The sequence below is a fragment of the Haliaeetus leucocephalus genome, unplaced genomic scaffold, assembly GCF_000737465.1.
Source record: "Haliaeetus leucocephalus isolate CR32 unplaced genomic scaffold, Haliaeetus_leucocephalus-4.0 Scaffold506, whole genome shotgun sequence".
Taxonomy (NCBI): domain Eukaryota; kingdom Metazoa; phylum Chordata; class Aves; order Accipitriformes; family Accipitridae; genus Haliaeetus; species Haliaeetus leucocephalus.
In genome coordinates, this window is record NW_010972942.1 from 5,045,883 (window position 1) to 5,170,774 (window position 124,892).

The following is a 124,892-nucleotide window of genomic DNA, read 5'->3' on the forward strand; positions in this document are numbered from 1 at the left end:
CCGCTCCGTGAGGAGCCGCCCGGCCCCGGCCGAGCGGGAGCGGCCGCGCCGGGACGCGGGCTGTGCTGCCGGGCTGGTCGCTTTCTCCCGGCCGGCTGGTAGAAATCCGCATTACGACTGCCTGCAGACAGCTTTCCTTCTTTTCTGCCGAGGCGGCTGCCGGGCTCCCCGCCCGCGATAACGGTAGCCGGGGCCGGCAGCGCCTGTCTCGGAGAGAGAGCAGGCAGGCGAGCCCACCGCCTCGCTCCATTTGCGCAGTTTTCCTGGAGAAACCGCAAGAACTTAGTAAGGGAGCCCTTGTGCCGTGTTGCTTTGCTAGCAGGGATAGCTTTATACGCTCAGTGCGTTCAGCTTGTAAACAGGACGCTGAAGGTATTGAAGTAGGTGCGCAACTTGCATAAAATCAATGAAGCTTGGGTCCACTCTCGTGTCATATTTTATTAAAATATGGTGTAGTTTTAAACACACTGCTCCTAAGCACAGGCTGTGTTCTGAAATTACACGGGCCTGCCTCTCGCACCCTTCACCGCAAAAAAAGCAAATGTTTCTAGGGGCGAGCTCCCGGTAAGTGTGCGGAGAGGATTGGGCACTCTGCCCTCCTGTTATGGTTAGGAGCGGTCAAGAAGTCAAGGTTCAGTCAGGTCACTTGGGACTGGAGCTGATTTGAACGGTCAGGCACAGTTATTGTACCTTTGTCATTTCGTGCTCTGCACAACAAATAAGACTGATATTTCTTTAATTCATCCTTGGCTGCTGTAGTGTCATTGGCATTAGTTGAAGTGCCACCTGCAACTTCTGCAAAGTTGCTTTTCAGCTTGGTTTGTTCCATTGTAACGGGGAAAACCGGTCTCCGTTTTGGGATTAGAGAGTTCTTGGGGTATTTTTGCAGAAATACTGCTCGCTTCAGCTTTGAGCAACATACTTGGGTAACATGCAAGAAATAGAATGTACCAAAATCAGAGGTAATGATCACTTGATGCGACTAAAGGACTAACCCATGCATCAGATCTCTTGATTGATGCTGTTGCTGGTTTCTTCAAGGAATTGATAAGAGATTTGTGGTCAAACTTTAAGAATAATGTCAGAGAATAGGTATTTTTGTATTAAGGAGAAGAAGAGACCTTCACAGTTGGGGTCCTTTTTTTTTCCTTTCTGAAATACAAAACATAATGAGTTGGGTAAGATTCATTTCCTTCAGAAAATGAAATGTACTGCGGTTTTGGTACCTTGAACTCTTTTAATCCCCTTGTTTATACATATTTGTAGCTGTCTGAAAATTGTTTCCTGGTGTGGAAAGTTCTGATGCCCAAAGTCAGCCGAAATAGGTTTTTGAGGATTTAAGGAACAAAAAAACAAAACATGAAAGAGATCAGAATTTTAGTTTCACTTTCACCACGCAATTATATTTGTTTTGGCTAGTAAATCAGAAGCTGAAGAATAGCTGAATTTGCAGTGGCCATCTTCTCCCCCCCACCACCCCCCAAAGTAAATTGCCATTCCAGTAAATTTTCTAGGGGTGATTTTTCTCAAACTAAAGTTCCTTTTATCTTTTTCTTTAGACTTCTTGTGGAATCTTTAAAATCTCAATATAGATAATTGGAGGTAAATTCTCTAAATTTTTAGAATTAGACCCCCCTGGAAATCCTTTGTCCAAAACAGCATATGAAGTGTGCAGTTTACACTGTGAGATTTTTAGTCCTATAAACTGAAATCTGTTACCATGGCTCCAGTCTTTTACATGTGGCAGTTCATATGAACAGAGGGTGTGAAGTCCCATTGATTTTAACGAAAGTACTCATGAATGAAGCAAAGCAGTACGTCATAGACGTTTGGAGATGTGTTTTTGTTTTCATGCTCTGGGAACAATAGCCATATTTGTACACCAGGTCTGATGTTTTTACAAGGAAACCAGATTTGCATATCTGTCTTTAACATAATGTGAAATATTTGCAGGGAAGCTCTTCATTTATTATGACCTGAGAATACCAGCATAGGGAAATAACTGTTTAGACTAAGCCAGTTGCTAATTTGTTTTCAAACTCACTAAAATCCAGGCCTCTCTGCTGCTATATTTTTTTTTCTTCTTCTTTCCCCAATATGGTGTTTTAAAATGCATTGGTGGTATTAGGAGATGTAGTTGAGGGAGGGAAAAGGAACATAAGCATTGACAGTGTTTCTGCACACGACACTTTGCACGACATAAGTAATATATGTCATGCGGTATTTAAATGCTTAAAATTGTCGCTCAGTCTAATCTCTGAGGAAAACACTGTGATTTATAAACGATGATCCCCCATTCTTTGCATGTGCTTATGCTGGGCCTTCAAGTGGCCCGTTGGGTTGTTTCCTACAATGATCTGGACTTCTGTACCTCCTTTAAATTCCCTAGATTTTATTGAATCTGTGCGAATCTGCAAGCCTACCAGAGCATTTTTTTATGGAGGGGCCAAGGCCTAATTTGAAACTTCAGTATGTGTAAATTAGTTAGCAGTTTATGGTCCTGCGAACAATAGCAATAACAGGCATCTTGCTGTAAGGTTGTGCATTGTTGTTCCACAGAGGTCAGTGGCAAATGCATCCTAAGCAAAGGTCATCGCTAGTACATGTGTTTGTTGATTTCTAAGTAGTCTTCTTTCTAGATGTATGCTTATCTAACATTTGAGTCTGAAAAGCATGCAAAGATCTTGATGTAACAATTAATTTGTTAAACCACAGAAGAGGTAAGTAAAGGATAGGAGCAAGTGGAGTGGTTAAACAGGTCCTTGGCCTCTCAGTTTTTTCACACAGCATAGTTTCAAATTTTAGCTGCAAGCAGGCAATGACATTTACAGCTGTAAGATATACTAAGGTTTTTTTGGGAGGGATGGCACAATGTAACTCTAAGGAGACAGGTTACGAAATTATACCTTATCACAACATGCCAACAAAAACAAAAGGAAAAAATACACTTTCTAATAGTTCTCAGCTCAAAATATGAAGACCTTTTCAAGGGAACCAATTAAACACCAGATGGATGGTCAGTAGAAGTCATGGCTGAATGTTTCTTTAGTTACAAAGGATACCAAGCCTAGCTTTTGGAAAGTCAATGCTGAACAATGTTACTGTTTTATGGTCAAATACAGTTTTAAATTAGCTTGATAATTACAGTGTTAATTAAAATATTAACAGTTGTCCCCTACAAGAACTTCTTTGAACAGTCAACTGTAGTATAAGGTGAAGCAGGATAAGGTGTGCTTGTTGATAGATCATTCATATTTATATCTATATGTAGAGATAGGTAAAAACTGCATTCGTTTGTATCTTCATATATGGGAAACGCTTTTTTATCCTGTCTTATGTCATATGCTGTAGTATTTAATTATATTGCAATATTAACATACCTTATGTTGCTCATTTAAAGTTTTCTAAAATTTCTTTTGTTGAAGAAGATACAGTTAGAGTCTGATATTGTCAGTCAAATTACAAGTCTCTTGTATCTGCATTCTGGACACTGCCCTCCATATGCTGTTAAAATATTTTTCCTTTAAAATGAAAGTTGAAAAATCAAGGAAAATGAGTCAGCTTTCTATCATTAGTATCAGAAGCCTTTCCCTTAATGGATTTGTAATGATAGAAGAGATAGTTGTTACCTGCAAGACTGCACAAAATTCCAACTAAGTATCTTTGTTACTTTCTAAGGACCAATTCAGTATGAATCTTCCATTTCCTCATTGACTATATTCTCTTTAGAAGAAGCTGGAATTGATTTTCCTTCCCCAGTAGAAAGAAAAATCGGACAAGTAAATAGCAGCACATTAATTGTCCTTGTTTTAAAGTCCATATGGGCAACAGTGACTACTTCCATTTCTTTCTACAGAGTACTGAAAAATACAAGTCCAAAATATTTTTGAGCTTTCCATGTTTATTAATTAAAACAAAATATTAGTAAGAAAAAAAGCTGACCTTTTGTACTTTTATAAAATTCCATCCTGAAATAAGTTGATTCTGCTTCAAGTCTGACACTCAAATAGCAACATGGAAAGCCATAATTATGAGTTGCTGCTCTAATGTAATATTGTGGTATAATCAAAATTAGAATTAGATTTATTATTTTTAAATGAATTTAACTGATGCAGAATGTTAGACAGATTGTTCTATGTAGCAGTAAGTATACATAGCCAGATTCTTAGCTCCAGCATATCATTACAATACTAGGGGGATCCCAGATATAATTATGGACAAAATGTAGTCATTTATGCTCATAAAATATTAATATATTTCTGGGAAATATCTGTTTAATAAAGAAAAAAACTTACAATGTGGCTGTATTTGTGGCAGTATTTACAGAATACGTCATGCCAGTGCTTTGTGCTCCGTTTCTATTTGTTCTTCTCCATATGCTGAGTTTTTTAAAATAATCATGTTTCTAGATTCAGCACCCTTACAACAAGTGCAGCAGTAGGTATCCAGGATACAGAGAATGAGAAAGAAAATAAGAAAGTTGTTTGTTTGTGTCAGCAGCCATCTGTTAAAACAAAAACCTTCCACTTGGTAGAATTTTCTACCAACACAAAATAGTTATGCTGTGGAACCTATCTAGTATTATATAATAAAGAAAGCAGACTTGGCAAATTTAATTGCATATTAACATTGAAATATTACTTAGCAGAAAAGGTAATACACTAAAGCAGTAATTGATAGATAATTGACATGTACACGACCAAAATAGTATGCTTATACAAAGGAGATTGAATCTCAAAGCAAATGAAACTTTGAGATTCCATCTGAAACTACAGGTATTTCACAAGTATTTTCACAAAAAAATTAGTCAATCAGTGAATTTGACATTTGATACTTAGTTCTCTGAAGAATAGTTTTTGATAGGTGCTTTAATTGAAGCAGATCAAAATCAAAGAAAGATATTTTAAAGATTGCTTATTCATCCCTCTGTAAGAATATTCAGACTCAAAATAGCTTTTTTTTTTAAAAAAAACTAGCACTAGGTGGGTGAGAGACTTCATTTTGAGGAGCTTAAAGCAGTTTAATGAGAATTAGAGTGAAATAATCTTAGAAAGCAAATTATCTTGTATATGCCAGTTGTGGGGTTCCTGGCACCTTCCTTTGGAAAATTGGGTACAAATGGCTGTCAGAGACCAGACACTGGAGTATGTATCTTGTCAAAATGAAAATGCCTTTCAAGAATACAAGAAAAAAAATTGTCTGCAGCAGTAATCTGATAATGCTGATTTTTGGCTCAGATGCAGCTTTGCATGGATATCCATGACTTCTCATATCAAATACCGTGTTGCTTTTCCTTATATTGCTGTTTAAAAAAAATGACAAAAATAGTTATGATTGCAACAACGAAACGTGTTTATGATAGAATGGTGTGCAATATTCTGTTTATTACTGCCTTGTCTTTCTTACGTACTGCAGAACAAATGAAAGGCAAAAAAAGTGCTAAAGGAGTCATGTTTCTGAACTTTTTGTCACAACATAATGCAGAATGCAGTGCCATGTTTACGATACTGGGGATACCAAAAAGTGTTGATATCAAGAGTTCATAAAGAGTAAGATATACTGAGGTTTTTGTTCTTCCATTCAAGTATGTGCAAAAACTTTAAAATATTTAATTTTACAATAGAGGTTTATAATAGTGGATCCAAAGGCCCATCTGAAGACAAGACAATTCAGTGGATTGTCACATACGTCCTGAGAAGGAGAGGTCTGTAGTCACCTTAAACCCAAGATGACAGGACATTTACTACTCCTGCTTGCTCTTTCTGTGAGCAGGTGGAGGCAAGGGCCATGAGTGTCCTGTTCCCTCCCTTCCCTCCATCCCTGTCTCCCTCCCCAGCTGACCGCATATAATGTGGCTCTGCTTCTGGTGACCACGTCCCCATCTGACCACCTTAAAAAAATCTTGAGGGAGTCCTGCTTTAGAAATTGTCTTGAAATTTTTTCCTTGGACAGATCCATTCAAAAAATACTTATGATTATAGCTACTGTGTCTTAGTTGCCAGAATATATTACTTCAGCTGCAAAAGTGAAGGATTTGTTAAGCGGAAGAATTATTTATAAGAAAAACAAGTAACAAAAGTAGTTTATCTTCCGTGTCATGTGCTGTGATTTTTCTGCATTTCTTCTTAACAAAAACAGAGCTGACAACATAGTATCGCCAGTAGCATACTGGATGTAGAGTGCTAAGTCTTCTACAGCTTCCTAAATTTAATTTCTCCTATTACTTTAAAAGGTACATACCAGGGGCAATGGACAGGAGGGATGCGACATGGATATGGTGTACGTCAGAGTGTACCCTATGGCATGGCAACTGTGATCCGTTCACCCCTCCGAACGTCTCTAGCTTCACTTCGAAGTGAGCAGAGCAATGGCACTGTTCTGCATGACGTCACTTCAGACAGTCCGGCTGGAACAAGAGGAGGTTTTGTGCTCAATTTTCACAGTGATCCAGAAGCCGTGGGCATTAAGAAAAAAGGAGGCTTATTCAGAAGAGGATCCCTTCTTGGTAGTATAAAACTTAGAAAATCTGAATCTAGGTCATCGATATCTAGCAAACGGAGCTCTGTCAGGAGTGATGCTGCAATGAGCAGAATTAGTTCTAGCGATGCCAACTCTACAATTAGTTTTGGAGACGGTGACTGTGATTATTGCCCTATGGAAGACCATGTTGATGCCACCACCACAGAAACCTACATGGGTGAATGGAAGAATGACAAGCGCAGTGGTTTTGGTATTAGTGAGCGTTCAAACGGTATGAAATATGAAGGAGAATGGCTAAATAACAGGAGGCATGGATATGGATGTACCATGTTTCCAGATGGCACCAAAGAAGAGGGAAAATATAAAAATAACGTTTTGATCCGTGGAATAAGAAAGCAACTTATACCAATACGAAACACAAAAACTAGAGAAAAGGTGGATAGAGCAATAGAGGGTGCACAGCGAGCAGCTGCCATGGCAAGAACCAAAGTGGAAATTGCAACTTCAAGGTAAGTTATTGCAAAATATATTTGTTCATCACTGAATTTTCAGAAACAAAAATCTGTTGCAATATGTGAGCTCTTATTCTTGACAAAAGACTTAAAAGTGTAAGGGTGTAAACGTCTTTAGTGAGTACTTGCTTACCTTTCAGTTTCATATGTGTAACTCCATTGACTTAGTGGGATTACATATATGAAACTTAGAACTTCAACTCATTTGAGTAAAGATGTTCGTATATGTTCCATAATACACTCTTAAAGTAAATTCCATTCTCATACAATTCTGCATTCACTCAAGAACTGCTGCATTATGCCTTTAAACCTGTATGGAAAATAAAGCTAGTGAGGAAATGTAGAGAATGATTTGGGGAATGTGAGGTGAAGATTGAATATCTTCCCATAAGCATGCTCCAGTTAAGCTTATTGTGTTGATTTTTTGAGTAGCATTGGAGACTCACTGAAGTTGCCCATTTGCCATTGAGCATCTTAAGATGCACCTGTTTATCTGAGAGACTGTGGTATGAACAGTGTAAGAATAATGGTCAAGGCTCTTGTGCTTAGAGACTGTTGATTCAGTTGCCAGGACAGTATCTGCCAAAAGAGTTCTGTATGAGGACTCTTTCGTTTTGGAGCATGCTTCTCCTGCAGTATGAATTCGTCTGTATCTTATGACCACCACTTCAAATACTGGTGGTCGTCTTCTCCCCATCCCCCTGCCAAGTGTTTGAGACGGGAGAAGTGTACGGGTATTATTCGTGGGGAAAAAACCCACCATTTTCACTTTGAACTCCAGACAACTTTGCTTGGTTGTTGGTTAGAAGTGGAATTGTTACAAATTAAATCAGTATAGACAATGTTAATAGGTTTTACTATTAAGTCTGAGAGCTCTTTACAAAGCTATTTAATTTTTAATGTCTTCCAATACGTTTCTGTGGCAGTTTCTCTGTTGTTGGTTTTAGTTTGTTTCCTCAAGCAGGTTTTTCTTGAAATATGCTGTGGACCAAAAAAAGAGCCTAGAAGTGTGCATGAAAGAAAATATTCATGCTGTTTTAGAAAGAGGATGTCACATTACACTTAGAGCTGAACAATTGATTCCTGATTTAGTGTGGTCACTAGTGTGTGCTCAGTGGCTATCGTTTTTCTGACAGTCAAATAATACAGAAGAGGCCAAAAACTGTGTAAGTGGGAAAGCTTGAATACATGGATGGCTCATAGCAAAAGGTAGTTGTGACACAAACACGAAGAATTTAGCATACTGTTAAAGAACCTTTCTGAGCATTGGTCACCTAAGTAACTAGAGGGTAGCATATACTCAATTACTTCTATAAATATATGTAAGGCATTATATGACAGCATACCATATTAGCGAAGCAGATCAGTAATGGCTAACTTTTAAGAAATTACTGGATCCCATTCATGTTCTGTCAGTACATAATAAGCCCTAGTTCTGAAAAAGTTGAGGTGATGGAATGTGTGGATAGGGGGAGTCACCGCTTTGAGTACCTGTAAAGCTATTAAAAAGCTGTAGTCTGAGACCATTAGGTTACAAGCCACAGTGTATGCACTTCCTCTTCAAGAAGGGACATGTCTCTGAAGTGTTTTGTTTGCTGTTCCTTCCCTTCAATTTTAGGTGAAGGTCAGAGTTCAAATTGCTTCTTTTGGAACAGTCCATGAAAACAATGTTTATTTCTTGAAAAGATGTTTTTGAAAGTGCAACAAGAGAAGGCATCAGTTGTAGGGCAGCTGTGACCAGGGGCTATTCCTTTGGTTTTTCAGCTGAGAATCTCTCCAAAACAGTCCCATGACTACCAGTATGGATAGCAAGATTTCAGATTCAGGTTTCCTCTCTTTTAGTAGCCTTTGCACTAACTGTACTGGCACTGAGTCAAAGGCAAAGAGACCTGACACCTAGTCAGGCAACAGCGGGCATAAAGATTACATTAACTTCACTTTTGAGTGTGTGTTGGACTTGCCTGGTAAGGACGACACGACCCTTCCCATCTCTCAAGTTTTCAGAATTGCCTTTAGCATCAGCCAGTGGGAGCCAGGCCATGGCATTATGTGAAAAAACGGACTGTCATATTGGCAGAGTCAGTAGCGCTGATTGTCTAAGAGCCAGATCATCTGGAAGAGATTCTAGAAGAGCTTTGAGGAGGAAACTTCCGCTTTGAACAGTGGCTTAATTCTAGGCTGACCGGATTGGTATGGTTTCAGGATGAAAGAACTTGCTTCTGTCCCCCTGAAACTTGAGGACCAGTATTGGTTTGTGACTGCCTTTTTACCAAACTGATATATTAATAATATATTAATCCTTCAGACAGTAGCATACCTGCATTGTCTTAGATGAATGTGAGGGTGGTGGTCTTATCAGTTTCTTAACAACCACTACTATGCAAAAAAGTCTAGGAGGAGTGCCTTTTTTCATTTCTCTGATGTGTAAAGGTAGTTCTACCCATGTGGCATAACCTCACCACACACTGGCCTGTAAAACCTTCTGTGTTTCAGACCTGGCAGATGTCATCAGCAATGAGTGATTATTGTAAATTTCCATTCCATTAGTAGAACTCTCTAGACAGACCTTTTCTCAGCTCCCAAACCATCAAATATCCAGGTGTCCATTCCGAAGAGCTAGAAACCCTGACTCTCAGCCAGATACCTTCCTTTTCAACACAGCTTTGAGTTGTATGCTGTTCTTCCTGTGTTGTTTATTCCCAAAATGTTTGCTCAGCCAAATGAAACCAGACCGTGCTCCTCTTCACAGCTCCCTGCTGGTCATGACAGGTTTGGCTGGTAGTTTGACCTGTGACAGATGTCCACGCAGTCATCAACAAGACCAACCACTGTTTAGCTTTATATTCCTGATGTCTTTTTATGTCTAAAAGTCCTCCTTAATAATCTGTGTCATCTTCTTTTATCTAAAATGGCAGTTTGGTGTACAAAGAAAAATCTAAAAGTTGGGGTAAATAGTGCTTCTCTGAACCTGAATTTACATTGGCTCTCCTGACTTAGCCTTTGGGTTTTTGAGGGATTTGTACTGAGGTGTTCTAGATATAATAGCAGCATTTCTCGGAAGATATCAGATCACAAAATCATGTGATGTATAGGAAGCTGCTCTATTAGGGAAGTAGTAACCAGCCTCTGCTACGCAGATCTGTATCCAAAACAGATAATAAATTAGCAATGAATACAAATGCTTTTAAAATGATAGTACAGCTTAATGGTCTTGATTGTGTATTATAGTTTTACTAGCTATATTTAAGACAAAGTATTAAGTCTTAAATGTAAAAATCCCAGAATTTGAGGAATTTCAGAAGTATGTTCGATATTTTTCCCTTTTAAAATACTAAAAGGCTTTTTAAAAATAATTATTATAGGCAGTAATTAGTTCAAATTAATCTTTAGTCCATTTGTGCTAAAAGTAGACAGGTTTACTCTATATGCCTTTTTTGGGGTCTTGGTGTCTAAAAGGAAAAGCTGCCTTCCAGAAATTTTTAATATATTGTGCTTGAAATAACATAGAAAACATGTGAAATGCTTCAAGTGCTGGAAGATGTACATTTGGAAGAGCCCTTTGGAAGATGTTAAAAAGCCCCAAATGTCCACTCAACCAAGAGTCAAACAGAAACTTGTTTTGAGGATATCGAATAATTCTCACCATAGGGATTTTGAACTTCCTTTTCATTGCTGTCATGTGCCTTATTCAAAGGAGATACCCCTTTGCAGTGCAGTATGAACTGGAGTTATATTAGAGCACTTCTTTCCTAGTATGAAAATCACTTAAGCTCTCATTAGAGGAGCTATTTAGTGTATTATATTAACTTTGCTTTCATCAATACTTATGATGGTATAAACTGTAACATTTTCAGAATTAATTTTCAGAGTTTGAACATAAACTTGCCTTCTAATACTCAGTATCACTGGGTGGTTTTAAATGTATCAGTCCAGCAAGTAAACATGTAGCAGAAAGAATGATGTTTGTTTACATAAAATGCTTCATGTATCAGATTCTTTCTAGAAAAGTCATATTATGGGTTCAGAACTGAGCTCTCAGAGCCAGGCCTTTTTTTTTCCTCTCCCTTCAGATTTTTTCTAGCTAATGCTCAACTAGAAATTCTCCTTTAAGTGTTGACTCCCTGAGGAAAAAAACTTTGCAGGGACACAGAGGGACAAGATAAAAGTAAAGTAAGAGTAAGAAATATGAATCAGAAGATAGTGTGTGGAGGAAAAGGGAGAAAGAAATCAAAAGAAAAAATGTTTCCTTGTTGATAATCTTCCTTGTACTCCATTGATCTTTCAGGTCATAAAACAGGCAGGTTTAAGAATTGTAGCTTCTTTTTTATTCTCTTTTCCACAGAAGCTAAATACTTTTAATTACTCTAAAGTTGTCAGCGAGTTTTAAGTAAGGTGTACTGTCATAATAAGCTGTGAGAACTTTTGACCACCTTAAAAACAACATTGTAATGGTTTTCATTACATGAGCATCTGAGGTTTGGTGAAGGATAATGGTGCCTTTGTGTTAGGCACTGCACAAACAAATTACCCTGTCTAGAAACCTTGCAGTCTGGGAAAATGGCAGTGCCCAACAAACGGAAAGAAACTGGCAAAAGACTGTGAAAGGACCTGAGATCAAGGTAACAGTAAAATTAATATCTTGCAACTAATAACATAGAGCAGTTCCTCCTTGTTAATTAGCTGTCTGTGCTCAGATAGCAGTGACCAGCAGCAAGCCTCTAGTCAGGAAGACCTTTTAAGGGGAGAGCTGTATGGGGATTAACTGGTGTCTTTTCTGCAGCAATTGCCTTTTCAGAGTAGCTCTTTTAGACAGCTTAATTTTATTTTTAACACATTTGTGTCCAAGTCCACAGATGCAATGGCTTAGTTTCAGCCTTTATTTTTGTGAGAGAAACTCCCGAAACTCTGGTTGCGATCCTGTGTCGTGAGCAGCCTGCTTCGTTCTGCGCAGCTGCGAAGGAGCCTCCAGCTGGTGGAGGGGCCCCAGGAGGAAGGTGCAGGAGGATTGACTTGGTAGCGGAGACCCAGTGTAACAGTTTGTATTTTGTTTGGGAGTAAGCCCGCTGCCACAGCCTGGACTTTCTTGGGTCCCTGCTCTCCCTCGATGTCATAGTGGCCTCTTGGAGCCAGTAGCTGGCTTGTGTAATGTTTGACGCTGAGGTTGATTTAGAGAGCTCCGATTTACCCTGAGGCCTGGCCTGGCGCTGCCCCGGCCTGGGCCTGGGCCTGGGCCTGGGCGCTTAGCACTGGCTTCAAGTCACTGGGCCACACCTGCTTCTGAACAGCTCAGCTCAGTTTTCCGCCCCAGAGCACTAGTGTTCACAGTACAGCGGTTATAGAACAAACCAGTGCTTATATTTTTTGAAACCTTAATTCAGAGTAAGTTTTGGTATACTGTGCTGCATGTGGTGGGTTTATGTGAATCACGTGGAACTGTCAGGAAGGAGTACTGAATGGTTTAGCAGCCAGTTCCTTCGTTGCATTCATTGCCTTGTGTGACCAGCGCTCTCAGCTTGACCTGAGCAAACTGTGATTACTAGGGAGAGCTGGAATTATATGCATGTGGTAGTATAGTTTGTGTCCACACTAGATGGCAGCTGCCAATCATTCCAAATGGCACTGAATTATGTGCACCACACACAGCTTTCCACAGTGGATTTAGCTGACTCTACCAATCTCACTTTACTCAACAAACTAAACTGGACACTTGCAAGACTAGTGCCTCACATGTCTTTGAGATGCTTTACTTATTATAGCTGAAATATGAATATTGTGTTTAGGAATAGGATCCAACAAATACCAAAGGTATTTATATAAGACTGCTTGCTCTAGTACAAAGAACTGCCTTAGGTTCAAAACAAAATCAGTTTTAATCATTTTACTACATAGTCTATTTGAAGATAAAAAATAAAATGCTGTGGTAAAACTTAAAAATAAGTCTTGAGCTACTATGGATAGTAATTTTAATGTTAATTCTGCATTCTTTAGAGGAAACCATATGTTCCTTGAATCCTGTGGGAGTTATAGCACTAACTTCAGTGGGGCACATTTTCAGACAGATTTCGCAAACAACTCATTGGTAGAAGAATATAGTCTTGGACTGTTCCTCTGTTATTTGCTGGGGAATTAATAATACATCTGTTTGAAATATACAAATTGTATAAACATTGCTACACAGATTTGATTTCTTTTCTTAGTATTTAATGCAGTAAGATTACATGGCTGAAAATACGCAAAATTACTCCTGTACTGTCCGTCAGCCGGAAATTTAAGAAAGCCTCAACTATTTAACTTTTTGATCAAATTACCTATATCCAAATACACCTACCTACAGCCATAAGTGTGAACAGGGGTTTTTTTGTTTTGTTTTGTTTTTTCTTTAAAAAAAGGCAGTTCTGGAGTACAGCCAATCTTACTTTGTATTAGACATTAGAATTGTTACCCCAGAGTTGCTTTTCTAACTTGTTTAAAATCAGGAGATTGCTAATATAAGATTGAAAATGTTCTCTGCTTTCAAAACGTAAATGAACCAACACTGCATCACTGCTTTTAAAATAACCACCTAAGAAAGCTTTTTTTAACACACAAACCTTTTTGAAATGTTTCTTTGTTCAGGTGGGTAAGGATTTTTTGCCCAGTTTCCAGAATACTTAATTTAGGAGCTGAAAGAATCTTTACAGTGGCAGCCCAGCAGATATATGTGAAAACACTCATACTTTTTTTTTTGATGATACTGAGATGCACTAGCAAAAGACATGTTGGTTTTTTGTGGTTTTTTTTAGCCAAAGATGATGAGCTGTTATGCAGATTCTTGCCTTAGTTTTTACTCACCATCTCTGTTTTGATCAGTATTACAACAATTGTTCAAAAGCTAAGCTGCAAACAGCATCTGTCTCTACTGACTTCAAGGAGAGCTTCTGTAATGGAAATAAATCTCCATTTAAAAAACAAAATCTGGATAATTTGCACTGGTTAATCACATATGAACCGTGGTGTAAAGCCATTAGACCTACGTTATTGATTGCTATAAAAATATTGTCAAAACCAAAAAGATATTTTATATTTCAACTGTATTTAGTACAACTACATATATATGGCTAGTAGTACTAGTCAGAGCTTGAGTAAATTACTTGATGTTCTGCTCAAGTTAGTACAGAACCGTCCCAGCTTCTTTCTTCAAAGAAATAAGAAAATGTGCTGTCATCTATCTGGAACATTGCTGATCAGTATTCTACAGAGTAGGATGTTTATCAGTGAATAACTACAGCAGAAAAGTAGTAATTTAAATGATTTAGTTAACGCCTCCTACGTTGATCTAATTGTGTATTTACCAAATAACAATTGATTAATTTTCTGAAGACTGGTGTAGTTCAATGAGTAATGCTGTTTGTTTGAATACTAATTGATCAGTGATACATATTATGACTTCTGTTAATTTTTCTGGCAATTAATACATTTTTCTATTTTATACATCTAATAGACATTGGTACGTATTTTCATACACTGACTTGCTTTCTTTTGCCTACCTTACTATGGTTTTCCTCATTTATTACTACTGTATTTTGTACTTCGTTATGTTTTATGCTTCTTCGCTCTTCTACAGTTCTCTGCTGTCACTGTCTGGGGAGGCAGAGGCACAGTGCCTTTACCGCTAATGTCCAGGAGTAAATTTCTCCTTACGAGCTTGTCTCCCCTCAAGCCCATGTAAATATTTAACATCTGAAACATCCTATTGATTATTCTTGTTGTCCTCTTTAGAAGTTTTCCCAGTTTTGCTATAGTAGTCTCCCAAGAGCTCATTCCTGAGGTCACCTCAAAGCCACTTACTTTATTTATGAAGTTAGGGTTTTTCTGCTTTGCACATCACTTTTACACTTAAATGGAAATTCATTTGCCTTTTAGGAGTGATCAGTGAGTTTTGTGCAGCCTTTCTTTGCAGTTGTCCCTCACACTTCTCTAACACTGACATTCAGAAGTTCTGCCACTTAGCTGTTCACACCTTTTCCCCAACATTTATAAACATCATAAACATCAGCCCTGAGCCCTGTGGAAGAACCTTCTCAGTTGGGAAAAACAATCATTTAATCTATCCCATTATATTCTGTTTCTGAACTAATTTTTTATTCACTCAAGCATTTCTTCTCTATTTTTTTAATCCTAATTTCCTCCACTTAGTTTCCCAAGAGTTTCTGGTTAGGAGTGTTACACTTTGGTCCTACTACATTAAAACCAGGGATTGATGGGTAAAGATGGTATTCCGGTTTTGTACTTCAAAGCCAAGAATTTCCTTATTAGCATCTGGCTAATATGAAATCAGTTAAATGCAAATTCTCAGCTCTTCTGTTTTAGGAGTTTAAGAAGAAAGAGGATATATTTCTCTTTTCTCTTACCACTCTGAATCTGGTAGGCTACTGTTAGGGCTTGTTTAGTTACCTTACTTGTTACAATGCAGCACCTCCACTTTGTTCTTGCCTCAGTTTACTGGCATGTATAAGATGAGGGAGAGGTCGTTTTGCTACTGCTTTTACTTTGCTTTCTGGTTTGGGGGTGAATAATTTCAAAGATTTTTCTTTCTCTGAATTTTTAGACCACTTCATAAATAAATGTGTTGGAGTATGCTAGTCTTGCAGCTACGCAAAAGGACTTAAAATCCAACCATGGAAACAAGAAAGATTTTTACTGTTGAGGTGGTCTTTTGTCAGATGCAGACATGCATCATAAGCCTGATTTGCTCTTATTTGGAGCTAAGGTTTCATACCTGTTTGTGGTTAGAAACTTGACTTCCACAGGAAAAAGAAATAACACCAGGAAATCTTAGTTATGACTAAGCTGAAGTAACTTCATAGGAGGTGGCGCAGCCCAAGTTCACTTTTTAAGCTCTGTCACTTGCAGGAATTTATGTTGTCAATTGTTTAAGCATCTTAGGAATATCTTGAAGATAAAGAACATATTGCCAAGCAGTAAGATATAAAATGTATTTCAGAAATAATAAGGGAACCAAAAGTTAATGTGAGTCAACAGATGCCAGTTATCAGAATGCTTTCTGCAGATGCAGTGGTGAACCACCTTAAGCATTTAGGCATCTTTTTCTTACGTCTGCTGTCAGGAATCCTGCTTTTACCTTAACATATCTTGACCCCGGGCTTAATTTCAGTTTTACTAAAAATCCAGTAATTATGCGCATTCTGGAATGTTCGTAGATGCATTTCCATTCATAGCATTGTTTTGTGCTTGAGGGAACAGTATGTGTCTGGAAATTACAGATTAGCAACAAAGGTGGGAGTGGTATTTATCAACTCTATAAATATCAACAGAACAGATAAGCTGGTGACCTTTTCTGATATTCAGCAATGTTTGATTTGTACAGATCTGTTGAAGTAATAGTTCCTGGTGAAGAAGCTTTCCCTTTCTTCTCATGGTGGCTAGATTCCTTGTGCAAAACTAATTCATGTTGGGACGTCTAATGTTGCCAGGCATTCAGAGTTTCTTAATGGTGCAATATACAAGAAAGGAATATTGATTGGTTTATATTCTCAGTTGATAATGAATTATGAGGAAAAAAATCACACTGGATGTTTTACAGTCCCAAGCAATGTTTTTTAGAGTATGCCATATCAGTGAAGAGTCTGTTTTTTTTCTAATGCAGAGTTTATACCTGTTTCAGAAATACGTTTTGTTTAAAGACTGAAATGGGACAAATAAAAAACAGTGTATATTTTGTATGCTCAAAATTTAGATCACCTGCAAAAAATCTAGTCATATTACTTGTTCATAATTGAACTTTATAAAAATTATAATTTGCTATGCTACTACTTGTTACAAAGAAAAGACACTGAGTATTTTCATGTCAGAGTCTCTATCTGTGATATGCACAGATGTGATGCATTTCTGATGGAAAAACTGCTTAGTGGACCTCCTGGGAGGAACCTTTGTTATCAGAAGGATTAGAAAAGTGGATAGCATTTAGCTTTTAGCTTTGTTGGGTCTGTGGACAATGAATGGAGACCACAATTAGTCAAAATTATGGTTCTGAGTAAGTTACCAAGAAGTTTGTGTTAAATTTGATTTGAAGTTTTCTTCAAAATTTAATTTATCAGAATATGCTCTAAATGGCTTTTAGCAGTTCACTTGTAAGTTCCGACTTTGAGGTGTAATGGGTATTTGATTTGAATTCATCTGCTCCTTGCACTTATGATGATTAAAAAGCTATAAAAGTGGTCTTGAGGTCTGTATAAGTTAAGTTGTGAGTTAACTGCTGACAGATATAGTCCCTGCATAACATGATGAACTTTGCTGTTGGACCTTAGTGGTGAGTGGACAATATGGAAGAGCTGATGTCTCTTTCAAGAAGGTCGGAATACAGTACAAATAGGTAAGAAAAAAATCAGAAAATCTATCAGAAATCTCAGACACTTTGTTGTACACCTGGATTTTTGCTGTTTCCAGCAAGGATAAAGCCAGACTGGAATCCTTTCGATATAGGACACTTAAATTTTGGACCAGTTTTAAAAAATGTCCTCAGAAATATTGAATTGTACCCCTGGTATTTGAGTAGGGGTTGTACAAGCACTGGTCTGGTGAAACTTGAGAGTTGGCTTCCTCACAGCAAAAGTTCTTCCATTTATTTGCTATTTCACAACATATTTAATCAGCTGCTTATAATAATGCAGGCATTTTTGGTTGACGTTTCCAAGAACATTCTGACTGAGTCTTCGTAGGCCTGTCTGAGAAAAGTCAGCTTAAACTATCTTCAGAAACGTTGCTTGCGTGTTCAGAGTCCCCGACAATTTAACGAATTCTGTTCTGCTTTCAGTGTATCTAATCTGATACTTAAAAAGATACTTTTCTCTGAAAAAGAGAATGAATTTTCCTTGAATTTGCCAGTACGTGAAAATGCATATTTGAGTGGATGTATAACCTAGCACTGCTTAATCCATTCAAGAAAATAGTTCTGATTTTGCATAGAAATTCACTTTGCAGAATTATGGTGACAGTTTCCTCTTGGATTATCTGTTTTATATACTTACTGTTAAACTTAAAACCATCTTATATCATCTGTCTGACTCTGAAACTGTTTATTGTCTTCTCCTTAGTAAAACTAACTTGCATCTTCAAGATGTTCTGAGCTTTTCCTCTGTTCTTTGACACTGAATTGTCTCGTTTTGCAAGTAAAAGTTTCAAGGGAAACAGAAATGGAACTTGCTTAGGTGCAAGCCAGCTGAGGGAACAAGCATTTTGTATGCAACTTTGACATTTCTATCTATTAATAAATGAAACTTTAAAGTAGATTAAATAAGGCCTTTTAACAGTTAAATCCACTGTAGTTTGTTTCAGATTACAGTAAGGAGTGTTTTAACTCAAAGTATTTTTTCCAAGAATATTTACTGTTTAGAAAAATATTTTTGGTATGCTTTGCCCCTCCTATTCCCATGCTTTCAGTTCAAATATGTTTTGTTCCTTCCAAGATGGATATGAAGTAGAATATAAGGGAAAATGAATAGGAAGATTCTGTTAATTTCCCCAATAGTAAGCATTGTAAACCCACGTTTTCTTGGTTTTCATAGTCATATTTTTCTGTGAAAGATTTTAAATATGGTATCAAGAATGTATTACTTAATATAATAAGCATTTAACATTAATGCAGCAACAGTGTAGTAAAAAGCAGCTGAGAGAAAAAATGGAAATCTTGAATTTTAGAGCTATTATAAAATCATATTAGTATCTCTTTATGGTTGCTTTACTGTTCGTTCTCCAAAAAGTACTGGGTTTTGTTTCAGAAAAAGTAGGTTGCTTCAGGATTCCGATGTAGCATAAACTTCATATGCCACTCAGAAATTGCCTACAGACTTAATTTTGTATTTGCTTGATTGTCTTGAGGTGTCATCAGCTTGTTTTGCATTATGAGATTTCTGTTTGAAGCATTTTTTTTAAAAGTTTTCCTCCTTTGTTTTAGCTTTTCTGGTCAATCATTTATGTGTCATCCATTCCCAACCACTGATAAGCCTTGCTTCAGAATGGATACCGTTAAGAATAATTTCAGATACTTTTTTATTTTCTAGAAAATGTAAATTCCTTGTCAATATGCCCATGTTTTGACCCTGTTACTGCTATCAGCATAATGCATTTTCTTCTCTTGGAAAGAAATGCATTAGATGGATTAGCAAAGCACTAAAAATATCTTTGCTTAACCACCAAATTATATAACCATCCGATTTCTGTTGGCTGCTGATCTCACTCATGCTGTGGTGCATTTTAGAAATCTGTGTTTTACAGCACATCAAGTGAAAAAAGTTTTTTGTTTACATCAGATCTTCTTTCAGAGTTTCAAATGTTTGGGGGTTTTTTAATATCATTTTTCATTCTAGAGGTTAAAAGTAGGATTTACTGAAAGCTTCTGATAACTTGTCACTGCAAAATTTGAAAATGCTGCTGCTTTTTTATACAGTATAGTCTTTCTTTTTTTTGGTCACTCTGGGGCGGTATGTCTGATGTTTTCTTTGGGTTTGTTGTTTGTTTTGGCAGGGGGGTGTTTTTTAATGAATGGTAATTTCAATCAGATCCACTGCTGAGGGCCATGGTACTCTGAAATAAGATGAGTCATTTTTCTAGAAAGCTCTTTGCATATGCAAGAGAAGATTTGGTCACAATGACCAGCTGTGGAGTTAAGTGTCGTCTTTTTTTCTGTACTTTCTTTATCATTTGTAATAAAGGATTTTCTAGAGTTAATCTATTCCAGAGACCTCTGTAAGGAGAGAACAAGAGGAAAATTGTTACTCTTTACTTAGATTAATTAAATCTTTGTCAATTCAAGATTTTTCTTTAAATTTATCTTGAAGATCTAAAGAGATTTATCTCTCAGTATGCTGTTCCAGTACTTGACTGTATAAATAGGACTAGTAGTAATTGATGCTGTAACTCAAATTCTCTTTGCATTGGTGAAGGAAGAAAAAAGAGGCTCAATTTAAACATGTAGATAATTTACTGAAATGCTCATCAAAAATGTTTGTGGTGAGGTAACTTTGTAGACTGCTGACTTTTTTTTATTTCTTTATGGCAAAAAGCTCATGTATTGCAGTGGAACTCTTGCCTGTGGTTGGGTTGCCTGTGATAGGGCTTCAAGATTTTGTTCTTTGTGAATGTGACAAGACAAGTCTGCTTGTATCCTAAGGTCAACTAAGTGTCACCTTAGTCTGCAGTTACATCCTTTCCTGCTGTTTGTTTTTCTATTGTGTGGCTGTAATGAAAAAGAAAAAACTGAACGTATGGAAAAAAGGAAATGATGCCATCAGAGCAATCCCTTTGCATGTAAGGGAAAAGAATCTACATATAATCAGCTGGCTAAAGGGCATGAGAACATCCTGAAAGGTAATTGGGCACCTTTTGTTGAAATACTTTGATATATCCCATTAGGCATGTTTCTGAGCAACACTGAACAAGTTATAGACAGAGGCACAATACCAGGCCTTTTTCCCTTTATTCAGTGACAAAAAATGTGGTTATCATAGCATACAGCATCATCTTAAAGCTAGTATTGTTTATGTACTGCTTCTGGAGGAGTACTGCTTCTGCAGTTTGTACACAACGGGTTCAAACTTTCCTTGGCAAGCTTTTTTTGTGCTTTCACCCATGATCTTTACAAGTGAGCAGGAGAAGCCAATGCCTTTTTCAGACCCTTTTCAGAGTTCATCTCTGCAGTCATATGTCAGGTAGAATATGAATAGAGAGCTGAAGCTGCTACTATTTGTTTCTGATTGAACAACTTATTATTGCTCTTCTATTTGCTCTCACTCCATTCTGTCTGGAATATTTCTCTCCACATGCTCCATCTCTTTTTTTAAGTTGTACGGACTCTGAGGCCTGTTTGCTATATATGTTTTAAGTGACTGAAAAGGTAGAACCTAGTCTACTTGTCATCATGCGAGTATTAGCAAAATATATGCACTAATAATAACAGGAGCAATGAGAAGATGATTTCCTGTGGGGGTTTTTTAGAACTCTGTTGTTTTGTTTAGATCCAAGAATATAATCTTCAAAAGCACTGTGCTGGTAAGAATAAACAAGGGTTTTCTCTTTCTCTCTTCCCTGTGACTTATCAGGAAAGCAATCACAGACTTCTAGCCTTCAAGTCTCTAGTTTCTTCTCAAAAGAAAATAACTGGTCTCTGCCCATGGATGTTGGGGTATATGCAATTGCAGCTAGCCACTAGAGAGAATGGTATCAAGGCATTATGTCTGTCTCTTCTGCCTTTCTACTGCTGAAATGTGGCTTGATATTTATGCCAAAGAAAATAGTCACAGATTTTTATAATTAAAAAAAACCCAAACCGTTATCTAAGAGCATTATGTTAACCTAATGAATAAAGCAGTGAGTTCAAGCACGAGCATTTTTAGGTGGAAGATGCACGTTCTTCAATAGCAAGAACAAGGAAAGACTGGCATGATTCAGATTATGGTATTTCTAGGTGAAAGCAGGAGAGTTTCAACAGGGGGGATCCTTGTCATGCATAGGCGTGTATTAATAGTATTAATATGAGAAAATTCTTTTCTTTATTAAATTGATCCAAAAATTACAATCAGAATGGAGAGAATTTTGTGGAATTTTAATATGAAAAGACTCAAATGCTTCCATATTATAATTTGAAATAACTTGCCCTTTCATGACCCTGAAGGACACCTTAAAGTGTGCTTTATTAATCCTAGAGGTCAATTATGAAAAAAAATTATAATGAGACTATAGTAGTAATGTAAGGTATTTGTTCTGCTGCTTTTTGTTGTACCTTTCAGTCTGAAGGAATGAGCTGACTTTACATGCTCTGATCAGCAACTCATCATTGCTGTTACTCAGCTAATTCTAAGGTGAAGAGAAGCTGGAAAGGAGCGTACAGCTTGCTGCTTAGCAGATGAAGGGGAAAAAAATTGGTCAAGAGTTTTTAAAAAAATCATCTTACCATTAAAATACTTCCTGTGATGTTAGTCTCTTTAGGAGCAGACAAAACATGACTTTCTAAAGTTTTAATCAAAGAACAGATAAATGGCTTATAGTCCATTTACCCTGTAGCTTTGGAGGATAAAAGTGTGAGCTGAACCTGGCAGGTTTTTAATTTATTCTTCACATAATGCATTGGTGAAATATTAAATGTTGGCCATGCTGACATCAACAGCAAAACTCCCACTGCTACCAGTGATAGCAGGATACCACTGATGGAACAGTGTTCTTTGTGAGTTGCATGTTTTGTGGGAATCACAGGCAGTTAAAAGGCCAAAGCCAAGATACTGGAAGCTCCCAGCTGGACCATAAGGGATAATCAAGTACAGAGACAGTCCAGTTACCACTGAAGGAAACCTTTAGGTTCTCAGTTTGCTGTCTTAGGTGTCCACTCTTCATAATTCCCAGAAAAACTAAAATTCTGGGCTTATTTTATGAATTGCAAAGGAACTAATAGAACTTCCTGAGATTTAGTCCTTTCTCTTTGCAAACAATGAAGCTTCTGTAATGAATCTGTATGTCACATTCCGTCTGCTGTTACTCATGCTGAATGCTATGCCATTCTACACACTGTCCCAAAAAACTCTGAGATTTGAGTATGGCACAGCTCAGTATGAGTAAGGGTGACAGCATTTATTCTAGAAAGATAGGTCAGCTCAGTTGCTGAGGTTATCCATATTTGTGGAAATCAGGGTGGGGGGGTTGCTTTGAAAAGCTTAACTGAGGATACAGTTTTGTGTTTTATTGCTCTACTAGAGAATCTGCTTTCTGGATTTACATATCTGTGAGAATATTAACAGATTACATGGTTTGCAATGGAAATAGCTGATTATACAGGTTGCTGCTTCTTTCTTCTTTTTGCAGTGTAGCTGCATTTGTATTGCAAAGATACTCAGTGTACTAGTTAACCAGATAAAAGCATCTTATCAAGCATGATTTATTTTCCTCAGCTTTGCTTGTTTGGCGCATGTTTCTGGAAGGTCATCTAGATCGTGATGCCAGACTTCCCTGGCTCAGTGCACGTACCACTTACCTAGTGGCAGGGAATGCTGGGTGGCTTATTGCATGTGTAATACGACAGAGGCTTCCAAGGAAAAGAGGGTGCTGGAACCATTCAGACAGCCAGCTCCCAGCTGTGCGTTTCCCAAAGGATCTTTAGGAGCAGGCATGGAATGTGCTGTGAAATTCTGGGAGTGGCAGCCAGACAGCCTTGTGATAGAGGTAGCAGCTCTGGGAAAGATGATGATCAGGAGTGGGCTGCTATTACTTCCAGAATAATTCAGTCAGCAACCTGCCTGTGTGCTGCTCTTCCGTGGGTATTTGTCCAGTCAAGAGCCAGCCCTGGGTTTGGTGAATTGGCCTAGTGAGCTGCATACGCTCTCAGGCCACAGGCTGGACATTAGTCCAGTGGACCTGGTGCACAGCAGAACTTGGTTATGCGAGTTTACTTTCCAAGCATGCCACAAACTTCAGGGTGACCTTTCAGCAAATTAGTTATGGTGAAGCACCATGTTAGAGATATGTGACCTGGCTACGAGTACTCCGTTAGGTTTGTATGAAAGAGAGCAGGGGTATGCAGTGAGTGTACAAGCTCAGGTTCTGGCCAAGGCTGTGACCCTGTCACACTTTCACTGTATTGTGGAAAACTAGCTTTACTTATCACGGCTCTTGCCAGCCGTGCTAACTAGCTCAGACCCAGGACTGTGCTGATAGAACTCCACAGCTTCCAGCTCTGGAGCAGACTTGTTCACTGTTTGATTGTATGTTGTATATATTTTCTTCAGTCAGGCTTGTGTGCAGACTCTCCACCTGTACAAAGGAAAGCACTGCCTAATCTATCTGGTCTGCTCTAATGATAAAATCTGATGAATACTGGTGTACATCTGCAGCAGTGAAAGCTCTACTAAAAAAAGCAGGCTGTGAACCGAGTGCTTTAGCTAACATGATTAATGGCATTGTGCAATACAGAGTGAGTTTTAATAGAATATATTATCATAGTTCCAAAGGAAGCTAAATACCTCACATTCAGTGATCTCCTGTATTCAACAGCTGACCTTTTGGCGGTAGCTGTGAAATAATATACAGCAGAATCTTGTTAATTCATGCTAATGACTTAAGAGACCCATCATGGATTATTTGATTTTACAACTTAGCGAGTAAGTGAAACATGATGACAAAACTTCAGAGATGCACACTTAAACAGTATGTTCACTGCTAATTTATCTTGATAGTAGCAGTTTAGTTGTAAATATATTTGCAATATATGAGTTAATGAACAGTAGTATCATTAATGAAAGCAATGATGATTTCCTGAAATGACACTTCAGTACAACAGCCTATTATTAAATATCTTCAAAGAAACAGGACAAATCTACTAGTTAGGAGAGTGTGAGACCAGTGAAGTGGTTCTGAAGGTAATAGATGTTGGTTTTTAGCATTAGTAAAAATGTTCTCTTCTCCTATGTGTCATATCATAGAATAAATGTAGCTAAAGGTACTTCAGAAAGAGTTCTCCTGACTAGCATAGTAGTAGTATGCACGTATATATGTAGATAAAAACTGTATGAAAGTTTTATCTTCAGGTTGAATTACTTCTAAAGAGCTAAACTGCTAACTTACTTTCATTCTTAAAATAGTAATTCCCAAACTACAGGCTCATTGAACAGGTTCTAAATGATTCTATGATTCTCGTATGTTCCAGTAAATTCCTTAGTCTTCAAAACAGAGAGTAAATATCTCCATTATGAAAAAGTCTGCAATTTTTTTATGACCAGGTTTTTTTCAGTCTACATTGTGTTTCTATGTTAAGTACTATTAAGAATGCAGTTTCATTACTGGCAGTGTGTTGTTAAATGAGAACATAAGACTTTTTCAGTGCGCCTTAGAAAATTACACTAAGCCATTTAATATTTGTTATGCTTTTAGTAAAAGAAGGAGCTGAAGCTTCTCTGTATTGGAAACATCATACGCACTTGTTACTGTGCATTGGTGTGTCAGCAGAGAAGTCTGACTAAATAAGGCAATGCATGAGTAGAGCTTATCAGCATTTGACAGGAATATAGTCTGCTAACAGCTGATACAGTAGCCCATCTTTTCTGTGCTATCATCAGCTCTCTACACTGCAGAGATGTATGTTTATTGTCTGCTGAGTTGCTGATTGTGCTCAAAACTTAGCCCTCCACCTTTTCTTTTCAGTTAGTTTATGCCAGAAGTCATACAAGTGAGCTGAACCCCTTAGAAAGCCAAATGTATTTATATTTGTATTTGTGTAAAAATGTATGTGGAGTCATCAGCTTTCAAAATTTAGGGAACAAATGTACTGCCCCTTTTGTTTCTTCTCCCACCAAATAGTCTAGAGTGAGTGAATATTGTTTGATAATATAAATAAAAAATAGGAAACTTCATGCATATGGGTGCCCTTATGGTACTGCTGTGCACTAAAACATGCTTGCAAAAAGCATCCATAACATTATGAAAGCAAGTCCTGACTGATTTTGCCTTCCTCACTCTGAGGGACTGATACCGCTCAAATGAGTGGCTAAGCTCCCAGTGACCTTGCTGGGAATAGTATTACACCTTGCATGTTTGTAAGTGCTTTTAAAAAACTGCAGAGTAAAATACCCTTAACATTGTTTCAGGATCACTTTTCCTGTTAAACTGAGTTTGGTTGTGAGATTTTGTCCCTGTGTTGTGCCAAGAGTTTGGGATTTGGAGATTTTTATGAATGAAGTTATTAGGCTAATAAATAATCTTTAAGATCTGATGGCACCTGACCTGCTACAGAATGTCCCAAAACAGTCAAAGTGGTGACCTGCAAATATTTTTTGATACTGGGAATGAAAGTAAATGTCTTTGCATGTATAGCCTTTTTAAAGGGATTTCTGAAAAATACCAGATATTAAATCCTTATCATTCCTTCTTATGAAGGCAAATCAATGATTTGGGAATCCCTCCTTTTCTTGCAAGTTCAAGTCATCAAACTGCAAGACCAAAGATGCTGAATTATTGGCAAAGGTTTCTGTTACCCAAAGTGATAAATACCTTTTACACCAAGTAGGAATTTAAGACAATGGCGAAAAATGCCCTTCACTTCTCTATAGCACACTTTTCATTTCTTGTTCCTCCTGACAGTCTTTCTCTACTATCTTCTCAAGTCAGGGACAGAGGAAGGAAGGGATGGACAGACAGATGGATGATGTACCTTTTTTTCTTTTTTTATTTGTTGCACTGACTTTAGTCTTTTCATATTAATCCTTTTACCTCTATCTTGAGCTCAGATGTGTACCTGGAATTGTTTTTACACATGCAGCTAAAAGTACTCTTGATAAATTTACAGTTATTCTGATTGTACTGTAAATGCAAAGCAGACTTTATAAACTTCATATAAAATCAGATCCAGTGTACTTCTGCCTTTTCACCATACATCGTATGTACTTTCTGCCACCCAATACTCCAGCAAGTCAGTATCTTGCTTATTTATTCTTCCATATCCCATCATTACTGTCTTCCTGTTCTCAGAACAGCATTGTCAGTGTTCACCCCTGGCTTGTCCTCTTCTGTACAGGAAGCTAGCTAAGGAATGGAGAGTGCTTGGCATCCTTCTGAGAGCATTCAGAAAGTTCAGATTGTTACATGGGAACCTCACATTTTGTAAAAGTTGTTCATTATACTGTATGCAAAATGATAGAAAGACTAAAACTCCTATAGCAGCTTAGGGAAGAGTATTCTGATGACTTTGGATCAGTCATAGTCATAGGAAAGCGGAACAGATAAATCTGAAAAAAACCCACAGCGAGGCTGTTTGGTTTGGTTTGTTTTTTCCTTTTTCTGCCCTAAGCTTGGAATGAAGAGTCAGGTTTCTTTCCTTCAAAAATTATTTTCCTGTCAGGACAAAGAAGGGACTTGCATTTCTGTTGTGGAAAGAATGCTTACCTGTGTACACTCTAACTGGACATTTACTGGAGGTGTCAGTTTCTTGTGCACCACTTAGCATCACAAAAGAATAAAATACACCAATTCCTGATCGGGAGTGATGCATGTAATCCTGTTGCCCTGCAAACGCTATTTGCTTTTCCAAAGTGGGTTCTTTTCAAAGTGCCTTTTCATCGTACCCAATGCAGTGCTTAAAAAAAAAAAAAACAACAAACCCTGCAATTTTAGTTGAGATACATCTTTTTCAATTCAGTAGCTTGGCTTAAATGTCCTAATGTGAATTCACAATTCAGTAGCATTGTTGTATGCAATATATTTAACAGAGATGTCTTTCTGTCCTCTGAATCCATCTCTGATAATGGTACTGAAAGAATAAGCAGTTGATTGGGATGCTTGCCATTAGAGCACGTGCAAAGGGTTCGCAGTAGATGCACAGTGTCTTTATATGGCTGTCTTATCGACACTTTTCGGCTGTGCCCAAAATACTGTGTTAGTTTTCTAGAATGTGTCTGCAGACCCCCAGTATTGAGCTGGATGCAATATCATACACCTGCATGATCTGCATGAAAAGTAATACGATTTGTCCATAGAGGTACAGAAGCTGTGTAGCCCTGAATTTAAGTGTAGTGGCTATGCAGGGAAACATGTTAAGTCTATGAAAATTCTTTAGTCATTCAGGGATGCTTTATTTTGAGGAAGTTTGTTAATGAATTATATTTTCAGAAATTAAAAAGATAAGTTTTCAAGATATTTTAATTTTTGTAATCATATTAATTATGCAGACTTATAATTTCACATTTTCTGGTTATTTTAAAGATGTAGTCTTTATAAATATTTTATCATGTTGTTTTCACACTGCACAAATTTACTGGCTCTGTAATGAAGGCTGTCTCACTTTAAAAAAAAAAAAAGAAAGAAAAAAAGAAAAAGCTTGAAGCGGTTCAGGGCTTTGCAAAACAGGCAACCATGCCTTGTAGCACCTGAAGTCTGTTCATATGTAATAGCAAGCGTTTGGTAAGCTATATTATTATATAACATATTATTAATTTTATATATATAAAATATCGTGGAAAATAAACCTTAATCAATAGTGCTTGAACTTTAAAGAATAAACCATTCAATAGCTGTCTTTTTAATTGCTAAATGAGACAACATGATTAGCTTTTGTAGAAGATCGGTTCATCATGTCTACACTGAAGTTTAAGAAAAGCATTATCTTGGGTTAGAGGCTGTACTTGGTTACAAATATTTATCCTGCGTCAACTTTCAACACATTTTGTGGCAGATGTGTTTGGCATACATCAAGCACTGATAAAAAGCTTAACTTCAGTGTGTTTTAGAGCTGTATTCACTCTAGTTTTATATTCAACAGTAACTAGAAAATAAATGCTTCTGAGAAGGAAGTTTAGTCATATGAGATGCTTGACCTGACCTCACCCACACTATCATATTTTCTTTTTAATAATCACTTCAGAATTAAGTGACTAAGAAGCCAAACAAGTATATTTGAAAATATCCAAGAATTATTTAATCTTCAGAAAAAAAAACAACTTTCAGTCCCTTTGCTGGGAAGATTAGAATTTGATAGTTATTGGCAAAGTATGATGCCCATAATAAGAAGAAAAAAGTTGTTAATTGTGGGAAGACATTTTTATGCTGAGATGAAAGACCTAACTTTGCTATGATGAGGCTGTATTTTCAGTATCTCATCAAAGTTATTCTTTCATTCTTCTAATGACTTCTAAATTCATACTTTTCTTAGCTGTTTTTAACATTACTGTTCATTAGCTATGATTTATCTTTTGGATCATATTATATGTAATGAAGTCCCACATGTGTGGTAGTTCATCCATTCAGAATTTGCTTCATCAGGTTGCAATGTTTACTGCTCATCCTGCAACTCCAGAAGCAGAGAGCCTGTGATGTGCAGATGTGACTTCATCTTCCTAAAATGAACCAATTTGAAAGCTTTCATACTGAAATCTATTTAAAAAATAGATTTTTACTTCCCAAACTGTAGTTCATATTCCTTTATCTTTTTGCATAGAACAAATAAAAGAAATTTGATGGAAAAAAATCTCTTCCAATACATTTTACACCTGCTCAGGTACATTATTGTCTCTGATGAAACTTTTAAGCTTTTGGTGGATGCAGTTTTCAGGCTGTAAATATAAATTCTGCTTTTGGGCACCAAAGTGGTTCTCATAGGTGCCCAAGTGCTACTTTGTGTAACTAGGCCTGGGACCTGGAAGTGGAATGTTTTGCTGCATGTATTGCAAACTACAGCTTGTGGTAAATGAGAGGGGCAGGTCCTGAGTGTATAGCCTGTGTAATAAAGAGGCCAAGGACTGTTTTCTTAGTGCAGATCTGTACTTTTCCGAAGATGTAATTACTCCAGATGTATGGTGGCTTGTCCTCATTTTCTCATATAAACTGGCTTAATTTGAAATATTTTCTCTGTTTCTGGTAATGCTGAATTTACCAGAAGAAATCAGATTGCTTTTGTGATAAAAAGCATAAATTATATAAACAATTGGCTTACTTGGAGTAGTTTATGTTGTGAGGTGAGCCTCCTGGTATTTTCTATAAGGGCTATGAGGGAAGATTGTTAAGAAACTTGGGCAGTGTTTTAAATGTATACAGGAGCGGTATTCTCTGTGAAGAACCTGTTCCTCCTAAAAGAAAGAACAATATTTTTCTCTCCTTTGCTATGAAAAGTATGTGAGATTTGTAAGGGTTGTCTGTAGTATGCTAATACAGAGGGATACTTTTTCCTCTCCTATGCTCAAGTTACAATATACTAAGCAAATATTTATTAACAGACCTTTCAGAGGCAGTGCAATGTCAGCAACTGCAGTCGACACATCCTGGGTAACTAGGAAGCTTAGTTGCTTCCTGCCCTTCTCACAAATACCACCTTCGTTGCCTCATTGCGTATGAACACAGTACATTCCCTCTTTGCTTCCATCCCCAACGAATAAGCCACAATTAAAGATACTGATGTTTCTGCAGAGTAGGAGCATTAGAGTCATCGTCTGCTCCTCGGCTCTGATTCTTTCCCTGTGTCTCTGAGCAATTTTTTTAGCACTTAAACAGCTGCAGCACCATCTAGTTAGCAATTATGCTTGTGGCTGTGTTAGTTGCTGCTGGGCTTTTCTAAGTATATGACAAATTATTGTAGGGGTTTTTGGTGTTCTGTCCTGCCATTTCACGCAAATGCAACAGTTTCTAATAATTTCTTCTCTGTGTTTAATCCAGTGCTTTTTCTGTAAGATAGCATTTCTGAGGGTGACATTTCCTTTATGGAGCCTTACTTCCTTGCCTGTCTGTTGTAGTCCCTTCCAGCCTTGGTGGGTGGTGGCTGGCTAATTTGCAAGTTTTCTCCACTGTAGAGGCTTTAAATAACCAAGAGAATTGGGGAGATGATTGCTTATGCTGTCCTAAATTTGTTCATTTTGAAAGATTGGTTGCATTGTCATTCTATGTTTCTGTCACTATTTATGTTAGCTTATTTGTAGACCCTGATAAGATTGGTGCTGCAATGTGCACCTGTTCCTCTAAATCTTTCTCCTCTTTTGCGTCTTGTCCTTTCATGAAAATGCAGGGTGAGAAGGGGTGAGGGAAAGAAGATCTGCCACAGGAATTTCTCTTTCGGGGTTGTATTTCACTTTCAAGTTTTTACCTTTGTCGCTGTAAGATCATGTGCCAAAGTCTTGGCGATGCAAAAGCTAGAAGGTGTTAAGAATATACTCAGGAGTGGGGGTGACCATTCAGCCTGTCTGCAGCTGGCTCCTCAGTGTCCTTGAACAAGAGGGCTTGGAAGTAGGCTGGATGGATTGTCTTGCTGACAGCAGCCCACTCCTGACTCCCAAGAGTTCTCAAACACAGCTGAGAGTGGGTAGGGATTTACTGGATGGAAATAATGCAGATGGGAAACATCAGACTGGATGAGCATGTGTGTCGCACACTGACTACCTCTGTGTATCCAGCGGAGTAGTGGAGCGAGGGGCTACCGCTGCCAGGCATCTTGGTGGCACGGTTCCTGCCCTGCCACGGTGGGGCATTTAGACACCATTGCTCTGTGGCAGAGATGGTCACTTAGCAGCAGTAGGAAAGCAGTAAAAGCATTTTTCTCCACCTTTCCATTCTCTGTCTTCCCGAGTATCGAGTGGTGGGCAGCAGGTTGTTGCCAGGCAGGAGGGAACAGTGTCTGCATATGTAGATGAGACCCTGCCGTGTCCTTCAGCCAGGTGCTGTGCCGTGCCTCTCCCACGCCTGTGCTGATCTGCCTGGAAAGAAAAACGGGCTTCAAGCGTAGCTAATGTGGCTGTGTTTATTCTGGAAGATCTCAACTGTTACACTGCAGCCATATCTATATCTATAGTGTTCTGGATATCTGAGTGCCATGACAGATAATGACTTATTTGCATGCAGTTTTTGTGTGACAGGGTGAGCACCGTTGATCCCTTTCCCCCTGGGGCGCTTTCATGCAGCCGTGCTACTGACACTCATGAGTGCTTTATGTTGTCTCTTTTCTGTAGCATTTTTTGTAGCGTTTTGTTTAGCTTTTGAAAGTGATTAAACCTTTCGTACATTAAAATCCTCTTTATGTTTCTGTCATAGTACTGCTAGCTAGCTTTTTTTTTTTTCTCCTTAAGGCACTTTGATCAGCAGGACTAGTCTGGCACCTCCTTTTAGGGAGATTGCTTTAAGAACTCTAACATTTTTGCTGTACTTGGGTGCATCCTGACTCTTTAGAACTGTCTCCAGAGTAATTAACCAGCTCTGCACAGATTTGCACTCTCTTGTAACTGAATTTCAAGTTGTTCTCCCTGTGTATCATAGGTAATGTTAAAAGACTTTTTTGCTCGTTTTGGATCATTTTTAGGTATAACTGTAATGGATAACCTATCAAAAGCTCTATTTTCTGCACACTTCCTCTGAAATCTCTCTTACGCTGGCGATTTACCTGAAGACATTTATTCTATTGTGGCACCGTATTTTAAGTGCAATGTTGGGAATGTTTCTTTCACTGCTCCTAGTTTAGTCACATGTCCTAGATATAGTATATGGTGCAGTAAAAGTTTGCTGGGGAAAACAACTGAAGTGATCTCATAAAGTTGCTAGTGCCCTGCAATGTTGCTTTGTGTAGGTCCTGCTTGTTTCTGTTGCAACGTTGCTTTGGGTTTTTTTACTTATTTTCTTTGTTTGTTTTTCCCCCAAATTATGTACATTAATATAAACTCAAGTCACATTCCCCTCTTTCTTCCTTTCTTTTTGGACCAACTATTTTTGTAATCTGGGCAGCAGAGTGGCCCACATTCAAACAGAAAGGCAGTATCTGATCTCCACAAAAGAACTCTTCAGTTTGGAGGCTTAAGTTTCCTGGTATGCAGGTAGTACAGACTCAAAGTGGGAGCAGGCACCCACAATTCAGGTTTTGGACTTCCTGATTCAGTGTCCTAATTACCAACAGAGACACAAAGATGTGAGGTAGTGCAAATTCTGCCTTTGGCAACGTTTTCTGAGTACTGACCATAAGCCACTCATCTCTATTTAAACGCATGAATTTAGAGCTTAAATTCTTGAAAATTTTTATGACCTGAAACTCATTATCACAGAGTCACTTAAGTCCAGATGAGAGAATGTATTTTGAATATATCTCTAAGCATTTCCCTTAGGCAAGTTCAAGCTTCCTGGTGTTTAATGTGCTGCCCAGTACCTAATCCATACATCAGATTCTTTCCCATTCACTATGAGAAGATCTAAGCATTATTTCTAAGCATTACGGTTTTTACTCCTCATATCTAAACACAGCATTGCTGAGCTTCATAATGTTTTGCTCCTGATCCCCGTGTAGTGTAAAATGTGAGCAGTTTAAATTTCCCTGTTTTACCAAGGCACTTTGAGGATAAAGTGTACATGCTGCAGAGATAGGGTAGAAGTAACCAGGTAAAATGAGTGGGTGGATGAGCTTAGTGCCTGCCTCAAAGGCTGTGTACCCAAAACAGCTAATGAAGACTCCAGTGGCATTCAGTTTACTTCAGTGGCTGCTAAACAGTTAGTTTCTCTCTGTGCTCTTTCCATCCTAATGTATCTGAACAGTATGGACAATACTGAAGATAACTGAAGCAAACTTCAAGTTGATGCAAGTTACAGATGTTGAGGTGTGCTTGTATGCACAGGGAGGAGAGGGGGAGCAGACACAGGAAAAACAGTTAAAGTGTATTTTAATTATACCCATCCTTTTTATGACAAACAACTCCTTAGTAGATTAGGAAAGCACACTTAAATCATATTTTTAAATTAGCCAGAGCAGCAATAGATAATGTTGTGTTGGTACATATGTAATCTTTATTTCTTTTAACCAAAAGATTTATTTTAAAATAAGTTGATAATATCATTTTGGTTTTCTTGTAATACATGAATTATGTTGCTGAAAGCAAGCAATTTGTATTTTTGATTCATTACTACTTCACTGGGATATTTTATTCCTCAGTGAGACAAGGTCATGATAGCTTATGCTGCTAAGGAGGATTTTTAATTAAAATCATCATTATTTTCTTTTACTGGTACTGAATTTCTTGTCATGCCCAGTAGGACTAACATATGATGCTGAATGTAACGCTGTAGTACTAACACAGTTTTTTCACTGCACATTTTGCTGAAAGAACAAGATAACATAGCTGAACTTGAGAATTTTGAACGAATACTGTTTACATGTGCAAGTAGGAAAAGATGATGCACCCTTCCCCCTTCATTGTTAAGTGGTAAATTGTTGCTATGGTGATCATTCTTTCCATCTCATCAACTATAACCTGGTTTTCCACATCAACTGAATAGCTGCAAGCAAAGCATGATCTTTATTAATTTTTTTCTATCAGTTAATATTGTTTTGCTGCAGTTATTGTCTTGGGACTTAACATCAGCATCAAGATGCAGTGAATGTAAGCAAGATAGTTCTAATTTTGTAGTACAGAAATCTGTGCACTCATTAAAACAATCTTCGTGTAGCTGCCAAGAACTTTAAGCAGATTTCTTGAAGGAAGCTTATTTTTGGTGTGTACAGTTGATTTTTTTTTTTTCATTATTTGAAAGACTATAAGCTCTTGTAGTAAATATGTGAAAAACTTGCTAAATCTCCGAATAAGGTCTCAGTTAAGCAATTTGGTTTTTGTTAGTTAAGGTGACAAAAACAGGATAGTTGTAGTAAAATTTCACAGGACTGCTTTATTTTCTTCCAGTGTAAGTCGGTATGCCTGGCTCAAATGCAGAGAGATGCCTGCACTGTGGTGAGAGTAAGCCGGGTGACCTGTTGTAGGATCACCAAAGGGGAAAACAGATGAATGTGTTCTGGATGTGGTCCTATGCATATACACAACAGATCTGTGTTAAGAAAAAGGGCGGAGTGAGCGTTTGTGCAATCAAAATATTGCCCTGAAGCCAGAGATACGCTCTCTCAGCACCACCACGAGGTTTTTCAGGAAGCGGGCCAGATGTTACAGCAAGCCTTAGAGCCATAGGTGGGACACTGTGGTACAGCACAATAAACATGATTTTTTAAATAACCTCTTTGAACTTAAATTGATGCTTTTAAAAGACAGTATTTGTCTAGACTCACTTATGTGTTGTTCATTACAATCAGTCTTCCCTTTTCATGTAAGATTTGAAGCATTTAAAAATGTAACCATATTGTGTCCTGCATTGCTCGACAGCATATGGGCAACTCTATGTTTCTGATTTTACTCATGTTCCAGTATATTTTGAATCTTTTTTTTTTTTTAATTTTTATTTTATTTTTTGGTGGGGGACTTTTTCCCCTACATTTCATCTGCATTACTTGTGCCTGTTTGAAATTGTGTGTCATGATCAATAAAGGAGCAAGATCATACCTGTCTCAAATGAAGTTTTCTATCACCTCTTTTATGGTCCACAGGAAGACCTGTACAACAGGGAAGCGTTCTTAAAGACTGTACTCAAGTCTATCATTTAATGTAAAAGCATCCTAATTGTCATATATGAAAATGTAAATAAGAATCTTGGTTTCTTTGTTAGTGGTCTTTTTGGGTTCTGTATATGAAACAGTATTTTTCATGTCTCAAAATATTGTGCTGCCATAGGCAGACTTCCCATTAGATGTTCCTGACCTATATTTGCAGTGAGGGATGCTTTGCTAAATAACGTCAAAGATCATCTCTCAGTAGAGCAGTTTCTTAAAGCATATGATGAGAGTTATAGTACAATCATAAGTCTGTTACCTATGGAGCAAACTAGGAATTGGATTGATATTTTAAGTAAGAAGGATATCATTGCACAGTTTAAGTCTAGGAGAAGGTATCTTGAATACTGAATTGCTTAGATCTTTTGGAAGTATTTACTGCGTGACTACCAAAGGATTAATCCTTTTGGCCAAAACACAGTTCAGCCTGACAGAAAGTACTTAATGACAGTGAGGAATGCCATATTTCCTTCCAGCTGCAGAGGATGAGATGTAAGTTACTGAGAAAGCATATTGTAAAGTTGCCGGAGCCAAAATAGCCATTACAGTGTTCTTGTAGTATCTGTTTGCTTTGCCTAACTTTATCCGGTATGGTATTTTAGTTTGCGAATCTGCTCATCTTAGTTTCATGAGCTATCTCATTGCTTAATTTCCCATCACCAAATCTGTATGATAGCACAAACTGAGCACCTGCAAAAGAATATATCAAACCATGAGGCACGAGGTCCTTGCACGTATTTCACAGTCACATGAATAGACCACAGAAAGACTTTGTTGTCATGTACTGATCCTTTTTGTTGGGGTAGAGGTACAAACAATTCCAGCATTTGGAGCAAAAACTGTTTGTAAAAGAGAAGCAGCTGCTGCATGTTTTGTTGTTGCATTTTCCTGAGTAATGTTTCCTACAAAACCCGAAATAATTCCTCACTGAACTGGAGCGGAGTGACCCAAGGCTCAGTAGTGCCCAGTGCCAAAAAAATAGTTGAGTAGTCTTTATACCAAGCTCTTTATTTACTCAACCTTCTCACTTCCTTACTTCTTTCCTGAAGCCTGTAGTTTCAAGTACGTTTTTAGCCTGGTACCAGTGAACCGGTACCAGGAATCAGCTGCAAACGTGAGACAAGGACTGATCTGAGTGCAGGAATGACTGGCTGAGACTGAGGGAAGAGGAGACAGCTCCTTTCAGCTGTGCTCTTCCTCAGATTTAAACATACATGAAACTGTAGCCTTGCTTTACCTGGGTTTTTTGTCTTACACAGTCCCTTAAAGAGATCTAGTGTGTTCCTTTGTTGTATGAGTGTAATCGGGAATCTGATGACCTGAAAAAAATGTATTCAGGCAAAATGACAGCCAGAGAAGAGAATCCTCTGAACAGTAGGACTGTGCACATGGCATCTAGTATTTCTGTATTATTTCCCTTTAAAGTAATAGGGGTTTTTTTAATTCTTCAGTTGCTGTTGTTTCTGAAACTGTGTACACATTTGTATAGTACAAAAATGGTTCAATAAAAGACAAAATCAAAACAAAACCACATTTGTCACATAAAAGGCTGTAAAATAACTGTTCTTCATTCCACTTGGATGTGTAAAAGTGTACACAGGTTGCCCTGTTTAATCTTGCTAAATTCTAATTGTTTCCTGTAGCCAGTATTCTGTTTATTTTACCATCCATTAATTCAAATAGCTTCTTTTAAATTCTTCTGCATGTAGTGGTAAATAGACTTTGTGGCTATGATATGTAGAAACCAATAATTCTAACCTATTTCTTAGTGGTGTTGAAACAGATTAGAAAATACAGCTCCAATGATAAACAAGTTCCATATTTGATTTTATTATTTGTGCAAAAAAGTACAAATTTAAAAAAAATTACGGTTTCAATCATCTTAAGTATGAATGTGCTGGCAAGGAGACAGTGTTCTCTCATTGCCACTCATATAAGGAAAGATAGACAAAGAAGCTGTTGGTGTCTGCCAGAGAATATCTGTTGCTATAGACTGAAACATAGCATCAAACAGTTTAAGCTAGAAATAATAAAGTGGTTTAAAAAACAAACAAACAAACAAAAAAAACAACCAAAAACCTCTTTCCCTCTGGATTTCTCTGGACCTGGTCAAGAATTGCAATTCTATCTTCTATTCTAAGTGTCAAGGATGCAGTGTTTTGTCTGAGTAAATGTAGTTCCACCCCTGAATTCAGAGACTATCCTTAATGCTTTTCTTGCCTTCATAATTCACAAGGAAAAAAGACAAAAATGGCCCATATCAAAGATCATATGGGTACCAAGGAATTTTCTAAGCTGCATTGTTTATTTTTTAGAGTTATTAGTAAAATTTATGTGAAGATGTATTTTTCCTATTTGTAATTTTTATTTTCTTCACCTTGACACAGTTTTTCTACAGATACTCTCAAATACTTTCTTCTGTCTTTCCACTGTGTAGCAGCTAGCTGCTTTCACAGCTTAATTGCTGCTGAGCATATTTTATTTCCTTACTAACCTGTTTGGCTTCTTGCCTTTTAACATTTCTGTTCTCTGACATAAGCCTGACACTGTTAAGAGGCAATACCATTGTTCAGGGAACTTGCTTAAACTACATGTGCTTTGTTCCTCTTAAGCACTCTGAAAAAATGTCATCTGAAGGATAACAGAAAGAAAAACTGTCAGACCTTTCATAAATATTTTCATCTGAGCTTAGTGACACTGCTTCTGTGTCCCATAGCCTTTCATCCCAGCAAATAAGTGAGAACCTAGATTTGCTCCATCCAAAAAGCATTATAAAGGAAAGAAAAATAAGTGGTTTTATTAAAAAAAAAAATCTGATTTGTAGTAAGTAAATCAACAGACAACACCAATGTAGAGATTGTTTGCCTTAGCTAAATTACTTGTTAGTTGTGTAAAATTTTCTACGTATAAAATATCCTGGATTAACTTAAAAATTCTCTCATGCACTTTCAGGATAACTGCCTTTTCCTAGTGTGGTTAGAAAGTGCTTGATGCAGAAGGCAGTTGGCTTCATGGATTTACTTCAAACTCTTATATTTTACATGTAAACTGAATCTTATTCTGGAATAATTTTCATGTGTAGGAAGAGAGACCACTGAAGAGAATAGGTGGATAGCGTTAGTACTTGTAGTTACCATGAAGAGCATTGGACTGTAGAAAGTTTTAGAGATAATATGTTGATTTACTTCAAAGGACATTAAGAGAAAGTAGGTGTAAACTGCAAAGAAATCTTTTGAGTAATTTTAGTTGTGATGTTGCCAGTACTAAGAGAAATACCTGCATTATTAGACATTATGCCATATTAATTGACCCAAATAACAGACCTTTATTCTTTAGTTTACTTTAAGGACAGATGGATACCAAACATCTCTTTTAAATAAAAATTTTAAAAAATACATGTATTTAAGTTTCTGAATTCCAAACTTCACATTGTCAAAATTTTTAAAGCTTGTGTTAGATGTAATGCATACAATTTAATGCAGAGTTATTGCAGGAGGAAAAGTAATTAGCTGGAGGTGGACTCTTCTTTGCTTAATTATCCCATCTCGAGAGGACTAAATTCAGCTCTGATATACACTGGCAAAAATCTCATTCACACAGAAGCAACATTCAATTGCAGCACTGCAGTACATCATGCTCCAGTCTCACAGATGGCATTTCTTCTTCAGGTGGCACCCTATGTGTGTGTATGCTTCAGGCAGGTTAGACTGGGGGCTGTTTTGTTTGTTTCTAATAGCAGCATACTTTCTGGACCTACACCTAGCTTAGCCTTTTCATGCTTCCATGTAGGACAGCGTAGTATAAGATGCTTAAGGCTTCCATGTAGAAGGATAGCATAGAAGAGGCTTCCTTATTTCCCTCTCACTGTCAGTGAGAGAATGTGGTGGGTATTGAAAATACTTGTTCTCAGCTCAAACATTTCCAAAACCTTCCAGAATATCCAGAATTCTGTCTCCTGATCTAGTATTCTCTGGTTCAGATGCCCCTGCCCAGAGATTCCTAAACTGAGCAGATAAGAATCTGTGTGCTTTAAATTTTGTCCACCTTGCAACTAATACTCTTCCCTGCACAAGATAAAAAAGTCAATGATTCTTTTGCTAGGGAAGCTGCATGTTCAGATATTTCATATGCCTGCCGTTATCTGTTGGAATGCAATATGTGAGATTCATGACTGAAACTCTGTCTTCTACAGCAGCTCATGGCCTCATCAAACTTTAAAGTAAGCTGCAGCATTTCTGTTGTAAGCAATTAGTGTCCATTAAGTGTACCACTGAGCAGACTAATGCCCAACTACCACAGCAAAATACCACAGAATAATAAAGAGTTAGCAACATACTGATGCTCTTATACGCCACTGAGACAAAAATTTCAGAGTGGCAGCACCACTGGGTGTTCCCAACATGAACATCAGTAGCCATAGTTGCTCCGGTATAGGTCTCAATACTGATCCCAGTTACAGATAATGAGATAGAGCCAATTAATCTGGTCCATCGCTCATTTTGAGATAGCAGTTAGTCCAAATATAAATTGTAGTACCAAGTGCACTTTATATCTATACAACGTTCCTGGAAGAGGTTTGGTTCTCTGCTCTCTGCCCTCCTCACTGAACAGGGGCCTGTTCCCCCGTGCTCAGTGTTCTACCCAACACCAGCCTATTTGGCATCTTATGGGAGTTTCTTGTGAGTGATACTTAGGATTGACTGAGAGTGGGCAGTTCAACTGTCTTCCAATCAACTGCTATCTCACTTTTTTCAGGCACTGTCTTTTAGATACTGGTCTGCACCAACAAGAGATGAGAGTCTTCTTCCTGTCACGATCTGAGGCTTTACCATTGAGTGTGTATGTGAAAGAATTGGGTCTCGTGGCACATCGTTAATGTGTCTGGAGATTCAAAAGACTGAGGCACATGTGGATGGTTACCATCTGGGAAGTCATGTCAGCTTCTTATTCATGCAGGGTCATCTTCCACATTAATGAGTGACTGCTAAATTCAATGAAAACATTGTAGTGGACACCAGCTGAAGAAAGACATGACTAATTTATAGAGAGGCAAGAAAAAGAGCTTGAATATTTTTTACAGTGACTCCAGTTGAGCCTTCTAAGTGGTATTAGTTGTACAGAGGAATTCTGTCAAGCAAAAGCACACCTAAGGACAAAGACCCCAAATGGCTTGGCCTTTTTGTGAGGAAACTATACCTCAGCTTTGCTACATCAGTTTGGCTGACTGCCAGGTCTTGCTGGCAAGGAATCATTTTTTCATATAGGGTGGGGTGACACCTTGTTCTCATGACAACAAAGCTCAATTTTGTTGAAAGAAAAGGGTCCACTGTTAGACAAGTAGCTTTGCAGGAAGAAATGGACACATTGGATATCCTGACCATTTATGGCCTGGAGTATGTAGCTGTGTAGCTTCAGGTGCTCTGGAGGAAGTGGGACATTTTTAGAGCTCATGGTTCTTCAGCATGTAGGTTTCGTGGTGTAGACTCACCAAAAGAACTGGGACCTCTTACCCTGGGCAGTGGGGGATCGACACATCTGCTCTCTAACACAGACTGTACAATTGCCAAAAGAATTGTCCCAGCATCACAGAGTCTTATGCCAAATGTTTCTGAGATGCTGCTGTGGGAGTCAGCCTTCCTTTTTCTTTGACAATATTCTTGCTTCCGAGACAACCTGATAGATTTGACAAGAAAGCAGAGATCTCTTTTTAACCCACGCTAGAAAATATGACCCTTCAGACTCTGTCTTGCCTTGTTCCCTCAAGACTAATTGTTATGACCTCAGATGGCTTGGTCCTTAAATACCATTTTTCCTGACCAGCCCATTCAGTTTCAATCTTCCATGCCAGAGACAGCTTTTATTCCTTTCCTTCTCCAAAGATTTTTTTCTCTGTGAAGTCTTTTTCAAACAAAATTGACCTTCTTGTTTCATGTAAGATCTATTGATGAGGCTCATGCTTTCTTGGTACTGGAAATTCCATGTATTTTCTCAAGACAGATTAGAAAGGCCATTTCTTTCCTGTCCTAAAAAAATCCAAAGTTGTCCCCGTGCTATCTCACTTGTGGGTTGGTAATACTTGATTTTATCATATCATGTAAAGTATAAGACTGATTCATTGTTTCTGGTATTTCTATGGAGATAATGCATGATGTACCTGAAATTATCAATAAATGGTTCTGCATCTTGAACTTTTCCATGATTCTGTCACTCTTTATAAAATGTACATGTTTAAAATAAGGAACTCACTTCTGTTTTTACCTAGACAGCTAGGTGATGAGAGAGAACTATAGTGCAGTGATTCATGTTGTGACCTGTATGCTTTCTGTCCAGATATTATGGAATTGAACAGCCCTGCAGTTTCAATTGCTATTCAAGCCCATTAAACATGAGAAAAGGATATCATTCTTCTCCATAGTGATGGCTTTTAACAAACTTACAGGGAGGTTGAATTTCTGCACATATGAACTCTGATTACAGTCCATGAAAACTCTAGACCTAAGAACTCCTAAAAGCTTTCTTTGTATTTCTGCCCATTCTGTGCAATTCCACCTTGATTGTCAGGTAGAAATCTAGTTTCCATGTTGACCCTTCAAAACCAGGTCATTTTGTATCTTAGTTTCTCAGCAACAATTTGAATAATCAAAACAGTACTTTGCTACTAGACAGGTTAGCCATTCAAGAAAAAGAGTAAATTGCAAGACTTTATAGCTGGACTTAATTGCACAAGGTTAGAAAAAGAAACTGCCAAAAGCACATTTCAACTTATGTTGAAGGAGCTCCACAGAATTCCTTGCAAACTATCCTGTTAAAGTACTTTAGCAAGGCAAGTCTTTGCAGTGCTGTACTTTGTAGCAAAAGGTTTTTTTATCTCAGCAGGCATTTCACTGCACATCTGTCTCAAGAAAGTGAAAGTGTTATTTATTTAATAGGATTGCAGAGTAAGTCTGTACTTGTTATCAAGTGACTTCTCCTTTTTAATGAGAAATCATTTTCCATATACATCCACTTGCTGCCAGAGCATGCTCGTGCCAGAGCGGCAAGACTGCTGTATGGAACAGACCCTCACATTTTATTAAATATTGTCAGCTAAGCATAATGTAAGGTCAAATTTCATGTTCAGTAGACGTACACTTCATCGATAGATACAGCTGAAATTCTGACTATCGTTTGTTGGGGGAGAGATTTGTATTATTGTTATTATTTTGCTAATTATGTGAAGTGGGATAATCTTTGAATTACCTTGCACTGATCATTTTGATTATCAAATTCTTCAAGGAAGCATGTGTTTGCTTTCCCTACTCTTCCAGTGGCTCTTTAAGAATGTCCTCCTTTCCTCCTTTAAGCCCCCAGCAATGTAGGCTTCAGCAGAAGAACTGAGGCAAGACTGAAGCCTTCCCTGTTGCTGACCTTCATGTTTCCCCATGTGATTCATAAAATAAGGTACATATTCAGGTGAAGGTGGATCTATTCGGACTCTAAGAAGGATCATCTTATCTCGGAACACAACCTGGCAAAGTTGTTGTTGGGGTTGTTTAGCCCAGAAAAGAGAAGGCTCCAGGGAGACCTTATAGCAGCCTTCCAGTGCTTAAAGGGGGCCTACAGGAAAGATGGGGAAGGACTCTTTGTCAGGGAGTGTAGTGATAGGATGAGGTGTATCGGTTTTAAACTGAGAGAGGGTAGATTTAGATTAGATATTAGAAAGAAATTATTTACTGTGAGGATGGTGAGATGCTGGAACAGGTTGCCCAGAGAAGTTGTGGATGCCCCATCCCTGGAAGTGTTCAAGGTCAGGTTGGATGGGGCTTTGATCCACTTGATTTAGTGGAATGTGTCCCTGCCCATGGCAGGGGGATTGAACTAGATGATCTTTAAGGTCCCTTCCAACCCAAACCATTCTATGATTCTAAGATAATTCATCCAGCCCATAGGCTTGTTCCAGGACACTGCCTTTCCCAGGATTCATCAGCCCTTTCCCTGCCATGATGCATGCCCTTGACATGGTCAGGCTCCTTTAATATCCTTAAGAAAAATACCAGGCAAAAATATTTTTCTGTCACTCGCTGGTGTTCAGACCCGTGCAGTTACCACTGGCTGCCAGCAACATGAATTGCTGTAGTAGCAGCAGTTACTCCTGTACTGTTATTTATTGAAGACATGAAGAGTGCAGAACGTTGTCAGGTATGTATGTATTAATGCCCACCACTTCTGGAAAACACTTCCGTGTGTGCAGCACCATCATTCACTGCAGGCAGAGCAGATCCGGTGCTTCTGTCAAGCTATGGTAGATCTGCTCTGGAAAAGGGAGAGGATTCAGCATGTGGCCCTTCTCCAATACTTGTAAAAGCTCAGAGATCTGCAATCTAGGAAGGTAACTTATTTAAAGGTACTAAAGTAGGAGAGTAATACTTGAGGCTCAGGAATTGCTTGCCTATCAGGTTACCAGATCTCAAGACTGGGCCTTAGTAGGAACAGCTTTTTGGTGGGAGGGGGAGTGCATGGTATTGCCGAATAGGAAATTCTTGTCTTACCAGCTGTTCCAGTGTCACAGTCATGAGGGTCAGTAAAACCCATCAACCTTTAGATAGATCTGGAAAGTCTGATAAATCTGTGTTTGTGTGAAGAGAGGACAAGACAACATTAGGATTGATTATTTTGGGACTGACTTCCTCCTTCGTGGCACATGGTAGTATTTACACTAAAATTCCGCTATTAGTGACTCACAATACTTGCTTTCTAGAAGAGGCTGGGGGAGAATGTCAGGGCTTAAGACAAGGACTGTAGTAAGGAAAAAAAAAAGGAGCAAATAGACCATGACGAGCTTTGTTCAGAGGGTCTCAAAACAGTAGACTTCATGAGTCTGCAATAAGTTTTATTCTCACGAGTGGTTACTGCTAAATATTTCAGAATACGACAATGAATCCTCAACCTTACCGTGCAGATCTGCACGACTTCAGCTGAACAAAGCAGTCAAGGACTGCTCTAAGCAGGAATAAATAGGCTGCTGTGAACTCTCTTTCAGCAGTCTCCGGATGCCACAAAAGCCTTTTGGGCATCTATGCAAGATCATCAGCCCTATGGGAACCAGCAGAGAGAAACATTCATGGTTTTTCAGTTTTCCTGGTAGCTGATAGGACATGCTGGTTGTTTATTCAAATTGTGTGTTATTGGCAGTATTGTAGGTAGCTACAGAGCGTAAATATATGCATATACATTTGGGGGGGGTAATGTATATGAGAGAAGATATTTTAAAGCTGTTAACTGTGTTAGTCATAAACCCAGGTTTTGCATTTCCTTCATGCTGGAAATAACAAAACCTATGAAACAGCCATCACCTGCTCTATGTCTGAAATGATCTGATGTTACTTTCAATCTGCAGTGCTCTTCAGTTAAGAGGAATTACATGTTTACAGATGGGAGGATCATCAAAGTCTTTCCTTCGCTTGTTTATACTGTTCAGTCTCTTGATGATTAGTGTATAATATGAGCAGCTTGATTCATATCTGCCAGCCTGGAGAAAAGTCAAATCACATAAAACCATCCCTACACTTGAACACTTGTCTTTCATGGAGAGCTTAGACCTTTTGCTAATTAAGCTGTTCAGATATAACATATCAGTGTTTTCTGTTATTCAAATATTTCTGTGATTTTTTTTAACAGTTATCTTTAAACATGTCAAAGAATTTGTAACAACTGAAAATGGAAGAACTAATCCCAGAATGGTTTGCTAGACATGTTTCTATCAATACTTTTTTTCTATACATCTGGCACCTGATTGAGGAACAGAAATGAACCATGCAAAGAAAGATATGCCAAATTCAGTTTTGGCTGTCAGTCGGCTAAGGACACAAAGATTAAATTTAAACACATACAGTTAATGCCTTTAAAAGGATGAAAATATTGCAGTTTTGTTTCCCCACTAGATTTTAATGCCCAAAGATATTAAAAGGACTTTTAAAAAAAAAAAACATTGCCACAGATTATTTGAATGCATGTAATATGTTTGTTATTTAAAGAGCTTAATTATACCACATTCTTTTTTTAGTTATAAATGCATAAATTGCACTATTATGTCTTATAAAGAATTATTTTGTTTTCCATTATGTTCAAGATATTTTTTCAAACCTCCCCAAAACTATTTTAAATTAAAACTTTATTCCATGGTCAATGTATCCTTTCTTTTCTCATTTGTTATGAAGATTTAAATTCCATGCTATTATTATTGAGAAAATGGCAGAAATAAATGTGCATGCTACAACTTTTGGACAAATAAGCATCAAGCCACTAAACGTGTAGTTGTGACTTTTTTCTTAGTATATTTTCCTCCATCAAGCACAGTAATGGAAGTCTTTGGATTCAGATCCTAGAACTATAGTAAGTTACAGACTGCCAAAGTCACTTAGGAAAAGCATGAAACATACTCCTAGAAGTATTTACGATTGAGGAGTTTATCTTACATTTTTTGAAGCCAGCAAAACCCACAGAATTTTAAAAAAAATTTCACATTTTTCCTGTAATTTCCTGTAATGTAATTTTCATGCAGCCAGTGTCTTGCAAGTTATATATATTATGATGTGAAGAGAAATCAAATACTGGTTTTATATTATATATTTTGCTTTACAAATACTTTGGTATTCTTTGCTAAAATATCTGTAACATTGTGGACTTTTTTTGCCCTAAAATTTAAAAAAATCTTATCCTTAAAAAACCACATCAACTCTGTTTAAAGGAGAGATTAAGAAATACAGACATTGTCAAGGATGATGTTTGACATAGTTTTCCTGAGCTTCCAAAAGTTTTCTAACTAGAATTATTCTAAGAAAAAATAAATAAAACCATATTTTTTTCTAAAAATTGACATTTGATTTCATATTTTCTGATTTTTTTTTTATTTTTACAAGTAATTGGAAGTGGTAAAAATCAGTAGAACACTGAAAAATATTAAGATAATGTTTTCAATTGAAAAAACATTCCTGTAAGCTCTTCTTATTTTTCATCTAGTTGTATCCCTGGGATGATGATTTGTTGTTGCTTTCTTACACGCAGAGTCTAGAATAGCTGCCAGATATTGGTGTTGGTGATAGCAGTTGTCATACCTACTATTTTATTTCATTTGTCCCAGGTAGAGAACAGTTTAAAAAAAAAATGTGTGGCAGGGGGAAGTGCAACGCACTAAATGTACCTTAGAAATTCTCTAAGCGAATTATCACAATGGTCCACGTGTTCCCATTTCCTTGAGCAGGCTTGCCTTCTCTGTGCAGAATCCTTATTACATGGAGTTTTTTTTCCTTGAAGCTCATATTTTATGATGAAGGGAAGAGAAACATATTTATCGCCTTTTTTTTTCCTTCACTTAACTATGTCATCAAGAGCAGCTGAAGCTCAAGTGTGCATCTATTTTCTTATGCTTCCAGCTAGATTCAGAAGCTCTCTTCAGTCAACCAATGTAATTGGCTTTGGCGATTTGAAACAACAAATTGTTTGCAGTTATTCCTTTACCCCTTTCCAAAAAAACTCCTGTCTGCAGGAATTAATATTATGGGACCAGGGAACTGGAAGAGAATATTGCTCACTGAGGAGACTTGGTAATAAAATATAGGATATAGTCTGTCCCATAAAGCAGGATAGACAAATGCACATCAAGATTTATACTTTTCTCTAGATGTACTTGGCACTTAGTGACATTAAAAGATCCTGGCAGTGAATCACCTTTGGCAAAAATGGGGGAAAAAACCTGTAAGCATAGTATATAGAAGTGTATTTTGCCCAAAGTGTAAATTTCCCCACAGGAAAACTTGCTTTCTGCTTGAAATGATGCTGCTCATCTTGCTGAAATTGAAGTCTGTGCCATCTTCAAGATTTCTGTGCCAGTGCTAGCTAGGGTCAAGTACAATCAATATGAAAGCAAAACTTCATTCATTCAAGCTCCTGACAGAATGATGGATAAAATTGAATACATCACATGGAGGAGCCAGCTCCATTATCCAGAGGCAGATTATCTGGCGTACACATAAATAATACCAGGCTAGTGGGACACCTAAGGTTAGAGAGAGTACCATGTAAATGCAACTTCTCTAGTGATGCTTAACAGCAATTTAAAACCACTTTTTAAATTCAGACATCTGCATCTGAGTCTTTTTCCAAACAGGTGAGCAAGAGTGAGGGCCTGAAAGACAGACTAGGGAAATTGAACTACTTTATCTCAATTGTTAAAAGTGAATTTTCAGAAATACCTTCTTTTTTCAGGATGCTATCCTTCATTCACCTAAAATCTTTCTGAACTGCTGAGTACACATGTGATTAGTGTAAGTTACAGAAACTTGTAACCCTGCACAGGTAGCATTGCACCCCTGAATTGCTGAGCAGTTCTGGTTTTATTGATGTGGACCATAAAGGTCTAAAGGAGAAGGCAAACAGGTTCTGAATCTTGGCATAAGGTGGCAGATGATTCCTCAAAAAACACATAAATTGGTGTTTGCCATAAGACTATTCATATATTCGTAGGCACAGCAGACCATGCTCATGCTGACTGCTGCAGGAGTCTAACATCCACACAGTTCAGAGGACCAAAGTGTAAATAGTTCAAGTTTCTTATTTTTAGTGATCAGAGCACTTAACGTCAGATGTCTGAAATACCTAATGTAAACAGTCCCTAAATCATCTAATCTCACTTCCTGTAAACAAAAGACCATGTCATTTTTTTCTGAGAAAATGGATTAAAGACGACTTTTAGTACACTGCCCAAAAGAATTTTAAAAACTTAGAAAGATCCATCTTTTTCTCTGTAACATACACCCAAAAGGTTTCAAGGTGGACTACGCCCAAATTCAGCTTCTAATCGTTGGACCGGTTATGTCTTTATCTGACACCGTTTTTTTCCCCATTTTGTCTTTCCCATTTTCCACTGTCAGATATCCATGTGTACACCATGATAAGTGGCTTCTCTGTGTTTATTCAGTAATAATATGAGATATGAGGCTCAAGAAGTTTAAGTTAAAAAGCTTGTCTTTTTAGAATCTCTATTATTCTGTGGTCCTGACATTTCTTTTTTCTTCTTGAGATAGAGGTGAGCTGGGCATTGTTCCATTAGTGGTTTTATGGATTCTGGACTATGTAGTACAGCAAGAACAAATTCCTGTTATACTTTATTTTCATCTCTACCTGTATAAAGACCACATTAACCGTTCCTTTTGCTGTGGTGTGTGGGGCTAGCCAGCATGATCTCATATGCCTTCTGGGCTACTTTTGATGACAGTCTCCCATATTGGCTAGATTTTTTGTTTCCCAGTGTTCTGTTTCAGTACAGTTAAATGCAATGGGGTTTGGAGTTGTTATCATCGAACTTTAGGTTACAGTAAACTTTAGGTTTACTGTAGGTTACAGTAAATTGTCCTCTTGGAGTTTTTTGGAATCCAGAAGTTGTGTAATCTGCCAACTCTAACATAGTATGTTTTAGCTTGTATTGAGACGTTTTAATAAGTAAAATATTAAACAGCTCTGGAGCAAAAACCAATTCCTAAGGTAAAATGCACATATCAACCCTTTTCTTTGATGTCTTCTGCATTAAGCTTTGAGATGTGTCAGAGAGTTAGCTTTTAATCCATTTTGATGTGCTTTATTAATTCCATGTAATTTATGCTGTTGTTTAATTATGTTGCCATAGGGTAAAAAATCAGAAACCTTGAAAGCAATCCGAGTATGTTAATCAAGGCAATCTATATAAGGTATAGGACCCATAACCTTTACGTGTGTGAAGTGTTTGGTGAAATACTCTTTGTTAAAACATGATGTCACATGATAGCACAATATGCTATTAGCCTGTAAATCTTTATGTATGCAGACCCAGTTTATTTATGCTGTTATTTATGCCCAAGACTGACTAGTTATAACCCCCAGGTTATTTTTTCAAGTACTGAAATCAGGTTGGCCATTTGCCAATTTGTAAGGAATTTCCTCAGTTTTTCAGGACTTGTTAACTAAAGGTTAGTATTTTTTTCAGTTCTTTAATATGAGTTAGGACTGAAAAAAACCTGAGAAATGGATTTAGGCTGGGAAGGAGTTTTCAGAAACAAAATCCATTAGGTAAGATGATATGGATCAATGTGCCAGCAGTGTGTACATAATATATCTGCTTATGCTTCGCTACATCAGCCTTTACTGGTAGTACCAAGGTAGTCCAGTTCCTGAATGAAGTCAGTTCATGAAGAAGGAGCATCTGGTTGAGACTAAAATCTAGCAAACCACAAGTGAAGCACTTTGAAGAGTTTTTAAATGCAGACTTCTTGATTGAGGACATATATCTCATTTGGTCAATTCAATCTGTAGTTTAGGAGCACTTTAAGTTTCTCACTGACATGAAGCTCTCTTATTTCAATATCTGTAAGTCAGTCTTTTTCCTCTCTCTGTTCCTCTGAGACTCCTATTTCTTGCTGGTATTCAGTGACTTACCCTCACTTCTGAGGTATATTACAGCAATGAGTTGCTGAGAGTGATGAAGCCAAGAGTTCTTAGGTAGCTCTACATAGTTGTGCACATACTTTTTTTTAATCCTACCATAGCAGAATATTGGTTTTCACCCAGTATTATCACTGAAAGAAGCTGAGGAGGACAATCTAGCACACTTGATAAATGCCAGTCTCTCACTTCCAGTGTTAAAAAATGCATAGATGCTAGATAATTATCTAGCATTCATTACTGATACATAATATCAGAAGAATATGGAAATAAAATGGGGGCAAGGAGAAAATTAAACTACCAAAGAATCATTCCTTAAAGTTTTCCTCTTCCTCTCCAGCTGCTCTTTTCTTGGAAATGCTATTGATCTCTGTAGCAATTTTATCAGAGCTTGGTTTTGCAGAATAGAGCCTCCAATAGATAGAAACATAAAAACCTTGGAAAGTTTCATACCTGGAAAAAAACCAACAGAATATTCTTTGCTTTCTAGAAGAATCACTGAATTTTTTAATTTAAGAAGATGGGATTGTTTTTTAGAGAATTCCAGTTTCAGAAGGGGTGATAAGGATAGTAACCCACAATATGTAGTGTTCCTCAGACAAACCTGATAGCTGTCGTTAATTAAATATATCTCTGAGAACTTCATGTAGGTTTAACCTTTACTGATTTTTATTTACAGTATGGAAATCTGTTAATAAGTAACATTGTTAAGATAATATATTAATTTAGGATAACTTGATAGCAACATAATTATGTTTCATATAGTTGGCAAATAGAAAACAGAAAATTATTAGTAGCATTTTAAGAAACAGAAAGCAAGCTTCTGGAAAGCTTTATGCTGGAATCACTGTGTTTAATAAAAGCTGAAAAATGAAACAAAGTAAACATGTTGCTTATATTTTTAGTTGACTCTGAATGAGACAGAATTACAAGTGAGTTGAAGGATACCATGGAAATACAAAATGATCTGGAGGGTAATGGACAGTTCTAAATAGGGTTTAAATTTAGACGAACATTACATAATGCATTTCAGACACATGGCATTATATATAAGCATCGTTGCTGCAGAACGCTAGATAACATTGTTTAAGCTCTTCAGCCCTCAATACTCCTTCTTCAAGGCAGTTTTCAGACATAAGTAGATAGAAATCTGATCGTAGTATTGCTGGAAAGGGAGACTGCTTGTAAGATGCCCCTGACTGTGCTCATGATCTCTTCGAGTGTAGCTAAGATGATGTGTATATGTTTACCTACCCAACCAAACACAGAAAAGTTAAGTATCAGTAGTGATATCAGTTGTCCCACAGTCTAGAAAGCTTAGGCTTCTTTCAAAATCAGACCCTGATATGAGTCCAAATGAAATTTCTAACAATAGCAAAGTTATTCAGTTAGCCATTGGTCCTCGAGCCCTCACTCACTGATGACAGAGACTGGTAGGTATAGGGACTCCATATGCTGTCACCTGATACCAACACTCTGCATAAACTATGGTTATGGGTTCCTTTTTAATGTAGGTATAGTTTGATTCCTGCCACAGATACAACCGAATTTTGTCCCTGTCTTGATTGCATTTACCACCACTGTGGTGGAATATTAATGGTAGGATGATTCTTTCAAGTAGATACACGTGTAAAAACACATGGCAGTTCAAAAATTCGTAATGTGTATTATTTGTTACAGTTGCTGAGAATGAATTTTTGCAAAGGACTGCCTGTTCACCTAAAAGAAAAATCAATAAAGGGCATGTCACTCGTTATTTTCCCATACTGTTTTGCAGTCTGTGGATTGCTGGCTACTTCCCTGCATAGTTTCTATTTTACTGCTGAAACTTTAGATTGACCCTTCCTGGAGAATGTGTGGAACAACATGCAAAGCCTACTGCAGTCATCTTCTTGGCTGGGGGAGAGGAAAGGAGACTTTTTTTTGAGTTTTCTCTTTCAAAAGTTCTCATAAAGATTTCTTGTTGCGGCAAAAGATGTAGAGATCTCTGGGAAAAAAAACAATTCTCAAGTAGATGGTGGTCATTCAAATGTGGGTCATTTTGACTTGGTATATCATAGACTTAAATATCCATGAATAATTACTGATAATAAACAAAAGTTCAAGAATTTACAGTGACAAAATTACTTCAGGAACAAAAGGTAAAGGCAGCTTTCCCAAACTGTGTAAAGCATAAATGGAGCAAATGGATTATATTTCAGTGGGGCTACCCTGCTGTGATAGCTCTCTCTTATAAACATTATCCTTCAAAACTAACAGATTTCTCCATAGTCTCTGATAATAACACTCTGATAGTGTGGCAGTCAGCGCAAGGCAGAATAAAACAAGTACAAATGAAATGTAGTGCCAAGCAGCAGTAACTGTAAGCAGGTAATATGGAAAACAGAGATACAAATGAAGTGTGGAAGTTAGCATTAAAAAAACGGCAAATTATATAGCAACAGAAAAATTATTTGAGTCTGACACTTATAAGTAAGTATGCAGGAAGTGAAAGAAATGTCTGAATATACAGTTGCAAATTGAGATAATAAAGTATACATTGCTGAAATTAGCCAGTAAAGCATCCAAATGCCAAGATGATAAATAGCAAATAATGCAAATAATGAAGAGCCTGTGTTCACAAGCGAAGCACAGTGCTTCTGTTCTGTACAGAAGCACTGGCTCTGCCGGTTCCTCCTGTTCTTTTCACATTTGCTGTATGTCATCCATGATGCTTGCTGAAGAGGCCGTCAGGGACGTGTCTCAGCACAGCCACGTGCACACACTTTTGTTTGGCTAGTCGAAGGCCCGCTCAGGAGCATAAACGCTGTTCTTGTGCCTTACCCTCCTGTGCCTATTTAGTTAATCTTGCTGTGCTGTCTCTCAGCGACAGTACAGCACTGATGCTCTGCTCAAGTGTGTCACTGAGACACGCGTTGGCAGCATTCGCGTCTGAACAGTCGCTCCTGTTCTGGTCTGCTGGAACTCCTGACTGTGAGTACAAAAGGGGCAGGATAGCAGGAAGTGCAAGCTGGAAAAAAAAAAAGTTGTAAGATAAGGCAGCCAAGGAAAGCAGTGCTCATTTTCCTTCTATTCCATTGGCTTCTTCCTGCTGTGACTTGCTTTGCCCAGCTTCATGTGACAAAGTTTCACTAGCTTATTACTCATGTCACCATCTAATTCCTTAACTAATTGATACTGTATGCTTGGACAGGATGTGGAATTTGCTTCTTGCATATAATAATATAGAAAATTCACAGACATCAATAAATAACTGTACTATCCTGGTAGTATGTTTTCCTGATGCTGGTCATTTCGTATATTAGCTTTTAAAACGTCTGTTGTAGCCGTGGCAATAGTATGAGACTATTTTTATATGGGAATAGTCTGGTTGTTCCGTCATCACAAAAGGATGATCAGTGTCTAGTTTATCTATGTGCCGACTACATTATTGTCTCACAAAACAACGTCCCAGTGCTACGATTGCTTCATTAAGTTTATGCTATGTAGACATAATTATGTAGGAGCTAAGAATAGCTCATCTAATTGAAAATAATGATTATAGAGAAAGAACGGGTTTGATTACTGTTACTAAGCAAGCACATACCATACAACCATTCATGAACTGCACAGAACACATATGGGATTATATGGTGTATTCGTTTTGATTAACAGTTTCTTTCCCCCATCCCGAGTACAAGTCAAAGGTGTTACTGCTTATTTGCTCATTATCTTTTTTCTCAGAGACCTAGAGGGACCTGCGAGAAGGCAGCGTGAGCTGATGTTTATCCAGTAAATTATGACAAGCTAAGCTTTGAGATAACATTCAACATTTATCCCCACACACATTTTAGGGAGGATGTAACTTAAATAAATCTTCTCCAGGCACCACAGATGAAACCGTCTATGTGGGTTTTTTATGTCTGTGTTTATACTAGTACCCTACGGGATTAAACATCCTTTTAGAAATGCAAAGTCTGCCATACTGTTAATCTCTTGGTGCTCATTCTGGTTAATGCTAACATTTAATTCTTGCTTCATCTAAAACACATAGAACTCTTCTTTATTCCTTGAAAATAAAACTGAATTTTTACAGCAGAGTTGCTGAAAGTTTTCATTTATTTGATTGCTGTTGATTAGTATCACCAGGCACATAGGATAAAAGTTGCTGCTGCTGTTGTCCTCTTAACTAATTTTTTTCTTACTTAAGTGTCAGTTTTCTACTAGAAAGTTATGAGAAAATTCCTGAGATCATGAAATTTAATATATCTGGTTTAGAAATGTTATTAATGTCTCTAGAGGCTCAAAAAACTCTGCCAGTTTGCCATGTTTAGCTTCCCCTCTGTTCTAATGAACCATTTCATAGCCCTAGGCTATGTGCTAGTGCTGTAGAGGCACAGAGCGATCACTGCCATCAGGAATTTTTAAACACGTGACTGTTTAAAAAATGAAGTGGGGAAGGAAGATGGGACAAACAGTGATGCAATCTTGCAGTAACACAACTATCAGTTTGCACAGTCTGGAATCAGAGACATTGCACAAGCTGTTCTTGAGGCTTTTTGAGAAATAGCAGAAGGAAAAAAGTGGAAGCAGAGGGCAGATTACTTTATGAAAGTATTCCAAACTGTTGTCTTGACTTCAGAAAAGTTGCCTTTTCAGTTTGTTTTGGATTTGAAATTCAGTGAGTTACAAGAATTTAAAACTCTTAAGTCCCCATTTATGCAAATGCCTATTGAAGAATCAAACACATTTTCCATCCCATTTCTTTCCAAAATGGTCTGATTGTGGAAGACATTTCTCAGTTTTTTAGGCCAACGTATGTCAGTTTTGCCCTTCAAAAAATTTTACATGGCACCCAGCATTGAGCATTAACTTTGAAATGTTTTAAAGGTAATAGCATTCCACAGTCCCCTTGAACACCATGTATCCTGGTCTCACAGACCGCTGTTTAGAAGTCTGTGTGGTGGCCCAGTCTGACCTTCTGTACACTTTTGTGCATGTTCTGGTAACATGTATTAAAATCATAATCCCAGGTTTTGGTCAGATACTATTATTTTTTTCTATTTAGAAATTTTAATTATAAGCTTGGACTGTAAACTGTGTACCTACAAGTAAATGTGATACAAAGATGAGCAGGACTGAAGAACTGAGAGGAATAGTGCGTTGGTTCTGAAATACTTTGATATGCAGTTACTCACAGCAAGTGGGCATAAGAGTGCACTATATAGTATAGTGTATGGTAGCTGAGGACAGTAGTCCTTTGCTCTCACATTATTGATGCAACTCATAAAAGACTCCTCTGCATATAAACTGTTTTCTATTTTGTACAGAACTGCACATGCAAGAGCTAAAGCTGATGCTGCGGATCAGGCTGCTCAGGCTGCTCGCCAGGAATGTGATATTGCAAGAGCAGTTGCCAGAGAACTTTCACCAAATTTCTACCAACCAGGTAATTATAGATTGGGGTTTTTGTGGCTACTGGTTTTTTATTGCAGTGAAAAGGTTCTGTGTTAAGTTAAAAAGTTGATTTCATTTTGAAAGTTGTCATTTATACAGAAACAATAGCCATGTGTAAGTCATGAAGAGGGTACATTTCTCAAGGAGATTTTGTTTTCATTTTTTAATCATTTGGTGACTGTTGCTTTGTATAAAAACAGTTGAGTGTCAAAAAGTCAGTATCAAGCATACACCTTTGCCTCACATTAATACCTTCTTCAGAACAGTGTCAAAGACAAACCTCAGAGAACATAAAGCAACATAAATTTGGGTTATTTCTATAATGTGTTTATTAGGGGGAAGATCCTTAGCTTTTTTACTGTCCAAGGAAATTTTTGACAGTCTCGGTTAGGTAAGGCCTGAGTTCTGGAGAATGCTTTACCGTTACACATACATAACCTGTGGGGGAATCTTCCTCTGTTACGCCTGTGGTGCTCTGTGGAACATTAGTCCCATACTCAAGATACCATAGAATAAAGTCTGTGCCACCTATATCAACATTGCAACCCATTTTCACCTGTCATGTTGTTTGGAAAGTTGCTATAGAAAGAAGCAAAGTAGGTTTTTCTTTGTTTTTCTGGTGTCTTTCCATGGGGTCAATATTTTTGTGTACTGCTGTCTAGCTTAAGATTGGCTAGATAAAATGGAACTCCAGTTGCCAATTTAATGTCTTTTCATAAGTCTGTCCTTTCTTTCACCTGTCAAATGAGTTGAGTCATATCTTGTTATTACTTTTCAAGGACTTGCCTGCACTTGTATGCTAATATAGATTATAGCTCTGAGATTCATTTTCACTTACCGTCATCATCTGCCCATCCTTGTTTCAGACACAAACCTGTTTATTCTTAAATGTACCAAATGGTGGATGCAGGCTAGTATCACGACCCGCAAAATCCAAGAACAACAAAATTCTTCAACATTTTCTAACAATCCACCTATTTCCTTCAATTTTTAGTATAAATGACCATTATATATAATTTGTAACTAAATCGTTACTGTCAGTTAGCTTAAATACTTGGGTTTTTCTTTATTCCTAAGTATTTAGTTGTAGAGAGCAATCTGTGTGTTTTGGGGTTGGGAAGGTTGGGGCACTCTTTTTTATTTGTTTAGTGCATAAGTCAAGGGCTGGTCACCTTGTGCAGGTTAGAATCTCCATTCCCCCTATTGCTCTTGCAAACTTTCTTTATACACATCCTGTTATAAATTCATCTTTCTTGAACATGGCTGTCCAGAACTGTAGGCAAAGCTCGAGAGAACTATTTCTAGTAGTAAGACTTTACTAGCTTTAAAATGGTATCAATATGTACCTCTCACTCTTGGAAGTGACCTCAGTAGAACCATATTAGTGGCCCATACTTACTCCTATGATGTCCAAGTCTTTTTCTTTTTCATTATTTCATTCTTCCATCAACTGATGAACTCCCAGTTTAGAGCAGCAGTTCATCTTATAAGTTAAGAAGTCATAAGCTTAGCCATGCAAAGAACTAATAACAGGGACCCTGTCAGAGGAAAAGCTTGATAGAGAATAAAAGTAAGAGGGAATTAAAGCATGTGGAATGAAAGTATTTCAAAGCTGCCAAACCGTAGAAATAAAGAAATGGCTGGGGTACTCAAGAGAAAATACAAACATCTGATGGTGTGAAATTTGACCCCAAGAAATCACCCAGATCAAGAATTTGTTAGGTGTCTTTTTTTACTTCCTGCCACAGGATATGAAGTAGCGTTGCTGATAAATTGGCTAAGATTTGGGGAGAGAAGGTGTGAGATTCTTATTTTCCTCTCATTTAAAACTTTTATTCCAATTACAGAAAGGAAGAGTTTGTATCCCTTCCCCAAATGCAGCTGTATATGTGTACAGTTATGTAGCAAAACATTTCTCAAAGTTTACTTACTCTATTCTTTGTGTGGAAAAGTCTATCAGCTATCTACCTATCAAAAGATAAATACCTCTTTTGGAGTCTAAGTTTTAAATTTCCTCATTATTTTCAAGATGGCCAAATACCGTATATTTGTACACATTTAACAAAAAAAATTGCTATTCCTATTGCTTAAGTAACTTTAAGATGACAAGATGTTAACTAAATTTCAGTTATCCCAAATAAGCTGTAGCAAAACACCAGATTCATGCATTACTGTGATCCTTTCAAATATTATCATGTCAAAGATACTTTCCATCCTCAGTGTTCACGATGCCTTTTTCAGATACATTCTTTCTGAGTAGTACCAGTTAACCCTGAGACTCACCTGTACACATACCTGCTTATTGAAGTATTTCACAAGTGTCATGCTATGAGTTACTGGACAATGTTATCATCAGCTTTTGTCATTTATGGTACTAGAATAGATAAATATTTCTGAGTATTTACCTTCACTCACACAAACAGCAGTAAATACCTGCTTTTCAAATAGCATTTTTCACGTGTTTGAATGAAAACAAGGTAACCATTATTGCTTCCCAATAGCAACTTCTCTGTTTTCTTCTGTTGCTTGAGCTTTTTATTTTTGCAGTATATAAGTTTCTGTTAGTGCTACTAAAAGGTAATGGTAAGTATTGTATCTCAGTCTCTGAAACTATAGTTAAGAGAAGGCTTTCCATTGTGCTAAATTGTCTTGAAAATAAGTTATTGTGGGAAAGGGTAATTTTTCTCTCATTGCTTGTACTGCTTAGTATGATAGGCAAGCATGCTGTCAGCAATGAATAAAGGTATGTAGTATATCAACAAGTCTCTTGAAAGAGAGAGAGAGAAAAAAAGTGAAAACAACAGTTAAGAATTTTTTTCTGTCTTAATGAGTGATCTCTGCATTACCTGCGGCCTAAGTCTATTTAAATATTTGAAAATCTTTTGATAAAGCTCTTAAATTTCAGATTCTTAAAAAGCAAGCTTCTGGGCCATATAGCCTAGTAGTACCCACAATTTATAATTAGAGTGAATATTCATCACTCATTGTACCGTGACAGTTCTTACTTCCCAATTACTTTCTCTCACATTTCAATTTTATGTTCATTAAGACATTCATCAGAAGCTGCCAAGAGGTTCTAGCTTTGTAATGTAGTTTAAAAGGAGATTGAAAGAAGGACAAAGCAGTAGGAAGCAAAGTAGCATCCAGCGGGTAAAAATAATAATGTCCGTCTGAATCATGAATATTGAGGTACCACAGAAATCTTGAGATCTAGCATTCCCAGTAATTACCTTAATATTTGTATATAAGGAAAGCAAATATGATTGAAAAGGTCAGTGCCATAGTGTAAAGACTTTCAAGGTTACAGGGAGATGTTTTACCTAAGCTTGTTTACACTAGTCTCAGGCAAGACGCTGCTTCTACTGCTGTAGCTAGTGATTAATAGCTATGAGGATGGTATATCTTTGCAGAGCCCTACCCGCAATGCTATACATTTTGTAGATTTAACAAATGTTGCAGTCTTTATTGATGCCATAGTTTACAGGCCTTTTTATCACCAAATAAAACAAATTTTGAGAAATCCCAGCTCTGACCTGTTTGTTTCCTCCAGGCATCGCTAAACTTGTAGATGTGTCAAAAGAGCATACCAGGACAGGAAACAAATGAAACCTGAATCATATCCACATTTAAGGGAGTCATTCAGGGACAGTTTAAGATTGTCTTTGCTTAGAGAAAAACAATAAATGCTGGTTTGTGTCTTTTGTTAAAACCTAGAGAAGAGCAAATGACTAATGAGAGTGCTGTATCAAAGGTGTAACAGAAAAGAAAGGCTTCTGACACCCAGTGAAAAGGAGGAATATTGTCCTAGTCTCGCACAAGGTTAATGGATGCTTTGACTTACCCATTGCATTCTAAATTCCACAGGCCATCTCTAGGATATACTCTTGTAAATGCACTATCAGGAGGTAGACTAAAGTATGAACTTGCACAGCTAAGCCATAATTGTCTGTATGCATATATATCCTGCAGCAAATGGATACTGCTCTTTCAGTTTGAATGAATAACATTTGATTAAATGAAAGAGGGGTAAAACTACTTTGCTGCAGGGTAAGAGCAGTCTGAGCACTTTACCATGGAGCAATTAAGGTCTGGAAATTCAGATCTGAATGGTTTTATGGCAGATTATTTGTCAGGCCAGCCAGCTGCCAGATGAACATACATGGCTCACCAGAACAATTCATCCAGTGTTTGACCTCCTAAACAAGGCATGAGAGAAGTCAAGGAGCAGTTTATCAATTAACACTCTCTAAAGAGATGGACAGAATTTCTTTAGGTGAAATATATGAGCAGAGAACAAAGATTTTCTTATGAAAGAATAGGATTTTGTTGGATTTTACCAGTATTTTTTACAGTAATGTTTGGTTACTGTTACAGCATCAGTCTTAACATGCTGAACATCACTAGTTTCAGAAATAAGCATTTTAAGCTTATGATAAGTCAATTTCTAATGGCTTCTAATGCCTTAAAGAGCAACTGTGTTTTACATTCTCTTTTGACCAGTGGTGGATGTCTGTAGCCTTGGATGAAAACACATCCTTCCCATCTTCCTCTTCTCTCCCATCTCCACCTGCTCCAGTTCACAAAATCCAAACTCCATATGGACAGGAAAGAGAGATTTCTGCCTGATGCTAATTAACTGGAATGTACTGGCTAAACGCATGTGGACCAGGCCAGATATTTTTATTTAAAAAGCCAATTACAATGAGCATTTTGCCTGATTAGAGTTACCAGCCATGCCATCAGTTTGTGCCTTAAAGCATACGGAAGCTTACTAGTTATTCTTAGTCATACAAGAGCCTATTCATTTTCTGAAATTATTCAACATACGGCTTCATCATCCTCACACAACTGTTGTCAGGATTCTTGCTATGGCATCTTTTCTGTAGAATTTATTGCTTCCATCCTCTTTCTAAACAACTCTGGAGAAGCCAGAGGCTATAGAGGTATCCTAAGGCACTTCTGTTGTATCTGGTAATCAAAGAAAGAAGGTGCTTTAAAAGAAAAGGTATCAGATTCAAGCTTTATTCTTGTTCTCCCCTTCCTTTTTATAACTCTTGGCACACCAGTCTTCACAACTTGACTTCCAAATTTATCACCAGTCTTGCCAAACCCTAGGTACAGATACCCCTACCCTTCCACATCTTTCCTCTTGCACAGTGAGAGGCCCATCCAGCTTGCTGGCAATCTGCACCTATCCTGCCCCACTGCCATAGACGCATGCTGGCTCAACCCACTCTGCAGTGTTCCTGCATGCATCTGGGACAAGAGAACATACTTGGGAGAAAGCAAAAGAATAAGAGGTTACAAAGGAGTAGCCTTAATTCTTCAGTATACTTTCTGAATCTCTCCAAGATACTTTTGAGTGACATAATCAAATGATTTGGTTAGAAAAAAAGGTGCATAATTAGTTTTGAGCAAATTAACTTTAATAACAGAGAACCAGTTTTCTGTAGAGAGATAAAGCTGTTACAGGTTTCCTATAGGCTTTTCACAGGCTTCCATTAAGTACTGAGCTAGTTAATTTGCATGTAGATACAACTTGTGGTTGCCTAGTAAAGGCTACAGGATCTGACTAGGAAGCTAGCTAGCTAGTCAGGCGACTAAGCTGGACTGCTTCAGTGCCGTCTTGGCTATGTTGCTGTATTGAAGTAGCTTCTTGAATTCTAGCCTAGGTATACCTATCTAAGCTGCCACCATGGGGGTGTTAATTACAGGTATAACCTGAGAGAAAGAGGTCAGTGCTACCTCAGTGTTTTAATTGCCTCCTTTCTCCTGTTCAAAATTATTCATTTGCACCCCAAAAGAACTATTCCTTCCAGGACACAGAAAATGCCCACTTTTGGCCTGCTCCAGTAAATTTCTATATTGGTCTGTCACAGTGTCCATCAGCTAAGGACAAGATGAAGTAGGGTCTATCACATGAGAGTATTATCACAGTGTCAACTTTTCCATTATAAATCCTATTTATAACTGCGTCATAGATATTTGTTCCATGCTGAAATTCAGCAAACAAGTTCTGTACTATGACAACTTTCCTTACAGTGCTAATTTTCACCAGAGTATGTTGATTTATTTTGAAAGGATTTTATTATACTAGTGAAGGCTGAAATTACACTGAAAAAGGTTAGGTTTCGCATGTCATTTTTTTAACATGTGATATGGGTTACATTAGCACATCTCTACAGCTGTGCTGGTTACAGTGCCTTGTAGTACCTGACCATAAGCAGTTAACACTTGCTGTAGGCTTTTATGCTGTTGTTTTTATAGGAAATGGGGAATGAGAGATGTATTCCAGAGGAAAGGGTAGAACATTGGAGAAAAATAATCTTTGCAGCTGCATTCTACATTTGTCAAGGCCAGAGAAATAGGTGGCTAATATACATGGCTTTTTATTCCAAGAAGGTCTGTGAAACTTAAGACTTACTTAGAAGTAGAGAGAGTGTAGAGAGAGATCTGAAAAGGAAAGGTGTTATTTGGATTATAGACCTGAGTAATGTAAAGTAATGTAATATTGTTCAGTATGACATAGAAGATCATGCTGAGAATTTGGAGGACATTAAGATTTCTACCTATTAATCTTTTAACAGTTACTCACTCAGATCATAATTGGAACAGGAGTCAAACCTGGAACTGAAACACAGGCAACATGGAATTAGTAGTTGAATTTTTTTGTAACGTGAGATTAAACAGGATGAAGACTGTAAAAAGAGAAGGTAGGGGGACCAAGATCAGAGTAATCTGAGATTATCTTCCTTGAAAGTATAGTTAAAAATTGAAAGAAAAATGAGGGGGAAATAAAAGGATGAATGACGGACGTTAACAGAGGAGAATTGTTCCGGAAGAAGAGAATGGCCAGCTATGTCAAAGGAGGGGGAGAATAGAGTGCTGATAATGAGCTATGACTAAGCCTCAACAGAGGCTCCTCAAAAAGTAACAGATGAAGAGCAGAAGGTATTTTGTCAGGGGCAATTGCCAAACTGTGAAGACTACGGGATAGATTTGGAGATGAGGAGCAGTGAATGGATATTGCAAACTTAGAATTTAGAAATGAAAACTTAGACCGCAGAGGTGAAGGGGGAGAAATGACACTGCATGAGGTCAGAATGGTAAGTGGCATGATGATTGGGGTTTCTCTTGAAATACAAAAGATCAAGAATATGTTGGGAAAAAAGCCAGGACAGGATGGAAGACTAAGCAGATCACATGCCCTAGTTTTACCAGAATTAAATCGATTGTTGTGTTTCTATAGTTCTGGCATTTGCAGTGCAGCAGTCAGTTCTGTTAGCCCACTTCTGACTCTTAAGCTTCTTAATTGATTCCATTGCTAGATAAAAGAAATTAATTTTGCTAGAAGTGCGATGCAGCTTAATGAATACTGTTTCTGAGTATTGAAAAATACTGGATTAACCCTCGACCCTCCAAGAAAATTCATAAACCCATATAATTTAAAAGCAGTAAATTTTGTGTCTTTTCATTTTACTCCTGCTTTTGCATCTTCCAAGTTCATAATTTCAAGTGTTTTTCCTATAAACACAAGGAGATAAAGGAAACTTCTAAAAAAATGAAGTCTAACGTTATCATATAGTGATTAATCCCTTTGAAATATCTAGAGTTTAAGTAAAGGCAGTAATGCATATCTAAATCTGTGACTAGACTGAGTGGAGTCTAAAACTGTCTAGTTATTTCCGTGTTACTTTGCCCATCTAAATCACTCAAATGTAATTTTGGTTGTTTGGTGACATACATATATTTCATGTCTTCCAAATATTGAGCCTTATTGGCACATATTCCACAGGCATAAGAAGTGCTGACATCTAGAACCCAAACCCTGGGTTCATATCCTAGGCTCTGCTTTTTTCTTTAGTGGAAGAGTAGAAGGGTGTTCAGAGAAGAACAGTGCAGGCACTGTTTCTTCATCAAATAATGATTTTAAAAGAGCCAAAAGTTAGAAGGGCTTTGGCAAAAATTTCACTCAGTTATTAAATTTGCTAAAGGGCAATACCATTGTATTGAAAAGCATCTGACAGCTATGAATGATATTTTTCTCCTCCTAAAAGCTCTAAGTCATGTTATTTTACGGTTATTTCAAGTTGCTTTTGGAACTAGTTGCAGTTTTAATCTGAAGCTGATTGACCCATATCAGCAGAGCAACTACTATAATTTCAGTAATTTGTAATACCTGTGTAAACCTGCATATGTGGAAAGCTGGATCAGGAGCTTGAGGGTTGGTTTGTGTAAGAAATTTTGATTAAAGTTGTTGTCAGTATATGATACCAAATTCTGCAAAGACAACCAAATGCAAGGAAGAAAAACCTACTTCTTCCTCCATGTTTGTATGTGGCCCAAGAAGCAATGTATGTGAATTAACTTTTACAGTCTATTGACGGAGTCTTACTGAGAAATGGGGTGTTTATGTTAAAAGTTTTGATGTGGAATAGAAAGGCAAACCCAAGACTGCTTTGCAAGAGGAGAGAATATGCTAAGAGAACACTACGTATTAAAAGCCATAAGTATTTTTTTTTTAATGTAAAACATGGCTACCAAATTAGTTTCAGTTTTGTTCCTAAACTTCATCAAATATAGTGTATTTTCATGTTCAGCTAAAAGACAAGACATGACAGTTACTACTAATCTGTAAACTCCTGTTTTCAAAAGGAGAATCAAATGTGTTTAGATAGTTTTCCTGTGTGATTGCAATAGGAATACTGGAGGTTGTTGACAAGAAAAAAAAATAATAAATGGAAGTGAAAAATGGCACGGAGAGAGAAGCCTGATAAAGTTACAAGGAAATTGGTAAACAACACATCTGAGTCTTCACTAATGACTAGCCAAGTATCATGGGTGATATGTTGCATAGTTGTATAATATGGTGAAGAGCATGTTATTTAAATCAGCAGGTAACAGTGAAGTGGTATGTTGCAAAGAGAAGCTGGAACAGAGAAAAGCTGGAACAAGTGATAGGATGAGGGGAAACGGCCTCAAGTCGCACCAGGGGAGGTTTAGATTGGATATTAGGAAAAAATTCTTCACTGAGAAGGTTGTCAAGCACTGGAACAGGCTGCCCAGGGAAGTGGTTGAGTCACCATCTCTGGAGGTATTAAAAGATATGTAGATGTGGCACTTAGGAGACATGGCTTAGTGGTGGACTTGGCAGTGTTAGGTTAATGGTTGAACTTTCTGATCTTAAACATCTTTTCCAACCTTAATGATTCTATGATTCCGTGATTCTATGATTCTATGAAAAACAAAGTTCTCAGTAACATTCTACATATAGCTGAAAGTGGGTGCTACCATTTACAGTGGTGATCACTCACCAAATACAAGCTAGTCTGCAGAATCGTCAGACCTAGTATTTAAACTGAAGACAGTGACTTCCTCCTCAGAAGTGCTATGAGAAGTCTTTAAGGGCTGACAGACTCGGTCACTTGGAGATGAGATGTGAACCTGCTCCTACTGAGGTCAGTTGCCAAACTCCCATGGAGCAGAATGATAGCCATGCATTTGAAATGTGATACGGAGAAGCACCTAATACTCTTCCAGGCTGTATATACAGAAGAAGCACGTCATGGAGAAGAAGGGTAATGGTCCCTTCTCTGCATGATTCCAGTGACACTGAATCTGAAATACTGTGTATAACTTTGGGCATCGTCATATCAGAAAGATGTAGACATGTAAAGACATGTGGATTATACTGGGTAAAGGCAGCTATTATGCCCCATTAACAGTCTATATATATAAAATTCATCTTTTCAGAGAATATGCAGTTGTGATGAGAACAGAATTACAGCCTTTCACTTCTGCCCATCCTTTCTGATAGATAGAAAGGAGCTTAAAGAACACTACTGCTGCAGTTAACATTTGCTGAATTTTCCAGTGGATTTTTTCTAGTTTTCAGAAGAATGTTCCCATGATCAGAGGTTCATGTAATGTTCTTAATAATAGCTGTAAAACATACACTGATGCTAGGTTTCAGTCTCCCTCATGGCCCAGTGCAGCTCGGCTGAAGTAAAGTAGGCTCTAGATTTTCTGTGAAAAAGCTAAAACCTTACCTTCTCAGTTATCTCATATTAAGCAGCCTGGAGGCTCAGAAGCATTCAAGTAGATTATAGTACATGTGTTATTTAGCTGGGAACATTCACATTGAATACAATATGTGTATATTATCTAGCCTGGAAAAATGAAGCCTGTCCCTATATACAGGAGCCATATGCAACACCATATAATCTTGTCAAATATTTTTTTAAGTTAGTATTCATCAACAGAGAGTTAGGGTAAGTAAAGCAAGCTGTAATTAAGATTGCTGGTCATGAGCCATTTCTGTGTCCATAAGCTGATGTCCCAGTGAGGTGTTAGAGAGAGCTGCGCAGCACTCATTTTGCTGTCTATCAGGTAGGATAAATATTTTTATTTATATTTTTATTATATTTATATTATTTATATTTTTCTGATGGTACTGAATCCAAAAGTATAAGGGCCTACACAGAGTAATCTGCTATGCAGATACAATTATGAATTTTGTGCCCTTTTTTGCAAATGCCACAGCTACTTCAGTCACCTAGTAAAGCAGTCACAGAAATGGAGCAGAGATTGGATTTACAGTCAGAATAAATACATTGTTCTTACTTGGTGCTGACTGCAGACAGTTTTTGAGATTCATTAGTCTATTTTTTCCTGCCTTCAGATCTTTCAGTGTGTATGTCTACTCTATAATGATGCATTTAGAAACCTTTTGAGGAAGAAAATCTTACTTTTAGGGATTCTTTTATCCTTAATTATTTTTTAATTATTTATTGGAGAATAAAAAAATGGATGATGCAAAAATACTGTTTATGTATTATATTCAGGTATGTTTATGGTAGGATGACTCAAATTAATTTCAGATTTGGAGGAACTGACAGGAAGGGAGAGAAGAGGCAGTCTGAGTTTTGCACAGAGAGGAATTCCATTAACATCTTTGTTTTGTCATCCTACTGCTAGGCTAACAAGTTTGTGATGTTGCATATGATTTGAATTGTTTGGTGGAAGTCCATTTCCTTTTTTGTTACCATTGCTGTTGCTAGCAACTCAAGGCTGTGTGTTTGAGTAGGCGTTTTGATATTTTCAAGAAGCATTGTGAGATAACATAGTGCCATATACTTTTCAACAAATACCTGTGTGAAATGCAGAGAGACTAGCAGTAAAGTAGTCAGTTCACAGGCCACACCAATAGCTCTCGTGCTGTGTAAACATCAGAGCAGAGTAAACGCAGAGGCATAAGAACTAGCCTTGGGTTTGGCCAAAGTGTATGCGTGTCTCTGTATGTGTGGCAAGTAAATAAGTAGCTCAGCACTCTTGATCTTTGTCTAGTCCATGACAGGAAGCATTTGATGTGGGTTTTGAGAAGGCCCCATCATTTTCATTGATGTCAAACCCAGGAAAATAAAGTACTAGCAGATATTTTAAAGATGGTAGATAGGTTGGAAGTTGTTTAAGATACTGCGCAAAACTGCTTCCTGAGCAGAGATAAAGTAGTTGAGAGGGCAACCTTGATACACAAGAATTTGTATGTTTGGGGTTCTTCTGCAGGAGACACTTAAGCAATTTCTATCAGTGATTACCTATTGTATGCTTATCTTTACTGAGCAAGAAGGGAAGGTTGCATTTAAGACTGCAGTAAAACCTGCTTGTATTCAGTGATGCCACCTGTTAAAGTGAGTCCTAGGTTGAAGATTTGTGTATTCTAACTTTTACATCACTGAATGATGATGTAGTTTTGTCAGGCTGTGGCAATAGTATAATATCACATTATGTGCTATCTTTGTGTTATATTTTTAGGTCATGGTAGTACATGGTTTGAAGGACAGCAGGCTGCCAGATCAAATCACAACAGTTCCATAAAATAAATACATGTAGGCATCGTTCTCCATGACGTTCATGGATCCAGTGAGTGAGTAACTGTTGGCACATGCAAGTTTCAGTGTTGCCTCCAGTGCAGTAGGAGAAGAAAGGCTACCAGGAGTACTGCTTAAGGAAGCAGTAATGCTAACAACAGATTGAGAAGCCCTGGAAGGAAGTATAAGCTGGAGGAAATTTCAGCAAAGGGAAGCTATTTTTGGGTGGGCAGGGGGCAGGAAATGAGGAGTTGGGAGTAAGAGTGAACTAAGAAAGATTACAAAGCATTCCAAATAGTAAACATTGTATTTTAGAGTATTTTTAGATTATGCAAAACATGCTTTCTTCTCCCTCTTGTTTACCTTGTAGTTTGCTTTCCTAGGCAGCCATGGTACTTCCATGCTACTGGTATTAAGTCCAGAAAAAAAAGAAAGTATTGTAAGGCAGCCAAATGGAATTTAAAAATTAATCCAAGCAAGATTTTTTATTTGCCCCTTGCTAGGGAGGCTGCTTACTAGCATTTAAAATGTTGTTCATACCTCACTAAAATGCAGTTGCCATCATAGCCTAAAAGTTAAAGCAGGCATCCAGACTTAGGTTTCTTTTACATCTCACCAGATAGTGTCTACAATCCCTTCCATTTCAATTCTTCTTTCTGTTTAGTGACGTGCTTATTTTTAAACTTTAGCAAATGTGTGATTTTTTTCTCTAAAGTATTCTCAAGTACCGTTAAGGAGAACCATTATTCCAGCTGACATAACCAATGTTAGATGCAGCTAAAACAGGGCAACAGGGCCTATATATGTCATTCTGAATTAAGGAATTATTAAATAACATATATACATCACCAGGAGTAGGGAATTTCTTTCTAGGGAAATCCCACCTCCAACTTGGCAATCAAGTCAGGTGCCCTCTTACTGTCTGGGGGCCAGAAATCTTACATACCTTGCTGCACATTGACCCAACCAAGAAGCAGCTACGCCATTCCATGCCCTATTGCTGGGGCACTGCAGACACCTGGGGTGATAACCTCTTAAACTACCACTAGGAAGCATTTCTTTACCAAGAGGGTGGTCAAACACTGGAACAGGCTTCCTAGAGAGGTGGTCAATGCCCCAAGGCTGTCAGTGTTTAAGAGGCGTTTGGACAATGCCCTTAATAACATGCTTTAATTTGGTCAGCCCTGACTTGGTCAGGCAGTTGGACTAGATGATTGTTGTACGTCCCTTCCAACTGAAATATTCTATTCTATTCTATTCTATTCATATCTAAGTCAGGTAGAAATGATCTCTCAGACCCCTATGCCTCTTTAAGCACCTTGCCTTATATCCATCAATTTCTCTATGGCTGTAATCCTCACCCCTCAATTTCCAGCCCCATTCAGTCCCAGTTCAGTCTGCCAAGATGGCAGACAGGGCTGCCAGGCGTTACTAAAACCATAACCATATCTCTGCTCCACTGAGTTCATCAACACATTTTACACATTCATTTGAGCTGAATTCAAGCCAGCAGCCTAGCAGTTAAAAGCTTTTTTTCCCTGTTACCAGTATAGCCTTCAGAAAAATGAGAATAAAACAGAGGAAGTACTAATGACATTAATTATAGTTCTTCCTCCACACACACATCTCCACAATGAAGCAATAATAATAAACCCTATCTTTCTAAAATTTACTGAATATAGTTATTTGCACTTTCATAATGACTCATCGAATCAATTCTTTTAGCAGACTGATAAACGATTATTTTTATTTCCTTCACCTAGAGTTACCATGCTGAATGATGAGGAATTCTTATAAAATAGGTGTCCTATCCTGAAAAATAGGATGCTAACATAGGAGTATCTTGGATGCTTGCAGGAAAAAAGAGCCCGTATTAGTTGATCATCTAATGGGTCACCAAGCTTTCCAAGTTTTACTAATGTTCATCAGAGCAGCAAATAAATGTTATTATGAGAGCATAGCTATTGTTGCCAGCAGTGATACATTAGAAAACCATTGATCACATCGGACAATAACAAACCAGATCGTTTTCACCAGCTTATTTCTCAAACAGTATCTAGCAACCTGTGGTACCAACACCAAACTATATATTTTCCTTTTTTAGTACAGTGCATTTAAACACAAAAGACTTCAGCTTTTGCTTCAACAATATCATGCCCTGGATTTGTACTGGGATATAATGTGCAGTAAGAAACTTACTTGTCGTTTACTATTTCCTTCTCCCGATCTTTGAATTCTGATTCAGTGGACGGTTCTCAGCTTCTCCAGGAAGATGACATTTATGAAGATACGTAACAAACTTATGACAAAAGGGCTATGTTGGCTTTTGGTTACTCAGAAGACTTGCACTCCATGCCTAGTTTTGACAAAGGCTTCCTGTGCAACTTTAGGCTATCACTTTAGCAAAGGTTTAGCAAAGCTTTGAGCATGACAGTGCTTTATTGACAACTCACCACTGAATTCAGAGAGATTATTCAGATGAAGTATGCACTTTGGGTCATGATTTCCCTTTGTTTTAGCTCCTCCATGTGTAAAATGGGCTATTGGTATAACCTTTTTGCTGTCTTTTGTATTGTACTTATAGATTGTGAACTTTTCAAAGCAGGAATTCACTCTTTTTTATAAAAGTGTTCAGTAGTTTAGTAAAAAGAGGCCTCTAATCTTGGAAGGTTTGCATATAGACTGTAGTGTCCTGATTGAGCAAATAACTTTGATCGTGTCGCCGTTACCCCACAGACAATAGGTAAACCTTGCAGTGAAGAGTGAGAGTCTTTCTGCTAATGATTCATATGTGTAAACAAAATTAGGGAGTGAAGTATCTGCTTCGTGGGTGGAATTTATCTATAAGTGCAACATAAATTTTCTTGTAATCATCAAATTATAATGTCATTTGTAACCTGGCTTACTCTTTATATAGCACTATATATTTGTTAACTCTTCATGTTGCACTAAAGATAGTTGTTGCACTAAAGATAGTTAGGTTACATCACATAATGCGTACTCTAGTTTAAAAAGCGGAAATAAGTGCATGCTTACCTAATAATTACTTCTAGTATACCTTGAAATTGAATCATATCATTTCAGCATCAACAGTACTTTATAATATTATATTCTGTAAATATTATATTCTAGAGCCTGCATTAGTGGCATTGCAATCTTTTTTTGCTTTCAGAAGACAACTAAAATTGTAATATGAAAAGCTTGTTTTTCCTGAATTGTAAGAATGGTAAGGCTGTTGGGACAAAAAAGTGGAAGAATTATCATGAAGAAATTAGAAGATGTTTATAAAATTATTGATAAAGTTGGGCTTTTTTCTTCAGGAGAAGCTATGTCTTTTTTTTTCCTTTTTTTTTTCCTTTTTTACTGTAAAATTGCACAGAGAGCCTAAATGCTATTTCCTTATATTAAGAAGGTGGTTTTGCCATGTTTTTCATTTTCCTCTGAAAAACAAATAGAGAGGACATGACTGAAGAACAAAATTGGTCTCTACAGTAAAGAACACGTCAACCTCTAGGTTTTAAATAGAGCTTTGCAAGTTATGATGACCTAATTAAGTATAGTCTCATTGGTAATGCCAGGTAATTCCCAAATCAGCATTTTTGCACAGGGTACATACTTACAGCACCTTCCATCCAAATCACTTTTAACTGATTTAAAGGTTGTGGCTGGGCCTTCACAAATTGGAGGGGGAGAAGGGGAAGGAGGATCGTCACCTCTTGTGCAGCAGCCAGCCAGTTTAAAACTGGGAGTACCCATCCATCATGGGGACTGGAGACACCGAGGTGACAAGGCTGCTAGAGTCCTATAACCTGTGCTTACCTATAGGGTCTTACAGGAACCTACTTCAGTCCAGGGCTGCAGGAATAGGTATCTTCTGTCATATTATGGTGAGAGGCTCTCATCTGTATTGCATAGTGTCTCAAACTTAGCTCAGAAAACCTACTCTCCCAAAACTGTTTGCTCCTTGAAGGATCACCAGCCCTACTGTAAGGAATCTTAGTGCCTTCGGCACTTCCTGAGCTCATCCTCATTCAGTCCCACCGTTTTCCCGTTTCCTCATCTTTTCTCTTTTGCAAAGAGGCCAAAATACATGAAACTGGCTGGATTGAATAGGCAGAAGTATGACCTGAAGTTCGTATATATAAATATATATCTATGCCTTTTTCCTCACTATTCTAGGTGCATTCTGCAATCCCTCTCAAGCTTCAGATTTCATCCTGAGCTGATAAGGCACAAGGTCTTTCTTAGCCTTCTTGGGAAACACTGGCTGCATTTACAGTGTCCTGCAAGGTGGCATTTTCAGACACTGCTTGAGCCACAATCCTGAAACAGCCCCATGCTGCCAATATGTATACCTCACTAGGCCATGGGAGAAAGCATGCGGCTGTCACCTCTCTAAAAATGCTGTGGCAGAACCAGGGCACCCTTCTCTTCTCATTTACAGAGCTGGCCATGCTGTCCCATCACTTACTGGAGCCCTTCCAGGAGGAAGGACGTGTTACACAAGAACTCCATGAGAAGTTCTAGATTTAGAACAACTATGAGTGTGTCTGCAACCAAACCAAAGCTTCCCTTACCCCACAGCCATCAATGAAATGCTGTTCAAGAAGACCAGCAGACACTATGTGACTTTATGTGCATACATCGCACACATCCACAGAGTCCTTTGGTTTTCAGAGGCTATTCCTCCCAAATACTGGCTAACTCATGGTGCCATCCAGCTGCTGGCATCACAACAGCTGTGTGAGCCAAAACCGCCCCATGGCAGACCTTCAGCCAGCAAAGGTGCATCAATTTTGAACTGATGGTAGGCAAAGCCAATATGTCACCATAAGAAAAGACACAGGTTCATCCACAAAGAAAGCTTATCTTTACTTGGTTGGAAGACACTTCTTGGTTCTGCTTTCCAGACCAAGTTCTCCTTAGGCACTCAGATGTATCATGTTGTCCTGGTTTCAGCTGGGATAGAGTTAACTGTCTTCCTAGTAGCTGGTACAGTGCTATGTTTTGAGTTCAGTATGTGAAGAATGTTGATAACACTGATGTTTTCAGTTGTTGCTCAGTAGTGTTTAGACTATAGTCAAGGATTTTTCAGCTTCTCATGCCCAGCCAGGGCACCTGACCCAAACTGGCCAACAGTGTATTCCATACCATGGGACGTCCCATCTAGTTTAGGAACTGGGAAGTGGAGGGCAGGGATTCGCCGCTAGGGGACTGGCTGGGTGTCGGTCGGCAGGTGGTGAGCAATTGCCCTGCGCATCATTTGTACATTTCAGTCCTTTTATTACTACTGTTGTCATTTTATTAGTGTTATCATTATCATTATTAGTTTCTTCTTTTCTGTTCTATTAAACCGTTCTTATCTCAACCCAGGAGTTTTACTTCTTTTCCTGATTTTCTCCCCCATCTCACTGGGTGGGGGGGAGTGAGTGAGCAGCTGCGTGGTGCTTAGTTGCTGGCTGGGGTTAAACCACGACACATGTCTAGGAATATATCTACTGGTTGCTTCAACTGCAAACTGAAGAACAGAACTCTGCGTTTATTTCCTAAACAGATAATCCCACCTTACCTTCTTCCCACCCTCAAATCCTATTCTGTTTCTTATTAAGATCAGGCAGCTGAGAAATCTTGTAGGATCAGATGTTAGTGACTCCCTTTCCAAATTCCCTTGGCCCTGGTTCCTTTATACTCATGCTGTAGCGTGCTCTTATGCTGAAGAAAAAGGACTCTGTTGACCATGTCTGTAGTGTTAGATAATGCCTTTCAGAAAGGGGACAAGGTAAGTCCTGACAAGTATTTTTAGTCCTCAGAAGGGACTGGGAATTGTGTTCTTACCACTTGGAGTCAGTGTTTCAGACAGGTGCATAATCTGATTGTACTGAATACAGTGAACAGACGTAAAAAAAGTCCTTGGACAATCTCCAAAGCTAACCAGCATTGAGCCAAGAATTTGAGTGTTGGAAAGAGCTGCTGGGCAAGATTGGAGGCAAGGAATGTATCTCTAATAGCCATATGTGACGTACTGGGGGGTGTGAGGGAGGGCTGCTGTGTTATGTTAAGGCAATTGCTGAATGTCTGGTCAGACACCCTCAGACATTACTTGGATGCAGAAGGCTACAGGTTTCTCTGGTGGGACTCATGTCACTTAGCATCAAATATTGCCAACTACTCAGTAAAAATATAGCATTGTTAGCTTGTTGACACTTAACTTCTTTGGGAAGCTCCAGTTAAAGATGATATTTTTGGTTTGGTTTAAGTTTTTTGTTTTCACTCTACCAGTCTCTTGTGGAGACATGGGAAGCTGAGACCTGGCTCCCTTCTTGTTTCAGAAATTCCAACACAGTTTGGAGGTCTTAGGGAGGAGAGAGAGTCCCTCTGGCCAGCCTTGGGAAGCTTTTAGGTGATTGTAGGAAACAGTGGAGAGGGACAACATTTCTGAGGCCTAGATGTGTTCCTTATGAAAGTGCCTTCAGTTCCTCAAGTGCCGTCAGATATTAGTAAAAGTCATTTTTCTAGGTAGGTGAGGAACAAATCAGGTGACATTTCAGCAGCATTGTAAGGCAGAAAAGATGGTATTCAAGTTGGGATGCTTTGACCACAGCAGTCATAAGGAACAAGCTAATGTGAATGTGGATGTGTCCACATTGGGAGTGTTGGTTGACAAGAAGCTCAACATGACCTGGCATGTGTTTGCAGACCAGAAAGCCAACCGTATCAAAAGAAGCGTGACCAACAGATTGAGGGAGGTGATTCTTCTCCTCTGTTCTGCTCTCATGAGACCCCACCTGGAGAACTGTGTTCAGCTCTGAGGCCCCAAACATAAGGACATGGCCTTGTTTGAGTGAGTCCAGAGGACAGCCACAAAGATGATCAGAGGGCTGGAGCTCCTCTCCTATGAAGACAGGCTGAGAGAGTTGGGGTTGTTCAGCCTGGAGAAGAGAAGGCTCCAGGGAGACCTTATAGCAGCCTTCCTGTACCTAAAGGGGGCCTACAAGAAAGCCAGAGAGGGACTTTTTACAAGGGCATGCAGTGATAGGACAAGGGGTAATGGCTTTAAACTGAAAGAGGGTAGATTTAGCTCAGATGTAAGGAAGAAGTTCTTCACTGTGAGGGTGGTGAGGTGCTGGAACATGTTGCCTAGAGAGGTTGTGTCTGGCCCATCCCTGGAAGTGTTCAAGGCCAGGTTGGATGGGGCTTTGAGCAACCTGGTCTAGTGGAAGGCATCCCTGCCCATGGCAGGGAATTTGGAACTAGGTGCTCTTTAAGGTCCTTTCCAACCCAAACCATTCTATGATATACAAAATGATATGATATGATATGATATGATAATATATAATCATTGCAATTTGACAGCTCCATGTCTTGAGCTTAAAGGTTAAGCAGAGCTCTTTCAGCTATCCTTTTCTCTTCACACCCCTAATTATATATCCTGTGAAAAGAGAAGAAAACCAAAGTTCATGCATGTTAAAACCCTCAGCATTACCTTATGCATCTCAGCAAAGACAGAAGGAAATCCCCTACATGACTGGGAATTTTATGAATGGTGATCGTAACTGTAACTTTGTATATGGCAACTCTTAATTTGGTTTGTGCTGCCTTTCCCTTTTACCAGGAAGTTTATAAAAAGCCATAAGAACCAAGCCTCTAGTCCTCTCCCTCTGTGCAGGCTTACTTGCTCAAGGCTTCCTCCTCAAATGTCATTTGAGAACAAATCTGGCTTGTCTACATCCAGCCTTCTTTCTCCACAGCTCCCTATTTCCATGCCTGGTTTTCAGAGATGCCAAAAGCATTGTGATTTTCCTGCTCAGAAGACATTGCATGCTTCTTCTCAGCAATGCTTACTTACCAGATGACTCAGTAACTTCCAAAAACTTCATGCTGCTCTTCCTTCCTCTGATCTTAGCGCTGTGTAGTGATGCATATGCTTCTGGCATCTGTAAAAACACTGTATCTGCCTAACACAGCTAGAGCCTCCTTTAAGCTCAAAAGCAGAAAAATGTATGCAGACATTCTTCTCTGGGCACAGAATTTCTCTATGACATAAAACACAGATAAGCCTCACTTACAGAAGATAAAAAAATCAAAGGAAAGTAGTTGTGCTAGAAGAGATAGAAGTGGAAAAACAGTTGCAATGTATTTGGCAGAAGTCATTATTGGACATACAGAAAAATCATTATCAGTTCTCTGCTCGCAGAGCTCCCCAGCTTCTGACTTCTTACAGGACCTGATCCTGGAATCTGGGATGTGGCCTCTAGGAAGAAAAATATAAAACGTTGCCCACAATACAGACAGATTGACTGTAATTTTGTTTCTTGAACAGAGTGTCTGCTCAACTCTTAGCTTTGAACTGTTAAATCAGACAACCAAAACCTGGAGCAAAGCATCTCAGCCAGCTTGTCTTTATGTAAACAGCTGCATAGAAACGCACCTTGATAAGTGAGTCCTACTGGTCAGTGTGCCCATGGGTGTTTAACTAGGATTTGAGAGGAGGATCCTTCATACTGGCTGCTCTCTAAGTATTTCCGTAGTGAATGTGAGAGTTTCTCTTCCTAGCTTCTAAGCAGAATTGTGTTTCTGACTAGAGTGGTTAACCTGGGTCTTCATATGGTAAGTGATCGGATTAGGAAGACAAAGCCAGTGTGTGAGGGTTCAAGTCACATATAAATATGTATGTAAGACAAGCTAACATGCACACAAAGGGGAAAAAAGTGATTTGAGCCCTAATTCGTGTAGGTTATAAGGGCAGAAGAGACGTTTCATTCTGATGGTTAATTACTTCCATGTCAAACAGATACTATGATCATGAGGGTAGAAGTTAAATTGATTAGGGTAATTAAGCAAAACGTACCTCAAAACATGCCTCTCAGAAAAAGAAAGAATGATAGATACGTAAGGTAAGTCAGTCTTCAGTCCCTCAGACTTCACTCAGAGACAATTTATGTCCTATGACCCTTTGCAAAGCTTAAGACATAAAGAAAGTGACTGAACCGAATTAGTAAGCAGTCCTGACAGTTACCAAAAGGTACAGTAACTTCAACTACTGAGCAATTTAAAGTAAATCACTACGGATATCAGTGAATTTTTTGTAACACCTGCCCCTGCCAGCATTTTAGCAAGGTAGTCCAGTGTGACATCCCAATGCAATAGTTTTACTGTGAAGTCTTATTTTTGTTTTAATCATAATATTTCTATTACACTATTTTTCAGGCCCTGATTATATCAAACAAAAATTTCAAGAAGGAATGGAGGTGAAAGAAAAATCTGAAGAAAAAGTTCAGGACAAACCGCCTACCCCAAAAGAGTCACCTCACTTTTATCGAAAAGGTACTACACCCCCTCGAACCCCAGAAGCAAGTCCAAGGCATAGTCCTCCTCTTTCTTCTGAGCCTTCTCCTTCAAAACAACTGAAAAGGCAAAGCTCCACTTCTGGGGCAAGACTCAGTCAAGAAAAAAAGCTTTTAGCCACTGAGAATATAATACCCACAATTAACAAGCCTTTATATTCAAAAACACCAATGAAGGAGGAAGTAGCTGTGAAACACCAGCCAAAGTTTTCAGCCCATCACAATCCCATCAGCACAGAGAATGGGGAGCTGCATGATCACTACCATGGCTATTATGTAAAAATGAATCCAACAGTGCTTCCACAGGAGCTCAGGGAAGAAGATGAATATGTCAACCCATCACCGTCAACACTTGCACGGATACCACCCTCACAGAAGCCAAGTCCTGCTAGATCTGGGGGTAAGCCAGATGCCAAAGAAAACAAACCTGACACAAAAATTAAGAAACCAGAATTTGCTGCACCAAAGAACCCAGCTAATAATGAGTCACATTCAGCAGTGGAAAAAGAAGTAGAAAACAGCTCGGTGAGTACTGCAAGAAACCTTTTCACTTTCACTGCCTTTTTGCCTCCTAGTACTGAGCTTTGTAACCTAAAGACAGGTAAAGCTCACTTCTGACAAATCTTCATCTGGATACAATCTGCTAGTTAGAACCCACTACACCAGACTGGAGTAAGGAACAAATACTCCAGTCCTTTATATTATCCTTTTTGAAAACTGGGAAGGGATAGTTGATAGCCAGATACTGACAGACTTTTGAGACATGAATCCCTATTGCATCCATAAACACAAAAGTGTGATAGTGTGTGTATTAGTGTGTGTATGTATGTATATATGTGCGTTTTGTGTGCGTGTAGATGCATATTTGCAGATACATATATTCCCCCTGCCAAAACAATGTTCGTTGTACTTCAGTGGATAATTGGGCAGTACTGGAAGTTACATTCATGCTCTTCCCCAAAGGTCTACTTTTGACTACTCTTGGAGACAGGATGCTGGCCTGTGGTCTGACCCAGTCCAGAAAATCTCCCTTTTCATTGTCTTCTCTGTGTTGATTGTAGGCTCTAAAAACAGGCAATTTGCATCAAAATATGAACTGTTTTAAAATGTATACTTCTAACAATGCTTGCGTTTTACAGTGATGTGAAAAATTTTACTTTTTTTCCATCAGAAAATGGAGGAGTTTTAAAACTATACATTCAGATCAGTGTGAATCAAAATCTCATTATTATTTAGAAATAATAGAACTATCAATAGTTACACAGAAAAGGAGAGATGACTAATAGCATTTCTATGCCATGTTGGGAGAAGAAGCCACGTTATCGAATTCAGAATCTATGATGATGATAAAGTTATTTCTGGTCCAAGAGAAACTCAGGAGAATGTTAGTTGTAGATTCTAAAGTTAACCTTTAGCAAATGAAGAGGTCTAGATAATTGTCATAATGTTTCTTTTTTATAAGCGTTGTTTCTTTGAATCATTTTTGGTACTCCAGTAGAAAAAAAACAGTGTGTCATTATTGATGGGATAAACAGAATGACCCATATAATGAGATCCAGATAGCCTAGCACTGATCTCAGGCAAACAGTTGAATAATTGACACCAGTCTTCATTAATAAAGTAATTAAAAATAAAGAGGTAAGAATTTCCAACCAACATGCATTGTAAAAGATCTTGTCAAACAAGGCTGACATCTTCAGGTGTAACAAAGGAATCATATCCTCAATGAAGAAGGTCACTTGATTTGCTTTTACACAGTTAGTTATTCTGACAAGGAAGCCAGAGTAATGCAAAGGCTAAATGTCACATTAAAATAATTTTTAAAAAAATGACTGATGGTTCTCAAAAAATAATTAGAAAAACATCAGTAATTTGGTATTATTTTGGTGAGATCATTCTTAGATTAATTCTGCTGCTCTATTTTATTAACATTCTTATTAATGACATGGAAGAGGACATAAAAGTATTACCCATGAAGTTTACAGAAGACACAGACACCAGGAAACTGATAAATAATGAAGACAATAGATCATCAATACAAGCTGATCCAAATCACCTGCTAAGAAAGATGCAAGTATAATTATCCATGTGTAGTGCAGCACAATGTAAGATTCTATATTGAAAGACAGTTAATAGAGCCTGGCCATGCAGGATCGGGACTGGAAAAGGTTGGTGGATCAGGAGCAAGAGAGGCAACTGAGCATGAGCTCCCAGTCTGTTGCTGTTGTTCAGAGATGTTAATATAATCCTTAGATTTATCAACAGGAAAGATTAAGCAAGAGTACATGGGAGTCTGTTTTATCTGGTTTTGGCACTGGTGCAACCACTTCTGGAATAAAATACAGTGTCCATAAATCAGGGATTTAAAATGAAAAAACCTTAAGGGGAAGTCCCATGAAGAGCTGTAAGAGTGATTAAAACATATCTTATAATGAAAGATTGAATGTAAAAAAATCTGACACATTAAATCACTTTCTGTAAGTACACTTTATAAAATAGTTTCCCAAGCTAACAGGTAAACATGTAAGAAGATCCAACAGCTGGACAGATTTAGATAAAAGTCATCTTTTAACTTGCTTTTAATGGTATTAATTAAATGTAACATCAGTTTTCAGATGCTGAGTTTTTGGTACTGTCACTGAATAGTTCAATAATGAGCATTTTGTCAAAATGATACCCTCTAGTTCAGCAGGAAGCTTATATTCTGTTTTGTGCGGATCAAAGTAGATGTTCACAGTGGTTTTGTAATCTGCAAATCTGTAATACAGCTGATATCAGCCCTTTAACCTTTCAAATCTCACAGATATGACTCCTATCTAGGGTAACACAAAGCTGTCAGGCTTGTGAATGTTGAGTGAGCGTGCACAGAATTTTAGCCTGAATTGGAATTTTTTGTTTGGCTCTGGTTAAAATAAGTGGCTAGAAATAGTCCTTATTTTTCCTACATTCCATCCAAATCAAATAATGGTTTAGAGCTGAGGGAGTCTTCACTTTAAGAAACCAAGTAGGGCACCTAAACAGTAGTTTACTGACCTTCTAGAATAATCAGGATAAGGACTGTGAACCTTTGGCTTCTTACCAGGAAAGGTGGAAAAATGATGAGATATTGTACAGTAGCTGCTGTTTGTTTACTGATACTATAGGTCATCTGGGAACTGTCCCTCTGCTTCATTTGGAGCACCCTAATTGCGTTATTCTTATTATCAGCATTTCAATAAGGGAGGAAGGTAGAATTTAGGAACTCATTTTTAATATAATGGTATTTTAAGATATATGTAGATGTATGTGTTTTTTTCAAAGATGTCTTCCATATGTGTCTATAAATTTGCCCTTATAGAATAAATTTCATACATGCTTCTTCCTTTAAAATGCTGAAATGAGTAAAAATCCTAAAACAATTAAAGCAGAAAGGAGTAGAATACTGGCCTATCAGGCTGAGGGAAAGACTTAGTACAGAATGACTGTTAACACTGCCTGGAGACTTTTCTTTTTAGTTTTTAGTATCACCTTTCAACTTCAGAAAAATAGTAGCCTATTCTGCCAGTGGTCCTGGACTGAGCGCAGCAGTGTGCTGCAGTTACACAGTGGCTGCGTAACCTAAGAGTGCGCAGTTACTGAGGAGAAGTCTTATTAGTGTACTTCTCTTTATCCCAAACACTTCTAAATGTTGAGAGACTTCAGAATTCTAGGGCTGCACTGGGGAATTATTTTGTTTTAGTCAGTAATTGCAATTGCTTTATAGTCATCCTGACAAATGATTTTGTTGTGGTTTGAAAGTAAACCTGCCTTCAATCCTTCATAGAAGGTTAAAAATATATTTTTAAAGTCATATAAAGAGAAAAGAACTCTCACTCTCATGAAAAGAGAATGAGAAAACATGTTTCTGGAATGCAAAAATTAATCTATAACATTTATTGAGCACTTTCATTAGATTATCCAAAAGTGCTGTATAAAATTGTGCTGTGCTTTTTCCAAGTTTCCAGTGATAATGCATTAAGAACATAGATACAGAATGTAAGATTTTCAGTTCTTCCTTCTATGTATCTAAATCAAAGCCGTTTCTCACATCTGAATGAAACATAAACTTTAATTTGGATTAATAACTTTAAACAACTTTATTTACAGAAAAGTCTGCAGCAGCTGTTTTAGTAATCAAATTAATGTTTCATATTTTCTGTGAATCTGTTACATCCTTAAGAGTGTCATCTGTGCAATATGTTAGTTATAGGAACAGTATTGTTCTCTAGATATCTCTAGATATCCCCATTTCTGGCATTATACTTGAAAAATATCAGCACATACATCTTACACCACACATATAAATGTGTTTCTCTATGTACTTCTTTTCTAATGTTCAAAAATCAGTTTAAAATCATTTCAGAACTCATAAGAAAGAGTCATAGTTTTATCAAGGTAAAAACATGCATAAAGCATGATGACAAACTCACCATTGGTCAGCTGCTCCAAAATAGTTGCCTGTTTGCAGGCATTTACCCTAATAAATGAGACGTAAATCATCCTTTTTTCACTGACAATTAGGCACCTTCAAATTACCTTATATTTGCCACAGTGTGAAGTGTGCACAGAGACACTTGACCACAAACCAGTACTAACTGTTGTTTCTAATTGCTTGTTAGCAGCCTCTAGCCCCGGTCTCAGCGTGCATGCTGCTGTCCCACCTTGAATATGGGCTAATTTGAGATTGTCTTGGATTTGGGTAAAAAGGAGAACTGAATTGCAAAAAATACCATTGTAGTGTATATTCATGAATACACATTTTATTTGCCTGATATGCGTCCATGTGTTGCTAGGTCAGGTACAAGCCCAGACACAAGTGTTCTACTATATTTTCATTTTTTTCATTTTGTAGGTAAAGATTTTTAAGCCATACAGAGTGTTTATCCTGGTTTTTACCTGTATCTAAAATCATTACGTTTTGCTGAATGTTACCCAGTGTGCTTCTACTCTCACCTCTTTGCTCATTTAACATCCATTTAGTAAGGGGTATAACTACCATGATGTTAGAAAAATAGATCAGCATTTGCCTGACCCTAAAAAAACCTCTGAGCAAGAACTTTATGCTAAATTTAATAGGCATTCCTAATGCAATGGGATTACAAGACTAGTCTTGATACTTCCTGGCACTACATTTTAGGAAAATAACTTTCTTCCCTCCACAAATGAAAACTAATCATATGGTTATATTTTTAGCTACCTAAGTGTCTGACTTACTAGAAGCTGAAAGGGCAGTTTTTAAGCAGGACTGGAGTTTTTCTACTACAGCTTCTTTAGTGCACCTGTTCTGGTCACTCTTGGACTGTTCAGACTAATTTTGACTTTTGCTATTTTAAGCCCTTGCAGGACACTGAAGTCGTATTTATGGCATTTGTCTTAAAGCATTAAATGCTCATTTCATAGGTGTCTACAAAACAGGTAGTAGTTTACTGCATAATAACCATGTGCTGTACAAATATTGTTTGATCTTTTTTTAGTACATCAGGAAATTCTGCTTTGAGCTGAAAGTTGTAGTTAATCAGAAGAGGAAGCAAAATTCACATAGCAAGCCAAAGGAGATGAGATTTACTTCTTTGTATAAGGCAAAGATCATTATCATAAACAGTTAACACATTTTTCTTTGATCTTCATATAAAATCAACAACCCAGTTCTTAAGGTGTCACTTTCTCCTGTCTTTGTAGATGAGATTTCTTGATTCAGACTATAGCCCCTAGGTTTTTTAGCCTACTTTATCTAATTTTATTGTGGTGAGATTGTTATACCTAACTTGACTGACAGATGCATTAATAGAGAAGTCCCCTCCCCCTCCACCAAGCTTATTTCTGTAATACTGTGCACTAATGATACTGAGTTGCTGTTTGAGCTGCAGTCCTAAATTGCCATTCAGCCAAAAGCTGTCTGGCAGCTATCAGGATGCTGTTTCAGGACATATTTCAGGTAATGAATGAGTTCCTGGCTCCTCTGAAGTCCCCATAAGTCCAAATTTTTCTTCAGTAGTAATAAATCAACTTGATTTCCATGGATGTAATTTTCAAATATGCAAAGCATTAGACGGCCAAATCCCAGTGAATTTTAGCAGTATTAGGCAATGATCTCCTTCAATTCCTTGCAATTCCTGGTGCAGTATAACTATAAAATCTTTAGGTGCGATCCCAAACTATAAAGGAGCTATTGACCTGATTTTGATCAAACAGGGAGTCCCTATTAGAATCATAGAATCATGGAATGGTTTGGGCTGGAAGGGACATTTAAAGATCATCTAGTCCATCCCCCCTGCCATGGGCAGGGACATCTTTCACTAGATTAGGTTGCTCAAAGCCCCATCCAACCTGACTTTGAACACTGCCAGTGGTGGGGCATCCACAACTTCTCTGAGCACTCTGTTCTAGTGGCTCAGCACGGGAAAGAAAGATGCTGAACCCAAATCTTAGTGGAAATTAATAGTGTAATCATACTTTCTGTAGAGAGGTATGTAATATTAGCATGTACATACTATTCTGGTTTGTCATGAGAGTCAGGGATTTTTTTTGCAAAAGAAGTTGTTAAATGGAAGGTTCACTCTAAGGGTGTTGACACTGATATTCCAAGACAGCAAAACTGAGAGATTCTCAAAGTAGCTGTTGTTTCAAGTAAAACAAATTCTATTGCTCAAAGTCTTCCAATATGGCTTTCATGCATAAATTTCACAGTTGCCAAGTGCATTTGGTGAGAATCCTGATGGGAACTTGGATTTCCTTCACAGTAGAAAAGCACAGAAGTAGCCAGCACAATTGTGACCATGCAGAAAGAAAGAAATTAACCTTAAGTTACACACTACTACAACAGCAAGGCTGCTTACAGTGCTGTGGTCAGAAATGTAACCATATCTGGAGTCATGCTTTCCTTTTATGCCTGTTCTCTGTCACCAGGTGTCTCATATTCTTTGGCACATAGTGGCTCACTTCCAATAAGAAGGAAGGAACGTGGTTCCGCTTCTTTTCTGTGACCCAGTGGTTAAAACATACCACTGGTAAGTGGGAACTTGTTATTCAAAATCCCTTTGACTAAGGTGACCTTAAACCTAGTCTTCAATTTCCTAGTAAGTATTTTAGACATTCTGCTGTTAAGTAAAATGTGAATGTTTCTGCCAATACCATTACCCCTATGGCAACATTTAACTAGCATCCTGATAGTCCCAGTCATTGTTTGAACTTGAACACCTAGTTCCTCAGCATGTGAACAGATACTTCTGAATAGGTGCAAAGGGAACTTTATGGATAGAGGTGCTGGTTGGGTTTAGACTCCCCAGAGATTTAAGGAGTACTTGCCATAATATATTTTGTGACTTTTTCAAGAACTTAGCAGTACATATCTGGCCTGCCATATTAACTACTGTGTAAAGGTGTGTTCTGGTAGAAAGTGTTTAATGAGACTGTTTCGGGGTGAGAGCATGTGATATAGTAATGACACAAGTCCTATTCAACAGCTTCCCAGTTACACTGCTGCAGCAAATTAATAATAGCAAGTTCTTACACCTTAGCATTCCAGAAATTATATAGCTAATCTTAGCATTGTCATGAAGCATAATGAACTTCTGCAAGGCATGCCTTATGTGGAAAGAGAAAAAAATTATGTCATTTCTAATGAAATATTTACCTTCTTATGCAAGCCAGTGATCCTTACGTATCTCAGAAGATAGCTTTCTGCAGAGATTTTTTGGTGGGCTTTTTTGTGATTTAAGAAAGTATTGTCTGAGTGAAGAGTTTTTCTGTTTCTACTTAGAGTAAATGTGCAACCTTGAAATATAAGCGTATACAAATATTTGTGAAAATATGTTGTAGTAAACCAAATACATGAAGAGGAGAACAGAAGAGAATTTCCATCTGTTCAGGACATTATTTCAAGTTGCTCATTAGAAAGCATCCGTGTTTTAAAAAATTTATCCAAAATTGCTGAAAAGAATTAAAAACTTCCTTCTCTGGCTTCACAGAAAGACTAAAGTTATGTAATGATTAAGTTTTCTAACCAAGTTTAGCTCTAGCTAGGAAGGGAAAGAGTATTTTGACTTTTCATTTCTTCAGTACATAGGTCTGTAAGATAAGTGTCAGAGTAAATCAAAACGAGTTTAATTTTACAGGTGTGAAATTGTTTTTTAATCTGTAATGGAAACATTGCTAGGTATGTTAGTGCGATGGTAAGTGACTTTTTTTTCTCCTTTTGGTTATGAAAACAAGGGTATTCTTTTCATAAAACACATTGTCATGTCTGTTTTGAAATGGGTTGGAATTAGAGAAGGAACCTACTGTAAGGGTGAAGAGCAGTGCTCCGGCTTTCCTAAAGTAGTTCAAGTTCTTTGTTTTACTTTATTTTAAGCTGATATTGTTTTTGTGTTCATGGGTTTGTTTTCATTTGTTTATGCAGTCGTATTTGTCAGATGGTTTAATCTCAGTGTAATTAAGAACAGTGTAATAATATTCTCTCACCTGTATTTATCCAGCTCATTTTCACAATATCATTGAGATGTTATTCAGCTCACCTGAATACCAAGGATAATGGCTATGTTTAAGGAGCAGAGTCTGTATTTTTAATATTTAGGTAATCTTTCAGAGCAAGGTCAAGACCAGTAGAAATTACAAAGTCAGGTCATGCTCATTGCTGTGCAGTGTGGAAGGTTGCATTAATTCTGGTATCTTTATTTTATTTTCAGGGCCCTAACTCAGTCATGATCGCACTGGTAATGCTGTTGAATATTGGTTTAGCCATTCTTTTTGTCCATTTTCTAACTTGATTGGAATTAGGAAAGGTAAGAAAGGTCTTGTTTTCATATAAAATCACCATATCCACCCCACCTCAAATGATAAAGATTTAATTTCTTTGCATACTTTTAATGTTCCCTACTTTAATTTTAGCTATGCCTGAATGTGATTCAACATAGTTATTTAATAATGTAACTGTTTTGACCCTTCAGTGAAGTCATGACAACTAGTGGTGTTAGCCCACAGTTCTCTGCAGTTGTGTCATCAGCCTTTTAAATGGCACCTGTCATACTCAGACACAGGGAAGGAGGCTTGGAATTAGGATGGGACGCAAGAGAGATGAAACTTGGAAAATTCAGCCAGGGGCCCAGATCAGTTTCTCTGCTGATGGCTCGTGGCTTTGGGGTCCTCTGAAAGGTGAAGCAAGCAGCCATGTTGGAAAACAAACAAAATAATCTGCTGAAGCAGCCCCGCCAGTGAAGTGCGTTGGCTTCTCCATCTGTTCCAGCAGAGTGTGACTAAACTGGAAATGTACGGAGCTGCACTTTTTGTTGATGGAAGCTAACAGCTGCCTTACTATTTTACCGTCTGATGTTTTTAGTGGGGAGATGGGAAAACGACTGCCAGAGGAATGTGGTCAGAGGATTCTGTTGCTGTGGAAGTGATTCCAGCGTTCACTCCTATCTCATTAGAAGAAATAGTTAGCAGCATCAGTCACCAGTCTTATTCCATTACCTGCTGCTTTTAACATCTCCTGCAGTGTTCTGGGAGATTGAATTTCATTTGCCTGTGCATGATTCTGTTCATTCGTTGTTTATGAAATTTGATGTATAGCCATAACATAGTGTCTAGTCCAACCTGGAGAAAGCTACCAGTTCTGCCTAGCAGCAGAAGCAGAAAATGAAATGTCTTTTTCTAATCCGAAGATAAAATTCTTAAATTCATTTTCCTAAACTTGAAGAGCCGATTTGATTTAAGGTTTAGTAAGTAATGTACCATGACTGCAAAACTTAAAGATGTTGATATCTTCCTAAAAATGCTCAAATGCTTATGCCAGTAGCAAGCAAAATTTTTCATAATAAAAGAATAAGAATCTTAAGTTGATATCAGCACATTCTAAACAGGAGGTGGAATATCAGAATAAGCCAAGAAAGATGAGATATAGGGTTTGCATGTTGACTTTTTTTCTTTTTTTTTTTTTTTTTTTTTTTTTTTTTTTTTGGTGCTGTGGTAATTGGTGATTTGAATTACGATGTTTCAACACTGAGGTATTTTGCCAGCGGTGAAAATAAAGTCTTGTCTGAGTGCACATTAATGCCAATGACAGTTAAGCTAGCTAATGCTCATAATAAATTATAATTTTAAATACTAGATTTGTGTTGAATACATTCAGGTAGAGCGTTGAGAAATGTTAAGTGATTGTTTATCGATTTGATGCCTTCAGTGTCTTTAAAGTCCATTTATGATTTTACCTCAGCATTAAAAAAGCGTCAAAATTTTTCATTTGGAAAGTTTGTCTTAAGTAGTTTCACAGCCCTTTGTTCAAATGATGTGGTCATGTTTCTTTTTATGTGCCATTATACTGTAATTATTGTACCCTATATTAATCAAAAGCATGCTTATTTACTGAAAATATGTGGTGTGATCATTTGGCAAGTAAATATTTTAATTGAAAGCTACAAAAAGCAAAGGGCTTGTATTACGGTTTATTTTATCGCTATTAGAAAACCTTTCATACAATATAGTTTTTGAACCTGTTTGTAAACTTTCTAAGTGTTTGCATGGTTTAATGGGCAACATTCTTACAAAGTACTTTAGCTATCTTTTGATGCAGCATATTAAAGTAACATAGGTAGGGACTGAATATTGTGCAGCGAAGCAGCTCTGAGCAGGGCAGTAACACCGTGGTGTTTTTTACAGAAGTATGTTGAGAATCCTGTGTTTTGACCAGTGTGGATAAAGAAGAAAGCAGAAAGAGAGCAAATGAAAATAGAACTTGTATATTTATTTTTTAAAAAAGTTTAAATTGTGTTTTAAATTTAGGAAAGTAATTTTTAAATAAGAACAAAATTTTACAAGTTACTGTGTAAGCCTTGATATAATGGACAAAATGTTCCATCCAACAGTGAAATCAGACCCTGTCTCCTTACATGGAGAGGTAATTTTTGTAACTGACATATTTAATTCCTATTAAATGTTTATTTAAAATACTTTATGCTCTGGAAATAATGGGTAACAAAGCTTATGAAAATGTTTATAAATTTAAGTAAGCATGTTAGTACCATTTATAAATATGTATGATTTATAAGCTTTTTTAAAACAAAGCTCAAACAAATTGTTGGTATTTTTCTAAAATGTGCACAGCTGTATTTTACATGAAAGGCTATTTATAATTGGTTGTTATACTGTACACTACATTTTGGACAGCACAATGAAGCCTGCCAATGTACTTAATAATGTCATTTTGTCTATTTAAAGTTTCTTGCTGTCAAAGAATGAACTCTTTATCTTTGAGTTTCTCTATTTATAATTCTTGACCCAAAATGTACAATGTACAGTTTTCACAACTGTATTTGCTCTAATAAAAATAAGTTGGTTATTAATAGAGTTTCAGACTAGTTTTTCCTGTTTATGAATTACTTTGTTCACTCTGGAAACAATTTTTCTAACAAATTCAATAAACAAGGAGTGAAGCAGGAAGATGGGTGAAGTCCTGGCCCCTTTGAAATCATTGTGAGTTACTGTTTTCAACAAAACGATTCTGGGAAACAATTAAAAGTGGTAAAAAAAGAGGAAAAAAAAGTCAAGTTTCCTTAGGTGTCTTCTACCTTCTGATACAGGATTTTTGTATCATTATAAATTTAGCATCTTAAATTATATTCCCACTACAAGGATGGTTTAATCAATCTTGTTTTAATCAGTGAGTGACTGGTCCATTAACAGCTATTCTTGTAAGTGAATCAACAACTTCTTTAGACTTCCGCCCTTCTCAAGGTCTTCATACGTTCAAAATTAGCATGAAGTTTGTGAGCCAATATTCTACATAGAGAAAATTCACCATTACAACTGTCTTAAAGCCACCGCATTTGCTGAACTAGGAAATCAGCTGAGAATTTTATTTTCTGTGATTCCAGTTCAGATTACTAGCCAACTGTACTGAAATCCTAATGTTTAGTTGAAAAGGAGAGCAAGTTTTCTTAGTAGTTCCTATGTAATGGAAACATGGTTTTAGGAAGTAATTGTTACTCTCTTATTCTTTAAAATAATTCTACCAGCATGAGGCTTAACTTTAAGAATTTGTATTTTCTATGCAATAACTCACTCCCTGAAGAAAATTTTTGGCACTTCAAGTAGAGAAAAATACATTCTCAAGAAAAATAAGCAGAAATAACTATAATGCCAGAAAATTTTACAGTCAAGTTCACTGAGACAACTCTTCTTTGACATTTTGTGATCCACGTTGTATAACATGTTCAAGAGTGAAAGGAAAGTTGACATTAAATATTTCTTAAGTTCTACAAAGGTGATAATATACTCAGGCATATATTAATCTTAACAGCAACAAGCAAAGGATTTGCCCAGAAATAGAAGAAAAAAAAGTTTTCATAGTCAGCTGAGAAATACGACAGCTTTCCCTGCCCATCAATGTTCATAATTCTCAAAAATCAACATGTACATAGAAATACAACAATTTTTCTATGGTGCCTGAAAGCAGATCTCCTCTGAGATGTTTTTACTGGTGGTTTCTATCAGTTGTAAACTTATAAATGGGTTTATGTGGGAATGCATCTGCTATGCCTATGGGGAAAAAATACCCATGGACACACAATGCAACTTAATGTTCCAAGACTTGCTCTAGCATGGAAAATTTTACACCACTTAAGTGCAAGGAAATTTTTTCCAAAGCAAAGTAGTTTCTCCTGGCACAGTTGTGGTTTTGCCCACAGATGCCAGTAGGCAGTGAGCTCTCACCTTTGAATTTGCGGTCTGGTTTCTTCAGCAACTCCATTTATCTGTTTATACAATATATATAGTATACACAGAAAGACAGCAAATGAATGATGTTGAGGTGCCAAAGGCTGAAGAAAAAAAATCATCTGTTATCATTGCTTTTTAGTGTATCTAGTCCTTTCTCTACTCAGTATATCTAGTCCTTACCTTGCCTTTCTGTCAGAAAAGCAGTAAGGAATGCAGAGTGTGGAATCTTTTGCATTTGCTTTCCAAAAGGAGGGATTCAGTTTAAAAGCAGAAATTTCATGACATGACTACAACTTGCGTTTCAGATACAGATGGATGTTAAAAAAATCATTAATACAACTGAGTGCTGCCTTTAAAAGGAGTAAACACCTCTTTATGAGCATTTGTTTAAAAGTCTTGAAATAGTTATTTACATAACTTCTAATGACACATTACATCTCTATTAAAAGCTCTATTAAGATACAGTTACACAATATTAAAAGATTCCGACAATAATGTGGATGCAATGATAAAAGCCTGCAGAAATGTACTGCTCATTGAGCTACAGTAACTTTCTTAGTTGTTACTAATAAAACATGGTTGTGAATGATATCTAAATGATTTTACTCATAGCTCATTTGAACCGTTTGGTCAAGGAAGACAGTTCTATGTACCATTCTCCTATGGAAATGTAATTCAGTAAACAAAGCAAATGAAGAGAAGAGAAAATAAATAAGCCTTTCAAATGAAGTAGTCTTCTCATTCTCTCATTTTAATACTCAGAGAACCAGGAAAAAATAGAAATTATGTTAAGTCTGAGCAAGAAGCTGTGGATGCCAACATGCTGTAGCTGAGCCACCTACAGCATCCATCTCAATTTTTTTTTTCTACTGGACGCAGAAACTGCAAAATAAGAGACGTTACACCTCCTACCATTGTAGGAGGTAAATATAATTTCCATACCCAACATCTTTAAGAAAAACTGTCTATAATGTCAATGGCTTTTAGACTAGGAGGAAAAAGTCAAAACTTCATCTGTCTAAACAGTTTATGTTGTGACCATCACTGTAACAGCTGAACAAATCCCTCACCCCCAGAAAACCAATAACAAAAATGAAGCTGGTAACAGAATTTGTTTAAGTCTCTCATGTTTCTTCCTTTTCTTTGCTAGAAAGAGGGGAAAAAAAAAAAAAGCAGGGAACAGATGACTTTTTTTAACCTGATAATCTAAATTTCATCATTTCAATATGTGTTTGTTGCAGCTAAGGTTTTTCACAGTCACTTGGGACTGGTTATCTGGGAGATTTTAGGTGCAAAGTGGCAGGATATTGAGTGCCAGTTCTCCAAGAGGAAGGTCTTGAATTTTTTCCAGTGATGGAAAAGAACAGGATTTTCCTTATCACCGTTGAAATAGTGGTGGTTGTATTTTTTCTGGGTTTCCACTATTTTTTTAATTACCTTTTATCTTTCACTGCCCACCCAGCCCCCAACACTAGAAAATTCAACATACTCTTCTTTTCCCCACACACAGCCATTTGTCCCCACACTTCCACCACTTCCTCCAGTAACACATGCTTTTTCAGTTGAGCATGCTTCTTTAAGCAGCGAGTTTAGCTTTCTATGGCTATGGAAACCATCTCTCTTGCAGTTTGACCTACGCCGAATTGCATGTGTCATGTCACAATTTTCATTTGGTCCGGTTTTCTGCATACTATTGATGCTGGTTTATGCAGCTGTATTCTGATTTCAAATCTATATTCGCTATTTTCAGTGTCAGGACAGTGATTTAAACACAGTATGTGGGAATTGAAGAGAAGAGAAAAGAAAATGACTGAAAACACTATACACAGATATTTCTAATGGCTCTTAGTAATTCATAGAAACCAACATAATGCTGTCATCATTGAGAAAAAAAATCTTGTATCAACTGGGTTATGAACTCCACCACAACTGTCCACAGCAAGATTGTGAAAAAGACTGGCCATACAGCTGAAGCTGATTCTCAACTCAGAAGACAAGGAGTCCTGCTGAGGGTTGCGATTTACTTGGACGGTGTGGTATGATGATTTCTGGACTTGATATATAAACATGTGGATTGTTGGACGGAATAAAATACATCCTCTGTTGGAAATTTGGTTTTGCTCACTTGCCTGAGTCTTTATATGTCTTCCTCCATGTCTTATACTGATTAATCAGACAGATCCATGGAAATTGGGGCACATACATTTAGACAAAGACTAGGTTTTACTTTCATAAGTGGCTTCAATGTTAATTAAGTAAAAAGCAATAAATGACAGAAAGCTGAATTATAGGCTTTAAGCCATAGGTTTTGAACTCTGCTTTTTTTTATGCTGATTTATCCAAAATTGGAAGAAAATACAGAATATAGTCAAAGAGTAGAATTCCAGGTGTTATCCTTCACTATAATAATGTGTGTGTTAATCCATGACAGTACCTGAATTCCTTTGAAATCAATACATTAATTTGAGAGAGGAGACATGTCTTTCTCGAATTTCCAAATTGTGGATCACTGAATAGCAGCTTGGCAGAGACACTGCATTAGGCCACAAAAGACAGATCATGACCAAGGTTTCTGAGAATGGCTGCCTATATTTAAAGTTCTTAGTCTACACTTAATGACCTAAGTTTAAAAATTTTCCAGCCTCTGAACACCTCACAGTTACCATTCAAAGACATTTGCAGGGAGGGGAAGGGGGGAAGCAGCAGGAAATCAAATATTACGCTGAAAACTGCAGCCTATGAAAATGTTGAATCTGGTCTAAAAATATGCCAAAAGTTGAAAGCATTTAGATCTGGATTTTGGATCAGCCATTGGAGCTACAAGCTCTAATTTTGGGATTTCAGTCAGAATCCAAATCTGGGTCTGATTCCAAGGCACACAACTGAAATGCTTGAACTGGGAGTGCTTTTAAGGGGGGGGGGGGGGGGGGTTAGTTAAAATCAGGCTGCAGTAACTCTGGGTTAATTAAACCCATTACGTTCTGTACTTCTGGAACAGTGTCATTAACTGTATTTAACATTGCAATTTTACTATATTCAGGACATGTTCCACAGAATACCTCTGAAAGTGTCATAATTTAAGATAATGGTGCTTAATTACTTATCCATTTTTAGCTGCAAAGTACTTTTATCATGTAATACCACCCAGCCTTCAAAAATATTGTAAACTGCTTTCCATTTTAATTATGACAGTTCTAGATTTTGTTTAGGCCACTGATGAGAATGTCACGAAAGGATGGGATCGGCTACCATGGAAACAGTGAAGGCAGAAGAGCACCAGCAGCATTTCACAGGGGCTAGGACTAAAAAAGACATTCTGCAAAGAGAAGGTAACTGAAAGACATTTACATCACAGCGGATGGCTTCCATGCATTCCTGCCATACCAAAGCAACACATTCCTGGCATAGATTGCAACAAGCCTCCACATGCACCCATGATATACAGCAGAACAGGCATTGTCAGAAGGATTGAAAACCAATGTTTAGGAACAAGGAGGTATAGACATGTTGAAATCGAAAACAGGAGAGTAGAAGGTATGGGGAAAGGGAAGAAAGTGAGGGGAAAGGAGAAGCTATGGGGGACCTATATGTGTTAAAGAGAGGGAAAAGGACTGTTTATGGAGAGAAAAAAATAGAAAGAAAATGGACGATATCGGACACAGAAGAAACTGAAGTTTGTTAGATAGGACTATGAAGAGGGTAGAAGGCTGAGGAGTAACTGTCCTTAGTACACAAACAGCTGCTCTAGAAAGCTGCTTTCCATGCCCACGGGGATTAAGACAAAAACAGATGGACTTAAACTGCATGAAAATTGAGATCCGAGTTAGGCATGAAGAAAAATGTTCTAATTGTAAGAATGTCTTTGAATTAGATTACTACAGAAACAGTAGGATTTCAGGTGCAGCATATTTTTACTGTGGACAAGATTACAGATTGAGGGAGTTCTGAGTGTCCCTTATGGCCTATTTTATGTGATTCTCTGCTAATTGTGATGGAATCTGGGCATTAGGCAGAGGTGCGAGAGGAAGGAGCAGGAGTACTGGAGAACGAGCCCTTCTTTACGGGAACACACACATTACATGGGGAAGAGAAACTTAAAAGGAGGGTGTACTGCAAAAATAAGGTAGGAGGATGTTAGGACAAGAGAGATGGTAGGAAGAAGAAAACGTGAGCAGTAGAGAGTCAAGAAGAATGTGAGGATTTTGACTGAATGCACACGAGTGGAGGGGATAATTGACCAAAACCCACAAATGCTAAGCTGAACAGGGTGTGTGGTGCAGGAAGAAGTGCAAAAAAGAAGTGGGCTGGGAAGCTTCAGGCACTCCTGCAAGAACACCACACTGAAGCACAGCAAAGATGGCTTAGGAGCCCAAGGAAGACCCAAGAAGCAACACCAAGGAAGCATCAGGTCTTCAATGACAGCACAGGTGTCCCATCTCCTTCATTTTCTCAGCTGAAGATATTCAATGGACTTTGATACAATTTTTAAATTGTGGGAATAAGTGAAGTTATCAGGAGGCCTCCTTTTATTAAGTGTTCAGGAAAACATCTGTGTCCAAAACCTGCAGAAAACAGCAGCTTGCTGTTACAGCAGGCTGGCTTGAGTTCCACTGAAAGAAGTCAATAATGCAGACATCGTAGCAGTGCATTTTATTGACTCTTTGTGTAAAACTGCTCTAAGAAAAATACTTTATACAATGTGATTTTCCTGCTATCAATAAAGATGTGACAAAACAAGAAAAAAAATAAACCACTATATAATCATACAAGATCCCCATCTGAAAGAACGTTAATGCAAATTTGCAGGTTTACTTCTGTGAGCATATCCTAAGACTACAAAAATGTTGTTGGTATTTACACTGATTCGCTGCTGTACCAAATGTTGCATATGCTCTATAGACTGTGGTGTTGTGAGTCACGCAAGAAATTACGTAACATTTGGAAATGCATTCAGTCATCTGCTTGCTACAGAAATATTGCTAACAGATTCTTCACTCTCTTTTATCTCTACAGTCTTTATCACCCTTGTTAAGTGTTATTTTCATGCAACTTCCTCAGGGGGAGATGACTCAGCCGGAGAGTAAACTATAACGCTCCATTGGCACCAATGACCATATGTGCTGGTAATCAGGTACTGCCGTCCCCTCATCCTTGACAAAGCTATCTATTGCATGGGTTTTTAATTGCATCCAGAGTACTACTCCATACTACATACTAGTGCAAATGTTAACATGAACAGAGTCAATGGCTACAAAACATGACCAGTGAAAGGCAGGATCGTAAACACAGCCCTCGTTCCAAACAAAGGTCAGTTCTCCAAAGCATCAGCATTCCCTCTCTGACCATGCACCTTTCAGCCTGTCTCCTGCCTGACCATGCTGAGAGGAAATACGAGTTTTTCCCTAAAAGTGAACAAATGCAGGATCAAGGGCAACTTTTAGCCAAGGACTGCTTCCAGTAAACCAGACTTCACTCAATCTCCTCCGATTTACCTGAATGCTAATTAGTTTATGTCAGGTCCCCAAAAGGCTATGTGGGCACCTGCACACCTTTGAAGATTTAGGGCTTCATCCAAGCACCACTTCTTCATGGAAGGGGTGGGGGGTTGAAGCTGTTGGGGTTTGGTTTTTTTTTTACACACACACACACCCTGTTGTCCAGTGTCCTTTCTTCTCGGACAGCAAGAAACAACAGTTTTACTATTTCCTGCTGGTAACTGTGGCCATTTCTGTCAATAGAGCAGCCTGAAGGCAGCAAAGACATTTCAAAGACTCAGCGTGGACATGTGAGCTTCATCCTTTACCCAGGAGACTGAGCACTTCTATAATCCATTGCTGCCAAATAGGTAAAAATACTGGATACATAGAGCATATAGCGGGCTGTAAAGTCTATCATTAATGCTTCTGGCCACTTTTACAAACATTTTTTTATATTAAGCATCAGAGTGTTTTTAACAGTTGTTTAAATTGCAAGTCTGCAGTGATTGACACAAAAAAATAAAAGGATAGCTTCAGCTGCTAGAGATATGGACTGCAAAGTGTTTAGATATGTGAGATGCTGTCTCACAAAGAAAAAAAGGAAAACCATTTTCAATTCACCTTATGACTACTAGCTAATTGGCTGACATTTCAAAACCCTGTGTTTGCCCATCTCACATTCTTCACACTAAAATGAGAGATACTGAAAAGATGGAAGAAAATGTATTTTCAGGCATAGGAAGAAGCATATTTGAATTTATTTTGGATGGAAATGACAAGTGCTTTTATATTTATGAGTTAGAGAACCTCCAAAACCATTTGTATACAGTCGTATTATGTCCACTGAAGCCAAGCCTGCATCTCAAAGGCTGCACAGACAGGCTGTATGCAAATACCCTACTGAGGACACCCTCTGTGTAGTGACAAGGCCTCTTTCAGTTCACTATTCGGATGACATTATAGCTGCCAGCCAATGGTAGACACGAGCTTTAGGGTAGAGGCCTTGCGATGGGACCTATAGCTGGAAAGCAGGAGGTGGTGGAGCAGCGCCCTGGGCTCAGGCACTGGTGGGCAGAGGCCTCCCAAAACCTACGCTCGCCCCACCAACACTGGGTCTGGAGCACTGTATCCTGGAGAGGACAGTGATGAGAAATGGCATGCACAGCAGATCCGAGCACGTGCCCGAGTCCCACAGCTGTGCCGGCCCCTGAAAGATAGGTGCTTACAGCATACCATTAATATTTTGCATATTACGGCAGAAACCAGTTGTTGCGTCTAGGCACCTATGGAGTATTTTCAGTATTCCAAATATGCATCTGTCAAAGCCCCGTTGAAATACCGCGAAATACTGATGGCGGAGTAAAATAAACAGGAAGGATAACAGAAAAAGTTGCCGCTTGCAAGACAAAAACAGAAACAAGAGGCGCTTCCGTCCTTACAGTTTGCGCACGTGACTCGGGAACAAGGCTGGCAGCCAAGAGCTGCCCGATTGCGCCTATCGAGTGTCCCTGTGTTGGGAGGGAATGTCCTGAGGAGCTGGCTGGCCACTGACATTTGGAAAATGAATGAATTGTGCTTGCCAGGTGCTTGAAAACAACATTTGGCATGAAATAGCTGGCATGACATGAGCTTGCAGGCTGCGTTATTATTTCCTATTCTTCTAGACCTTCTCATTGTATCAGGGGACTAAACACAAGCCTGTTTTAGAGCACATCAAATACTCCAAGGGGCATAGTTACAGATGTATTTACAGTATATTAATTTTATTAACATATTTAACTAGAGTAGAATTACATATGGGGTATTATCTCAAATAATAATAGCAGTGGAGACCTGAAATGCTTCTGGAGTACATGCTGTGGAGAAACTGAGAAAAGCTGAGAAATGCTAAGGCAAGAAAATGTGAAATGTGGCGTTCTGTTGTCCGTAGTGGCTGTATGATTGCATCCTCCCGCATTTCTCTTGCTGCCCAGAGCCTAACAAATAAAATGCTTTAGTCACTTTTCATAACAGGAATCCTTGAACCTGTTTGGATAACTTTGTTAGTTCTAGAATTTATTAAACAGATGAATGAATTTTGCAGGCCTGAGCTACCACTGTTGTTTAGAGACCTGCTTTAACTAGGAATGGGATAAACCCTGCTCTCCTCCACCCTTAACAGTTCCTTTTTGTTTTTTTTTTTTAAATGCCGCTCCAATATTTCTAACCTTAATACTCACCATGGCAGAAGTAATCGAAGTCAAGCGTAAGATCAGTTCTAATACAGCAGTCTGGCACACATGGCTCCAGACAGACCTTTAAATCCTTAGCAATCTGTGCCTCTTCAAGAAGATGCTGGGTCTTCCCTGAGGAAGAGGCTTTGTTCCTGGAAGCCACAGGTGCTGCTCGTGGCACATCCACATCAGAAAGCCCATTTTTACCTACCTTTGTTGCATTACTCAAATCACATAAGATAGAAAGTTAATAGTGTAATTCAGTGGTAATGGTGATCAACCAATACCTTCTATTAACTGTAGAAAATGCAACTGCGGTAAACAGAATTACTCTATAGCTGGATAGGAGCTCTTACAAGCTGATTTGCTTTCTACAAGGAAAAATTACTTGATTTTGAAAGAAAGTTGACTAGCGACTTTGGATGAATGACGCAAGTCGAAAAGACAGAACAGAAACGCGAGCTATCTATTTCCTCCTGACTTGTTGAGGTCTACCTGTCTCACCTGAGTTTCCTGAGTTTTTCCATATTCTTCAGAGATTCACATAATTTGGCCTTTTGGTCTTTAAAATAGAGGTGAATCACCGATGCAAAGTGTAACATTTTATTACTGAATATGCAAGAGGTACCACTCTACACTGATTTTCCTTTTAACTACTGCGAGAAATATTTCCCTTAGGACATGGGTGCAAAATGGAGCTTTGGAGCTGGCACAGCTCCAAAGAGAAGCAGCAGAAGGGGTCAATAGTAAACATTCACACCATTCAGCCTGGGAGACTTCAAAGGGCTAAATTTTCATCCTGATCATTAGTGATTTAAAAGTTATAAATGGCAGTCTTAACCTTAGCCTTTCCTTCATCTCCCTCTGGCTCACCAATAAATCTCTGATATTTACTGAAATGTACAGCTTGTTTAAGGACACCGAGATGGTAGACGTTGTTTCTCCTTGACTTCACAGACACTATTCTTGTCAGGATCATATAACTTCAAAATGAATACCCACCCACTTGAAAAGTTCACGTAGACCAAAACATTTGGTGACTTACCTTCTTCCACTGACAAATTTGCAGTTTTTAGCAGGGAGAGTAGGAAATGTAAGCTTTTATAACATGTAAACAAAACCAGAGTATGATGAGGGTGTAAATAATTACTTGGAATCTAATAAAAAGATAGATGATCATTTATTACATTAATTCAATTGCATTAAGGATGTAATTAACATCTGCTTAATCATAGTGTTACTAAAACAAACGAATAAACAAACATTCATCCAAATGCAGGAATGCTCTCTTTTGGGGAGGAAGGGACATATACAGGACGTTTTCAGCTTGTTTTCTTAAAGATTAGATCTCAAGCAAAATTAAACAATTAAGTGAAATCTCTCAAATTTTGGTATTTCACTACCTTTGTAAAATAAATCCTTAATAAATCTGCTCCTAAACATTCAGCAGAATTCAAGTAGGGCTTTGCAGAATGCATGGCTCTGGACAGATGCTGTGGTAAATGTTGGGGTGCTCATCCTTGAAGCAGAAACTGAAGCCTTTCTGCTAACATATTTTGGATACCATTTGCAAAGGGAGCTATATTTCACTGAAATGAGAGGGATGTGAGCTTTTACGTGTTTGTGTCATTTAGAAATAAGTGATACTGATGAGACTTTGATTCTTGAGTAGGCACTTTTGCAGATTTTACACCTTTTCATAGTAACAGGATCTGTGCCAATGTCAGTGTAGTCAAACAAGAAGCTGCAAAGCAGTATTCTGATTTTCTAACACTATGCCGGCTGCTGCTTCTGCCTCGGATCCTTCATCATCCTGCGTTTTAACAAAGTACCTATGGAAATGGTCCTACCCAGCGGGACTCCATGTACCACTTCCATTCAAAACTTAGCCCTTTGCAACACACCATTTAAAGAAAGAGCAATACAACAAAATGGGCATATTCATTGTTTAAACCTTAAGCAGGAAATGCTGTCGCGGGCACCCGTACCAGAGGTATCAGACAAAACCCTGAAGCAAGAAAGTAAAAATTTCTTCCTAATTCTTGTAATCAATTATGTATGTTCAATGGCAGGAGAGTACTGATCCCTCTTTTCTGCTGAGTAACCCTGTGAATATTCTCATTGCTGTAGTAGGAGTTTGGGTGAACTCAAGTCCCATGTCTTCCTTAGCTACCTTTCTGTGTGCCAGAAAGCTCAGGCTAATGCTGCCAGCAAGAGTCAGTCCTCTCTCCCTGCAGCCCATGATGTGGTGAGCACCCCAGCCATTTGCCTGTCCAAGTATAATGACTGGCTTCACACACCTACCCAAAGGAGTGGAGTTGCCTAACATCTCAGATAATTTATGTGTCAGAGATTTCACTGATTCATGAGCAGAATATAAAGTCAATAGATCTCAGTCCTCAAATCACTGTCTTGCAATGGCCACATCCCCTTCACCTGCACAACCACTACCAATGGACAAAAATGCTTAAGAGTAGCAACTGATCAAAGAGACTAGGATAACAAACTCAAGTATCAAAACAGAATATACCTACAGGTATGCCTATCAGGTGTAAATGCATCGGTGGATCTAGGTCTAATTTATAAGCTGTTGTACAAATTCAGATGCTCTCCAACTGCTCATTTTGTTTAAAACTGTCAGTGTCTTAGGCTTCAGATGTGTCTGCTTGCTCTTGTATTCAATGAAAGAGTAAATTAGAGGAATAATTCACTTTCTTTAGTCTTTTAAATAGCTGTGCACATTTCTGTCTTACTCTTTGGCTTGTTGTGCCAAGTTGTCTTATTGCTTAAGTTTGATATTCATACGGTGTTCCATACCTCCAAGTCTTTTCATCCATCTTCAGCTCCCTTGCTCTGACAGTATCCTTTTTCACTTAGTATTATCACTGCTGACCAGGTTGTGTTAAACACCAGTATGTTCAAGACTATTATTTATCCCTTTCCTGTTGTGATACAGCATTCTCCTTTGTGACCTGTGTTACGCTTCCCAGGGGTCTGACTTATTCTAATGTCACCTTCTGCACTAGCTTTCATTTCTCAGCAGAAACATGCCCTTCACATGTGCTGCTCACTACACAGCTTGCTTAGCTCCCTGTGCCACCAAAGCCTCCTCTGGTTACATCACGCTGGGTTAACTGCATCCTCTGACTCCTGGCTTTCCCCTTTTTAGCTGTGAATTGACAGCATTCTGGGTCAGTTAAACCATTCTGGGTCAATTAAACCATTCTGGGTCAATTAAACCATTCTGAGCTGCAGGACCACAGGGCTCCATCTTCAAACCTCTGCAGGACCAGAGTCCAGTTACATGTCCTGGTCTTGGTCTTTGGCTGGTCTTCCAAGAATAGGGATCACAGGGAATGTTCATCAAAAGTCTGTGAAAAAAAAAAAAGTACAATAATGCTCTCTCTCACTTATCTTTACATCTATATATATGCAGCAGTAACCTATACGAATAATTACAAATGATAAGAAAATAATATGCAACAAGGCTTATAAAAATGCTCATTTTTTTGTGAGGGAAAGGATGACAGGTTGAGATTTGGCCAAGGTGGATCCCCTGTCGCAGACCTTCAGCCAGGTCCACGTGCAGCTCAGGAACTGGTTTGTGGAAGTCAAGCCTTGGGCCTGCCTAGTCCCCATCTTCTGCCAGAAACAAAAATAGGTTTATGGTGGCAGCTGGAGAGCGAGGCAGCACATAGTGTCATTATGCATTAGGATGAGGTGAAAGAGCAACCAGGGGGTTTCCTGTGTGACACAGAAAACAGTGCTCATCCTCGGAGCTCCGTGGGACTCGCATGCCTGTGTTTTAGAGCTACGAGCCACACAAGTCAGGAGGCACATCAGCACAGGCTGGTCAGACCTACACAGGGCCTGCAGTAATTTGGGATCAAGGCACGATACTCCTACAACACCTCAAAGCACTGGAGTTTGCACAGCATCCCCTCACGCTCAGGAGCACTCTCTGCTTGCTGCTTTGATACTTGGCATTTTAAATCACTTTGTGAGTCCTGCCACCTGCCCTGCAGCTGAGCTAAGACGCTGCTGCTTCTAGCACCCAGAGCACATGAACAGAACGTCTGGGCAATGGAACCAGTCAAAGGGGTTCATAACCTCCACTGAGGGAAGGGGGCACGATGGGCAGCTTTAGCCAGCAACCTCACAGGCCAGCTGAGATCAGCAGGTGTGACAGCAACCAAAATTGCACAACACCCCTGCCTAGAAGGTCTCACACTACCCCAAGTACTCATCTCTGCCTCCATCCTACAAGGGGTTCTCCGTACCATCCATGGCAGTGGGGGGGACTCCATCCCAAACACACACACTGTGCTTCAGCCTTTAAATGGAGACTTCATGCTGAGACTCCCTCCAGCTGAGACAAGCTAAAGCTATTAAAACCAAAATCCAGACACTTCACTTCAGTGAGACATGGGACGTACAGACCAGTGCCCCCCGCCGGCATGACAGGAGGGTGCTGGGCAGGTCTGTGCCGTGGCCGCTGTCACAGATAGCTGCGCTGTTTGCATGCTCATGTTGCTGAGACCTACAAATTTATTTCACATAGCCAGCAGTCATCTATTTTCCATAGTATTTTGAAACTGCCTGGCATCAAAATTCTTACTATTTATAGTTTTACGTGCAACTTAATATTTATTTCAACCTCCAATAGGGATGCTTATTGTAAATGTCAGTGGATTATTTACTATGGCAAATTAATTAGTTATGTAATGATTCTCTTTTTAGGGAGGAGAGACTGTTAATACTTGTTGGATTACTTGAGCATTATGATCCTTTGAAGTTCTTCAACATTTTTGGATATTTAGTTCAGGACCATGCAACTTTAAAGCAACCAGTGCAAATAATATCCCAGAGCTCAGGCATAAAGAGAATTATTTTGTTTAACTCAGGTATTAACAGTACTTTGGCTCAAATGAACATGTCTGTTGTGCTAAATAACAATGAAATTCCAGTTAAAGCATATAAGATGGGAACATTTCATGAATTTATTTTGATGAATGTTGTTACGGTGACTATCTGCTGTATTAATAATGATGGGACAACTGAAATAAAGTATCACCAGCTGTTACTAACCAGCTAAACAACAGTAATTTTTTCCCCTTGTGCCCTAAAATAAATTTTGCAAAGAGAAGGATGAACACTGAAGCTTAGAAATTCATATTGTTTTGTACTTTAACTCCCTTTGATGTTTTTGGAGTGTAATCACATTTTATTTGCACAAGATGAATGTATATGCAAACAAATAATTGCACAGAAAATGCATAACTTGATATAAAAGGGTGCAGTTCCCTGTGAAATATGACAGACTACATGCTAACAGCTAGCACCACAATTTTAAAAAAATAATTAAAAAACAGCAACAAAACCCAGCTGCCTGCTAAGCAGGCAAAGTGCATGCACAACAAGGATTTTCAGGTGCAAAGTGTTGGGGTTTTTTATATGACAATGGGGAGAATATTGACAAATTTATCATTATTGGAGGGCTTGCTAAGCAGCCAGACATGCAGAGCAGTAGTAGAGGCAAGTTTTCTGGGATGGGACTAGATGGGACTGACTTAATACTTTTATTTTTTGTACAGCATATACTTCACTTGTAGAGCTTACAATGTATACTTACTTATTGTCTTTATAAATATTTAAATAATATTTACTTCTTCATTGTCATCATTTAAAGTCTATTTGGAGATGCACTTTTTTCCTTCCAGTGCAATTTTACTTTATTCCTTTCCAGCTGAGAAACAAAGGATTCATGTTTTTGTTAGCAGACTTTGTCAGTCCACCCTACTTTTAGAAACCCCTCAAGAGCAAGAAGGATGGGAAACTGTCAGGAAACAGCTCCAAAACCTGCACTACTGCAAAGCAAGGCCAAGCTAGAGAAAACACATCTGAAGGAGCTCTCCCCAGTGGGGATGGTTGGGGCAGGTCTTATGATCAGCCCAGAAGAGCACGCAAGCAGGAAATCGGGGAAACAGATGGAGCTGTGAGACAGTGAGAGGGGAGAGTGTAAAGCTGGTGAGCTAAGCAAACGGGCACCATTGTTTCCAAACCCAAGAAGCTCTTCTACCGGAAAGATTACAGATTGCAATTAGCATCTGAGCTCTTTGGTGTCCTGAAGTCTCTGCACTCAGGGGTCCCATTGAGGGATCTGGAAGCGTAACTTCCCATCTTAGAAATAATGGAATTGGTAGGAGATTTTTGCCATAAGATTTATCTGTCTGGAAAAATGTACTTAGCGTACCCAAAGCACCCTGTAGGAGCTGCCAGGTGGGAGCAGACACGTGTCGCTGGCAGGTCCCCTGTCCACAGCTTCCCTGGTGTACCCGTGAGAGGGCTGGGCAGTGAGCATCCAGCCCAGAAACTGACTCGGGTCCCATTTGAGGACCTGTTGGAATTGAATTCAATTCTTGTGCAGGCATGGTGGGAACATGAAAAGCACCTTCCACCTTAGGCCCTACAGGATGACAGGATAGCCATACCAGAGCTGTATGTTCACTGCTTGTATGTTCGGACCATTGTTTCTGCTTGTTCAGAGTCATCATTGCTCGGAGTTACGTTAGCATCAACACAGTTATAGTAGGAAGGAAAAAAATAATTGGTGCTGTCTGATCACATTCTGGTTCACATATATTCAGCAAAATAGTTATCTAGTACTGGGAATAATTAGCGAATTTAAATCACTATTACAATTTTAATTACTTTATTGATACTGCTTGTTAACTTCAAGCCATCCTGAGGGTCCGGCATAGCATAGCACTGTTCAGGAAAACAAACAAACTACAGGCAGCTCTGTTAAGCCAATTTTTCATCTCAAGGCTATTAAGGACTTCAGAGAAGTTGCATCCCCATTACTGAGGTGAGAAATTGGATCATCAACTGATCTGGTTGATGTGATTGGACATGGTGTCTTCTTTTCATAACAAGTCTCCATCTCGCTGTGAAAAAAGAATCCTAAGAGATCTGAAAAGGCCTACTTGCAAATTAACAATAAAAGCTTTCGAGCCCATAAAGATAATGTAAGTACTTGGACTAAGTTTATCATGCAAAAAAGGGCCAATTTTATCATTCAAAGACCAAATTATATATTCTACATTCTGGACTTTTAAATATACCTGAATAGGTTTAGGTAGTCCTGCCAATGACTACAGAACTGTTTAAAGTAGAGGCTATTTTCTGGTGTCTCTGCATTATATATTTCTAACATATCAGCATAATTTAAAATGAGATATGCATAAACCATTTCAGATATACATTCAGCAGGAAAGAAGCACGTAACTCAGCTCACACTGCTAGCAGAAGAGAGAATGGTGATCAGCCCATTTTTTAAATAATATTTAGCATTATGCCATGAAAGCAAAAATTGGAAAGAATCACTCTGTAACAGCTACATAGATTTTCAGTCCCTTCAAAACTTACTAAATCTTTCCTTATTGATTGACTGTAACGTACATCCTAAGACTAGATGAATGTAAAACCCCTTATCATTTTAATGGTGACTATCTCATCAAACATATATTCACTTCTAAGTTATTATCTATGTGATCTTCTCCTAAATGAGAGTCCACCAATCAATCCAAACATATTTTAGGGTGTTCTTCGGTCTCAGCTCAAAAAATACAATCTGCCTATACATTAATTATTTAAGAATATATATGTATTGACCTGCAGTAAATAAAAATACTACTATATGAATAAAATAACAGATGTTCATTCTAGCTACAGAAATGACCAGGTCCTAGATAAACTCTTCCTGATGATATGGTTCATCCACGGTAGATGGTATTAGCTCAAAGAATTATGAATTTTGTAGTTTGAACTCTCCCGCAAATCACTCTAGGATGGGATGTAATTAGACTTCCAGCCAACACAGGTTCCTTTACCCTCAGCTCTCACGTACAAACATGGAGATTCCTGCCCGGAATGCAGGATAGGTTCAGCTGAAAGCTACTATCTCTTAGCTCATTGGAGTCATGCCATCAGGGTGCCTACAGAAAACTAGTCTGTAAAAGATCTCAAGGGGTAAGCTCAAGAGGTTCATGCCCCTGTCTCACAGCTACAGCTACACTGCACTAGCAGCGCCTATGCTGCTCTCAGGGCGTCTGCTCAGCCTGGTCCCAAACCTCTCCAGGGACGTAAATTCCCCTACCTCATTAGGCAGCCTGCTCAGAAAGCCCTATGTGGAAAAAACCTGTTTGTAATGTCTAAATGCATGAATGTTCACACATTTCAGATGAGATTACTTCAAATTCACTGGAGCGAACACTCAAGCAGAGTAAGTTTCCAAAAATCCATGACCAGTCCAAGATGAAAGATGGTTTAGATACATTCTCATAGGCAGACCTGTGCTAAAGACAAGTAAAAAATGCCTGTTTGAGGATGAAGCTTTTCCAGCAGGTTGCATGGTACAGTGAACAGGAGGTTCTCAGGAAAAGGTCACATGTGTTATCTTTTCTGTTCCTTGTGACAGAACCCTGACGGAGAAATTTGGCAAAATGTTGATCCAGATTTATTCTGGGCTTGTGCTTTGAGAAATTTACTTTCCCCTAAGGAGTTCAACTTCTTAACATTTTCTTTCTATATTCCTAGAGTTATTTTATGCAATGTGAAAAGTGAGCTACTTAATAAAATATTTCAGATGTTCATGTCTTATTTTAAATGAAAATACTGCATAGGAAGAAAGGGGAACAGATGCTGAAGATACAAAGTCTCAATCACTCCTAACTGAAGTCTGACAGTTGTCATCAACATAGATCTCATGATGCTGCTCCCAAAATGCAGGGTAAACATGTTAGCCAAAATTTTTCTGTAGGTAACATTAGTTATATTGTAGCAGTGGTTTCGACTTAATATGATATTTGTTGCTTCCTGACAGAGACTGTTACGTAGGATGCTGTGAGCTTTCAATCTGTTGATGCATTTCTTTCTGGAAGTGGGTGTATTTAAGTGATAGGCATAAGGGATAGACAAAGAAAGGCAGAAATCTGAATAAATTGGTCTCATAACTGGGCAGTGCTGAATGCCCAGTGTGAAGTCTTTTTGTACATCCATATCACAGGCACACTCTTCCCACAAAGTGAGGCGTATTGTGAATCTCTTTACAACCGACCTAGACAAAAACATGTAGTCCTCATTCAGCAGCACACCTGGGGGCACAAGCAGTTGATCACCGAACCAAGAGGAATCAAAATCCCAGTATTGCTGGACTGATGTTTTCATGCTCAAAACAGCACCAGAGAAATGAATTCAATGCCAGCGCTGCTAACTGGCATCAGCAAACTAGCCTCTTTGGCAGACTTGTGTTGAGTATTTATACTGAACCTTTTCTAGGCCTGTCTTTGGTAGTATGATTTTTTTTAGTAAGATATAGTGCATCCTGAAATAAAGCAGTTCCTCAGAGCTATATATTTTTAGTCTCCTTCGCAAATGCTGTGTTTTAAAATAGAAATTTACCTCTACATCTAGAATAGAAACCTCTATCAAAATCACATCTACTAGACAGGCATCCTATAGAAAATGCAGACCTACCCCAGGCATGTGAGTATGCACACAACCATTAAACAACCCATTTTACCACAGTGTCTTCCACAGTCACTTTGAAAATTGCATTGCTGAACTAAATTAACAATCTGAGTGGGACAGCATATAATCATGCTCCTGCTTTATAGCACTGTGATCAGATTTACAGGTCACTTCAGTGCTCTGGGATGTGATCATTGGCTGGTATGTGGGGTGTGGCAGGATCGTATAATGGGATCTTCATAACTTTCTTGAAATAACACCCACCGAGCAAAAGAGAATAGAGAGTGAATATTGTTTGGCAAAGTAATTCAATGTCAGATTGATTTCTAGGTGCACGCTGCCAGCTTTCTACAGAAGTCTTTACATTACCGGCTTTCTGGAAACTAATAGGAATACTTCAACAGAAATGGGAGCTTTTTCTCAAGCTAATTCCAAGAGGCAGAATCTCCCAGTGATAGCAGAGTTTTGATCTTTGAATCCCAAATACTAGAGAAAAGCAGGACCAGCTTTAGTTTAGGCTCGGGGAAGAGTAGGATAATTCATGGGGGAAAGCAGTTCGTCCCCTCACCAGGTCTGGTCAGCTGTCCAGTTGTGGCCATGTGAGGTGCCAGTGGTCCTTCTGTAGACACAGAGGAGAAGAGGGAGGACTCTCCATCAGGCAACTGATTCTATGAATTCAAACCACCTTTCTCAAGATGGGGTGAAACACTCTCTGGATGCGTCTTTCCTGTAAGTTTGTGCTTAAACGCAGCTAATCTCTCTTGAAGAGTCCATCCACAGTGAAATATAAACCATGGGTTTCTCCTGACCATAGAGGCTGGAAAAAACTTTTAGGATACAAATCCTCATCCTAGATTTCTGTTGTAGGCACAGTTTTCTGGAGTTAAATATGAACGTTTAGGAGAGGCTTGTAGGAGAATGGCTAGGCACCATGCTGAAGTCATGGCCACAAATGGAGCAATCAGCACGGTGTCTTTGGGAGCTTGGTATCCTGCACCTTGCTTGGAGATGGCTGGAGAAGTCCAACCATCAAACCCCACATCAACCTTACAGGCACAGCCCTGAGACTAAGGCTTTGCACTCCAGCTTTCTTTTTACACTACCTATATGTCAACCATCCAGTTGTCAGCTCTCATTTTCCTGTTGCAAGTCTTGGGTTATTTCATATTCACAGATATTTCATTCTGCTAGGACTAGACAATAGCCAGTGAGATCTCAACTCCTGAAGCTGCTCAATTGCAAAAAAAAAGAAAGTTGTTTGTCTCTTGTGGTTACAAAGAAAAGAGAGAAAACACGGCATTTTCAAGCTCAAGAAAATCCAGAGAGTGAAAAAATTCCAGGATTTTAGTGTATTTTGAAATGTCATGGGTTTTATATTCTGATTCATGCATTTTGAATGTCTAAGGATGTCAAGTCTATACTGTAAATACAGACTTCTAGCTTGCGGGCTGTACACCTGAAAGGAAACCAATTTAATCAGCTAAAAAGAACATTTAATATGTTTCTTTAAAAAAATGTGGAAACAGTGTCTCAGTTCATATTTTGCTGTCAGACCAGGGCAAAAACATAAACAGTAAGACCAGCAAAAACCAAAATGGTTTCACAAATGGGCTCCATTGTTTAAATCCCTGCTTTTTCTTTTTCTTTTTCTTTTTCTTTTTCTTTTTCTTTTCTTTTTCTTTTTCCTTTTCCTTTTCTTTCCTTTTTCTTTTTCTTTTTCTTTTTCTTTTTCTTTTTCTTTTTTTATTTTTATTTTCATTTTCATTTTCCCTTTCCTTTTTCTTTTTCTTTTTCTTTTTCTTTTTCTTTTTCTTTTTCTTTTTCTTTTTCTTTTTTTTTCTTCTTCCTTTTCTTTTCCTTAGAGGACTGCAATCTTAAAGATTATGGTTAATTTCAAATACCAAAAGCCCCTACCTCTTTGTTCCAAACAAAGGTGCTTTTTTTCCATATTACAATTTCCCAAAACATTGAAATAAAATGGTATTTAATCTGGAGATTTTTGAGTCAATATGTTAACAAAATCAGATCTCTAGTAACATCTCAAAGGACAAAGACAATAATGCTTTACTTTGGTCTTTACTCAGAGCTCCTGAGCTTCAGAATACACAAATGTCCTGCACTTTATTTGCATCCCTAATGTTACAAAACAGAGTTCTGCAACTTAATAATAATAACAATGAAAACTAGCCTGTCTCTCAATATTGCTTCTTCCAAGATTCCTGGTAATCTGTGTCTCTTTTGCATCACCACTGAGCCCTGAGCTGACACTTTGCAATGTCACAGCAACTCCCCAAAATCTCTTCCTAGTAGGTAATGCAAGTTTGACGCATGGATATATTTGAACTTCCTTTTCACTACATGCATATTTTGCCCTTATCAGCACTGAATTTCATCTGCCTTTTTTTGACTTGTTACTGTGAGATCTTGCTGCAGCTCTTCATAACCAATTTTTTAGAATATTCTGGATAATTTTGTATCATTTGCAGCAATTATCACTGCTGTTCTCACATTTCCTCATAAATTTAAGAATATATTGAGGACCTAGTGATGTTCCACCAATGAGCTAAGTTGACTGCATAAACTGGTTTTCCACATAGTCTCTGCATCCCAAATTCAAAATGGTGAGGTTTTTTACCAAAGAGAGGATCAGAAGTTACTTGCTAGTAAACTGGTAAAGGTGTGGTGCCATCTTTGGTCTATCTGTCTATTCCCCAAATCCATGATAACTGGTAAAGTTTTGAAACTGAGAAGAATATAAGACCAGGAAGCAGATGGGGGGGGTGCTGTAATTTTCAAGACTTTACCTGTTCACAAGAAAATACTTTTCTGCACTATCTATCTCATTTATATTCACAAACCTGCAAATGCTTCTGTTTAGCTATTATCATGGGAATACAGAGTACGCAGAGAGATGAGAGACAGCCTTCTCTCTATATGCAGTCCTGGCTAACTCGGGAGGTCCCAGTTGACTGGAGGTTAGCAAATGTGACGCCCATCTACAAGAAGGGCCAGAAGGAGGATCTGGGGAACTACAGACCTGTCAGTCTGACCTCGGTGCCGGGGAAGGTTATGGAGCAGATCATCTTGAGTGCCATCACATAACAAATACAGGAGAACCAGGCGATCAGGCCCAGTCAGCATGGGTTTATGAAAGGCAGGTCCTGCTTGACTAACCTGATCTCCTTCTATGACAAGGTGACCTACTTAGTGGATGAGGGAAAGGCTGTGGATGCTGTCTACCTAGACTTTAGTAAAGCCTTTGACACATTCATTCTTTGACAGAGCAATCACCTGGAGAAACTGGCTGCTCATGGCTTGGATGGGCGTACTGTTCTCTGGGTAAAAAACTGGCTCAATGGCCCAAAGAGTGGTGGTGAATGGAGTTAAATCCAGTAGGTGGCTGGTCACAAGTAGTGTTCCCCAGGGCTCAGTATTGGAGCCAGTTCTGCTTAATATCTTTCTCAATGATCTGGACAAGGGGATTGAGTGCACCCTCAGCTAGTTTGTAGACGACACCAAGTTGGGCAGAAGCGTTGATCTGCTCGAGGGTAGGAAGGCTCTACAGCGGGATCTGGACAGGCTGGATCGATGGGCTGAGGCCAGTTGTATGAGGTTCAACAAGGCCAAGTGCCAGGTCCTGCATTTGGGTCACAACAACCCCATGCAGCACTACAGGCTTGGGGAAGAGTGGCTGGGAAGCTGTCTGGCAGAAAAAGACCTGGGGGTGTTGGTTGACAGCTGGTGGAATATGAGCCAGCAGTGTGTCCAGGTGGTCAAGAAGGCCAACAGCATCCTGGCTTGTATTAGAAATAGTGTGGCCAGCAGGAGCAGGGAGGTGGTTGTTCCCCTGTACTCAGCACTGATGAGGCTGCACCTCGAGTACTGTGTTCAGTTTTGGACCCCTCACTACAGGAAAGACATTGAGGTGCTGGAGCGTGTCCGGAGAAGGGCAACGAAGCTGGTGAGGGGCCTGGAGCACAAGTCTTATGAGGAGCGGCTGAGGGAACTGGGGCTGTTTAGTCTGGAGACGAGGAGGCTGAGGGGAGACCTTATCGCTCTCTACAGCTGCCTGAAGGGGGGTTGTAGTGAGGTGAGTGCTGGTCTCTTTTGTCAGGTGGCTGGAGATAGGACGAGAGGAAATGGCCTCAAGTTGCGCCAGGGGAGGTTTCGATTGGATATTAGGAAAAATTTCTTTACTGAAAGGTTTGTCAGACATTGGAATGGGTTGCCCAGGGAAGTGGTTGAGTCACCATCCCTGGAGGTATTCAAAAAGCATGTAGACAAGGCACTTCAGAACACGGTTTAGTGGGCATAGTTGATGGTTGGACTTGATGATCTTGAAGGTCTTTTCCAACCTAAATGATTCTATGATTCAATGATTCTCCAGCGTGAGTCCTTTCTGCAGGCTGCAGTTCCTCACAAACTTCCCTGGCATGGGTCCTTTTCACAGGCTTTAGCTCTTCCCGAACTTCCCTGGCATGGGTCCTTTCCGCAGGCCGATCTTCAGTCACAGGCTGCTCCAGCACAGGCTTTCCCATGGAGTCACGGCCATCTTTGGGGGCATCTGCTCCCCCACTCCCCTCCATGGGCTGGGGGGGACAGCCTGCCATCTCACCATGGGCTGTGGGGGCATCCCCTCCTCTGGCACACCTCCTGCCCCTCCTTCCTCACTGACCTCGGTGTCTGCAGAGGGGTTCCTTTCACATTCCATTCCCCCCACTCACTACCAGTTCCCCTTCTTAAATACATTATCCCAGAGGTGCTACCACCATCGCTGATGGGCTCGGCCTTGGCCAGAGGTGGGTACGACTTGGAGCTGGGCAAGCTTCTAGCAGCTTCTCACAGGACCCACCCCTGCGGCCCCTCACCCACTACACCCAAAAAAAAGCCGTGCCACACAAATCCATAATACCCTTGTACAGCATAAATAAGGACACAAGCAGAATAAGGGGCTAGGATTTCTACTCACCCTTAGATATAGCTAGTGGTAGCACTGAGTAGATAGACAGTAGACAAGCGTAAGCAGATAAGGAGAAACCTGTGGCTTGGAAGAAAAGTTCTCATTTTGCTTGACTCAACTCTGGGGTTATACTGTGTGAACTGTCAGAAGAAGCACTAGGGACAAGTAAACACATGGGAGGGACAGAGCTTTGCAGTAACTCACAGAAGCTCAGAGGGTTGGTGGCAGAGCTGAAAGCAGATGTCACATTTCCGGTGTCCCACTCTTTGCAATCCTTTGTTTCCTGTTTTTTTCTGCAAAGTCTGGGAGTCTTGTTTTTCAAGGCAGCGCATAGGAACCAGGAGGCATCATTCCTGTAACAACACCCATCGCTGGGCTTCAGCTGCTGCCTACTAGCTCTGCTGGGGACTTACGTGGTCTGTTCACCAGAAATCTGCCTACCAGCCACAGAGAAAAACCAAGCAAAGAAGAAAAATAGCTATAAGGAGGAAAGGGGGGATGGAGGGGAGGACTAAGATGTTTTTTCTGTCTGGTATAAGGCAGCTATTCTTGTGAAACTGTTCTTTATAACCTGTGAAAAATATAAAGTGACATGCAAGATGCAAATGATTTCTAAAGCTACATTATGAGAACATACAATTAATTCATGCTGTGTCAATTGGAATTGGAGTCTAGTCCTTCTCTTGAGCTGTGAAAGCAAGAAAACCCAACCCCTAATTACTACATGTTTCTGCTGCAAGAAATACCGTGTATTTTTTTTTAAATAATTGATAGTTTTGTCATTCATGTAACTTAAGACTTCATCCAGTCGATGAACCAATTGTTCAATTAAGTTGTCTCTTGACTTCCCAAGCTTGTCAGTTGAGCAAAAACATGCTTGGCTTCTTCCTCATTCACAATGGGGCTTACACTTATTTTTGCTTCAGTATCAGTACATTTCTAATGCCTGGAGATACATGTTGTAGGAAGAAGGCTATGCTTTGCAGTTCACTTACTCCAGTGGAATTTGATTCCATCATATGAATCAGAGAAGTGGAAATCATTGATGAACTGAGTGTATTAAATTAGCATTTTAGCAAGCACATTTCTGTGTGAAAAAATAAGCCACTGCTCTCTCCTTAGGCTTAAAATACAGGAGAAAATGTCTTCCTGAGAATTTAACACTATAAATTTGAGAAAAACAAACAAGATTTAACCAAAGAGTTGTGCTGAGTCTTTAGAAGAACAGACAAATTGTCCTTTCAGTCACTCCTGAACATCACCACTATTTTCCAAAGTAAACACTGTAATTTAGCAGTTATTAGATGATGTGGCTCATGCACCACTGATCACGGCAGTCCAACTGTAAGCCTGACCTGTGCAATGTGCATGACAAGCACACAGCAGGGGAGAAAAGCTAAAACCTGGTAGTGAGGGACCAGAGCTGATTTTGGGCACCACAGTGTGCATGAGTCCTACCCCTGCCCTCTGACCCCAGCAGGACCAACACCTGGCACACATCTCCACCAGGCCATTGGCTTGACCTCCTCACAAGAGTCGGGCAACAAGCGGGGATCCCATGACACCAGTCCACAAAGTTTGATGCCTCTTGTTCACATGGGCTGACAACAGGGTGAGTGGGTGTGCAGAGGACTCCTCGAGGGTCAAGATCTTTCTCTCCTTCACCCCATGCACAACCTCTGCTGATTCTCTCATGGCAGAGGCGAGAATGAACCAACCATTTCTATTTATGGTAGGGTATTTCCATAAGAAGTTGCTTAGGACAAGAAGGAAGAGCTCAGCTGATGTATGTGTGCTGATTAATACCAGCGCAGGATCTGGCTTGGAGCATCTAACATTTGCCTAACATTTTCTGTCAGTCAGAAGAGAAGGAGCTTTTTGTACTCATCACTTCATGGCACCAGGAGAAGCGACATTATTTAAACCAGAGCTGCTGTGCACTCCTCATGGAGGTACAGCTCGGGGAAAGTCCTGCTCACGCTACTGCCAGGGTGACAGAGATTCTTGATGATTTTGTGGAATTTCTTTTCTGTCCTGTGTTGAAGGAGCAGTAGGCAGTCTACAGGAGGGACCATGACCTGGCACTAAAATACAATCTCTATCATGTCTGAAGGCAGCAGTATTGACAGCCTGCAAACAAATGAAATTTGGAGGGACATCTTAAACAATTTTACAAGGGTACAACAGAAGCCAATGCCTTATATAGAACAAACAAAGACACTGCCCAGTTTCTGTCCTCCCTCTGCATGCATGGACCACACTCCATGCAAATTAGGAATAAAGGAAGAACAAAGAATTCATTCAAATTCAGGTTTTGAGCTTCAAAGTGACTCTATTCTAAGTTTTTCCCAAATATCAAAGGATGCCCATATGGCACAAAAATAACCTAAAAATGGTACAGAAAAATGAGAATCATATTCACTGCAGAAAAATAATGGTAACAGTTCAGAAACTAACAGATGTCTATGGCTCACTATTTTAAAATTTGTTATTCTGTCACAGTGACATTTACAGTATGTTAACAATAATTCTATAATTCAATCAACTTTAATTACTTTTATTTTTAGCATTTGTAATGTATACAGTCTTACCAAAACACTTTTGATAAATAACTGGTAAGTACTTCTTTACCAAAATACCAAATTGTATATCTTAAAATAAATAAATAAATCAGCATACATGATTCAAAAATAAGTGGCAAAACTTTTCTTGAAAGAAAAATATAGGAAACCAGTGATTCATTACAGAGGTGATGAGTCTGCCATGATAGTATCATGGCAGCAGTGACAGATCTTCTTTTTATCTGAAGCTTTAAATTTTAGGTTGTCTCTCTTTTTTTCCTTTTTTTTTGCCTAAAATGCTTTTTTCCACTGACAATTTCAGATACACGTTTCTGAAAAGCACTGCTTCTCTCTGCAGTCATTTACCAAAGAAAGATTTTAAAGGCACTTACATAAAATAGCTGTCGCTATTCCTGTGTTTTAAGCACTGAACTAACCAGTTACATACTTTTCTCTAGCCCAAAACCTTTAATTTACAATCTTTTTTCCAGTAATTTATAAAGTCCTGCTTTCAAACAATGTGGTCACTAATTGAGTAAATTAATGTAAAACAAAGCCAAGTATTAGCTAGCCCTGCCCAATAATTGTAATTGATGAATTATTTTTCTAAGATCTCTAAAGAAGTCATTTTTTACATATGCAAATCATTCTAACTTAGGTTATTCCATCTGTACATTCATCTCCTAGACTAGCTATCACCTAACCACATATTATTATTCCATTATTCTATCATTTCAGGCTTTTCAAATCATCCACTCAGCTTCTCTTGCAATGATAAAGGCCTGTGGGTCTTGGTGTTGCTCACTTCAAGCAAAACAATGGAGACTTCTGAACAGCAAAGGTAGTCAGGAAGACGACAAAGGATGTAAATCATCAATATTCACTGAACTTTTTTGTTATAACCATACAGATCTATTTCCAAAAGTACCGAGTACCTCTCTCTTCCCCTGATCTTACCAACACTGATAAGACAATTTTTTTAAAAACTAGACTATATTCTGATGGAATTGAGGATTTGAAAAGATGCTGGTTTGATTTATTGGAGAGTTTTAACCTATTATTTTTATATAAAATTTTCCAAACAGCCACCATTTTGGCTGCAGTTTTAATTTGTATTGGCTTCTTATTTGCATTTAAATAAATGCATTTGGATGACTAAATTCAAACTCCTCAATTTAAAAGCCATTTCAGCATAGCCTGAACTCCCAGATCATTTAATTCACAGGTGCTTGCATACTTGAACAGAAATAGCAGTAGCAAGTGCAAAGCAGCAGCAACACAAGTCCCCTTGCAGAATGGCAGCAGGAGGACCACCATCTCTCCCACCTCTCCGATGCTCCTTCTCACAGGCTACTCCCAATTGTCGCAGAGCCCCGGGCAGCAACAGCTACCCCAGCTGTGGCCAGGATGCTGCATTTTCCTGCCTGGCCATGAGGTCTGACCTGGCAATAGCCCGCTGTACCCACTTACCTTTCCTCATCCAGCTGCTTTGCTGCATGATGGGAAAAGCGTTTGAACCACCATTCCCTTTTTTGCGCAAGGACTTGCTGTCCATTGTGCTGAGACTTTAATTGGAGGTTGGTTTCCTTTTATGGCTCCACAAAGGTTTTCTCTAGGTAACTGCATTTTTATTACCAATTTGTTATAGAAACACGGCAAAAATATTTCAGTACCCTATATGTTCCCCACTCTTCTGAAAGCCCACGCTGTGTACCATGATTTTATTAACCATTCTTATTCATTGTTATTCCTGCAAAGCCTCATTAAAAGGAGCCTAAATCACCCTCTGCAGCTTCCTCTCCTCCCTCCTCAACCTCATGCATCCACCTTTTCTCTAAATTGTGCTAGCAGGCTCATGAAGAGTCAGCTTTGCATTGCCATCAAAGCATCACACCTGAGGTCACCCTGGCCCTCGAGGAGTGCCGCTGGCTTCCTGTCTACTCGCAGCAGGAACAGCATCACCCACAGTGATGTCTTTTTATTATTATTATCATCCTCTTGCCATCATCATTTGCATTTTAAACTGTGAGCCTGGCCAGGGCTCTGGGCGTGTAAAACCACGCCAGATTATTGCTAGTGCCCAAGCCTGACAGATTCTGCTTCCCACCACCCCACACGAATGCCAATTACATGGTTTCTCGTGGTGCCAGAGCAAAGATATCTCTCCTTAGGACAGCATAATCACATCTGACATTTGACAACTGGAGAAGGAGGAGTGGGCTGGGGAGAAAGCAAAGGAAAAGCTCCATCTTCTCTTCCCAGCTGGGAATCTCAGGACGGCTTTCAAAACAAAGCAGGACAAAGGGCCCAAAAACTGTGGGCAGCATCTGATGAAGAGGTTGGAGATTCAGAAGAAGGTAATACATTTGGTAATGGATTATTTGTGGCATTATAAGTTCTTTTTGAGAAACAATATAAAGAGAGAAAAAAAGTGCATCAGAAGGGACATCAAGGGCCAGTCACAGGAAAAGTGAGGGAAATAAGGGAGACGGTGATAAACAAATAACCATCTTAAAAAATATGACACATGCACCAAAAGGGAAGTTTCCCCTATTTCAGCCCCATCTAGCAAGCAGTGTCACTGAAAACCCCCTGTATATCCTAATACAAAAGCTCTTATGTCTGCGTATTTATTATTTAGCTGCCTTAAATTCAAAAAGAGAAAAAAAAAGCAAAGATTACTTTCAACACTGATCTATGCCTTTGAAATACACAGGAACGCTATCACAGAATTTTTCCATGCTCATTAACGCCAGCACACATTTGCTCTTCCAGAGAGGGCATATTAACAGCTCCTCCTGACCCAGGCTGCTTTCCACGGGCTCCCTGGAAAGAACAGGAGGCGAACGGCCCCCGGGCGCTGCCATCCCCTTGCAAGGACTATCAGTTTGCATTAGTCACAACAAACCTCCTCCCATCACCCAGCTTTTGCAGGGTCCTTTGCTTGGGAACAGTTGCTGGGCTGAGGCTGCTCTGCTCTTATCTCTTTGGGTTGCCAACAAAAGAAATTACAGGTGACTGACAGGCAGGACCACACTCGGTAGGGCTTTTTTTTTGTAAAAGAGACTTTGTTTGTCCTTTGGAACAGCAGCCATCAAGCTTTAGCCCACAAATCCCAGACACATGGAGGGCCAGTTTCTAAATCTGAAAGGCAAGCATAAAAGCTTGATTATGAGAAGTGGAGATTTTTTTACTAATTTCATGACCTTGAAAGGTATTTCTTAGGAGACTGTAGGGAGTACAGCTTAAAACTTCATGCCTGATACTCTAAAACTGACATTTTAAAAAATTATGGGTTTTCTTTCTTTTTTTTTTTTTGCCAAAATAAGAGAAAAGGAGAGAGTAGTGAGGACAAGACCATACATATTTTCTAAGAAGAGGTGCCTTTTCCAAAAGTAAATTTTGCAGCTTTCATGTGTCAAAGCACTCAGCTGGACCATTTTGAGAGCTTCCCAGAGCACAGAGCTTCTAAAGCTGGTTCCCGAGCTCATCACCTTTCCCCACCTTGCTCAGGCCTGTGCTTTTTATTTAGTTTTTATTTCAAAGCCTGTTATTTCCAAGAGCACAACCTTTTCACTGGGGTGGATGCAGTCACACTGAGAAGGCTGGTCGTGCTTTAGCAGATGTTAGTTAACGCTTGTTACTGTAACTTCTACCTTAGACCAGACATTAACATTTGTTTTTAATTGTATTTAAATTTCAGATGAGGACAATTGTGCTATATTATACATCAGGATTTGTTATAGCACTACTCCTAACCAGTAAAATGAAAACATATTCCTAACAGTCATTTCAGAAAAAGTACAGTGACAACAAAGACAAAATTATGAGGTTTGTTTCTGGTGGGATTTGGGGTTTTTTTTAACTGAGTAAAAAGATCTAGGAAGATGATGTCTTCTCTTCCAAGCCAGTAGCGCTGTTTCAGTCTATTCTGTGAGAGGATCACCTTGTCAACTCCAAAGTGTACATATTTGTGTATATGTGTCAAAGGAAACACCTTAAATCTATATATAGAGTATTCTGAGATGATTAATTCAAAGCACTTAAATTATGACAGGTTTACATCCTGCCGTAGATTTGGAGGAAGCGTGGACAGCTAAGTTAATGACAGCCAGAAAAACCCAAGCAACAGCAGCAGAGAGCCCACAAACAGCACTGGGCAAGGAGGAGGGAAAAAAGGAGGGGTAAAACCCCCTAATTTTATAGTAATTTCTGCTGTATAGAATCATAGAATCATAGAATGGTTTGGGTTGGAAGGGAGCTTAAAGATCATCTAGTTCCAACCCCCCTGCCATGGGCAGGGACACCTTCCACTAGACAAGGTTGCTCAAAGCCCCATCCAACCTGGCCTGGAACACTTCCAGGGATGGGCCAGCCACAACCTCTCTGGGCAACCTGTTCCAGCGCCTCACCACCCTCACAGTGAAGAACTTCTTCCTAATATTTAATCTAAATCTGCCCTCTCTCAGTTTAAAACTGTTACCCCTCGTCCTATCACTACATTCTCTAATAAAGAGTCCCTCCCCATCTTTAAGTACTGGAGGGCTGCTATAAGATCTCCCCAGAATATATATTTATAAAGTATATATTTACATATATACTTTATAAAGTTAATTACCTTCACATAGCTAGCCAAGTCAGGAAAAGGGAAATCGCAGAGAAAAAGGAGGAAGAAGCACATTAAAAAGAAGTCTGCAGGTTTAGGCTCCATTTCAAGACATTTGCAGCTTCAAGCAAGTGAGGCCAATGTACAGCTAGCACAGGAGGGCAAAATCTGAGAAGCAGAGCCTTGGCTGCATCAAAACACAGCTGGCATCTGTGCTTAATGCTTGTTCTTGTACCTACCTGAATGGTTATTTAGATTCACAGCAGCAATGCTCAAGCTGTTCTGATTTGTGAGACATTAATATGTGCCCAGTGGTTTGGTTATGGTTTTCAGTCTCACGTCTTTAAACCTACCCACAATAGCCTCACTTCTGACAGTTGCCTTTGGCTGACCTCTTGGAGGAAGACCAGCCATGGACCAGAGGCTGAGGCTGCCTGCTGTAGACACAGAGAAGAGTAGGATGGGCATTCGAGACATCCATTAAGGAGTAGCAAAACCACATTAATTCACACATAATGATGCTAAATTACTCATTACCATGCAAATGCTTAGGTGTATTTCCTGCGTTGATTTTAGTGGAAGAAGGGGGCAATTCCTATAGCACTAACATGTCTAGACAACTGTGATTTTACCCAGTAATCATATATATTCGCAAAACTCCTTGTCCAAACAAAGGGACTGCCAGGACAAGAATGTGTCTGTTGACCATCTCTCTCCAGGCCACAGCCCCTCACGCAGTTAGTGAACCATTACTGTCCATCTGACTCATGGCACAGAAGGATCACATGAGCTGAGATTAATATGATCTATTTTGCCCTTTTTCCTACTTCTGTCATGTTACGTTGTGCTTGCTGTATTACCTTTATTTACATTTTAATGATGATAAATTAAATGAATCAGGGCACTACACTGACAGCTCTTGTGGAAATACAGGCTGTTTTTATGCCAGTGGATGGTTAAGCTGCTGGCTTAAAAGTCATCCAAACCCCCCATTTTTCATTCACTGGATAGGGAGAGTTAAGAACATGATGTAAAGAAAATCACTGATATGCTCAGACCACGGGTGTGTGAAGCTGTCCACCACTGACTCCCAGCTTCCTCGTCCTCCTCCTGAAACCTGAAGCCACCCATTTTCTTATCATCCAGACAGGGTGGGAACTCTCCTTCCATCCAGTGTACAGCTCCTAGCACAGCCCAATCCTGTCCCAGAGCTGCAGCTCCGGGTCAATAACAGAAACAATACACTTGCCCTCACAGCGCTTCAAGAAATATGGTCCTATTTAGTTTGTATAAAAATAACTTTTGAATATCTGTAAGCAAATAAAGCAGCTGCCTACAGAGGTATAGCCAGAAAACCTTGACACATTCACCCAGCAGGTCTCTTTTGCATGCAGGAGCCTTGGCACTCTCAGGACACTCGGCGATACCCAGCTGAGCTTTTGAAACTCCTCACCCAAACCTCCACGTGCTTTGGAGAGTTGTAGTATCGTAATACTGACAGCATGAAAAACTGTGAGCTTGCAATTTGAAAGCTCATCTTACCGATACTTTATCCCCTCTGTAAAGCTAAGGGGGACGAATTTGCAGCACTCTTCATGTACGCTCTCTTCCACCATCTCCTCCAGCTGCAGAGTCATTACTGGCAGCTCTGTTCCAAGAAAGCTGGACAAATAACCAAACCCAGGCTTTCTTTCCATGCCTTGCTCAAGTCTATGAATGTGGAAGTCTAAGACCTCATTAAATCATATTGCTCAGGTCTTCTGCATGAAACTTTCTCTACCTCTAGCTCAGTAGCAATGCTGCAAATGATCTGCTGCCGGTCTTACAAGTAAGTATAAAAACAATTGCCTGCCTTCCCTGCAAAGCCATTTCTCTAACTAAGGTCCAGGTCTTTTAGGTGGTTATCAGGTCCATTTTTAACTCCTGAAAAAGGACACATTAAGACAACAGGTACCTAAACAGCCTATTCTGCACGAGTGGCAAATTTTCACTCGGCTAAACATGACAAACTGCAACAAAAAGGAATTTGGAGGAGAGTTTCTTGAGCACTTGCATCAACTTTCCCTTCAGTGGGGGTGCCTGACTCCAAGACCCCCTTCAGCAGAGCCAGCACACCAGGCACCTGCCTCCCGCAGCGAAGCCAGCCCACAGGTCACCACGAAGCCCGGAGAGCCACCAGGGTACGCAGGATTCTCTGTTCCAGCTCCTCCACGCACCCTCGGAAAGGGGCTCTGGCAGTCTGTTAGCAGTCACTCCTGCACTGTTTCATTCACAAAGCACCACTCCTTGCACTTTGGCTTGTCCTAGCTGGGTGGTAAGTGTCATGGTGATAGCTGGATTTCAAAAAAGTGTACACGCAAAACAATAAGATTGTGAAGGCTGTTTTCCACTGATTCTGCCTTCAACTGGCCAGATTAAATTTACCTTCAGGAGAAGGAGACCCAAGTAATCCAGGTCTCCTATGCGATGACCACTTCTGTGTAGCTTCTCACATAAATCTTGTGTGTCTCCCTGTGAGCCAGGTGAGTCTGTGGACATGTCCGTGTGGACAGATGGAGATGTTGGTGCTGAGGCAACAGATGGCCTGCTCAGCTGGAGAGGCCATCTCGGTAAGACCATCATTTATTTTAGAAAGGAAAATTAGTATTACACACAATTGAAGGACGACAGGGGATAACACCACAGAGAGTAATATCAAGTAGCAAAAAACTTGTTTAAGCATGCTGACCTCTCTAGCTAAGCCCATTTTGTCATGGCTGGACAGTGCATTTTGCTATCTCATTGCAGTTCCCACATGACAGGCCCTGTCCTTGAGACATCCTATCCCTGAATCAATAACCACTGGCACCAGCTCACTCTGGCTTCTCTCAAGCTACTTTTGCCGGAATCCATGCCTGATGCAGTAGCACGTATTGCTGCCTTCGTTACTTTCTCCCACCGCATAAATCTGTATTGCTTTAATTACCTTCATCTGTGACCTGATATTAAGGGATGCGCAGGGGGCCACCAAATTCCCTGGGCTCAGCAGCACCTGAGGAAGCAGGACATTCAGCCTCTCAAGGTATCAAGCCTTTCACACGTCTGATGAAGTTACAGAGAAAATGAAAGAGCGAGTTTGCTTTCCAGGCAGGCTTTTAAAAGCTCTCCTTTCTCTGTTATGCGTCAAAATCTCTTTTTCCTTTTTCTTTTCCCATCAAAGACAAACAGCCCATCTCCCTTGAGTCACTTTTTGTTATAGCACTGTTTGCCCACTTTTAGTTTATACTATTGATATTCTTCAAACAAATAGCATGCCAAGGCTTTCCTAATTTACTTGTCACTGAATTTAAGCCCTTGCTCTTCTATACACTTTGGAGATATTTTTCAAGCAAAAAACTAGCATTAAGTACCTTGATTCTATAATGCAACAGTTTGATAAGTATAATTTTTAAACATTTTCATTTTTCCCCAGGATCAAGACAATAATTTATGAGGCTGTTTTTAGCCTTTATTAAGTTAAATCTTTATTTCTTCTGATGTTTCCGTGCATGTTCAGATTACTATAGTTTTTATCCTTATCGAAATAACTTTTTCACTTTCAGATTTTTCCAGTCTATATTTGTATATTTATAATTTGGTGTTTATACAGATATATTTATGTTCATATTCATGTGTTCATTTTATACTCAGCTTAGTCCTTTTCATATATGCTTAAGTTCTTTTTTAACTTGAGATCGAAAAGGAGGAGCTTTCTGCACCTTGTCTGGATTATGAAGACTAAGAACAATCTCTTCCTAAATTATTTTATTATTCCACATGCTCCCAGGAATTTTGAGGTATCTGAAAGATTTTGCTACCTGGTAATAATTTTTTTTTATGTTTTAAAAGATTCTTAACAATTATTGGAATTTTAGGAATTATAAGACTAGCTCTGAAATAGTGAAAAGCACTGATAATTTAATTGCCAACTTAAATTAATTCCAATACATATCCTCAAATTTAACATCTGATAATAAAAATACCCTTTTTAAAGTTAAAAGATATAGTGGTAATATCTTTTCTTGTTCCTGAAAATACATTTCTTTTTTTCATACAGCTAGAATTCATCTATAAACATATTGCTGGCAAAATATTAAAATTGCTTCTGTCTTTTCCATTGGATTTACTGCAGTTCATCCACTGCAAGACACACATATACCCAGACAGTAGTGTTTTAAGTTATCTGCAGGCCAGTTACTTCATGGATGCACATTCTCAGAGTCCTAGGTCAAATTCTGCTTTACCATTGGATTTATTTCTCTGTTTGAGCTGTTTCTCAGGTTTAATAATCCTTTTAATAAAGGATCAAGGATAAAAAGATCAAAGACGCTACATGGGCTTAAAAAAAAAAAAAACACAAAAAAACCCCCAAAATACCCCAAGAAATAAGAAAAATAAAATAATTTCAAAGACCAAAAAAGCCTATTTATTTCTCTGGAAATGGAGGCAATCACTGACTCAATATGGTATCAAAAGTTCTGAGACTTTTCAATACTGGCTAAAAATACACCATGCAAATGCTCATTTGTACAGTACTGATGCTAGGACAGATGGAAATTGCAGTCCCGGTGCTACCCCTCCCTCCACAGGGTCTAGGAAAGGCTTACGTTTCAATCCTGAGGCTTCCTTGGGTTTCGTGCCAAAGGTTAAGATGTGGTATGCAGATGAGGAAAAGAGTTCTGTTCCAGAAACCCCATATTGGGAAAATTCCCCCTAGCCTGGTGGAGGGTGGTGGGCATGGAGGCCCCTGCGCTCTCCTGTCCTGCGCTCCATCAGCCTTTTGGGGGTCTGCGAGGGCTGACGCCTGAGCATCTTACATCAGCATGCCATGGTACGTGCTACCCACCCATGCAACCTCTCCCTCTGCCCCCAGGAAAAGCCTGCAACTGAGGCACAGGGGAAAGACCTGTGACTGCAGAACTGCTTATTTTTGCCTACAAGCTTGGACACAGAGACCCTCTGAGCTTTGCCCACCTGTATGCCAAGGGGTTCCTCAAGCCAACCAAACGCCCTCGTGTTTCATTCACTTCTACAGGAGCTATCCCCTCCTGACCTGACCAAGCTCTCGTGCTTTGGTCATGTTATATGAAAATTGGATTTTTTGGATTGATGGTGCAAAAATCTGTCACTGCATCTTCCTGCATAAAATGAACTCCTGACGAAGGTGTCTAGATAGGATGGTTAACCTCAGCTAAAGGCATTTTTCCTTTTCCTATTCGCTAAGCATAAGACTAGAAGGGATCTCTTTAGTCCCAGGGTATCACAGGCAACCACATCACGTAATCCCTTTCATCAGCTGAGGGAAATCTATGCTAACATTCATATTTCTGTCCCTAAATTCTGTTTGGAAGATGTCCTGGTTTCAGCTGGGATAGAGTTAATTCTTTTCCTAGTAGCTGGTACAGTGCTATGTTTTTGAGCTAGGTATGAGAAGAATGTTGATAACACTGATGTTTTCAGTTGTTGCTCAGTAGTGTTTAGTCTAAAGTCAAGGATTTTTCAGCTTCTGATGCCCAGCCAGCAAGAAGGCTGAAGGGGCAGAAGCAGTTGGGAGGGGACACAGCCAGGACAGCTGACCCAAACTGGCCAACAGTGTATTCCAGACCATGTGACGTCATGCCCAGTATATAAACTGGGGGGAGTGGGGGAGTGGGGGTCGCCGCTCGGGGACTAACTGGGCGTCCATCAGCGGGTGGTGAGCAATTGCATTGTGCATCATTTGTATACTCCAATCCTTTTATTATTACTGTTGTCATTTTATTAGTGTTATTATCATTATTAGTTTCTTCTTTTCTGTTCTATTAAACCGTTCTTATGTCAACCCATGAGTTTTACTTCTTTTCCCAATTTTCTCCCCCATCTCACTAGGTAGGGGGGTGTATTGGTTTTATGTGGCAAGGTTTTGGTAGCGGGGGGGGTTACAGGGGTGGCTCCTGTAAGAAGCTGCTGGAAGCTTCCCCTGTGTTCGAGAGAGAGCGAGCCCATACCAGCCGGCTCTAAGACGGACCCGCCACCGGCCAAGGCCGAGCCAATCAGTGATAGTGGTAACGCCTCTGTGATAACATTTTTAAGAAGGACAAAAAAGTTGGGACGCAGAAAACAGCCACCGGAGAGAGGAGTGAGAACATGTAAGAGAAACAACCCTGCAGACCCCCAGGTCAGTGAAGAAGGAGGGGGAGGAGATGCTCCAGGCGCCGGAGCGAAGATTCCCCTGCAGCCCGTGGTGAAGACCCTGGTGAGGCAGGCTGTCCCCCTGCAGTCCAGGAAGGTCCACGGTGGAGCAGATATCCACCTGCAGCCCGTGGAGGTCCCCACGCCGGAGCAGGTGGGTTCCTGAAGGAGGCTGTGACCCCATGGGAAGCCTGCGCTGGAGCAGGCTCCTGGCAGGACCTGCGGATCTGTGGAGAGAGGAGCCCACGGAGCAGGTTTTCTGGCAGGACTTGTGACCCCGGGGGGGACCCACGCTGGAGCAGTCTGTGCCTGAAGGACTGCACACCGTGGAAAGGACCCATGCTGGAGCAGTTCGTGAAGAACTGCAGCCCGTGGGAATGGCCCACGTTGGAGAAAGTTCGTGGAGGACTGTCTCCTGTGGGTGGGACCCCACGTTGGAGAAAGTTCGTGGAGGACTGTCTCCCGTGGGTGGGACCCCACGTTGGAGCAGGGGAAGAGTGTGATGAGCCCTTGCCCTGAGGAGGTGAAGCGGCAGAAAATAACATGTGATGACCGTAAACCCCATCCCGGTCCCCCTTGTGCCGCTGGGGGGGCTTGGTGGAGAAATCTGGGAGTGA

At 38.9% G+C, this 124,892-nt stretch overlaps 1 protein-coding gene across 1 annotated transcript; it reads left to right on the forward strand.

Moving 5' to 3' along the window:
- The first annotated feature begins 6,236 nt into the window (after nt 1-6,236).
- JPH1 (junctophilin 1) lies at nt 6,237-85,741 on the forward strand. The gene is made up of 5 exons (XM_010575873.1): nt 6,237-6,989; nt 54,669-54,787; nt 75,873-76,534; nt 84,712-84,807; nt 84,973-85,741. The coding sequence occupies exons 1-4, from the start codon at nt 6,262-6,264 to the stop codon at nt 84,790-84,792; spliced, it is 1,590 nt and encodes a 529-aa protein (XP_010574175.1). The 5' UTR covers nt 6,237-6,261; the 3' UTR covers nt 84,793-84,807; nt 84,973-85,741.
- Nucleotides 85,742-124,892: the final 39,151 nt, after the last annotated feature.

Excerpts from the sequence above, each read along its gene's own strand:
- JPH1 (XM_010575873.1), top strand. The coding sequence starts at position 6,262 with ATGCGACATGGATATGGTGTACGTCAGAGTGTACCCTATGGCATGGCA. Across the intron at positions 54,788-75,872 it reads ACCAAATTTCTACCAACCAG|GCCCTGATTATATCAAACAA; the intron begins GTAATTATAGAT and ends ACTATTTTTCAG. Across the intron at positions 76,535-84,711 it reads AAGAAGTAGAAAACAGCTCG|GGCCCTAACTCAGTCATGAT; the intron begins GTGAGTACTGCA and ends TTTTATTTTCAG.